The sequence below is a fragment of the Squalius cephalus genome (genome assembly GCF_949319135.1).
Source record: "Squalius cephalus genome assembly, chromosome: 1".
Taxonomy (NCBI): domain Eukaryota; kingdom Metazoa; phylum Chordata; class Actinopteri; order Cypriniformes; family Leuciscidae; genus Squalius; species Squalius cephalus.
In genome coordinates, this window is record NC_137122.1 from 12,999,030 (window position 1) to 13,137,436 (window position 138,407).

Consider the following 138,407-nt stretch of genomic DNA (forward strand, 5'->3'; position numbering starts at 1 on the left):
GATGAATGAATGGAACATTGTAGCGTGCATCCCATCCAATAAATCCAGCCCTAGTAATGTCATCTTTGAGACTGTTAGTTGTTACATGATGATTAAAAATGTAAACATAAACTTTAAGCATGGCAATCCCATCAGAAATGTGTATCATTGCAAAGGAAGCACACACAAAAAAAACAAAAAACAAAAAAAAAATGTAAACAAATATATTTCCAATACTGTTATCAGTGTTTGAAGAGGTTATGTAAACATACTTCTAACGAATAAATGACTGTTTTATCACTTTACTCATTCCAACGCTTTTTTACCTCTCATGCGTTTTTAAACTAACGTTAGCTGACATTAAACACACAACGTTACCAACAACAAAACACAGCAATGTCAGATGGTACTAAATTACATTGAAATACGTGCTTATATTGCTACAGCAGTACAAAAACACACACAGAGATAACTTATTGAACGTATAAGGTTGCATTAAGCCTATGACTGTTAACGTTTCTCATGTCCATAAACGTTAACGTTAATTTAACTGACTGCTATAAGGACTGAAAAATGTTTTCTTACCTGATATCGCCAGTATTTTTACAGACCACGTACGAACCCTTCCTCTGTTCACATTCCAGCTTTTGTTCTTCATTGATATCAACTTAAATTCGCTCAAAATTTAAGAATTCAACAGGCAGATATAAAATAATCCAGGTCTGACCGAGTAGGCTAATCAATGCAAGCAGCAGCTCAGCTGCTGCTCAGTGCGCGCCTATTTTAAATTTGAAAATACGTCCGTTGATCTCGGTCGGTGACTGAGCCGCGCAGAGCCGCGCACATTCTCATTGGACAGTTTCCTGGAAGACAGACAGATTAACCAATCATGCTCAAAGTAAAACGGCGAAACAACCAATAACAATAGTTTAATAACAGTTAACATAGCGGTGTATTGAGTTTTATTTGCAGTCTGTATTATTATTTAATTAATTAGTCAAATGACATGACAGTGTATGAATACAAATGTAATAATGCAATGTAAACGGTTAGGCAAGCAGACAAAATTGTAAATTCAAACAAAATCACATAAGGCAAAAGGTTTGAAACTATTATTGTTAATAATGATAATTATATTTTAACATATACTGAAGAGCTGTTATATCAAAAAAATTATGAAATGCTAATTAATTGTCACAATAATGTTGAAAGGCAGATATTTCTGCTGTATGTTGTTTCAACGTACAGATCTTGTAAAAATGTCAACGCTGATTTAGAAGTGTTTTAAATCTTTTACTTTTTTCTTTTCTTGTTTTGTGATACTTGTATTTGCTTAATAAAGTAACTTTAAAAAGTGAACTACTGGTTTCTGTTCATTGAATACCTTTAACATTTTAGTATAGTTTAGTGGATTACATGTAATGATTGTATTTAGGGGTTTACTGTAAAATAAGGTAACCCAAACAGACAAATATGGTAGCCCATATATATACCCGTTGTGGCCCATAAGAGCCCTAGATAAGACCTATATGGGTCCCATCATCAACCCATGTGGGCAGATTCCTGTAGGCCCTAAATGGGTGCTACCTAGGTTACCCACATGGGCCCGATATGGAGCCCATCAAGAGCCCATCATCAACCCATCTGGGCAGACTCCTGTAGGCCCTAAATGGGTGCTACCTAGGTTACCCACATGGGCCCGATATGGAGCCCATCAAGAGCCCATCATCAACCCATCTGGGCTAACACATGTGGGGCCACCACGGAAACCGCGGCCAAAATTAGCTGGGTTCCCAGTTGGGTAGCCCATGTGGGCCCCGGATATCAGCCCATTTGCAGCCCGTTTGGGCCCCACATGGGTGTGTTAGCTGGGGCAAGCTCTGTCCAGATTGTCCTCTGGTGTCTGCGGATGAATCCACGTTGAGCTGGGAAACGTGATGTAAATGTTTGCGCGTGAATCCGTGGCCAACAAAACCAAAATTAGCTGGGTTCCCAGTTGGGTAGCCCAGGTGAGCCCCGGATATCAGCCCATTTGCAGCCCGTTTGGGCCCCACATGTGTTGGCTGGGGATCTTGTAAAAATGTCAACGTTGATTTAGAATGGTTTTTGTTAATCTTTTTCAACAACAAACTGACATTATTTCAACCATATTTCAACGTTGAAGGTCGGTCATGTGCTGGCTGGGTATGTAACCTACTCATTTCCCATTAGTGAACTGACTAGGTCTCACATAGGGAGCCCATCTGGGTTTGCCCATGTTGGACCTACTTAGTTGACCCAAGTGGGCCCCAGATAAGAAGCCCCTTTTGAGCCCATGTCCATCTGTACCCCTGTAGCCCATTTGTAACCCATATGGGCCCCAGATAAGAAGCCCATTTTGAGCCCATGTCCACTCTGTACCCCTGTAGCCCATTTGTAACCCATATGGGCCCCAGATAAGAAGCCCCTTTTGAGCCCATGTCCATCTGTACCCCTGTAGCCCATTTGTAACCCATATGGGCCCCAGATAAGAAGCCCCTTTTGATCCCATGTCCATCTGTACCCCTGTAGCCCATTTGTAACCCATATGGGCCCCAGATAAGAAGCCCCTTTTGATCCCATGTCCATCTGTACCCCTGTAGCCCATTTGTAACCCATATGGGCCCCAGATAAGAAGCCCCTTTTGATCCCATGTCCATCTGTACCCCTGTAGCCCATTTGTAACCCATATGGGCCCCAGATTAGAAGCCCCTTTTGAGCCCATGTCCATCTGTACCCCTGTAGCCCATTTGTAACCCATATGGGCCCCAGATAAGAAGCCCCTTTTGAGCCCATGTCCATCTGTACCCCTGTAGCCCATTTGTAACCCATATGGGCCCCAGATAAGAAGCCCCTTTTGATCCCATGTCCATCTGTACCCTTGTAGCCCATTTGTAACCCATATGGGCCCCAGATAAGAAGCCCCTTTTGATCCCATGTCCATCTGTACCCCTGTAGCCCATTTGTAACCCATATGGGCCCCAGATAAGAAGCCCCTTTTGAGCCCATGTCCATCTGTACCCCTGTAGCCCATTTGTAACCCATATGGGCCCCAGATAAGAAGCCCCTTTTGAGCCCATGTCCATCTGTACCCCTGTAGCCCATTTGTAACCCATATGGGCCCCAGATAAGAAGCCCCTTTTGAGCCCATGTCCACTCTGTACCCCTGTAGCCCATTTGTAACCCATATGGGCCCCAGATAAGAAGCCCATTTTGAGCCCATGCCCACTCTGTACCCCTGTCGCCCATTTGTAACCCATATGGGCCCCACATAAACGTGTTGGCTGGGAAATGTAAAATTAGATAAACTAGTTAATGATATTGTGCAAATGCTCTCGGTCTCTTTAAAGGTATTCGCGAATTATTGTGTTATAAGACTCAGTTTGAGCAGAGAAACACCCATGAAACACCTCATATGTGCTGTAAGTAAGGGTCTTTCCTTGCCATTAATGCTTGGATAATACGTTTCCTTCCATTAATAATAATAATGTCTAGTGCGGTACGTGGCTGTTGCAGCGTTTCCATTACAGATTTGCGCAAATGTTTTGCGCTATTATCTAAATATCGATAAAAAAAAACTATTGCGAAATGACGGCGTTTCCATTAACCGATGTTATGCGACTAAAACATCCTTTTTTATGGACTAAAAAGTCATTAAAAAAATCACGGCAACGGACGTTGGTTATAATATCACAGCCACCGCATTAGACATTATTATTATTATTAGTGGTGTGTTATCCAAGCATTAATGGCAGGGAAAGACCCCCGAACGACACATATTAGGAGTTTCTGGGTGTTTCGCCCTCATTTCTGCTCCGAGGATTTGATTGTGGCATTTCTTTGAGATTTAGAATCCAGTAAGAATCCGTGTATCATTCGTTCAGTCGTTTTTAATTTAATATTGAAGGTAGGAAAATGAGAAAACGGTTCCTTTTTCGATTTTTCATTTTTTCCAAAAAACGAAAAACAAGAATTCAGTTTGATTTTTCGTTCTGAGGTAGAAAAATGTATAAACAGCTGGAATATTCGATTTCTACACGTGGGCGGGAATGAACCGTTTTCTCATTTTTCTACTTTGAATATTAAATTAAAAAGGACTGAACGAATGATACACGGATTCATAGGCTAATTAGGCTATTGTTTCTTTTATGAATTTAATAAAGAATTCTGTCTCGTATTCTGTCCACACGATCCATGTAGGCTACTTTTGTGTCCATTTGTTTTTCCTTTTTTAACCCCTAATTGAAAAACGAAAAATGAACGGTTGTTGTCTTTTTAAAACGCAAAGTTGAACACCAAAATTTTAATTTGAACTGGCTACACCAACTGCTGCGCAAAAAAGTAAATATCGACGAATTTTCAGATTTTTGTTTATGACTTTTTGCCCCTTTATTAAACATTTAAAATATTCACAAATTAATATGGAAAATATGTCGATTTTACTGGTTTCTAATGTCAAATTAGAAATGATTGTCTTTCCCGCAGTGCTGAATGAGAAGAGCCATTAATATTATTAATAAAATATTGTTTTCTAAGTGTCGGCTAAAATCACATCTCCATCTCCGCTGTTAAGCAGATGCACTTTTAGAGAGAAATACACCTTTCATACGCATTACATAATGAGAAGGTATTAGCTTTCGATTCGAATTTGTTCGTTTTAAAGTGGACATTTCAAGCTTTAGCCTACATAGGCTATATTTTGTTTCAGTTCTCGCGCTCCAGTTTACGGAGATCATGAAAGTGCGTCTGATTGTTTCTTTTATTTAACAAAAGCACAGCGTTTTCTTGTTATTGTGAGTTTACACAAATAAAAGTAGTTGAGAATAATGTATTTTCTGTATGACCAGAAATGATAGAGTATTTTAAGTTGTCTCCACTGTTGATACAGTAGGAAAATGCAAGTGTGCCCGCGCCTCCGTGCCATGCAGTGCGTGCTCCGCTTTGTTCCTTTTTTGCATAAAAGCGTCTTCTAAATATAGCCTTTTAAATGTTATAATAAAATAATATAAAATTATTATTATTTGTGTAGCTATACATGGACTTCAAACACACCGCGTCTTCTAAGTGAAGTGACTGTAAATGCGCAAAAACTGTTTCCATTGCAGTTTTGCGAAATATTCCTTTTTCGAATTGCCTGAAAAACCACCTCAAGAGAGCGTAAACACTTTGTTGTGATAAATGGGAGTTTTTGCGAAATTGACGTGTTTCCATTGTATTTTCAATTCGCAATTTCAATTTGCGCAATTTGAAGGGTAATGGAAACGCGGCTTGTGATATATAAAACGTCCGTTGTCATGATTTTTGGAATGACTTATCGCGAAAGGAAAAAAATGACGCTGTAGTCGCATAACATCGGTTAATGGAAACGCCGTCATTTCGCAATAGTTTTTTTATCGATAGGCCTATTTAATTAAAAAAAAAAAAAAAAAAAAAAAAGTTTTGCACAAATCTGTAATGGAAACGCGCCTAGTATGGCCTACACGAAACACGACTGCCATCTACAGGTTTTAGTAATTCCTGCGTCCAACACCTAATCCCCCTTCTGTAGGATCCTGCAGAATATCGGAAGTGCTCGTGGCATTCTTCTCTCTGAGACGCGCATTTTTAAAGGCCACATCTGTACTTCCTGAAACAGTCTAATCAGCTGGATGTGACTGCTGCTGGGGACTCGCCTAACAGGGAGGCCTGGTCGAGCCTACTAGCTGATAGCGAGTCTTTCTGCTACTTTAATGAACACTGCTGGAACCATACTAATAAAAACTTTTCCTATAGTTTTGTCCTAGTGTATGCTCCACAATATTGTGACCCACCTCCGAGGAGGCCTATTAAGACCTACTACTCGTTAGTGAGTCTTCTGCCCGAACTACCAGGGCCAACCACCGAAGGTGAGCTGGCCTAGGAGCCCTATCTTAGGGGCTACCCAGTCAAGGAGGCCTGCTGGGGCCTACTACCTAACTGTGCAGCCTTCAAGGCAGAAAAACTGTTACTACAGCGCTTACAGCATCCTGGTACCTAATCACATTGCCAAAGGCAGTGTACTCAGCAAAAAGCAATACCCTCATAGCAGGGGAGTACAACATACGCCACTCTGCCTAGTGGAGGCCCCATTTTAAGGGCCTACCTACTAAATGCATGGGCATCAGCTCATGGCAATGCTCTGGCTTCAAGGGAGCGGAGTTCAAATACCGGAATGAAATGTAGTTAGAACTCCTTGCTCAACCCGAGCCATCATGGTGTGAGGTAGATAATACAGAGCTGAGAATGGATTACTCAAAACTACCCTGCGTTAGCGGGGGAGTGACACCATATGCCCCTGAAATGTTAGACAGGGAGCGGGCCTGCAAGTGGCTCCAAAGGGTGACAGGGATTTGTCCTGTGCCCAGCCTGGGGGAGCGGAGCTTGCTTGCAAGCCAACCAACTTTCACCCATCGTTCGAGCGGTTCAGCTCAACGGGCTGAGTGGAGCCAGCTCTAGAGGCCTAAAAACAAGTAGCTCTGTTCGGCAGGGTCTGGCAAACTATCACATCGCATAGCGAAAGACAGCCTGACCCGCCTGAAGGATCATACCTCAACTACCACCCTGCATTACTCTATCACCCCTGAATGCAGTGAAAGGGGCGGGCCTTGGCCAACAACTCCCATTTAAGGGAGGAGGCTGAAATCTAGGGGAGGAAGCCTAACACATAATGAATGCGGCAGCTATACTTAGCAGAACGCCTCCAACATCCCAAACATAGCCTAGGCCAGCTACAGAGGCGGCCCGGGTTAGGGCCGACCCATAAGCATAGATCTACCTGAGGGCTCAGAGGAGCCAAAGCCAACTTGATTGAGAGGCTGTGAAACACTCAACCTACTGACACCTTACAGAGCTCAGGGGAGCGAAGTACTCAGGATATCAATGTCACAAACCGATAGGTAAGACATAAGATCTATCTGAAGCGCCAGCGTCAGTCTAAACCTAAAACAAAAAAAGTTTTTTTTTTTTTTTTTAGGAAGACCAACTACTCTACCCCTGGGTGGCTAATAGCCCTGAGGCTAAACAGAAATGAGCGGCGGCCCACCACGCATAAAAAATGTTATGACCGGAAGGCCATCACACACTCAGCACGGAAGCCAAATCTTCTTTGAGCTTCTCCCTAATTCGTTCCAGCCACCAACTGAGGGGAGGCTTCAGGGCCCTGAAGTCCAAAACTTACTTTACCTTATTCCTCCTTGCCAGTACGACTCCCTAGGTCTATACAGGGAACGAGGTCTGTAGAGAAATAAATGTCAGTGTTATTTGTACACACAGATATTCTTAAAAGACCAATCAGCTCACCTGCGGCATGCGGAGTGAAGACTCCACCAGAGATTCACAAAAACCTGGGGTCCACCACTTTTACATGCCTAAAAGAGGCGCTCACACTAATCAAGCCAAGGCGGGCCAACAGAACATAGTTCTATCATGGGCCCAGCCCCAGGCCTGATGTAACAAGAACGCCTGGGGAGTCAGGAAGAGAGAGAGGGCTGGTAGAAAAAGGCCCTCCAGGGAGATCAACCCTTACTCACGCTGTGTGCGCTTGCGCTGGATGACCTCCCTTAGATCCCTCTTCTTGCGGGAGGCTCGCATTCTCTGTGTCCTACTCCTCCATGGAGGGGGCGCACGAGAGGCGACACTGGACCTCTGGTCCTGTCTACGGTCCTCGGACCGAGAGGGACCAGGGCCTCCCGTCTGCCTGGGCTTGGACCCGGATCTCAGCGGTATACATGTTTCAAAAGCAGCTGAGCGTGCCTTCGCCTCTCTAAACTTCCCAACCACCGCATCCACGGAGGTGCCAAAAAGTTTAGAAGGCGAAACTGGTGAATTGAGGAGAAAAGGATTTCTCTTTCTCCCCGATATCAGCCATGTTAAGTCACAGATGCCTCTCCGTGGCCACCATCGCTGCCATCGATCGGCCGATCGCGGCAGCAGGCCTGGAGAGACAAAACTGTGGTTCGACGCAGCTCAGCAACCGCCTCAGGGGACAGCCCCGCCCCCTGGTCGAGATCCCACAGCAGGTCAGCCTGGAAAAGGTTGCAGCACCGCCATGGTATGGGGAGCAGCGCCGGCCTGACCTGCTGCCGTGTATGCTCTGCCATTCAAACGAGCTGATACTTTAAGCGGTTTGGATGGCAGGGTTGGAGCTTTAAGTGTCGACACCCGCCCAGACACGAGATATTTTGTGAACTTCTCGTCAATCGGCGGTATCGACACATACCCATGCTTCCCGATCCACTCAACATCAGCGAAATCACCCCGCTGCTGTCAGTGAATACGAGCAGAGTATGGGTTCTTCCAAGCCCTCTCGATCTCAGTATTGAGATCAGGAAGGAAAGGAAGGCTCACCTGAGCTGGTGGTATATGTTCAGGGAGAAACCGATCGTCAAGCCTGCCGCGAGCGATCTCTCCCTGAGCGCGCCGCCATGGCAACTGAAGTTTGTCGGCGGCGCGCCCCATATCAACCACCAGCTGAGCATACACGGGGCAGGATGGCTGACGAGGCTCTGGATCTAATTCATCCTCATCAGCCATTTCTTGCCCGTCCTGAAGAGCACTCGCTGCAGTACCAGTAGGAGAAACGTCTCCGTCATCCACCTGCAACACGCTCTCGTCAGTCGATGACGCATCTGAGAGGGTTTTTTTTTTTTTTTTAATTTGCACAGGACGCTCCCTCGAGAGCGTCCCGTGCGTGCTCTTCACTCAGACAGAAAATGCACATTTCATGTGTGTCACCCGGCAACAAAAACCTTGGGCACGGGTCAACATATATAATGAAATTCTTTACCTTAGGACTTGCCTTAAGTGTGCGCTTCATTTTTTTTCTCTTTGCCGTTAATGCTTGACATTAAGACCAGACAAAACAGTCCCTGAAGACGAAAAGATGTTTGTCACGTTTGCAAGGCGCCCTTTTATACTTGCAGGTCGCATGTTAATCATTCACGTTAATGATTCACGGGCTGTCGCCGGTCAATGTGATTGCCGTGATTTGATATTGATTTCAGACACCTGTCACGCCTGAGGCGTTCCCCATAGCGTCATTCTGACGTAGTGTAGAGTTCCCTTTCGAAAGGGAACTACAGTTATACTTAAAGGGAAAAGCTATTTCATGCATACTGATTTTTTTACACTGTTAAAGAGTTGGATTCCCATGCTAAACATGGACAAAGTTTCAAAAATTAAATTGTACGTTTGAAGGAGTATTTCTGTGGCAAAAATTGTCCTTCCGGTTTGTCACAAGTTTCGGAAAGTTTTTTTTCGCGTATGGGTCTGCGTGACGTCAGATGTAGCGGAATTTCCTTATATGGGTCCTAGGGGCACTTCTGCCAGAAGAACCGCGGGCGCGCACTTGTAGACCAGAGCAAGAGAGCGAAAGCAGTACCTCATCAAAGCGCTATGCTCGGCTTTAGGGAAGTCAATGTCACCAAAAGAAGTGGGTTTTTGGTTGCCAGGGCAAGACAACCCTGCACATATTCCCAAAGAACCCAGCGCTAAGGGACCAGTGGATGGAGTTTGTTTTTTCAGAGCATCAACGGCGCTGTGTAAGACTTTGTTCCCTGCATTTCGACGATGATTGTTTTATAAACAAAGCCCAGATCGACGGATTTGCAGATCGTCTAATGCTTAAGGATCGAGCAGTCACAATGATAAAGGTTTGCGGTCGTGATTGGAATCGGGCGGTGAGTACAACTGGTAAAACTGCTTCAAATGTCTCTGTGTTGTTAGTGTGGCGCGTTTGCACACAGCTTTAGCTTCGCCTGCCCCCAGCCGCTCGTTTTTTTCCAGAAAAAGACTCAGTAAAGCCTATCTGTCTTTTATAAATATAATAAAACTAAATAATTTTTGGAGATATGAAGGATGCAATACTATTCTATAGGTACTCAAGATTAACAGGAGATTGAGTGAAAATGAGCATTTCACCCCCCCTTTAATAATACCAGCAGCCTCTAGCATCTGTCGCTAGAGCGTCTATTGAGATCAGAGGAGTGAGGTTTACTCGCACAGCAACTACTAGCTGGCCTCCGTTACACTCGGTTGACATGAGGGTAAAAGATGAGTAAATGGTGAGGACATTTCTGTTCTGTATTTTCTTTTAACACATAATACAGAATAGCAAGAGACATGTCATGGGATTCCTTCTTAAGATTCATGATTCATCAGTGGAAAGAAAGAAAGACAAAGAGGAACAAGAGGAGGAGGAAACCAAGCAAGAGAAACAAATTGCTGTAAATAAGTTTTGAAATAAGTTTTTTTTTCAAATAAAGTTTTCCGAGTGATATCAGATTGTGTGTGTGTAAATGTGTTTTTATAGTACTTACCCTGTAACTACATGAAACAAGAGGGTAAGAAGCACCACTTTAATTTTACAGCCCGCAATGTCATACTTTACCTGTAACTACATGCAATAATAACAAATTAGCCTACTTTATAAATGCACTGATATGTACCCCGTAATTTAAAAAAAGCCTTTATGTATTTTTATACACTATTATTACAAAAAGGTGCAATGTATGTACTCGCTAAATTGCTCCCAAAAGTAAGATTCTAAAATACTTAGTCTAAATAATTTGCCTAAATAATTAGCTATTTTCCTGGTTGTTACCCCTTGATTCCCAAAACTTTACATATTATTCCCCTATACTTACACGTATGCAATTTATAGGTACTCTGTAATTACCGAAAGTTACACTGTAATTTTGTTTTAATTACGCAGTATTTTCCTGGTTGTTACACCTTTATTCCCAAGACTTCACATATTGTTCCCCTATACTTAACACGTAAGTACTTTATAGGTACACTGTAATTACCGAAAGTTACACTATACTTTCATTTTAATTATGCAGTACTTTCCGGGCTGTAATCTAAAGCGTTACCCACATTTCTTTTAAAAATTAAATTTAAATGATCAATGAAACTGAGTCCTTAAAGTAATGTATTTATTTATTAATTATTATCTAAAGTTGCATATCTCTGCTAATTTTAGAACGAACCAAAATTTGACTTCAAATATTGTTAACACCATAGACATTGTAAAGAAGGACTTGCTATTTATGTTCGGGGTAACGGGGATCAGCCAATCAGCACTTTCATTTTCAGGTCACCGAGAGGACACTTGTTTGCGCTGAATGATAGGTTTCGTTTTACAGAATCATTAAGCTACCGTAGGTATAAATACATTGTCAGTAAATATCATATTTCAAAACGCACAGAAAGAGACAAGGGTTTATAGTGCTTTAATGAGGTATATAAGGGGAACAGGATTGGTTAACAGAATATATATATATATATATATATATATATATATATATATATATATATATATATATATTTTTTTTTTTTTTTTTTTTTTTTTTTTTCTATTATTATTAGTTTATTTGCTTCACTCGGATAACACTTCACACTCCTGTCCAGTTGGTGGTGGTAAATGCACCTTTCAGCTGGTTTGCCAACTGCCATAAAACTCCAATAGAAGAAGAACATAGAAGCTCAAACGATTCAGAAATGCTGTAAAGTATCTGAAGAAGATACTTTTATTGTGGATATAAAAAAAAAAAAAATCATTGCTTTTATGGTGGAAGTGGTTAATTGTTCAGCCAAGTAACAAGTAGAAGTGATAGAATTAAAATAATTAAAAAGCAGCCGAAAAGTATCTAGATATTCATGATTTATCAGTGGACTTCATTCATAACATGGTATATCTGATAGTCAAGCATCATGTGGCAGTTAATAATGACTTTATTCTGCAGTGGAATGCTGGAAGTTTAGTTGCTAATGGTCAGGAATTAAAACACTTTATTGAGGAACAAGATGTCAAACCAAACATTATATGTATACAGGAAACATGGTTAAAGCCATCACTTGATTTCATAATATATGGATACACAGCAATACGTAAAGACAGGTATACTGCAGGAGGTGGAGTGGCCACATTCATTCAGCAGGGGATTAATTACAGAAACTTAAATATAGATAAAGAGATTGAAGCAGTTATGGTTGAGATTTGGGTAAGTAAAACTAAAATTAAAATTGTTAACTTCTATAACCCTTGTAAAAAAATCTTAAGAGAGATGCTAGATGATATGTGTGAGGGAGGAAATGGAAAGTTAGTAATATGTGGAGATTTTAATGCACATAACACTTTGTGGGGAGGTACTAAGATAGATGGAAATGGGACCACTATTGAGGAGTTTATGGATGATTATAAGTTGGTTTGTTTAAATGATGGAAGGAACACTAGGTTTGATGCATCTCATGGAACAGAGTCTGCAATAGATCTCACAATAGTATCGAATCAGATAGCAGGGGTGAGTGGGAGGTTAGTGGAAATTCTCTTGGCAGTGATCACTATATTATTTGGTTAAGTATTAGGAATCAAAATGTGTCCCTTGAAGAGAATTGGTTTCCAAGATGGAAAATGAGAGAAGCAAACTGGGGGTTATATTGCATGACGGCAAGTGCTAGGCTGATGGGAATAATGTCAGATATGAGTAATGATGTTGATGAGTTAAATTCAATAATTACAAATATATTGTGTAAGACAGCAGAGGAGGTGTTTGGCAAATCTTCTGGGATGAGGAATAAGAGAATGGTACCTTGGTGGTCAGTTGATTGTAAGGAAGCAATTCAAGTTATAAATAAAGCTTTCAAAATTGTTAAATCAAATCATTCCTATACCAATTTAATGGAATACAAAAAATCAAACTCAAAAGTTAAAAGAATCATAAAAGAAGCTAAAAGGAAATATTGGCGTAACTTTTGTTGTAAAATAGAGGAGTGTATCAGAACATGCAATATTTAGAAATAGGTACTAATACAACACAGATTTATACAGATGCATCTAAAGATTCAGAGGGTAAAACGGGTATTGCAGCTTACATCCCTGATTATAAAATCTCAATTAAAAAAAGAACATCAGATCATTTGTCCATATTTGCAGCAGAAATGACAGCCATTAATATTGCATTGCATTGGATAGAAGAAGTTAAGGCAGCTATTTGTTCTGATTCTATGTTATCTCTCACTTCCATTCAAAATGGAGAATCATCATGCCGACAGGACTTATAGGCTCTATGCACGTAACAGTTCCGGGTTCGCGTGTACTAGGCTATCAACTTCCTGTTCAACTTCCTGTTTATACACGGACAGATATGGCTCTCTTTTATAGTCGCTGTCTTCAGGATTTACCTCGTCTCACGGTAAATGACATAGATCGACTCATAACAACATCATGTGCTGCTCCCAACAGCAAGCGGGAAAAGGGATTTAAAATGTATATCGGCAGCTATATCGACACGGCACAATCCCCGCTGCATAGAGCCTATAGAATGAAATTAATAATATCAAATTTGCAATTAGTCAACAGGGAATATTAATGCAGTTTATATGGGTTCCTGCCCATAAAGGAGTTGGTGGTATTGAGGAAGCAGACAGACTGGCAAAAGAGGCTACTAAAGAAGAGGAAGTTCAATAAGCATTCCACTCAGTAAATCAGAAGTTAAGGTACTCATTAAACACAAAGTTAATAAAATATGGCAAGCTTAATGGGATAAGGATACAAAAGGTAAACACTTATACAATATACAAAAATATATCTTAAGTTGCAAAAAATATTTTTGACATGTTTGAATAACTATATTATAGTTATTCAAACAGAGAGGAAGAGGTTTGGATTACAAGGCTGAGAATAGGCCATACTGGTTTAAATAACAGCTTATACATTTTACACAAACATCCATCTGGGAAAATGTGAGAATTGTGAAGTGAGAGAAGATGTAGATCACGTTCTTTTATGGTGCATATACGATTTTACAGACAAAGAGAGAAACTGAAGAGGGAAGTGAATGCAGAGAGCCTAGGAAGAGAAATAGATATTTCTATACCCTTGGGGAGGGTGGAACTGAGGGAAAGGGTTAAAGAATGGCAGAATGGATGGGAAAAGGAAATCAAGGGTAGACACTATTTTTCTATTCAACCAAAAGTTAGTAAAAAATGTTTCTGTACCTTTCCGTCCCCTACGGGACTCAGTTAAATTGTGCAGATTGAGGTTGGGGCATTGTGGGTTCAATTATTTTTTGCATATTATAGGAAAGCACATTTCTGGTCTATGTGAATGTGGGAATATGGATACAATAGGACATGTTTTTTTAAGAATGCAGGAAGTATAATGTAGAAAGGAGAACTCTTTTTTGTAAATTGGCAGAACTTGGACTTAAAGTCTTTTCTGTTACTTCTTTATTTGGACACAGTGACAAGCATAAACAGATATCTGAAGCAGTCATCCAGTTCTTGCATAAGACAGGACTGTATTTAAGAATTTAGTTTATAAGTTGACCTGTGGAGGGCAGTAATACGCCCAGTAGCGTCTACACTGCCGGAAGAAGAAGAAGAAGAAGAAGAAGAAGAAGAAGAAGAAGAAGAAGAAGAATCTCATTTGATTAAAATAGAAAGAATTCAATCTCAAGCATTAAGAATTTGCTGCGGAGCATTTCCAACTTCTCCAGTTTCGGCTCTTCAGGTAGAGATGGGTGAAATGCCTTTGCAGATAAGAAGACAGCAATTAATGGCATCTTATTGGGCAAATTTGAGAGGACAGAGAGAGGATCATCCAACAAGAAAAGTAATGAGTCCTAGTTGGGAACATGAGAAGAGAGAGTGTAATAGTTTTGGATGGAGTGTCGGGAAATTAGTTAGAGATATGAGATTGGAGGAGGTTGGATATGCTCCAATAATTCCTTTATCTCCAGTACCATTATGGGTTATGCCCCAACCAGAAGTAGATTTAAGTTTATTAGGAAAAAGACAAAAGGAAGGTTCATATGAAACAGAAGTATATAATGTAAGGGAGTATATTGGGTCAAGATATGGGGAATATATGCACATTTTTACAGATGCATCAAAAGATTCAAAAACTGATCATGTGGGTTCAGCATTTATTATTCCAAAGATTAAAGTGTATAAGAATAAAAGGATATCAGATTGTTTATCGGTGTATACTGGAGAGATGTTTGCAATAAGGTGGATTAGGGAAGTTAAAATATCTAAGGCAGTAATTTGTTCAGATTGTAGTTCAGCTCTAATAAGTTTGAAGGAGATGAAGTCAGAAACAAGACAGGATATGGTAATAGAGATAATTCAAGAATTATATTCAATCAAACAAGCTAGTTTAGAAGTACAGTTTTTGTGGGTTCCAGCACATATTGGGTTGAGAGGTAATGAGGAGGCTGATGCATTAGGAAAAAAGGCAATAGAACGAGAAATAGTAGATATACAGATTTTTTTAGTAGGTCAGAAATTAAGTCAATTATTAAAAAAGAATATTATGAAAAAAATGGCAGCTATATTGGGATAATGAAATAAAAGGTAGACATATGCATCAAATACAGTCAACAGTGGGTAAGGGAAGAATATCAGGAGAAGGTATGAAGAGAATATGATTACAAGATTAAGATTGGGGCATACAAGATTGAATAACACACTGCACTTAAAAAAAATAAGCATCCAACAGGTTTATGTGAGGTATGTGAAGTTAATGAAACAATTGAGCGTATTAATAAAGTGTAGGATATATAGGGGAGCGCGGGGCACAACCTAACGCGGGGTTAGTTGTAACACGCTTGTTTTAAATACTTCCGCACATGCTTGGATGACGAAACTTTGTGTATTTACTAGTTGTCATATCAGCACTATATAGAAAAAAAAAATCCGCTAATTTTTTTTTTTTTTGGAAGATATCCATAGACATTTATTAAACCATAGCAAAAGTAAATTTCTTACTTAAGTTAATTTTTCATCTCTATTTTTTGTGTTTATTTAAAATAAGACAAATCTGATATTATTTTAATCTCCAAGATGTTATTTAACAGTTGAGATAGTTCTTTAATGCTTCGCTAACTAGCAGAAGACACTAGCAGGGTTTAAATCCCAGTTGTGCAGGCGGGGCATGTTGTAACACTGCGTTACAATGTGCCCCTATTAGAAATATGCTATTATATTCTATACTTGTATTAATTTTATTGAGAAAACGTGAGAAAAAAGGTGAATAAAGACTGAGAGTCAATGTTCAGAAATTACTAATTATTTATTTGTTTTGAACTATGTTGTATAGCTGTGTTTTCATGTGTTCGTAGTCAAAACTCAAAAATTAGTTTATATTGAATTATTAAAAATTGCCATTATTTTATATGAAAAAGTTTTTTAATTGTGTTTTATTTAGAAAATATTTTAGTTTGTTTTGTATATTTTTTTTATTAGATCAGATAACATTTTAAGCTGTCATATGTCATGTTACAATGTACCCCACCTATGGGGCATGTTGTCACATTTCACTTCCATTCTTTCGGGGTATATCAAGAAAAAAGTATATACTGTATTAATAAAACAAAAACACATAATTGTAGTAGACATGTGGGAAATTAATGTGGGGAAAAAATAAATACTCTGAACCATAAGTAGATTTACACAAACTGAGAAAGTCAAAAAGCGTTACTTTGTGCCCCGCTCTCCCCTAATGATGAAAGGAAAGAGTTGAAGGAGAAATTAAATAATATAGGAGTTAAGTTTACAATTTTAAATGTATTAAAGTCAGATAGGAGTATAATAAATTTATTGATATATATTTGGGAAATACTGGGTTAAATAAGCATATTTAAATTAGGGTATTTTATTTATTTATTTATTTATTTATTTATTTATTTATTTATTTTATCTGTATGGGGGCTGAGAGTGGACGGAGGAGCTGAACACGCAGCGCCGGATGAAATTCGATGAAGCCTCTGTGCGGGTAAATAAAGGAATTTATGTTGGTAAGGAAATGTCAATGGTCCATAGGTGGCGGTAATGCACAAATATGTCTGCGAAAAAAAAAAAAAAACAAGAAGAAGAAGAAGACCACGGGCACGGGCAGCACATCGTGGATATTTCTGAAGTACATAGTTGTCGTCTGTGTCGTTATCTGTGCATGTGTGCGTTCAGAGACATGTGAGTACCCTGGTGTAAATGTTTACAAAGTTCGCTAGCATTATGCTAATGCCTAGTTTATGTGTGTACTCACCTGACATTGTATAGTTATTATAAGAGTTTTTACAATGGTTGTGTAATAGAGATGTTTTTGGGTGGCTGAACTGAGACCCAGCAGTAAAAGGCTGTTCTTTAATTTAATAAGGAGCTATGTGTGTTATCTGGTATATTATTTGGTTATTTGATAAAAGCAGCTAAAGTTACTTGAAGGGAAAGTTGTACTAATTACCATTTATTAGCTTTACTTATTGTATCATGTCAGCACTGTCGTTTACTTGCATGCTGATATTTTTCTTTGTATTGTTTATTGTAGAACCACACATACTGTACACTCATAAAGACAGATAATCATCTGCTGGCTGTCAATAAACCCATTGAAGAGCATTAGAGCATTTGATTGCCTTCTTACCGATGCACCACAGTGGTCACCTATTCTCAACCAGCTACAGTTACAGTCCTAGCTATCAAGTCACCATTACAGACATAAGTGGTTGTTTCACCAGTGTTTGATTTAAATGATTTAAAGTAATTAAAATGTTATAGATATAGAATTTTAAACTAATTTTAAATGCATAGCAATGCATTTTATTAAAGGAAAAGATACTGCTAAATGCTTTACATTGAGCCTATAATGAGCCATGTGAGACATTAAATCAATACTAATAAATATGAAGTGTTTTACTCTTGGAAAAATAGTGCTTTGTGGTGATCTTTATCTGCTAATGTTCAGTTTCTGCACATATAAAATATATACTCAGAATTTTTGGTATCGGATCAGATCGATTCTGAAAAAAATGGTATCGTTGCATCCATAATTATTTTAATGACTACTTTGAGAAAACCACTTTTATGATCCCAGACTAAGGTTACAATTTAAATTTCTGGATTGTTTTGAAAGATTAATAGAGAGTGATGTGTTTATTTCAAAGTGAATTTATTTTTTCAGATTACGTGATTTGTCAGTGTATTTTACAGTTCTTTAAAGTAGGAAATGCAGAATAGGTGTTCATATTTTACTCTCTTAGTGTTCATGTTGTAATTCTGTGTCAGTGTTGTGAGAGGCAACACTTTTGAAAGTGTTGAATTAACATTTTGAGGGTTGTTCCCATATTTACACTTTTAAAGTGTTGAAATTAAGTATATTGGTGTTGATTTCCAGATTTTAAATTTACTGTGTAGTAATTAATGTAGTTATTAGCCTATAAGATCAAACTATATTTAGATTGATCTGGACATTATGCTGCTGTAATTATTTATCTGCAGTGGTTGATGAAGATGAGTGTCATTGTTTTGTGTTATTGATGTTTTATCCATGCCATACTGTGAGAAATAGGCTAACAGTATCGTCTTTTAATAGAGCAGTTTTACAGGCTTTTATCACCTATCCTGACTCAAATAATGTGTTTCTAACAGCAAACACTCAGAATAAAGTGAGATGATCTGCTGATGACCCTGAATGGCTTGTTGAATGAGTGTTGATAGTCTGAGGCTCATCAATATTAACAGATCTGCTGAAAACACTCTTTATTTCATGACAATAGTTCCTGTTTTCACCTCATTTATTATGCTGATGTCTTCAGATCTCCTGTGAATTGACACTTAACGCTCATTTCATTGGTGTCAACAGACTGAAGGGAATTTGATGGTTACTATACATTTATTTCTGTTTATGATTTTAAAGGTCCCGTTTTTCCTGTTTTTTTTAAGCTTTGATAACTTACAGTGTGCAATATATAACATGTGTTCATGTTTCGCGTGTATAAAAACACAGTATTTTTCACACAATTTACTTATCTGTATACCGCTGTTTTCACTGTCCGAAAACGGGCTGATGACTTCCTTGTTCTATAAAGTCCCTCCTTCAGAGATACGTAATTGTGCCAGCGGTTCCTGTGTTGTGATTGGACTAGGGCTGTCGCGATAACCGCAATATCGCAGTACCGCGCTAATGACAAGCCAACCGCAGAGGAATTCAAGTTACCGCAGCAACCGCGATATTCGCTTGTTTTCTTTTTCATAAGGCTACACCCTCCTTGTTTTAAACTTCGTGCATGTGTATTGAATGTTAAATAAGTTAATAATGATAATAAGACGCGGCGATCATGGTTTTATCATGGTGATTTGTAAAGATCTTCGTTGATTTGCTCTAAACAGACAGTGAATGAGAGCGATCGACTGAGCGCGTGCGATTACCTGCGTCTGTCTTTGAGGTCAAGTCACAAGTCATATTCGTGAAAAGGTTGCCCTGTCCAAGGAAAGTTAAATATTTGTCCTGTCATCCTTTTAACGTTTAAAATAAAGGGTATTTACCACGAATGGCATCAGTGACAGCGCTGGTCAGCATCCACAGCGCGAGGAACTCGCGGTTGCGGGAAACAAAACTCAGTGAGTCACGCATTGAATCAATGCCATTTGTCTCTATTAAGTGAAGCTTCAGCGTTACCCATGCAACGCATTGCTGGTCAGCTGAGCCTTGAAAAGTGGAGCTCAAAGTTAAAAATAATTAACCTTGTTTCATTACTATCTTTTAATGAATCAATCAGCGTTTTTGAACGTGTTGTTAATGAATGGTTTATGACTCACTCAAAGACAGTCCGTTGCCGTAAGAACGGCACGCTGAGTGACAGGATTTCAATGCGGAGAGACGCTGTTTTGTTTCGGTTTATTGGTTACTGAAAATGTACTCGTTTTTGTGCATGCTGATTATTTATATAGCAACAAATAAATATAAATAAATCAAAATAAATTAATAAATGCGGTAAAACCGCATATCGCGCTATTGAGCCACTCAAAATTACCGCAAGGGAAAATCCTTCACCGCGACAGCCCTAGATTGGACAGCAACTTAGCGCACATTGCCGGAACGGTCACGCCTCTTACCATAACGCAAATGCATGCGCTCAGTGTTATTATAAACATGCCTTCAATATTACCATATCAATTTGAGCCGGAATCAGACCTGGAGAACGTAGATGAACAGGATAAATTAGAACCTGTTCAAGCACGACTTTTGCAGGATGTTTCACAATGGTAATCAGTTTATTTAGAAGTTGTCATACTTTTACGGTTAGCTGTTACCTTGAATTGGTTAAATTGTAAAAGCTTGTGGTATATGGTTTTGTCCATCTGTCGAATTAACGATGGTGTTGTTGAATTTTTTAAATAAGTGCATTGTTTATTCCTGCCTTAGTTACACGTGAGCACGAGTTTTGATTAGTAGCCTAATATATGTTTTATAGGTGTACATCTGGTAACTGAAAAAATGCCAACGAAGATTGAAAACATCTGCTGCAGAGAAATACAAAAAGTACTGTAACACCTCCTAATTAAAAGTTTTTGTTGTGTATAGTTCTTTTGAAATTGTTTTCATCCAAACAATTTTTATATAGCCTAAATACACTTTATTTTCACCATGAATATAGCCTGAAAAGTTGCCATATTATGTTAAAAAAATCGTTGCCATGCATTACAATAATTTATTAAAATTTACAAGCATATGCATTTAATTAAAATTAATCCTTTTTTTTTGAGGAATGAACAGAAACATTAAGTAGAATCAAGAATCAAGTTGTGCTTTATTGTCTAAAACGTCTCAACAATGCATATTTAACACGCGAGTACATATAAAATGGTTTAGTAATGATTCATTAGTATGACAAACACACTCTACAAACGCAACTCTTCCTATTGTCCGTGGGAGCGCAACAAGACCACGCCCCCTTTTTTTGTGTATTCCTGTGGGCGGAGGTTAGTCAAAAAAACTGTTTTAGTGACATCATTAAAGCAGGAAGTAGAGGGATGTAGTCCAAACCGACCGTTCGCTGTAGTCTTTGAAAGGAGACTTCTGTTACATAAAATATCTCGCTTGGCATTGAACTTTGAGCTTTATAATTTTACAGGTATTATTTATACTCTAACAGCAACATTACACACTAACTAAAGTTTGAAACATGGAATAATGAAGAACAGGACCTTTAACTGTTTTTCTTACCATTATTCATATTAGGAAGAATTTAAATTAGTTATATTCTTTTTTTTATTTCTAGATACCTGTATTTTAATGAAGAAGCAGAATAATGTTAGAATAAGCAATACAAATAATGAATTAGTTGTTATTTCTCACAGGGTTATTCACTTGAGCTTGTGTTTCTGGTGTCTCACTTTCACATGCGTATGAATGGAAGTCTGTGTAAGGAAAAGTCTAGTGTGAACGTCCATTAATAATTCAAAATGTTTTTAGTAAAATAAATATCAATCTCAAAGTTGGTGTCAAAATATGGCAACAATGGGATTTGTCCCTGGATTCAGGTTCGATAATGTTTTAAAAATAATAATTGGAAGATAAATTTACCTCATTCAAGGAAAGTTTCAAGGACATATAATCAATTGATAAAAATGCATTCTGCAAATGATCATAATATTTTAGAAGTGCCATTTATTTGTTGCATAGAAGTGTTTATTTACTATAAAAACAAACTCAGTAACTGATATATTTTAGATTTTGGGCAGATCAGCTCCTCCCACACCAGTCACATGGTCAGTGAAGCTCCTCCCACACCAGTCACATGGTCAGTGAAGCTCCTCCCACATAAATTCTCCATTAAATGCTGTAAATTCCCATCAGCTACAAGTGAAGACGAGCATCAGAGCATCAGGAAGAGCTGAAATCTGCAAAGACTGAGTTTATTAAAGAGGACAGTGAGAACATGAGTGATCCAGAACCCTGCAGAATGAAACACACTGAAGATCCTGAAGAACAAAGAGGTTGGTGTTTATTCTTCATTCATTCATGATGCTGAAGAACATTCATGTTAGAAACATTCAAGCACTTCATCACATTTAGATAAACAGTTACACTATGAAATGGTACAGAATGTTCTGGGTTTTTCTTCAACAAATGGTCAGTAAAGGGAGGTTTGAGACATTTTTATATTGATTATCAACATCAGATCAAGCTAATACTATTTTTTACTGATAAATAATCAATTTATAAAAAGGCATCAAATTATCATAATTTTTATAACAGTTGTCTACTTTCTACTATTACTTTAGGGCTCACTTTCAATTTATATTTCTTTCAATTAATTATTTTGATGTACTGAATTTTATTTAATACATTTTTCTTTCATGTCAGACCTGATGGAAGTGGAGGAGGAGAGTGAAGAACTGAGTGAAGTGAAGGAGGAGAGTGAAGAACTGATGGAAGTGAAGGAGGAGAGTGAAGAACTGAGTGAAGTGGAGGAGGAACATCATGTCAAACCTGGAGAAAAAACTTTGAGTCGCTCAAAGACTAAAAAGACATTTTTAAAGAAAAGAAAAGCCAAGAAATCTTTCACCTGCACTCAGTGTGGAAAGAGTTTCACATGGAAACAAAATCTTGATGTTCACATGAGGATCCACACCGGAGAGAAGCCTTTTAAGTGTGATAAATGTGGGAAAGATTTCAGTCAATCTGCAAACCTTAAAGAACACATGATGATCCACACTGGAGAGAAGCCGTTCACATGTGATCAATGCGGGAAGAGTTTCACACGTAAAGATAATCTTGATGTTCACATGAGGATCCACACCGGAGAGAAGCCTTTTAAGTGTGATAAATGTGGGAAAGATTTCAGTCGATCTGCAAACCTTAAAGAACACATGAGGATCCACACCGGAGAGAAGCCGTTCTCATGTGATCAATGCGGCAAAACATTTATTAGAGCATCAGACCTGAAGAAACACCTGATAGTTCATACAAAGGAGAAGCCGCATTCATGTTCTGTGTGTGGAAAGAGTTTTTCACGGCTGCAAACTTTACATGCACATCAGAAAACTCACACTGGTGTGAGAGAGTACATGTGCTTTGAGTGTGAGAAGACTTTTACTACAGCGGGCAGTTTAAAACTGCACCAGAGAATTCACACTGGAGAAAAACCTTACAAGTGTTCACACTGTGACAAGAGATTCAGTCAAACATCATCTCTGAGATCACATGAAATCTTGATCCACACTGGAGAGAAGCCGCACACGTGTGATCAGTGTGGACAGAGTTTTGCTTTTATAAGTGCCCTGAAGCGACACATGAGGATCCACACCGGACAGAAGCCGTTTTCATGTGATCAGTGCGGCAAAACATTTATCTGTGCATCAGTCCTGAAGTCACACCTGACAGTTCATACGAAAGAGAAGCCACACTCATGTTCTGTGTGTGGAAAGAGTTTTTCAGTGCAGTGTAATTTACATAGACATGAGAAAATTCACACTGGTGTGAGAGAGTACGTGTGCTTTGAGTGTGAGAAGACTTTTACTACAGCGGGCAGTTTAAAAAAGCACCAGAGAATTCACACTGGAGAAAAACCTTACAAGTGTTCACAGTAGCCGCGTTTCCATTACCCTTCAAATTGCGCAAATTGAAATTGCGAATTGTAAATACGCCCAATGGAAACACGTAATTTTCGCAAAAACTCCCAGTTATCGCAAAAAAGTTTTTACGCTCGCTTGAGCTGGTTTTTCAGGCAATTCGAAAAAGAAATATTTCGCAAAACTGCAATGGAAACAGTTTTTGCGCATGTACAGGTCACCTGACTTAGAAGGCGCGGTGTGTTTGGACAGAATACGAGATGGACTTCTTGATCCAGAAATACTGGATTCTAAACCTCAAAGAAATGCCACAATAGAGACCTCGGAGCAGAAATGAGTGAGAAAAACCCAGAAACACCTCATATGTGCTGCTCACAGACACAGTATAACTTTACTGGACATTAATGCTTGGATAACACGTCTGTTTCCTTCCATTAATAATAATGTCTAGTGCGGTACGTGGCTGTGATATATATATAAACTTACCAACGTCCGTTGCCATGTTCTTTGGAATGACTAATCGCGAGAGGAAAAAATGACGTTTTAGTCGCATAACATCGCTTAATGGAAACGCCATCATTTCGCAATCGTTTTTTTATCGATATGTAGAAAAAATCGCAAAAGTTTTGCGCAAATCTTTAATGGAAACGTGGCTACTGTGACAAGAGATTCAGTCAGTTAACAAATCTGAAAACACATGAGAGGATCCACACTGGAGAGAAACCACACACGTGTGATCAGTGTGGAAAGACCCATATGAAAAAAACCTGCATGGTTCATAAACAGCAACCATATATCTTCCTTACTTAAATCGCCCAGAATTACCTTATGTGTTTCATGTAAGGCCAATATATGTCCTATACAAAATCAGACCGATTATGGCCCATTTCATACTAAATAGCACACATACAACTTGTAGGGGATGTTTGCGTTATATATGAATACTGTTAAAAGTCTTATATGAGTTTTACATGACAAAAGTATGCAAATGTGTATGGTATTAGGAGAAATATATAAAACTCCATATAAAATTCATATATAAATCGTTTAAAGTTCTAATATTGAATCATGTGCTAGTCAAATTAAAGTCATATAGAATTTATACACATTTTTTGTCATTTGTTTATGTGTTTCATACAGATTTCATGTTTTGATGACCAACATCTGATTCACTTATATGCAGTTTGCAGATTTGTAAATTGTACAGTGCAGAAGCCGGTTCGAGGATTACTGTCAGAGTATCACTGACCTTTATGAAGACTGTTCATTTTCCTACAGGATTTGAAAGAGCAGTTATAAAGCAATGACTTTGTAAGACCGTGTATTTACATTAATTGTGAACTGTCTGGGCCTGTTGTTTGTGAACAAATCATAACATATTATTGCAAATGAACAAAGTTGAGTCAAATATGTTTCTAGAACAGTGATTAAAATGTTGAAAATTGGCTGTAATATGTTTTTGTATATGAACTCTGGTGGTGATGCACTCTAAAAACTTTTAATATGATTTACTAAATTTTTTTTGTTTGGTTAAACATTTTTAAGCAGTGAAATCAATTACATGCACTGTATATTAACTGAGTAAATGTAAGTAAAAACCAATTAAATGATCTGAGTAACTGCATTTGATACATTAACAAATAAAAACAAACTGTGTACATTAACTGTGTTTATATGCCAGTAATATTAACTTTATTTCCTTTAAACCTTTGTAAAAATATTCCATACAACCACCAGTATAACTATGTTACATGACATTGGCCTTTATTGTCTTTGAGTAACGTTAGCCTACAGCAATGCAGCATCATTTTGTACTATTTTTAACACATAGGCTATACAATAATAACCCAGTTTTTTATATGTCCCGATCCGATCACGTGATCGGAAATCGGGCCCGATCACGTGTTTTCAGACTCGATCGGAATCGGACGTTACCTCCCGATCAGGACTCGGATATATATGTATATATATTCTCATTATTTTTTAACACATCTATAGTTATGCGGTGGCACAGAGTTACGCCGGTTTCACACTGCACGCGTTAGCAGAGTGTAAGCAGCGCAGGAGCAGTGCGTATGGTGAGCAGGGCAGGGGCAGGACACGCGCGTTTTGCTTTCACACTGGCAGCTTTTGTCACGCGCGGCTGAACCGCGGGTTGTGTAGGGCAGGTTACAGACAGAGTAGGCTACTCTATAATGGATAAGTTGGCATTGCTTTTTTCGTTTTCAAATACATTTTAGAATAAAGACTTGTCAAGAAGCTTATTTTATTAATAATTCCATATAACTTTTTGTTCATCTTTGTTTTTATTGTCATGGCAACAAGTTTGTTTTTGGACATTTGTTTTCTTTTTAAATTGCTGTTGGTCATTTGATTGACTGTTTAAAACACAATAGATATCATCAATGCACTTTTTGGATAAAACTGCGGTGTATTTTGGCCATGATCAATGTATTGTCACTTTAATTCAGCAAAAGCGGCGCAGCAAAAATAGCCTCGGCGCCGAAACGATCGCGGCACTGCTGCTCTGCTCTGCTACGCACTGCCGCGCCGCCTCTGCGTGCGGTGTGAATGCTCTAAAGCCTGGTTTAATCTGTTAACATGGGCGGCGAAAAAAATACGCACTGCACGCTCTGCTAACAGTGCAGTGTGAAACCGGTGTAAGAGTTAGGAGTGCAGTTCCTAAAAGCACATTACTGGCTTTGCAAACACTGTAGCACTTTTATTTTTTATTTGTTCACATGCCTGCCGGGTATTTTAAGTTGAGGTGCTATTTGTTTATATATTAGACTTTTTTATATTTACTGTTGCACTAAAGTCCAAAAGTGAAGAATTTATTTATTACTTGATTGTTCAAGCTACCTCACAGAAGTGCTCTGTTTGTTAACAGAGTTGTTGAATGTTAAAATACGGTGAATTAAATAAAAAATAAGGAACATCCTGGATCTGTTTTTTCAGTCTTCTTTATTCTTTTTTTTTATGTATTAAGTATCGGATCGGGACTCGGTATCGGCAGATACTCAAAATCAAATGACTCGGACTCGGACTCGAGGGCAAAAAAACCTGATCGGGACATCCCTAACCGCTACGCTTTTCAACAAAGCAAATAAAAATTGTTGCCACTCACACACTTTGTCCATTACTATAATATCTGTAACTTTCTCCAGGTTATTTTCCCGGCAAATAGAGCAAGCAGCTATGTGCGGGGTCCGACCTGCATGACGTTTGTTGCCTTCATCCAATAGCGTGCGTGGAAAGTGTCGGTGTTGGTGACGCGGCGTTTGTGAACACACTGGCGCGCTTCGCGCCCAGGATTTAAAGGGGTCATATAATGTCATTTTTGTACAAGCTAATATGATTCTTTAGGGTATAAATTAAAAGTTTGTAATATAATTTAATAAAAAATTCTCATTTGTATTGTAAGAAAACACTAATTTTACCTGGTCAAAAACAGCTCTGTTTTCAGCACGCCGTTTCAGTGCATGCGTCTTTAAATGATAATGAGCTTTGCTCGCCCCACCCCTCTGTTCTGTGCATACACCGTTTGTAACACAATAACCAATTTGTTGTTTATTACAAACATGGGATTATGAATTATATTGAGAACGTCGTACATAGAAAACATGCCGTAATGTACCGAGTGTAAAAATAGCCGCATTCATCGTGAAGCGTGCAGCAAGCGATTTGCAAAGATTAATATAAAGATTAATAAAACGTTACACTCACTTCAGTTCTTCTGGAGGTGCAGGAGGAACACGAATTGTTGGTACGATCCTTTTTCAGGAGCAGCTTCTTAGTAAAACCAGCTTTATACTGACCATCGTTTGTAAAGCAGTCTGGTGAAATGATTCGCGCAAACATGAAAGCATTGACGTTGTGGGGAATTCCCTTCGAAAACAAACTCAGACACTGCGTCTTCAGCGGTTCGGATTTAGGAACATCAAAATGACTGCTGTGTTCGTTATTACACCCAAGAACACCACAATCGCTTAGAAGCCATTCTACTCAGTGCTCCAGCTATCAGCAATGAACGCGCCGGTTGGCACAGGCTATGATCAGTTGTAGAGGAAGTACTGAATCTCAGTACTTAGGTAAAAGTACAAATAAACAGAGACATATTTACTTTAGTAAAAGTAAAAGTACCACAATGAAAACCCTACTTAAGTAAAAAGTAAAAAGTACCTGATTTTAAATGTACTTTAAGTATTAAAAGTAAAAGTACTTTCATAACAATTCATTCTCTTAATGTCTATATTCTAATAATTAGGGCTGTAACAATATGCAATATGAAACCGAAATCGCGACACTCGGATCCACGAACCTGTGTTGCGGTGTGAGTGTGAGAAGGCAGAATCGCGACACACCCCTTATTTGAAGTACAATACATAGACCTGGATAAATTCTTTAAGATTGGGCAATCCCAGCGTTATGGACGTGACAATTGCAGTAAAAACTTGAAATGTAAATCTTGAAATGTAAATTCTCAAATACCAATTGAAACTTTTTATATATCCATACCATCCATATATCCACAGAACTTAAAATATTCATTTTATTTTTTGTGTTCACATTTATGAGGAAAAAACAATGTTACGGACGTGTCAGTTCTCCGTTACGCACGTGAGCGCTCTGAAAGCGGCACTAAAATACTGCTTTAAAACGTTCACAGAGACCTTAAAAGCCCTTCTTTAAAGTGAATTTCATTTCGTATTAATTGTATCTTAATTTTAATCAATGTTTCATCAACCAAATTGCCTGGATTTAATAAATAAGTAAATATAGCAGAAAATAGATCAGGACACGAAGGCGCGGGCGCAAAACCGAAACTCAGGTCTGTACTTGCCTCACAGACCTGAGACATATATATATATATATATATATATATATATATATATATATATATATTTAGAGAGAGAGAGAGAGAGAGAGAGAGAGAGAGAAAGCTTGAAATGTGTACTTTTAAACAGAACAATTCAAAAGTAAAGAAAACAGACTGTTCTCTGCATGTAATCCGTATGAAATGTGCATTTCTCTAAGGCGCGTTCACTGCAAAGATCGCGCGTCAGCATCAATTAAAATGTCTCCTTGTTATATTTTACATAGGCTATTCATAATCATTACTTTTGCTGGTTCTTTGTGACAGCTTTTAGGTGCTTTATTGGCAGCGCCACAGTTACATGTTACATGAACACGTCAGCACCGAAAACATGGAGATTTTTTTCAGTCCCTGTTTTGGCAAGGGGAAAAACTGATCCGAAAATGTAACGAAACGTTGTAGAAATGTAGTGGAGTAGAAAGTATAATAATTGCTGCAAAAAGTAACGAAGTAAAAGTCAAAAGTATGCACTATTGATTGTACTTAAGTAAAGTACAGATACGTGAAAAATTTACTTAAGTAAAGTAACGAAGTATTTTTACTTCGTTACATTCCACCACTGGCTATGATTGACAGCACGCTCACGAGGGCGTGAGGGCGGGTCTGTGTTGAAACGCTGCTGTCAATCAACCATCGTGGGAGGGGCGTCGATTTTGTGACGTCACAAAATCGAACAGCTTGATTCAGGAGAGGGGGAAACATATAAGAAGATTTGGATGGATTTTTATCATTTTATGATGGTTGTGTACAGGCATTGCCAACACACATTTCAGTACAATCAACTTGTAAAAGTGCATGTACCATTATATGACCCCTTTAAGATTGTACTATTTAAGATAATAACTATTTTACCTAATTTTGCTACATATTCAGTTTGACACAACATAAGAATGTAGAGGTAACGTTATCCATTCGTACTGTTTTTATTTTATGTAACCACCTTTTGTCATATGATGTCCTGTCATTTCTTTGTAATCTTCAATAAATACACCCTTCTGATTTAACACATTTGACATAATGGTATATTGCTTGAAAACACAACGTCATGAAAAAACGAGACAGACAATACTCTTTTTCTCGCCCATGTTTACTTGGAAGAAATGGCAAAACATGAAGTGCTGTATGCATATATTTGAGGGAAGTGGTGGACCTACCATTCCCTTCACAGACATAAGTTGGGAGAAATTTATTAAATCAGTGTTTCTGTGGAAAGACCTTGAGGGCAGAGAAGGTATCATTGCAGAAGAGGCAGTACAGGCATACAAGTTACAAAGCCAGGAATCTACAAACCAGTTAGTCAAACCAGCTAACACTGGCTACCACAGGGAGTGCTACAGCCATTTTACAAATATCACGAAGATGAAACGAGCACAAAGGAGAAGAGAGAAGGCAGTATTAGTTGAAGAAACTGCAAAGGAAGGTTGGTATTATATTGTATAGACAGGCGGTGCAGTATTAGACATACAGTACTTGTCAAAAGTTTGGAAACATTACTATTTTTTAATGTTTTTGAAAGAAGTTTCTTCTGCTCATCAAGCCTGCATTTATTTGATCATAAATACAGGAAAAAAAAATGGAATATTGTGATATATTATTACAATTTAAAATGAAAATCAATTAATTTATTATACTTTAAATTATCATTTATTTCTGTGATGCAAAGCTGAATTTTTAGGATCATTATCACATGATCATTTAGAAATCATTCTAATATGATGATTCATTATCAAAGGAAACAGTTCTGCTGCTTAATATTTTTTCATAACGTGATACTTTTTAAGGATACTTTGATGAATAAAAAGTAAAAAAAGAAACAAAAAAAAAAACAGAGAAGCTGTTTTTCAAATAGAAATATTTTTTAACAACAACACTACTGGAGCCGTATTCACAAATAATTTTAAGGCTAAAAGTAGCTCCTAACTGGCGAATCCAGAGCAACTCCTAAAAATAATGGTCACTCGTAACTTTAGGACTCACGAAGCATTTTAGCCCTAAAAGTAGCACCTAAGCCTGGGACAGCTTAAAAGAAGTCGAGAGGACTCCTAACGCACTAAGACCTATTCACAAACCGCTTTTTGTGGCATTTCATGCAGAAGCTAGGGGAAAACACGGGTTGTCGAACCATTCGCAAGGTGCTCTGCAGGAGAATAGTTTCATTAATAGTGTTCCCCGGACATTTATCGACCATGTCCATATAAAGAGGGCTTTTATAAAATTGCCGGTAAGATATATTGATAGGGTGACATCACATGACATCAGATCAAGCTAATACTAATTTAACTGTTTTATTTTACATCTGGTTCCCAATTTGCAACAACGTTACCGGAATTTTAGAAGATTCTTCTTACAGTAACGTTGATAACAGCGTTGATGAATCAGCACTGAGTGTGTCAGATAAATTTACCTCATTCATGAAAAGTTTCAAGGACAAATAATCAATTTATAAAAAATCATCAAATTATCATAATATTTTATAACAGTTGTCTACTTTCTACCATTACATCAGGGCTCACATTCATGTCCTTTCACTTTATATTTCTCTCAATGAATTATTTTGATGTAATGAAAATTGTATTTAATACATTTTTCTTTCATGTCAGACCTGATGGAAGAGAGCGAGGAGAGTGAAGAACTGAGTGAAGTGGAGGAGGAGAGTGAAGAACTGAGTGAAGTGGAGGAGGAGAGTGAAGAACTGAGTGAAGTGAAGGAGGAGAGAGAAGAACCGAGTGAAGTGGAGGAGGAGAGTGAAGAACTGAGTGAAGTGGAGGAGGAACATCATGTCAAACCTGGAGAAAAACCTTTGAGTCGCTCAAAGACTAAAAAAACATTTTTAAAGAAAAGAGGAGCCAAGAAATTCTGCACTCAGTGTGGAAATAGTTTCACACGCAAAGATGGTCTTGAGCGTCACATGAGAGTTCATACAGGAGAGAAGCCGTTCTCATGTGATCAGTGTGGAAAGAGATTCTCATGTAAACTAAATCTTGCGCATCACATGAGGATCCACACTGGAGAGAAGCCATTCACATGTGATCAATGCGGCAAAACATTTTTCTGGGCATCAAACCTGAAGGAACACCTGAGAGTTCATACGAAGGAGAAGCCGCATTCATGTTCTGTGTGTGGAAAGAGATTTTCACTGCGGCAAACTTTACATAGACATGAGAAAATTCATACTGGTGTGAGAGAGTACATGTGCTTTGAGTGTGAGAAGACTTTTATTACTGCGGACAAGTTAAAACGGCACGAGAGTATTCACACTGGAGAAAAACCTTACATGTGTTCACACTGTGACAAGAGATTCACTCGATCAGAAAATCTGAAAACACATGAGAGGATTCACACTGGAGAAAAACCTTACAAGTGTTCACACTGTGACAAGAGATTTAGTCAGTTAGCAAATCTGAAAACACATGAGATGATCCACACTGGAGGGAAGCCGTTTAAGTGTAATAAATGTGGGAAAGATTTCAGTCAATCTTCATACCTTAAAAGACACATGATGATCCACACCGGAGAGAAGCCGTTCTCATGTGATCAGTGTGGCAAAACATTTCTTAGGGCATCAGACCTGAAGTCACACCTGAGAGTTCATACGAAGGAGAAGCCACATTCATGTTCTGTGTGTGGAAAGAGTTTTTCACAGCTGCAAACTTTACATACACATGAGAAATTTTCACACTGTTGTGAGAGAGTACATGTGCTTTGAGTGTGAGAAGACTTTTATTACATCGGACAGTTTAAAACTGCACCAGAGAATTCACACTGGAGAAAAACCTTACAAGTGTTCACACTGTGGCAAGAGATTCAGTCAGTCAAGAAGTCTGAAAACACATGAGAGGATCCACACTGGAGAGAAGCCGCACACGTGTGATCAGTGTGGAAAGAGTTTCTCTATTAAAACTCACCTGAAGCGTCACATGAAGATCCATGCAGTGGAGAAACCTAATCAACACAGTCTGAAATCACAGTAAGTAGTATATGTTCATGTGCTGAGCAACAAAGTCTCTTCTGTGTAAGTTAGACACACATCACTCTATAGCCAAATCTCTCCTCTCCACCTATAGACGGTGTGTGGTGAGCACAGGACACTTTGTTGATTGATTGATAGATATCTATTAATTCGTGTTCAACCAACAGGAATCTGTAATTTGTCAGTTCAGATCAATGCAACAAAAAATTGCAGTCTAGAGCCCTGTATAGTGCTTTATTTCTGCTTCCACGTGAGCGTTCACGTGAAAGCAGAAATAAAGCACTATACAGGGCTCTAGACTGCAAGTAAATGTAAATTAATTATAATCCATTTTAAAGCTTGGAAGAGCCTGGACATTTTTTTTATATTACTCAGTTTGTATTTGACTAAAAGAAGAATGTCATACACACCTAGGATGACTTGAGAGTGAGTAAATTATGGGCACTGACTTGGAAACCAGGAGAAACAAACTGTTGTGACAAATTCAAAGTTCTTATTGGTTCAGGTCTCAAAGAAGTTTCTCAGAGTCGAGGTTCCAGGTCAGAAAAATTAAATTTATTGTACAAACAATAAAGGAGAAGCCAGCTGGTCATTCTGAAGTTATAATATCCAGCACTCATTTTTTATACCTTTTTCATATCATCAAGTACCCTCAAATCTATCTCTTCCCCTCTGTCACGCCTGGTGACCTTGGCACAGTTAGACATGTCTTCTCTATTGGTCAGACCTCACATAATGGTGCTTTGTTTCATACAGTATTTTGACACTTTGGATTGCTTATGCATACTGGTTATTTTCAATTCTCTCATTGTGAAACATTGTGCCATGAACAAAGTTTTAAAGGAGAACTTGGTAACTTTTTTAACTTAATAAAACTGTCTAGAAATCATTTGGATGGTTAAACAACCTGTTCTGGTGATATTGGTGACTTTTCCCGCTCCCCCCAGCGTTCCCAGGCGGAAAACCAACCTTGCAACTTGGGGACTACCGTCCCGGCAAAATAGAAATTGGAAGTCTCGTGAGAAGCGAGAACGAGAACGAGAACGAGCGCGAAACACGAATCGCTTTACGGCAATTCAACATAAACACACACGCATGTATGATGTATTACCAGATTACCCACCTCGGTAGACATAGCTCCACACGATACAGTTGGCTTGCTCCGATCAAAACAAACGCACATGAGCAGCGGTAGAGAGAGGGAGGAGGCCGCCGCAAGTGAGTTTTTTACGACCGTGTTGTGACATATACGCCCCCCCCACATCTGTAGGGGGAGCTCGTGGGGAAAACATGCGACAACAAAAGGGAAAATCAGCGAAGAAGTGACTAGAGTTCGCTAGAGTTGCCGAGTTCTCCTTTAAGTTATAAGGCTTAATTCCACAAATCACAAATATTCCCTATGGATTTAATGTAGTAAAGCTAACTGTAACCATGGTATTGTGGCAGAAATAGACAAAAGTTTTTACATTATTCATTTCAGGGTTTGTACATCATTTTGATAGTACTGATAAAGGACTTTGAAGTCCTTCACACTTTTTCCAGCTCTTCAATTTTTTTAATATTATCCAGTTTTAATGTTATTTTTAATGTGATGACCAAAACCATGATTTGTTCATCCTTAAAAGATTGTCCCCATTTGTAAAAGTAAAAGTTTCAAAGTGTAGGAAAACAGTAGACTGAAGATTTAAAACAGTTTTAAAATATTTATGTGTAATACTGAAGAGTAAAGAGATTGGAATATGCTGGAATATTAGCTGGAATATATGTATGTATTTTCAGAAAAGTAAACAAAACAACAAATACATCATCGCAATTACCAAGTCCATCTCATCTGGCATGTTATTAGAATTATTGATAATGTTTTAGAACTCATCTCTGTTTATATGACACATTAGTTATAGTTTCTGTTTAAATGTAGGTTTTAAATCCTTCATGTTAATCTTCTATGAACAATGTAGATTAATGTAGAATAAACAAATGTATATTTTAGTCAGAATTATTGCTCTTCATCAACTTGAGGTCCTGGAGCTCGTTCTGTAAAGTTGAACAGAGACTCACTCGCTCTCTGGACAAGCATTTAAGGAAAATGGAAATACACACATGACTTTCTAACATTTACTGACAAGGATATAACCATTAAATATAAGAATGTGATTCAAAAGTCATTGAAATTACAATAATTTATTTCAGTCTCTGCATTTAATAAACTACTAGTGAGTGTTTTTATCACAGCTCGTAAATGTTTTAAATGAATTTGTATGTGTGCGTATTGTAACTTATGTTTGAATGTCTTTCAGGAGATTTTAACTCTCCTGTCAAGCTGTTGGTGAAAATTAGAGCTTGTTCTTCAGTGATTTGCCTGGTTAAATAAAGGTTAATAAGTTACACAAAGGGAACACCGCATCAGAGTAAACAACACATGCATCTGTATGATGTGTTAAACTGTATGTTTATGAGTTTATTTGAAGCGCTGAATATGAAGCACTTTTCCTGCAGCAATTTCATCAATTAGTTGTAACATTACTGGGTAGTTTAAGTTTGTTTTGTTTGTTGTATTGTTGTGGCTTCGACAAAACCTGAGAATCTTAAATTACATGATCACGGTCACTTTTTTTTCTAACGTGTGATTAGCCTTAGTACTTAGTTCAGTGTCTGAAATATTGATTATTCCTCTCGTATCATGTCTGTTAGAAATTAAACTTGTTTGTTTTTAGCAGAACTGCCAGAAAGCATCTGGAAGGAGAGGACGGAGAGAACGCCAGTGATCCAGAACCTGCAGAATGAAACATCATGATACTGAAGAACAAAGAGTTTGTGTTTATTAAAGAGTGTTTATTCTTGATTCCTTATTCATTCATCATGATGAAGAACATACTGATGTTCACCAGATTTACATTGTTTCATTACCAAACTAGTGTTTTAAAACACAAATCATCATCATGACATTAACCCTCTGGGGTCTGAGGTGTTTTTGGGGTCCTTGAGATGTTCTGACATGCCCTGTTGTGCTTTTTTCAGTTGCTTATAAACATATTAATGGCAAAGGTGTAATTACACTCTATTTAGCACAAACAGGGCTACCATAATATGTGAGCAACATGTATGTACATGTTTGTATTTTTGGACGAATAATGTTTATATGCATGGTTATTGAAAAAACTAAAAACTAAAGTTTTTGAAATAAGGCCACAAAACACATACTAAATATGTGTGCATTAGACTTCTGAATAATGCATTTTGTCGCCTAGAGTTTTTTCTTCAAAATGATGTGAAAATCATCCTGCCTAATCATTCACATAAAACAATACATTGATTTAAATTTTGTAAGACAATTTTTGTTTGGAAAGGCAATATGCGAGTGGGCATGATTCACACCTGAGGAGACAATGCCCCAGCATAATGAGGCTGCATACATAATGAGCCTTTCATTCAGGTGTGTCACAGAGCCACATTAAAGAATGCAAGGACAATATATATATAATTGGTTCACAGTTGTTGTTGGGTTTTTTTTCACAAATTGTGCTTGCAAATTTTATAATATCCAGGGTAAACATGTCTAGTAATTGTGCAGTTAATTGTTCTTATACTGTATTTTCAGAAAGATTTGGAATATATTCTCTACCCAAATATTTCACTAATAAAACACAATAAAAATAATTTAAAGAGAAGGCTTATATTGACCTTTTAAGATTTAGTTTACATCTATCCTTGTAAAAAGGTTTACAATTACAACAACAATTAAAATGTTAACAATATTTCAAGTGTAATATAGTATAAGTGCCATCTGAAATATTCTTTCAGAATGATCATTTTTATCAAGCTCGTATATTTAAGTTCAGCAATTTCACTTAAATGGCAATGAAAATAACCTATTAATTGTCATTTAAGTGAAATTACTGAACTTAAATATACGAGCTTGATAAAAATAATCATTCTAGAAGAAAATTTCAGATGGCACTTAGAGGCTTTTGCATCTGAACTTTTCATATACATATATATATTATTACATATGAGCAGAAATTGGCATCATTATAAGCTTATTTGATGTGGCAGTATTTTACAGTAAAAACTTTATAATCTATCCAATTTTTGAAGTCGATTTTTTCCTCATCTCAGTATAGCAATAGAGTTTGGTAAAAGCTGTTCATTCACACACAGAAACGCGATTCATATTTAAACTAGTGGTCGACCGATATATCGCCAAGGCCGATATTTGAGAACACCAGCGCCAGAAGAGAACGGCAATGGCTGCTCCTCAGATCAAACAAGCTCACTCACATTCTCTGTCTTCATTAGTTTACGATCTCTGTCAGTCATATCTAATACTTGGTTAGACAGAACTGGTAAACAAAGAAAGTAAATGGTATGCAAAAAAGTAAAGTGTTGCCTTTATATTTTTTGTTACAGAAAAGGCAAACAATCAGGCTAAAATACTTTCTCATTTACCGCCGTCAACATTCAGCAAATGCGCATCTACATCATTTAAACAAATCTCTGAATATCTAATAAACATTTAATTTCACAAACCTTGCAGATTTAATGGAATCCAGCTGTGATATCTTGTGAAGTGTGCATTTGTAGCCTGATAAACACGTGTTACTGCGAGTGACGGTTGGTCCGTGCGAAGTGAGTGAATGCAAACAGAAGATCAGCTTCACAGGAGACGCGATGGAAAAACTTAATTTTAAAATATGCTGTGCTATATCCAGTTGCCCACTGTGTCATATTCATATCGTTTTCACTGTGTGCTGTATGTAATATTAGCGTTACCTTGTCTTTATTTGAAAAAAAATATATGATTACCAGTGCGCACAATATTACCAGATTACTTAGTGCAATGTTAGTGTTTACTTCCTTTTTATTCACATATATATTTTTAAACAATTACTTTATTTGTGAAAAATACTGTAGGATTGCACATTCAAGAAGTTGCCATCTAAAGTATAAGCATGTTTATTTTAAAGATTTGTTTTCTAATTTATTTCAAATTTATAAAATATTGATTAAAGTATATAAAGTATATAATAAAAATATCGGCTTTATATCGGCCATCCTGCTCTCTAAGATATCGGCATCGGCATCGCCCATCAAAAAACCAATATCGGTCGACCACTAATTTAAACAGTCTTTTTGCGTGTACAGACACTTGCGATTAGAACAAAGCAAATATATAACTGACCTATTCCTCAGCCGGATCCGTTGCTCCTCGAAATGAAACGTCCAGCACTTCAGAGGTAAATTTTTTCAGGATTATTATTAAGATAGTATTATTCCTCACAGCGTCGTAAAGTACATGAGTCTGATAACTCGCGGTGTGTGTTATCCAGCTGATGTGAGCGTTTCACAGGTTTGCATGGATCGCCTCTGATTTGCGTTTAAATAACGCGCCCTCTCCGTGGGCGGGGTCACATAAAAACATAATGAGCTAAAAGAGAATGACTGACATCTCTCTCTTTTCATGCATATTACATAAACTGAGAATATTTGTTTTTTATAAAAATTACTTCATTTAAAAGAAGAGAATTCAAGCTTCATGCCTGTGTGTCTGTATGCTTGTTTGAATGAGTATTCGCTGAGTTATTGTTCATTTTCGGACGTGTAGAACTCGCATCATGTTTATTTTGCTTTATTTGGCAAAAAGCACAACACTTTGTTTTTATTGTGAGTATACACAAAAATAATAAACACTTAAAGGAGAACTCCGGTCAATTTTAACATTGAGCTCCTTTTTTTTTTTTTACATTTGGAGTGCTGTCAATACAGAGAACAACGACAAAATTCGGTGTTGCCTACACCGTGTTATCCTCTTTTTAAAATGTGCACCCTGTTGACTTCAATGGGGCAAGTTTTAAACCTGCTTTTAGCCTCTTAACATCCTTGATGTGTCATTACAAGTGCATAGGTCATGTGAGTGTTTCCTTCGGAGTGAACGCGGGTGAATCTGACTGCAGTACATGTGAAAGATATGAATACAAATTATGTTTATTCAGCCAGCGCACATACCTGTATTTACATCCTGTTTTCGGTTGAAGTCCATAGTAATCGATTGTCGAGTTCACACGCGTGATCATAGGTATTAAACCAATGCGCATGAACTCGACAATCGATTAATATGGACTTTGACTTGAATAAAGCGATGTTCATGTGGTATTAACTTGTATATGTATTTATTTATTGTGATTATTTCTTTTATTCATTCATTTACTTATTTGATTTCATGTTTCGTATTGTTGTCAGTAAATAAAATATATTCATTTCATGAATTCATGCATTAATCATTGCTTGAATAAAAATTGTATATGTATTCATGCATAGCTATAACAATACAATAGTTTGCTTGTTTTCATTTAATTTTCATTCATTTCATTTTATTGTTTATTTTTACAGGGACAATGCACAATTAAAAGTAATTGCACCAGAATTAGCTAATAGCTAGTTTACATCTGCTGTCCCTGGGCAGGTAAACAAATAAAATAACATACATTACATATACACCACATAAAACATCACAATACATACAGGTCCAGGAATATAACATTTAAAACAGATAACGTACAGTCACACAGTCGTTAGTGGTTGCAGATCTGTTGTGATAGTAGCCAGTACTTAAGCTTATTTTTAAAAATTGAGAAGCTATTGAGGCTTCGAATGTTTGTAGGTAAGGAATTCCATTTTACCAAAATATATAATTTTCATTAAGAAAATGTTATATAATTAAGTGTTGGTCAGCATTTGTCATTATTATTGTGCATAAGTGTTGGGGTGGGCTAGTAAATCAATTAATTCTGGGGTAATCTTAATTTGTTTGGGTATGAAATCATCAGTCTTCTCCAAAGGCGAGATCTTCGAGCGGCTGCCCGACGTCTCCTTTGTGCACACATTCGTCTAACTATTGCAGACATGCCAACCATTTCAGACGCTGATGAAAACCATTCTAGTTAGGTTGTACAGATGCAATCAGATGTCGGTGCACCTGTTGCTCATAACTTTTAAAATGTTGCGCTTGTGATAACGTCATAGGTCACATGATAACGCCAAGATGCCGGATGATGTCCGGATCGCATTCATACTCAAACGAGATTTGGCTATAAAGTACTTACACTTTTAGTGCTCGTTAAGTAAGTACTTATTGAAATTAAGTATCTACTCGTTGAATTTGCGGTTTCGAGCGCAGCCTATGTGTATTTAAGGCTATAAATGATCGGCCACCTGCAGAAACCTCACACGCAAAATAGCCTACTAACCAGGACTCCTTCTTTATGTATACAGACGTGACGTAATGACGCAGAGACGAACCGCAGCAAGCTCGTATTTCCCGTGGAAACCCACCAGTACCACTCAAATTAGAACCCATTAAAAGCTCACCGCTGTGAATCAGGCTACGGTAAGGAGATGAAAATGTTGTAGAGGTGGGTCTAAAAGACAATTTTCACCTGAGATTCAGACCCAGACAGCAACCTAGTGCTACCAGATCTGGGCCGAATCTGTGCCGACACTATGTTGCTTGATGACTTTAGAAAGATGGCAGCATCATTATTTTTTGGTAGGTCTATCAGTTATATCTGTTGACTTTAGCAATCTTTGTTGCATAATAAACAAATGGAGACAGTTGTCTCCAAAAAATGGGGGAGAAGCACTTTTCATGTTTAGTTTTTTTTATGTTAGACCAAAACACCAATAAAAATACATTTATAATGCTTTCTCCTCAGCGTCCGTCTGTCTGGTGGCAGACGCCAGTATTCCACAATATGAAATTAGAAAAAGAAATCAAATGAAAACTTCCTTGCGAATGGCCCGTAGCTAGACAGAGGCCAGAAAAACCCGGTGCATGAGCACTACCTATAAAAACAAAAGGCAGATTAGGTAACCTAGATCAAACTATATTACATTCATTAATCAGGTATGATTGAGATGAATTCACCAATAGCCTACATCTTAATGCAGTGGAAAACAGACGTCAGGGCTTTTCAGATAGTAGTAAAATATTGCATAGTACACAAAATCCCACGGTTTAACACTAGGTTATTGACCGGCAAGTTATTGAGCTTATTGAATGGCTGGTTGGATTCCAGGAAAGATACACACGTAAGATACACCACATATGGTGATGATCCATTCAATACATTACAAATGCAAGGGCTCGGCAGTGTTCAGCATGGTTCAACCGGTCATTTGCCCAATTTAGTGAGTAATCGGACAAATAGTGGGTTCATGGGATGGGGGCGTGGCTTGGTAGTGGTCTGTGGGGGTCAACCGTACATTACCTCACTTTAGTGGGTAATCGGAAAAGTAGCGGGTTAGTCGGATAGGGTGTGGTTTGGGAGCGGTCTGGGGGGGTCATTTGCCCACTATAGTGGGTAATCTGACAAAGAGTGGGTTCGTGGGATGGGGGCGTGGCTTGGGAGAGGTCTGCGGGAGACATTTGCCCACTATAGTGGGTGTTCGGACAAATAGTGGGTTTCATGGGATGGGGGCGTGGCTTGGTAGTGGTCTGCGGGGGTCAACCGTACATTTGCCCACTTTAGTGGGTAATCGGACAAGTAGCGGGTTAGTTGGATCGGGGCGTGGCTTGGGAGCGGTCTGCGGGGGTCTGGGGGTCATTTGCCCACTATAGTGGGTAATCGGTCGAGTAGTGGGTTCGTGGGACGGGCCGTATAGTGCTATAGTACTAGGTCCTAATGCCCCATTACAGTGCCAGGGACACTATACTGTCAAAGAGCACCGTCCTTCGGATGAGACGTAAAACCGTGGTCCTGACTCTGTGGTCACAAAAAATCCCAAATTTGCTCAGTGGCCTCTGTCCATCATGGCCATCATATATATATATATATATATATATATATATATATATATATACTAATTGGCTTCATCACTCTGTCTCCTCTCCACCAGTATGTGTGTGGTGGTCGTTCTGGCACGATATGGGTGCCGTCACATCATCCAGGTGGATGAAGCACATTGGTGGTGGTTGAGGAGATTCCCCCCTTCTATGTAAAGAGCTTTGAGTGCAGAGAAAAACACTATATAAATGTAATGAATTATTATTATTATTATAGCATTGTTTGAAATTCAGCAGATCAACAGCCTTGAGCAAACCATCAGTTTAGTTCTAACACGCCCTTTCTTTGAAAGGGGGAAGGATAGTTAATGTATCAAATAATCAGACTAAGTTTGATACTTGCATGTCTGTCATTGGCTGATTGCTGTAATGAGTTCTTTCTTAAGAATAATTCTTAATATAAATAGCACACAACGTTGGCTATTTTTAAGCAGTGTTTATTTGTGTTCGGGATCTCTGGTAGGCCTTATTGCAAGTTTAACTCCTTTACCTGTTTTCATCAATAGTAATGTTATGATGATGTGCAATTGCAGTGCTGTCACAACGATCAGACAATGTTTTAATACTAATAAATATGAATAGCGTTTTACCCTTGGAACAATAGTGCAACTACATGGAACATAAAGTTTTATGATCATTTTCAATTTCTGCGCATATAAAATGTTAGTATTTTAATGATCTAACTACTTTATAGTGATTAATGTAGTTATCATACGATCAAACTAGCTATGTTTAGATTAATTTGGACATTATGCTGCTTTAATAATTTTTCTGTAGTGGTTGATGAAGATGAGAGTGATTGTTTTTTTTGTTATTGATGTTTTATCCATGTCATAGTGTGAGAAATAACAGTATTGTCTTTCAGTGGAGCAGTTTCACAGGCTTTTATCATGTATCCTGACTCAAATAATGTGTTTCTAACAGTTAAACACTCAGAATAAAGTGAGATGATCTGCTGATGATCCTGAATGGCTTGTTGAATGAGTGTTGATAGTCTGAGGCTCATCAATATTAACAGATCTGCTGAAAACACTCTTTATTTCATGACAATAGTTCCTGTTTTCACCTCATTTATTATGCTGATGTCTTCAGATCTCCTGTGAATTGACACTTAAAGCTCATTTCATTGGTGTCAGCAGACTGAGGGGATTTGTTGGCTACTATATATACATTTATTTATGTGTTTATGATTTTAACTGTTTTTCTTACCATTATTTATATTCTTTTCTATATTTCTAGATACCTGTATTTTAATGTAGAAGCAGAATAATGTTAGGATTAGCAATACAAATAATGGATGGATTGGCATCAGTTGTGTACTGTATGATGAATAGATAGACAGACATAAATGCATAAATACAAACATAAAGCTCAACATATAACAAATAATAATAATAATAATAATAATAATAAAATAAACAATCAATTCCACTTGAATGCTAAACGTTTGTGTTATTTCTCACAGGGTTATTCACTTGAGCTTGTGTTTCTGGTGTCCCACTTTCACATGCATATGAATGGAAGTCAGTGCAAGGAAAAGTCTAGTGTGAACGGCCATTAATAATTCAAACATTTTTAGTAAAATAAATATCAATCTCAAAGTTGGTGTCAAAATATGGCAGTATTGTATATTTGAATTTTAATATCATGTTCGATAATTGAGTCATTTATCAAATCAAATATATATAATTGTTTTTGCTAAAGACACATGCCTATCATGTTTTAAAAATAATAATTGGAAGATAAATTTACCTCATTCAAGGAAAGTTTCAAGGACATATAATTTATTAAAAGGCATTCTGCAAATGATCATTATATTTTTGAAGTGCTATTTATATGTTGCATAGAAGTGTCATTTAGTATAAAAACAAACTCAGTAAGATCAGATCAGCAGATCAGGGGCCCGTTCTTCGTACGTTGCTTATTACATCCGAGATCAAATGACACATCCAAGATGATATCATCGTGCGAATCATGATCTGGCTAACTCGGTTCTTCGAACACACTTGCCGGATATGATTAGTATCGCTGGATTGAGTTATCTGAGATAATTGCGCGTTCATGCGCTGGTTTAAAAGGGGATATGTATCGATAGTAGAAACATTGATCAGCAACGCTGCTATTGGCTGCTCAGCGTGGCCAAAGAGCACGCTCAGTTTTTCTCCTCAGCAGAGCAGGAACTAATAGTCGAAGTTTATTCGGAATTGTAATGTTTAATCAAAGCGCCAGGGAACACCTCAAAGTCTGCAAAAGCCAGGAGAGAGGGCTGGCAAAAAGTAGCAGACAATTTAAATCCGTTAGAAGTGGCCATGTTAGATGTTTTTATCACTTATTAGCCTATATATTTGTATTTTAATAATTGCATAATTACTTTGTGCATTGTAATGTCAGAGTCACCACACTAGAACATGGGAACAAATAAAAGTGAAGAACAAAAATATTCTACATAATGGTAATTTTTAGTTATATTATAGTCTCTTTTATAAAAGGCACTGTTAAATAAATGGTTGTCTGTTTATAAAAGCAACCAAGAAAAAGGCTGAGAAAAAAAGAAAAGAAAAGATCTTAGTAGCCTACACTGTAAAATAATTTTTGCTGCATTAAATTAAGGCCGTATAGTCATTTAAACTGTTAAATCTTGAGTAATGATGAATTGCTTTGACTTGTGAAAGTGAAAACTGATCAACTTATGTTAATGTAAAAATATTTTGCCATGAGTTATTGATCACATTTTTCCCGAGTGTAGTTCATTGTAATGACATTGTGTTTTCCTCTTTTGTGCACTTTTACACAATACACCAACACTTGTATCTGTTCCCAAGAAAGTGGTGGCTGAAATATGTGCAGTAAGTGGACATTTTCTAACTTTCCAAAGGAAAGAAAGTATAAGACTTTGTAATGTCCATTTGTTTCTATTGCACTGGACAGTGAATAAACCCTCTCAGATAACTGTCATATGGAGGAACTAGCCTACCTGCAACAAGTGCATAAATAACTTTACTTAATTTATACTTGTATGCTTTATGGCTGCAATATAAGTTGCAGGATTCCACATCTACAGAAGAGTCTGCACACACAGAGGAGACATAGGCCTTAGGTGGGCAGTGTATAGCCAACTTTTCCTTTTTATTTGTTGCATGAGGCAAGTGTCTAATATCTCTTGTTGCAGGCACTTGACCACTGGCTTTTCTTTACAAAGAACAATTGAAATAAAACTCAAGGAACTAAGCATATTTGTCTTTTATTAAACATTTAATGAAAAGTGTTTTTTTTTTTTTTTTTTTTGGCAATGTTGTGTAATATGGCACATGCAACAATGTCACAGGCCCTGTCAGGTGTGCAACCCTCAGACTTTTCAGACACTGAAATCTTCCCTTTAGTTAGCCAAAGTTCATTTCATGGTATGCCCTTGTCCTGGCTAGAGCTGCACTGTAACTGGTTTGGGTCAGGGAATGGGGTCATAAAACACCTGTCTGCAGGAACATGTCATAATCACCTATGAAAAAATGCAGTTCTGTTAGGATCAGCATAAGTGTATGTAATACAGTGAGCTTGATATTTAATTGTGGAACTTACCACTTTCAAATAATGTGCATAAATGTGAATCTCTGAAAATGCTTAAGTCATGCACAGATCCTGGCCATTTTGCTTTCACATTTGTGATATGGAAGATTTTAGTCAACTGCCTTTTTTTATTTGATATAATATTACTAATCTGGAATATTAAGAATCACAATAGTAACTGGGCAGCACATTTACATTGTGAATCCCCTTTCTGTTCACATAATCCCCTTCATTGAGGCCTTGATGGCAGTCTATGGTATAGTCTATGGTACCAATCACGTTAGTGAAGCCTGAGTGACATACTGTAATCGGCATGGTCATGATTGTATGATCTTCATAAATTATGATAGCCTAAAAAAAAAATAAAAAAAAAAATAAAACTGCTTTACAACATTGGGTCTTAAGTGGCTTGGAAATGCCACAAAAAAACCTAAAACTGTTTTTTAAACCTAAAAGCGACAAAAAACGACAATCTCACGAATCACGAGAAAAAATATATATCTCAGAAAGTGCACTATCGCGCTGCGCTGGACTTCCCGTATCAGCTCCGCTTATGAAGCCGCGATCTAATCCTGTTAACATGAAATAAGCCTGCTCCCGAGCAGGTTTAAGTTTGCGCACATGTTGCTATGACAGCAAGTCCAGGATGAGCGTCGAAGAACCAAACAATCCAAGATCATGCCAAATCGCCAACAATCAAATCCAGCTAAGTGTGAAGCTCCTCCAATGGGAGGAGCTTCACTGACCATGTGAGGAGTTCAGCAATAAATGCTGTAAATTCCCATCAGTATTTTAGGACATCCTCAGACCTCAGACATATGAAGACAAGCATCAAAGCATCAGGAAGAGCTGAAATCTGCAAAGACTGAGTTTATTAAAGAGGACAGTGAGAACATGAGTGATCCAGAACCCTGCAGAATGAAACACACTGAAGATCCTGAAGAACAAAGAGGTTGGTGTTTATTCTTCATTCATTCATGATGCTGAAGAACATTCATGTTAGAAACATTCAAGCACTTCATCACATTTAGATAAACAGTTGAACTATGATATGGTACAGAATGTTCTGGGTTTTTTCTTCAACAAATGGTCAGTAAATGGAGGTTTGAGAAATGTTTATATTGATTGTCAACATCAGATCAAGCTAAATACTATTTTAACTGTTTTATTGTACATTTATTTTATATCTGGTTCCCAATTTGCAATTTTGCAACAACATTACCACAATTTTAGTCATTTTCAACATAGTTTACAATAGTAAATAGTTTTTTTTAAACACCAAGTTACTGATAAAGTTGTATTTGTCAAATATCATATAAGTTATTCATAGTTATAAAGATTCTTCTTACAGTGACGCTGATAACAGGGTTGATGAATCAGCACTGTACAGTTTGTGTAAAAAAAAATGCTCTGTTTTTGAAAGGAGGAAAATCATGTCAGGAGTAACAGGGTTGAGTGAAACATGGTGGGACACAGATAAATCTGATAAAAAAATATGAATTTAACACTAGTTAAAGCCACGGCCACTCATCATGTGAAATTTCTACACGCACTGTGACGGTCGTGAAATGAAAAGCTTTTTTACAAACATAAATTCAACATATAACAAATAAAAATAATTAATTAAAAAATAAACAATCCACTCTACTTGCTAAACGCTTGTGTTATTTCTCACAGGGTTATTCACTTGAGCTTGTGTTTCTGGTGTCCCTCTTTCACATGCGTATGAATGGAAGTCAGTGGAAGGAAAAGTCTAGTGTGAACGGCCGTTAATAATTCAAAACGTTTTTAGTAAAATAAATATCAATCTCAAAGCTGGTGTTAAAATATGGCAGTATTGTATATTTTAATGTTAATATCATGTTAGATAATTGTTTCATTTATCAAATATATTTAATAGTTCTTGCAAAAGAAACATGGGATTCGGGATGTTTTAAAAATAATAATTGGAAGATAAATTTACCCAGTGGTCGAACTGAATCAAGTTTGGGGGTCCCCAACATAAAAGAAATTTCACCATAAAAAACATTTTCTGGGTGGGGGGTTGTTTAGTTAGTTAGTCTCGCAATATACAATTTATACAATATATTTGATCATAATATGCATGTCACACAGGCTGTCACTTCCGGTGGGAGTACGCTGTGCGCGCCTTGCTGCCGCTTCTCGCCGGAACTTTTTGTATGTTTGTTTTGTTTTGAACACTGTGCTGTGTTTCGCGTCTACCGTGTCATCTCCCTGCTGAACTGGACGTTTGCTTGGACTTTATTGCTGTCACGACTCACTTTCTCTGGATCTTATTTCGGATACAACGCAGACACGCTGTAACTTTTGTCTGTCTGTTTTGAACACTGCTGTGTTTCGTGTCTACCGTGTTATCATCCTCCCTGCTGAACTGGACGTTTCCCTGGACTTTATTGATTGTCACTTGCCTCTGGATATTATTTTGGATACAACGCAGACACTGACAACTCTTCAACTCATCACTGGCATTCATCCAACTCACACTACTCATCTGCTGTTTGCCGATCCTCGCACTACTCCACTGTACCTTCTACATAGGTGACCGGTGAGTCTCCACTCCCTCGCTTATCTATTGTGGACAGTCTTTTGGATGGTTGGTTACCCCCAGTCATTCAATTTATCTGAAAGGTCGTCATGCTGTGTTGATCGTGCACAATTAGCAACGAGAGTAACGTACTGCTTCTTTCTTGCATTTTTTGCAATGAAAGTACGTTTTCCAACTGCCAGTGATGTTGTGTTGTCCCGCGGTCTGAATATGCATATTATTTGCAACATCTCTGCACTGCTTGGAGTTTTAACTCTGGGTTTATTGCTCAACTGTGTACCTATGGCTCTCAACTATTCATTACTCCAACTGGGTGATTCTCGCGAAACTAGACTTATGAGTGTGTCATGAGGCATTTTGATGATAAAAGTAAATCAAAATGCTATTAAAATAAGAATACAGTTATAAACATCTCTTTATGTAGCCTACTATTTTGCACATGTTTTCAAATAACATCATAAATACCAATTTTATTGTTTTTTCCACATTTAAGGGGAAGTTTCTCATTACCGCAAAGTGTCCATGACTGGATTTTGGTTCTTTGAGATGTAAATATTTATAATTAAAAAATAAGAAAAATAAAAAGCTTCAGTGCATGTTATACTATAAACATTTACAGTAAAGAAACATGTGTTATTTGGTGATCATTGGTAAATGTAGTGACAATAATAAGGAATATAAATGTGTCCAAGACCAATTTTCTCATCCTCCGCAACAATTTTCAATCATTGTTTAAGTCCTCTAAGAATGAACTTTTTCAAGCAATTTTGTTGGAAGGGACATAATTGACTGTGACACTCAAGATGGCTACTAGGTAAGCAATTCATATTTTTTCTCTCCAGATAAAAGTTAAAATGTTGTTTGTCATAGTACCTACACGACTTTTTAGTTCTCATTACCGAAACATGAGTTTGTGAAGTTTTAAAAAGTGTTGCCGTTTTAATTTTTTGATTACTATATACCCAATTATGGTCTAAATATAAAAAGAGAGGGAAAGTTTAGCTAACCCTTATTTAGCCTCCACAGTTAGCAAGAATGTTTAAGGTCACTCATCCTCCGCAACACCATTATCATTCACCGCAACAATTGAAGGCCTGTTGCAGTGGAGATACTCAATGTTTCGGTAATGAGAAACAGACTTATGAAGGAGGGACGTGCACTATAACTCTTGCTCATTTCAATATCTTGATATTTGCCTTAGCACTAATTGAACAGATTGCATTAAACAAAATAGCTATTACAACCCCCCCAGCAGGAGTCACTAATTTTTATTTTATGAAGTGCTTCCTCAAAAAGCAGTATGAATGCAGTATAGGCCACCTACTATACATGTAATATTATTTAATATTCAATAGTTTTACTGTGAAACAATGTATTTCTGTCTTTTTTACAAAATGTTACATTCAAGATGGCTATTGTGTATTTTGTTACAGGCAAGCATCAGTTAAAAAAAAGGGGATCAGCAAAAGACAGGCTGAAAAAGCACAGGGAAAAAATATACAGCAATCCAATCCTTCTTGAGGAGTACAGAAGAAAGGAGAGAGAGCGGTCAGGGAACAGGGTGATAATAGGGAAAAAACAGTCACGGTTCGGTTCATAAATTTACACGGAATAAAAATAAATAAAACTCACGTGCAAATTAATTAATGTAATGCGGAACTACTGTTAGATACACGGGTTCTTTAGGGACACATAATCTGTAGCCCCGCCTTAGCTCTGAAGCAGGGGGCCAATGTTTCGGAAAAAGCTTCCCCGGACGCCGCCATTGATTAGCAGACCCCCACCTGCTGTTAGCATTCCATTGACTCCCATTCATTTTGGCGTCACTTTGACAGCGAATAACTTTACGTCTGAGGCGTTTAAAGACTCCTTGGGCCCTATTTTAATGATCTGAAACGCAAGTATCAAGCGCGAAACGCAAGTAACTTTGTGGGCGGGTCTTGGGCGCTGTTGCTATTATACCGGCGAGATAAATGACTTTTGCGCCTGACGCAAATCTAAAACGGGTTGGTCTGAAGTAAATGAAATGAAAAAGATTCATTATTCATAGGTGTGGTTTAGGCGTAACGTGAAATAAACCAATCAGAGCGACATCTCACATTCCCTTTAAAGGCACACTATGCAGCTTTCCGTTTTTGTCAAACAGCGACCCCTAGAGTCGCTGTGGAGTACTTGTATTTAACGTTACTGTCGTAAATACCACTCGCGCAGAGCCGTCTCTGCACTCACGGCCTGGTCCCTTCCGCCCTCTATACCGGTACCTGTTTAGTAGGATGGAAGCTGTAATGAGTGGAAATAAGGTGTGGCCCCTTTAAGAGCTGCGCGCGCCCTGTTGAACTGTCGTCGGCAGTCTGTGTTGTATGTGCACCTCGAGCACCCGTATGCGGGTTATTTCCGTTTGATGCTCATTCTTATCCTACTTTTGTTTATCAAGTAAAGATGTGGATGGTAGAACGGGTGACAGACAGTTACACGAGTTCGACTGGGGAATAAAGTGCAAGTTGTGAGATGCCAATCGCCTCCGTGAGTCTGTCTGGCCTCTGTAATAACTTTATCTGTGAGCTATCCCTATTTCTCCTCCTGACAGAACGCGTTACAAAGCGTCGGACATCGAACAGGCACAGATAACCTCTGAAGATGTCTACTAGTCCATCAACAAGAACGATATTTACTCGAGTCTGACTCCTTGCTCGGTCAGTCTGCCGTTTCCTCTTTCTTTCGTCCTCTGACAAAGCTTTCCTAGCTTTGTGTGCAGTGCCGTAAAGCAATTCGTTACATCGCGAGACCTGATATCACGCGATACTTCCTGACGGCGAGGCCGCCGACCCGCCGGCCCAAAGTTGCAAGTGAGTTTTTTCCGCTCTCGGGCACCAGGGGGGTGCGAAACCACCACCATTCAACCCGAAATAAGTAATATAACCATTCCACTGACTCCGAAGCTGTTCAGTTAAGGTTAAAAAGTTACCTAGTGTCCCTTTAAGAGCAGGTGTGCTTGTTCCATGGTGGATTGCTATTATAACGGCGGATTTGCCAGGCGCACACCAGGAGCGGTTCACAGCCGAGGAGACCAACGTTCTCGTCAGGGCCGTAAAACACAGAGAAGTGACATTGGGGATGGGAGAAACACACCCAAATTAACTTTGGTTAAACAGGCGTATGATAATTTGGGTTAATGTGTAAGCTAGATTTATGCCTATTTTTTCACATCTTCATGGACACAACAATGATTTCCCTCGTGTGTTAATATTTTTCCTTGTAATAATGTATGGTTTTCTAAAAATGAAAACTGCTGCGTCTGTGTGTAGATGAAATAAGCAAAGTGTATGCACGTTGTGCTTACGCTACATTATGGCCAAGCAACCGCCCTTAAAATAGTATATGAATAACATGCGCAACGCGCCACTGACTTTAGACTAGGTTTCTCCTGGTCAAGGGCGGAATTGTTTTGTGAAACTGCAAAATAGCACCAGGAAACGTTTGCGCCAGAACACGCCTCCTCTTTGTGCTGAACCGCCCCCGGGAGCGCAAATGCATTTTCTAGTTTACCAATGTGCGTCTGCTGTGCGCGGGTTCAAAATAGGAATGATACATGCATCGGTGTACAAAGTCAATTGCGCTGGGTGCAAGATAGGGCCCCATTTGTCCATTATTTATTTCTAAAGAAACACGAAAATTTATAAAATGCTCCATTACCTTGTATCTTACTTTATGGCCCTGTTGAAGCAGTTTTTGTAAAAATAGGCTAACGATTGCATCATAACCACGTGACTGTCGCACAGTAGAAAAATTACTGTATAGACAGGAGGAGAAGCTTGCGCGCAATCTGGGGGACACGGAGGCAAAATGACAAAATAATTAATCAGAATACTTAGCAAAAGTTTCTCCTGCTCCTAGCTCATGGACAGCTCTTACTCACACTCTCCGTCTCTGCAAGTTTTGGAAGGGAATGATTCAGATTTCTCTTGGCACAGCTACTAGAAGACAGACGGGTTGCTCATGTCACATCTACGTCGTCAAGCTCAGTTTGAGTCTGCGCAGTACGCTCAGCCATCAGGAAGTGAGAGTTTCTAATTGACTTCACTTTTCTCCGTTGAATCCAATGTCATGCTGTGTCCATTTATTTTACTGTATATGCTCTGAAGCAGGCTGCGATGTAAAGTCATAGACAGTAAAATAAATGGACACAGCGACCCCATAGGCTTCAACGGAGAAAAGAAGCACTCACTTCCTGATGGCTGAGTGTACTGCGCAGACTCAAACTGAGCTTGACGACGTAGATGTGACGTGAGCAACGCGTCTGTCTTCTAGTAACTGTGCCAAGAGAAATCTGAATCATTCCCTTCCGAAACTTGCAGAGACGGAGAGCGTGACGCGGGCACGATCGAAAAGTCGCAAAGTGTTTACTTATATTTGTGTGTGTGTGTGAGTGAGGCGCAGGCACGATCGAACAGTGGAAACATAAAAACATACTCCGTCATTTTGTTTACAGTCATTCAAAAAGTGTTTAAGTTACTGTTAATTAAAATTAAGGAAAACAAATATATTACTCTGAAATGTAACAAATTAATTTTCAATTCATTCAGGCACAATTACCAAACATGTCTCAAGATCTTTTTGTCTTTTTATCAATTTAATTAATAAACTAATTATATAAAACTATTGTCAGTGCACTACAAATAAACTGGTTCTATGCCTTACTTCATTAATAAAACTTATTTAAAAAATACAAGGCTTAAGTAATTTATTTTCCTTTGGTGGTACAGCCTGAAACATGCACAAGCCTTCTGCATTTTTGTTTTGCTTTTCCCTCCATTGTACCGAACTCGTACCGAACCGTGATGTCTGAACCGAGGTATGAACCGAACCGTGACTTCTGTGTACAGTTCCACACCTAGTATTTTATATACAGTGAGGAAAATAAGTATTTGGACACCCTGCTATTTTGCAAGTTCTCCCACTTGGAAATCATGGAGGGGTCTGAAATTGTCATCGTAGGTGCATGTCCACTGTGAGAGACATAATCTAAAAAAAAAATCCAGAAATCACAATATGTTTTTTTAACTATTTATTTGTATGATACAGCTGCAAATAAGTATTTGAACACCCGTCTATCAGCTAGAATTCTGACCCTCAAAGACCTGTTAGTCTGCCTTTAAAATGTCCACCTCCACTCCATTTATTATCCTAAATTAGATGCACCTGTTTGAGGTCGTTAGCTGCATAAAGACACCTGTCCACCCCATACAATCAGTAAGAATCCAACTACTAACATGGCCAAGACCAAAGAGCTGTCCAAAGACACTAGAGACAAAATTGTACACCTCCACAAGGCTGGAAAGGGCTATGGGGAAATTGCCAAGCAGCTTGGTGAAAAAAGGTCCACTGTTGGAGCAATCATTAGAAAATGGAAGAAGCTAAACATGACTGTCAATCTCTCACGGTGTAGGGCTCCATGCAAGATCTCACCTCGTGGGGTCTAAATTATCCTAAGAAAGGTGAGAAATCAGCCCAGAACTACACGGTAGGAGCTGGTCAATGACCTGAAAAGAGCTGGGACCACCGTTTCCAAGGTTACTGTTGGTAATACACTAAGACGTCATGGTTTGAAATCATGCATGGCACGGAAGGTTCCCCTGCTTAAATGAGCACATGTCAAGGCCCATCTTAAAGTTGGCAATGACCATTTGGATGATCCAGAGGAGTCATGGGAGAAAGTCATGTGGTCAGATGAGACCAAAATAGAACTTTTTGGTCATAATTCCACTAAACAAGTTTGGAGGAAGAAGAATGATAAGTACCATCCCAAGAACACCATCCCTACTGTGAAGCATGGGGGTGGTAGCATCATGCTTTGGGGGTGTTTTTCTGCACATGGGACAGGGCGACTGCACTGTATTAAGGAGAGGATGACTGGGGCCATGTATTGCGAGATTTTGGGGAACAACCTCCTTCCCTCAGTTAGAGCATTGAAGATGGGTCGAGGCTGGGTCTTCCAACATGACAATGACCCGAAGCACACTGCCAGGATAACCAAGGAGTGGCTCTGTAAGAAGCATATCAAGGTTCTGGCGTGGCCTAGCCAGTCTCCAGACCTAAACCCAATAGAGAATCTTTGGAGGGAGCTCAAACTCCGTGTTTCTCAGCGACAGCCCAGAAACTTGACTGATCTAGAGAAGATCTGTGTGGAGGAGTGGGCCAGTGTGTGCAAACCTGGTGAAAAACTACAGGAAACGTTTGACCTCTGTAATTGCAAACAAAGGCTACTGTACCAAATATTAACATTGATTTTCTCAGGTGTTCAAATACTTATTTGCAGCTGTATCATACAAATAAATAGTTAAAAAATCATACATTGTGATTTCTGGATTTTTTTAATTTTTTAGATTATGTCTCTCACAGTGGACATGCACCTACGATGACAATTTCAGACCCCTCCATGATTTCTAAGTGGGAGAACTTGCAAAATAGCAGGGTGTTCAAATACTTATTTTTTTTAAATTAAGACTACTCAGGACCTCACAAGATTGTAACTTGTATAAACAAAACACGTGTTAACACAAGGCATGGTACTGTGGTGATTACAATAAATGAGAAAATGAAACACTGTTTATGAAATAAATATACTTTTAACAATTGTATGTGTTTTAAATATGTAAAATAGAGTTAGGCATCAAACCCCTTTGTCAACAGTGAATGTGTGTGCTAAATCTCATTTCCGAAACATTGATCCTCATTACCGAAATGGCATTTTCATTACCGCAACATGTAACTTTTTTACAAATTAAGTAATAATTAGATAATCATATATTTTGTTTTAAAATGTATATACATATTATACAACACTACTTATTTAAGGTCTTCTACATAACAAATGTGTATGTTATCTTTTAGTGAAACAATTAAATAAAAGAAACTGTAAATCATCACGTAGGGTAAGTGTACCCATTAAGCCCACCAAAATCTAAGTCTAGGTTTTTTTCATAGATATTGACATAGTTTATAAGAAAAATTATTTGTTAAAATGCAAGATTAATCTCTCATTTGAAACTGTATTAATTAGTTGATGTACATTTTAGAATATAAAATTAAGATAATTTAGGAATAAAGTCAGAAGTCTGGCATGGGCTTAATTGGTACTTTTGGCACCATTTAAGCCCGCATGTGTTCCAAATAAGCCCACATCATCTTTGATTCACAAAATATAAAAAAATTATTGATTTTTAAGAAGTAAAACATCAATATATTTATTCAGTGACAGGGAAGAAGAAAAAAAAAAATCCTTTTTCTAATGTTTGATTATAGCCCTGGGTGGGATGGGAAGGTGTTAGTGGCCGGTGGTCTGGAGCTTTAAGTTGGCTTGACTGGAGTTGTAGCTGGAGTCAAGCTGGAAGTTTGACCAGGTGTATCTTGGGAACCAAGCCGAGTTGGGGCTCCATACTCTGGGCTTAGGGGGGCCTCCTAGTGGGCCCCCTACACCGGGAGTCTGGAACCTTAAGCCAGCTTGGCTCCCAAGTTATGGCTGGTCAAAGGTGGAAGTTAAACCGGGTGTATCTCGGGAAGGAAGCTGAGTTTGGGCTCCAGACTCTGGGGTTTTGGGGGGTCTCCTAGTGGGCCCCCACACCGGGAGTATGCAGCCTTAGGTTGGCTTGATTCTGGAGTTATGCCCGAGTTCCACAGGAAGTGACCATATCTCGGGAAGAAAGCCGAGTTAGGGCTCAATAACCCTGCATGGGGGCCCACTGGGTAACCCCTTCATGCCATTCCTCACTGAAACACATAAGGTGGGCTTAAATGGTTCCACAGTGAGTAATGGTGAAAAAAGTGTACCTTTTCCTTTAAAAATGTAAGATATGTTTACAAATACATGCATGGAGCTTAAATATACTGTGGACTAGTATCATAGTAATTTTCATTGTGCCCACATTGAGAAATGTTAAGTTTTTTTCATTCAAGGTTAGCTTGTGATGGCTATAGTTTGCATGCATTTTGTGGCGCTGTACCATTTAAGCCCATCTTTAAAAAAAGTTAATTTATAAAAATAATCTCCTCTGCAAAACAATTTATGATGTATTTATTTGTAAATTAATGTAAAATGAATCACAAAACATTTATTGTTTGCAGTTCACATGCTTAATTCTTTGGCAGTCTATCTTTCTGTAAGGCTAATGGTTTGACCTAGAGATTAGCTTTGAACGCAAGCTAATAAAACTCATCTTTCAATTTAAAGGAAAATGATATAAAATGGTAAAGTACTATTTGTTCATACACAAAAAACAATACATTTATCTCTTATTTGACATAATATCAATGTAGTTTCCAAAGAAATGGCTGAAAATTGCTGAAATGTGTTGATTTCAGAAGGGTCCCGAAACACCAAAGTTTTGGGGTGACTTTGTGTGAGGTCCCCTGAGACAGCATGCACATGGGTGAGGCTAACTCAACACTGACAAATGTGATTGGTATGCAATAAAAAATGCCAGGGAAGTAACAAATCACTGGATTGGTTAAAATAATAAGCAGCATAAAATATTATTTTCTCTTTTTTAAATTTGACTTCAGAGTTGAAAGTGGGCTTAAAGGGTACATGGGCTTAATGGGTACACTTACCCTATGTTTCGGTAATGAGAGAAAATAAGGAAATTACAAAAAATAATAAATATAAAAAAGTAATTTCTCCAGAGTTTTACATAGGTTTGAGCACGAAAGGAGTCTACTTTAACATTAGCCAAAAAGACACATTTTTAACCATATATTTAATGTAATGTCATGTTACGGTAATGATAATTTTTTATGGACTTCATCTAAAAAATGTAAATAATTATCTAGGAATTTTTTTAAAATCTTCTAAAAATAATGGTTATAGTAAGTTCAGACCTTAATCTTAAAAAGAAAATTGGCTTCAAGGGCATTTTAAAAATTCTGATGCTGGACACCTTCTAAACCTGGATTTCGTGAGAATCACCCAACTGCGTAGCCTGAAATCTCATCCTCGTCTTGATGCGACCACATACAGACTCTGCACGGAGCTCGGGGTTGCTAGGCAACCGCGCTATGTACATCGTCTGTCGTCGCCATTTCTCATCGCGCTGCCCATTGTCGGTAGCCATTCCTTCCATCTGGTCGAACAGATCAGATATCTGTATTTCTATGCTGCCGTCTACTCACCGTGGTATACATCTTACCTCACTAATAACGGTTTCCTGTGATCTGTCTCTGACTAATCCATATACACGCAATAATTGCGCGCTCGATCTTGCAGTTGCGCTGTTTAACTGTCGGTCTCTCACTGATAAGGCTACTGTTCTTTGCTCACTACTAACTGAGAAAAAACTTTGACTTTTTGCTCCTCACTGAAACATGGCAAACTCCTAATGACTATTTCCACCTTAATCTACTCACTCCCTCTGGATACAGCTACCTGGCCAAACCTCGTCTGACATCAAGGGGTGGTGGCCTGGCTGCTGTTTATCGCAACAGCATTTCTGTCAAAACTATTGACTTTCATGTGACTTCAACCTTTGAATATTTAGTTCTCAAAGTTTCTGGCACATCTCCAATGCTCTTGATTCTCCTGTATCGTCCACCTTTTTTTATATTTATTTATTATTTTTTTTATTTATTGAACATGTTAAAAAAAATACAACAACTAAATAAGAACAAACAATCAACAAAAAAGATCATCAGCAGATAATCCAAATAACAGTCATGTTCAAAGGGGTAGGAAGAAGTTAATATAACTTTTCATGTCCTACCCCCATTCAATGATATTTTTAGCTACTTATATTGTTTGCATCATTATATATTCAAACTAAATAAAAATCAACAAAGCTCTGAAAATCACTATTCCAGTTCATATCCATCTAGGATTCTTTTTTTAAATAATAATTTCAGTTGCAATAAGTTTTTACATAGCTTTAAATCATTATCGCTGTTGTTCCACAGGATAACACCCCGAGTTGTAACACAGTGGAACTTACTATTTGTTCGAATTAATGGTTTACTAAACATTGATATTCCTCTGAAATTATACGTGCTTTCTCTCAATTGAAAAAGCTCTTGGATATTTCTAGGCAATTGGTTATTATGTGCTCTAAAAGCAATTTGAATAGTTTTGTAGTCAATCAAATCTTTAAATTTTAATATTTTTAGTTTAATGAATAATGGGTTCGTTGGTTGTCTGTATGTAGTTTTATGTATGATTCGAATAGCTCTTTTTTGTAGGATGAAGATTGGATATGTATTTGTTTTGTAAGTGTTCCCCCATACTTCCACACAATAGCCTAAGTCATGTATGGGAGTATGAAGGAACAGTACAACATACCCAGAGAAGCCTTATTCAATAGTTCTTTGGCTTTATTTAATATTGCTAATGACTTGGATATTTTAGTTTTAATATACTTTATATGAGGTTTCCAGCTTAATTTATTATCTATAACTACCCCAAGAAATTTTATTTCAGATACTCGTTCTAGTTCTATACCATTTATCATAAGTTTCTTATCGGTGTCTGTTAATCGGTTCCCAAATATTATAAATTTGGTTTTACTCAAATTCAGTGTTAGTTTATTTTCATCAAACCAAATCTTCATCCTACTCATTTCCTTTTCCATAGTATCCAGAAGCTTCTCCAAATTTTCACCACAACATAGTAGGTTTGTGTCATCAGCAAAAAGAATGGTTTCCACAATTTGTGACACTTCACATTATTTATATAAAGGTTAAATAATAATGGCCCCAACACTGAACCCTGTGGCACCCCACATGTAACCTGCAACAGCTGTGATTTATTGTTTTGTATTTCAACATACTGTTTTCTGTTATATAGGTAACTGGATAATAGGGGTGTAACGGTACGTGTATTCGTACCGAACCGTTTCGGTACAGGGCTTTCGGTTCGGTGCACGTGTGTACCGAATGACTGAATGCAATATTTTGTGTGCGGAACATAGGTACATTTTCGTGTTTCCACACGAACATATTAAGTGGCGGAAGTCTCCGCGTTCAGCGCAAATCCCGCCCTGCAGCTGATTCTAATGTTTTTTTCCTATTAGACATTCTCTGGTTTTACCCGTGTTTTACCCGTCGTCACTGTAACAATGAAATAGACTGCAGGGCGAAAAAAAGCTTTTCCGCTTCGTGTGCGCCGCCGCACTCTCCGTTCCGTGGCGTGCGCGCGCGCGCGCGCGTGTGTGTGTGTGTGTGTCGGCCCGCTGCGCTCTCTGCTCAATGTTCGAGTCCATGTTTGCGCTGCGCGTTCTGCTCTGTCGTTAACGGCCCAAACACTCCAATCATGTACCGATCACGCACTGGAAAAGCAAAGTCCGCTCAAATAAGGTGAAATTTCTCAGTAGTAACTTAGATTTCTGTTTGCTGAGCTGGTATAGTTATGCTGGCAACAATGGTAAAATGACCTGCTCTGATCACATGCTCTGGTAATAATAGCTTTGTACTATAGCTTTGGACTATATTTTATTTTGATAATTATTAAAAAAGTGGAAAAAAAATCGTAAATTGATTGTTGATTGATTATTGAAAAATAATAATACATTAATATATTTGTTTAATATTATTTTAATATAGGGCTATTTTCTGTTCCTGCACTGTAATCATAGTTATTTATTTATATTTTTCATTATATTTTATTATGTGATATTGGTTTGAGACTGAGAGTATTTTATTTAGTGGAGAACTTTGCAGCAGTATTTTATTTCTTATTCTTTTTTTATTTTATATCTATTTTATTATATTTTATTAAAAAGTGTTTAAAAAAGTGTAAACAACTTGTTAAAAAAAGTTTATAGTAATAAACAACCTGCAGTTTAATGTTTGCATTTCTTTCCCTTACTGTACCGAAAATAAACCGAACCGTGACTTTAAAACCGAGGTACGTACCGAACCGTGATTTTTGTGTACCGTTACACCCCTACTGGATAACCATGTTAGTGCAATTCCTCTAATACCATATCTTTGTATTGAATCAATAATTTGTGATCTACAGTATCAAAAGCTTTTTTGAGATCTAGAAATATCCCTACTGCATATTGCTTCCTGTCTATGGACACCTAAACCTACACCTAAATCTATGTCAAACTTTTTCAGTGAACTACATGAACTGTTAACCCTTTCATCTGTCTTATCTCAATGTGTTATATTACTTGGTGACTTCAATATACACGTTGATACCGATTGTGCTGAATCACGAGAACTCTTGTCAGTATTTGAATGTTTCAATCTTGTACAGCATGTCGATTTTGCTACACACTCAAAAGGTCACACACTTGATCTCGTCTGCACTACTGGTTTAAATAATGTTTCCGTGCTTGGTTCTCAGATTGGACTGTCTGATCACCACCTCGTTGAACTAAAATGTGAAATGCCTCTTCCCCGCCTCAGGGTGAAATCCACTATAACATACCGTAACCTAAATTCTGTTGATCCTATACTGTTTTCTGAATCTGTACAAACTCATCTCTCTGACATCACTGAACACACAAGCTCACTTGATATCCTTACCAATTATAATGCCTGTATTTCCACTGCCCTCAATATCCACGTCCCTCTTAAAAGTAGATTTGTGCCTTCTACGCACACATCTCCCTGGTTTACCCCAGCACTTCGCAATCTAAAAACAGCTGGTCGTCGTCTTGAACGCCTGTACAGGAAAACTGGTTTAACTGTTCACCTTACTGCTTACAATGACCATATTCAGTTCTACAAATCTGCTAGAAATACTGCACACTCTAGTTACTACTCTACCATCATTAAAGGGGGGGTACAATGGTGTTTCATGTATTCAGAGTTGTTTACAGTGTTAAAGAGATGGATTCTCATGCTTAACATGGCCAAAGTTTTTTAAAAATATTTTGGACGAATAACGGAGAATTTCGGTGCCGAAAATCTTACTTCCGGGTTGGTACAAGTTTCGGCTGGGTTTTTTTTTCGACCGTGGATCTAATGACGTAGACCAGAGTGGAACTCCTTATATGAGCATTTCTCCCGGAAAAGCTCGCCCGCGCGCACGTCGACCAGAGGAGAGCGAGACCGCGCACATCAACGCGCTTCAACAGGAAATCATCGGCAGCGCTGCATAGTGTCTCCAAAGTGTGTTTTTGGATGTGAGGGGAAAGCAAGCTTACCATGTTCAGCTTCCCAAAGAACCCAGCGTTAGGAACAGTGGATGCAGATTGTTTTTCCGGGGCAAAAACGAGTTGTGTAGACTGTTTGTTCCCTGCATTTCGACGATTAATGTTTTATAAACAAAGCCCAGATCGACGGATTCTCTCTATGGCTCTGGCTTCGCCCACACGGCCCGCCTCCAGACGCTCGTTTTTTTCCGGAAAGACTCGGTACAGCCTATCTTTCTTTTATAAATATAATAAAACTAAAGACTTTTTGGAGATATGAAGGATGCAATACTACTCTATAGGTACTCAAGATTAACAGGAGATTGAGTGAAAATGAGCATTTCACCCCCCCTTTAACAATGCATCCTCTCGACCAAAAACACTGTTTTCTATAGTCAACAAACTCACCAACCCTCCTGCACCCGCTATGAGTAACTACGCAGATCTCTGTGAGTCATTTCTGCACTTCTTTCAAAGTAAGACTCTTCCAATCCACTACCTCTACTATTGTTACACATGTCTTCCCCACCTCTTCTACACTTGGTACTCTCACTGCTTTTGCCCCTCCAACCCCTGCTTATCTCTGAGCTAATTAACAAAGCAAACTCATCTTCCTGTCATCTTGATCCTGCTCCTACTACTCTACTCAAAAAATGTGCACCTGTTATTTCACCATTGATTTCACTTCTCATCACTCAACTTCTAAGCACTGGTGTTGTTCCTCTGGAACTTAAAACAGCTGCCGTCACTCCTGTCCTAAAGAAACCTGGCCTCGACCCCTCTGACATGGCCAACTACCGACCTACTTCTAATTTACCATTTCTTTCAAAACTGCTTGAGAAAGTGGTCGCTGCTCAACTTCAAACTCACTTGTCATCCAATAACCTTTATGAATGTTTTCAATCTGGTTTTCGCACCCTTCACAGCACTGAGACTGCACTTCTTAGGGTTGTTAATGATCCCCTTGTGGCCACTGACTCCGGCTCCACAAGTATTCTAATTCTCCTAGACATTCCCTCTGCATTTGATACAATCTCTCATAGTATTCTCATTTCACGACTCTCTGCTCTTGGTATTTCTGGAACTGCCCTATCCTGGTTCACCTCCTACCTGTCTGATCGCCAGCATTACATCTCCATCCGCCAATCAAAGTCCACCTTTGCCTCTGTCCCGCACGGTGTTCCTCAGGGTTCTGTTCTTGGACCTCTTCTCTTCATTATCTACATGCTTCCACTAGGTGATATCATCCGTCATCATGGCTTCAAATTCCACTGTTATGCAGACGATACCCAACTATACATCCATTCCCAACGCAATTCTCCTTTCCCAACACTTTCCATATCAGCTTGTATTGATGAAATAAATGCTTGGATGGCCAGTAATTTTCTCAAACTCAACACAGACAAAACAGATTTACTTCTTATTGGTTCACCTCAAACTACATCCCGGGTCTGTGTTGACAATCTCAATATTGCTGGAGTTCAGGTTCAACCTTCCACCACTGTCAAAAACCTGGGTATAATCTTTGATTCCTCTCTTTCCTTTCTTCCTCACATCTCCTCTCTCACTAAATCTGCCTTCTTCCACCTTCGCAATATTGCGCGCTTACGTCCATTTCTTACCATCAGTGATGCTGAGACCCTAGTTCATGCTTTCATCAGTTCACGGCTTGACTACTGCAATTCTCTTTTCTATGGCCTACCAAATTCATCATTAAATAAAATTCAATATATCCAGAATTCTGCTGCCAGAGTCCTCACTTACACTAAGAAATCTTCCCACATTACTCCCATCTTACGCAGTCTACATTGGTTACCCATCCGCTATCGCATTCAGTACAAGATACTCCTTATTACATTCAAAGCACTCCATGGTCTTGCCCCAAACTATATCTCTGACCTCCTCCATACATACACACCTGTCCGCACACTTAGATCATCTGATACCGGTCTGTTGAAAATCCCACGACACAAACTATCATCATTTGGTGGAAGGGCTTTTTGCACCGCTGCGCCAACTCTTTGGAATTCAATTCCACAACAAATCCTTGTTTCCCTGACCCCTGAATGTTCTGATTTTATATGTACAATACCTCTATTATGTTATCTTTCACAGTTTATATGTATCCTCTCTATGTCATGTTTCTATGTTATGTGCATTTGTAATTATTGTAATTGTATATATACATACAAACATATACCAGGGCACTACATATAAGGCACTTGAAGACCCGTAAAAGCATGTGGAGGTCGTCTTTACCTGCACACTAGACAATGCCATGTCTTGGTTTCAATATTTTTTAAAATAAATATGCATAATAAAATGAAATATACACTACCTTTCAGAAGTTCAGATTGATAAGATTTTTAAAAGAAGTCTCTTCTGCTCAAAGCTGCATTGATTTGATAAAAAAAAGAATATTCTGAAATATTGTCTATTTTCTATGTGAATTTATAGTAAAATGTAATTTATTTCTGTGATCAAAGCTGAATTTTCAGCATTGTTACTCCAGTCTTCAGTGTAACATGATCCTTCAGAAATCATTCTAATATGATGATTTGATGATCAACAAATATTTATGATTATTATCAATGTTGGAAACAGTTTATATTTGTGTGGAAACCGTCATACATTTTATTTTTCAGGATTTTTTGATGAATAGAAAGTTCAAAAGAACAGCATTTATTTGAAATGGAATCTTTTGTTACATTATAAATGTCTTTTCCATCCTTCAGATGAGAGGATAAAGGTCCCGTATTATGCCCCTTTTCACAAGATGTTAAATAAGTCTCTGATGTCCCCAGAGTGTGTATGTGAAGTTTCAGCTCAAAATACCCAACAGATCATTTTTTACAGCATGTTTAAATTGTCATTTTTTGGGGCTCAGAAAAACGCGCTGTTTTAGTGTGTACCCTTTAAATGCAAATAAGCTGCTGCTGGACGACCCAAGGGGCGGAGCTTCATGAGCTTGCGCTCAGTCTGTCAGGACAATTTCATCTCACGGAATGATGATAATATCAGAAACTCTCAGTAACGGTGTTCATTTCGAGTCGGACAATAATGCCTACAGAGTCAGAGTGCTGTATAGAAATGAAACGGGTATAGTTTAGTAGTTTAATTACGGTTATTATAACTTATTTGTCATCTGCTTGTATGTATCCATTATTTATTAATAGCCTACAAGTCTGCTGTCTGAATGATGATCAAACATATACTGATGAGTTTAATAAAGTTTATTGTACATCACACAAAAGATGAAGTGTCAGTTTTACTTCAGAAAATCACCGTAAGAGCTGAGTAAACACAGTAAGTTATAAGAAGTGCGCAAGTACTACACGAATTTTGGGGAAGTTGAGGAAGCATTCCTGTGGGCGGAGGTTAGTCAAAAAACGGTTCTAGTGACGTCATTAAAGAAGGAAGTAGAGGGATGTAGTCCAAATGGGCCGTTCACTGTAGTCAACTTCTGTTAAATAAAATATCTCGCTTGGCATTGAACTTTGAGCTTTATAATTTTACAGATATTATTTATGCTCTAACAGCAACATTACACACTAACTTAAGTTTGAAACATGGGATCACGAAGAACGGGACCTTTAAACTGAGGTCCTGACTCTCTGTGGTCATTAAAAATCCCATGGCCAAATTTGCCCCTTGGCCTCTGTCCATCATGGCCTCCTAATCATCCCCATATACTTATTGGCTTCATCACTGTCTCCTCTCCACCAGTAAGCAGGTGTGTGGTGGGCGTTCTGGCGCAATATGGCTGCCGTCGCATCATCCAGGTGGATGCTGCACATTGGTGGTGGTTGAGGAGATTCCCCCTTTCCATATGTGAAGCACTTTGAGGAGAGGACCCAGAAAAGCACTATATAAATGTAACAAATTATTATTATTTTAATATCAATTTAATGCAATAAAAGTATTAATTTCTTTCCCAACATTTTTTTTTGGTAGTGTATAATGCTACAAAAGTTTCTATTTCAGATAAATTTAGTTCTTTTGAACTTTCTTTTCATCAAAGTAAAAAAAAAAAAAAAAAAAAAATTGTACACAACTGTTTTCAACATTGAAAATAATCATAAATGTTTGTTGAGCATCAAATCATCATGATTTTTGAAGGAGTAATAAAAATTCAGCTTTAATCACAGAAATAAATTATATTTTATTGTATTATTATTTTAAATTGTAATAATATTTCATAATATTACTGTTTTGACTGAATTTTGGATCAAATCAGTGCAGGCTTGGTGAACAGAAGATACTTTTGAACTTTTGAACAGTAATGTACATCCAACAGAATTATTCTAGCTTTACTTACCAATGTAGTATTTACCCTAAAAAGATTGATGTGACAATGTGATGATAATGTTTGTTCCAAAAGACTTGATTAAATGCATAAAACTAGTTTATTAGATATTAGACATATAAATTGTGACAAAAAAGGCTGTCAGTCTATGTGTTGGTGGGGATTTTTCAAAGATTTCAGTACATACGATTTTTACATAGTTACATCCAGTAGGTGGCAGAAAAGGGCTGTTATGAGTGAGTAAAGGCCCTTGCACACTGAGCATGAAATTTGCATCCGAAATTTTCGCACGTTAAAAAATAAATACAACCTCACGTTATGTCAATCACACTGCCTCCGAAACTTTCGTCCGTCAAAAAAAAAAAATCGGATCGGGTTTGATTTTCTGCGTTTTTCGCATCCATAACAAGCATTTGAATGGTGTTTTGACAGTTTAGAGCCACAGAATGACGAATACGAAAAAACGCATGCGAAAATTTCGGATTCAGTGTGCAAGGACCTTAAGTCAGTCAGAAAAAAGAAAAAAGAAAAATTAAATATAAGAAATGTCTTGGATACCTTTAATGTGAAATGTTAAATGAATGAAATGGACACTAAATATAACATCTTATTATTACAAAACATTGTACACTAATCTACACTATTTTAATGTTGCTATGGGACAGTGTGAGAGACACCTATTAAATTAAATATTAAAATATTATCATTACTATAGTGGAACAACAAAACACAATAGATGGTTTAGAACTTTTAATATTTCTTGCACAGACCACAACTGGCCAACAAATAAGTTATTTGTGACTCTTAAGAAATATACCAAAAATAAATAAATAGTAATAAAAAATATACATACACATACACTAGTGCATATAATTAAAATGATAAAACTCACACACCTTTACAACTGGTAGACATTCTGTATAGCCTACTTGAAGTATTTTCTCCCTCACAGTAGTAAGTTTAACAAAAAAGTTAGGCTATCTAATACTGAACATAAAGAATAATAATAAAATATAATCTTTTAGGAGTTTATTTTTATATCCTACAGAGAAAGTCATCATCAGTGGTTATTTTAGCCAAATTCTAGTCGTGTTCTCAACTGGTCAAACAAAGATGTTTTCTTTGAACGTTCCCTGCAGGTTATTTTGGTGGAGTTTGTTATATAAACTAATTAAAACATTGCATATGATACCAATATGCTGCAGAGATTATTCTAATGCTGAAATGTGTAAATTATTTATAAATAAAGTATTTATACTGCTCGGACACATTCTCGGACACATTCTTGGACATTTATACTGCTCGGAGCGCGTTCTCGGACACACTCGACTCGGTCTCACTCGCGCACTGTCAGCGCGCTCGCGGCGTTCGCCTCGCTTTTGACCGGTTGCCTCAAATACACACCAGAGAAAAAACTTTGCAGCTCCTATGGCTGAGAGAAAGCCTACTCGGATGAAAACCGCTTCAGTGAGCTTGTAGTAACGCCGCATTTTATTGACAATAACGGTAACGGCGTTGTAACGGAGGAAACAGTAATTCGTTTGATTACTCGTTACTGAAAAAAATAACGCCATTAGTAACACCGTTTATTTATAACGCCGTTAATCCCATAACTGTTAGGGATGGGTAAAAAATATCGATTTCTCGATTTTATTAGATTCTCATTTTTACGAAACAATGTTGATTCTTAAATCCCAAGAATCGATTAGTCATCCTGTTTTCAGTTGATGAATGAATGTAACATTCTAGCTCGCATCCCATCAAATAAATCACAATAATCTTTGTGCTTTGTTATTATTGATATAAAAACAAAGTCTCAGATTTCAAATTGCGTCCATTTTATTACGCAATTCATAAACATAAATACTGTTTTGTGCTGTGGCGTGAGATCGCTCTGGCACAGCTCAAGAGAAGCTGCAGCGCGGAGCGCACATGATCTTCTCTTCCGCCTTAATAATACCAGTTACAGCACGAAATAAACATGAATGAGCATCTGAAAGTGTGTTAAAAGGTAGTGTACAACTTATCGATATCCGTATCATGTGACATGAAATCGCTCAATCAGTGTTTCAAGCGTGGAAAGACTTAAGTAAATCAGCTTGCAAACAATGTCATGTAACGTCACATTTACCTCAGAAAAACCATATCCAGTGACCATAAACTCGTTAGTCAGCTAGAAAAAATAACTCTAGAGAGGAGCATGTTGTTAAATATATGCACCATTTTACATATTTATTATAATTTTTAATGTTCTATTTTCAATGTTAATGCATGTTTGAATAAATATGGCAGGTTTTTATGACAGCCACCATTTAAATGTTTATATTTCATATAACTTTATTATTATGAAAATAAATAAGTGTAATTTAAGTGTTTGTATACAAATCAGTTAATTTTTACCTTATTTTTAAGCTATATTATAGTAGGCTAATGAAGCCTACAGGCTACAACATGTAATTCCCAAAACTTTGCAGTGTGTTTGGCCATTGGTCCTAGCAGCATGAAAAACAAGTTTTAAACAAATTCTGAATCTCATCTTCATCAAGATTTCTAGCTCTCCCGTTGAACCAGGACTATTAATAATGAAAAATTAGTAACTTAAGCCTAAATGTTTCCAATTTATGCAAGGAATACAAAAGCCCCGACGTGGATGGGATATAGATATAGTAGAAAGATATATATATAGAGAGAGAGAAAATTACCCCTCAAAAAAGTCAGCTTTATTTGGGAGGTCCCTAATACCTTATGGGGGGTCCCAGATCCCCTCAGACCCCCCTGAATTTGAGCACTGAATTTACCTCATTCATGGAAAATTTCAAGGACATATAATCAATTTATAAAAAGGCATCAAATTATCATAATATTTTATAACAGTTGTCTACTTTCTACATCAGGGCTCACTTTTATAGGTGATGGGAAGTTTGGATCATTTTACTGACTCTCTTGTTCGATCTCGTTCATCAAAATGAACTAAGCTTTTTTTCGAGTCATTTCATTCATTTAAGTGGCTTTAAATGTTATACTTTTAACAGGCGAATTTCCCGAACACATCCCCCTACGCAAACTTGATCATATTCTGAATTAAGAAATCATTATAATGCAGTCTTCCCTTAATTTAGAGGGAACATAAATAATTACTTTAACTTACTAGTCTTTTGTTCATTTGTCACGTGACAGAAGCAATGAACGGATCGTTCATGAATGACTCATCACTAACTTCCATGTCCTTTCACTTTATATTTCTCTCTTTGAATTATTTTAATTTAATAATTTTTTTCTTCATGTCAGACCCGATGCAAGAGAGCGAGGAGAGAGAAGAACTGAGTGAAGTGAAGGAGGAGAGTGAAGAACTGAGTGAAGTGAAGGAGGAGAGTGAAGAACTGAGTGAAGTGAAGGAGGAGAGTGAAGAACTGAGTGAAGTGAAGGAGGAGAGTGAAGAACTGAGGCTACGTTTACACGGAAACGATCTGAAGAGAAAATGCAAAAGTGATCACTTTTTATTCTGCGTTTAGACGAGCGTTATGGGGGGGAAATCTGCGTGCATACGGTGACGCAAAAGTGTGTGAAATTCAATGTAGTATGCACTCCAGGCGGCTAGGTGGCAATGTGAAGCACTGATCGGTGCCTTCACTGTCTAGCAGACTTTTGCGTTTTTACCATTTAGACGGAAACGCGACGGTGGAGCGTTTTTAAGATTTCCACTCTGGAGGGTGGTTTCACTTTTTTGCGTTTTTAAGCCCCAAAAACGCCGTCGCCGTCTAAACGAAAGGCACATCTGATAAAATATTTTTACGTTTTCACCCGCAAGCGTTCTCGTGTAAACAGGGCCTGAGTGAAGTGAAGTAGGAGAGTGAAGAACTGAGTGTAGTGAAGGAGGAGAGTGAAGAACTGAGTGAAGTGAAGGAGGAGAGTGAAGAACTGAGTGAAGTGAAGGAGGAGAGTGAAGAACTGAGTGAAGTGGAGGAGGAACATCATGTCAAACCTGGAGAAAAACCTTTGAGTCGCTCAAAGACTAAAAAGACATTATTAAAGAAAAGAAGAGCCAAGAAATCTTTCACATGCACTCAGTGTGGGAAGAGTTACACAAGCAAGCGTACTCTTGAGCATCACATGATGATCCACACTGGAGAGAAGCCGTTCTCATGTGATCGGTGTGGAAAAGCATTTATCTGGGCAACACACCTGAAGACACACCTGAGAGTTCATACGAAGGAGAAGCCGCATTCATGTTCTGTGTGTGGAAAGAGTTTTTCACAGCGGCAATATTTACAAATACTTCAGAAAACACACACTGGTGTGAGAGAGTACATGTGCTTTGAGTGTGAGAAGACTTTTACTGCAGCGAACAGTTTAAAACTGCACCAGAGAATTCACACTGGAGAAAAACCTTACAAGTGTTCACACTGTGACAAGAGATTCAGTCAATCATCAAATCTGAAAGCACATGAGAGGAACCACACTGGAGAGAAGCCACTTGCATGTGATCAGTGTGGGAAGAGTTTCTCTTTTAAAAGTAACCTGAAGATACACATGAAGATCCACACTGGAGAGAAGCCGCATGTATGCCATCAGTGTGGAAACAATTTCACATACAAACATGATCTTGATGTTCACATGAGGATCCACACTGGAGAGAAGCCGTTTAAGTGTGATCAGTGTGGGAAAAGTTTCAGTCGATCTTCACACCTTAAGGTTCACATGAAGATCCACACTGGAGTGAAGCCGTTCTCATGTGATCAATGCGGCAAAGCATTTATCTGTGCATCAGACCTGAAGACACACCTGAGAGTTCATACGAAGGAGAAGCCGCATTCATGTTCTGTGTGTGGAAAGAGTTTTTCACGGCTGGATAGTTTACATAAACATCAGAAAATACACACTGGTGTGAGAGAGAGTACATGTGCTTTGAGTGTGAGAAAACTTTTATTACAGCGAGCGATTTAAAACAGCACCAGAGAATTCACACTGGAGAAAAACCTTACAAGTGTTCACACTGTGGCAAGAGATTTATTTGGTCATCAGATCATAAAAAACATGAGAGGATCCACACTGGAGAAAAACCTTACAAGTGTTCACACTGTGAAAAGAGATTCAGTCAGTTATCATCTTTGAAAAGACATGAGATGATCCACAGCAGAGAGAAGCGGCACACGTGTGATCAGTGTGGGAAGAGTTTCTCTTTTAAAACTCAACTGATGCGACACATGAAGATCCATGCAGTGGAGAAACCACATCACCTCAGTCTGAGATCACGGTGAGTAGTTTATTTTCATGTGCTGAGCAACAATATATAGTAATATATACCTAGGATGAGTTGAGGGTGAGTAAATCATGGGCACTGACTTGGAAGTAGGGCTGAACGATATATCGTTATCGTATCTATATCGAGATATGAACTTTCAAGATATTACTATCGAAAAAAGCAACGATATAGACGATATAGATTTTCCCTCTCCGCACTCGCCCTGCATACAACTCTGGCAGTCACAACAAACATCAGTTTTACGAGTGCCCTTGAATGCACCGCTAAAGCCAGCGCGCACACACTACCAGGGACGTGGGAACTATATTGTGAGAGGGGGGGCAGCGTTTCCATGGTGACGCGTCATTGCTTGTCACGTGACACACAGCAGCAGCAACAGCGCTGAATGAATGATGATCTTCCTTTATGTCATTTTTCCTTTTTTATTCAGAATATTCACAAATGTGTTAGCTATGGCATGAAATATCTGATATTCCGATTGTCAAATACATGCAAGTGGAAGTATATTGTTGTTTAAACACCTTTATAACGATCGCGTTAGTTGAGCTGTATGCGCGATGGGCGCCGCCGTGTTAGTTTGTGCCGCAGGCGCAGTTCAGAGAATCGGATCTGTTGGATTTACAACCTCAATGTTTACAACACGTGAATTCATCCACTTCTTCCGAAATACTTAAAAGTAAGTGGCTGGTGAACTGGGAATAGAATAGAGTAAACACTGAAGTTACTTACACAATGTGTATCTGATATGAATAAAACGTGTCGAATTATAATGGAAAGGATTATTATTACCTCTTCCTTAGACATCAGTGTGTATTTTACAAACTCTAAATGTATTGTTTTTTTAGTACTTACGTAGTCATATCGTATTGTATCGATATCGAGATATCTGGCATGAAAATCGAGATATGAAATTTTGTCCATATCGTTCAGCCCTACTTGGAAGCCAGGAGAAACAAGGCACAACTTGAACTAACAAGTTCATGAAGTTTTAAAAGGGTCATATAATGGTACATGCACTTTTACACGTTGATTGTACTGAAATGTGTGTTGGCAGTGCCAAAAATCCAACCAGGGTTTTTTGTTTTTTTTTAAATCTTCTTATATGTTTCCCCCTCTCCTGAATCAAGCTGTTCGTTTAGTGACGTCACAAAATCGACGCCCGTCCCACGATTGTTGATTGACAGCAGCGTTTCAACACAGACCCGCCCTCGTGAGCCAGCTGTCAATCATAGCTCGCGCCGACTGGCGCGTTCATTGTTGATAGCTGGAGTGCTGAGTAGAATGCCGTCTAAGCGATTGTGGTGTCCTGTTCTTGGGTGTAATAACAAACACAGCATCATTTTGATGATGTTCCTAAATCCGAACCGCTGAAGACGCAGTGGCTGAGTTTGTTTTCGAAGGGAATATTCCCCACGATCAACGTCAATGCTTTCATGTTTGTGCGAATCATTTCACTTCATTTCATTTTAGACTGCTTTACAAACGAGGTCAGTAAAAAAACTGGTTATTTGCTAAGAAGCTGCTCCTGAAAAAAGGATTGGTACCAACTATTCGTGTTCAAATATTAATCTGATATTAATCTTTGCAAATAGCTTGCACGCTTCATGATGAATGTGGCTATTTTTACACTCAGGGTACATTACGGCATGTTTTCTATGTACGACGTTATCAATATAATTCATAATCCCACGTTTATAATGAACGACGCGTTATGGTTATTGTGTTATTCTGTTACAAACAGTGTACGCACAGAACAGAGGGGCAAAGCTCATTATCATTTAAAGACACATGCACTTAAATGGCGTGCTGAAAACAGAGCTGTTTTTGACCAGGTAAAATTAGTGTTTTCTTACAATACTAATGAGAATTTTTAATTAAAGTATATTACAAACTTTTCATTTAGACCCTAAAGAATCATATTAGCTTACAAAAATGACATTATATGACCCCTTTAAGTTATAGGCCTAAGGCTTTTAAGTCCACAAATCACCAATATTCACTGTGGATTTAATGTAGTAATGCTAACTGTAACCATGGTATTGTGGCAGAAATAGACAAATGTAGGGCTTATACGTATTTATTTCCTGTTTTCGGTCGAAGTCCATAGTAGTCTATTGTCGAGTTCATGCGCGTGATTCATAGGTAACTAAACCTATGCGCGTAAACTCGACAATCAACTACTGTGGTCTTCGACCGAAAACTATAGGTATATACAGGTATGTGCGCTGGCTGAATTAACATCACTTTTATTCATATCTTTCACATCTACTGCAGTCAGATTCACTCGTGTTCACTCTGAAGGAATCATCTAACATGGATGTGCACTTGTAATGACACATCAAGGATGTTAAGAGGCTAAAAGCAGGTTTAAAACTTGCCCCATTGAAGTCAACCGGGTGCAAATTTTAAAAAGAGGATAACACGGTGTAGGCAACACCGATTTTTGTCGTTGTTCTCTGTACTGACAGCACTCAAATTTACAAAAAAAATGAGCTCAATGTTATTAATTGACCGGAGTTCTCCTTTAATGCTTCAAATAGGGCTGAACGATATTCTGTTTTAACATCGACATTGCGATGTGTGAATGAGCTATAGTCACATCGCCAGAACATGCGATGTGCAGGGTAACGTTAGTAGCACCAATAGTGTATTAAGAGAACGGTAGCACACAGTAAACACAAGTTTGTTGTATGGCTTTTTGCTGGGGTGACATACGCGTTCTGCGTGCCTGCAAAGTGATTGGTTCGCTGTGCCGCAGCTCACCGCACTCACTGCTCACAGCCAACATTCACTGGCAATCCTATAGCTAAAAATGCGCGACGAAGAGGATCTGCCGCAAAAAAGTAAAAATCAGCTATTTGGGACTAGCCTATTTCGTCTACAAAACGGAGGATGTTGGCCAAAAAGAGGTAGGCTACTTTGCTGGAGTGTTATAAAGTTGTGGATGGTTGTCTTTTTTTAAAAAGTCGTTTATTTTTCGAGTTCGCATTTATGAGGAAAAAACAATGTTACGTGACAATACGGATGCGACCGTTATGAAAGCAGCACTAAGACTGCTTTAAAACTTTCACAGAGACCTCAAACAGAAAGCACAAAGCCTTTCTTTAAAATGAATTTCGTTTTGTATTAATTGTATCTTAATTTTAATCAGTATTTCATTATCCAATTTCCTGGATTTAATAAATAAAAATTAAATATAGCAGCCAGCGCCTGAACTGGAGATTAAGCTATCATCCTTGAACCGAAACTCAGCATAAAAGGTAGCCTACTCGCCTCACACACCTAAAAATAATAATAATAATAATAATAATAATAATTATTAAAAAATAGAAATATAACTATTATCTACAGAAAGCTCTACTTTTAAACAGAACCATTAAATTTTTTTTTAAATGAATCTGTATAAAAAGTGCATTTCTCCCGATCACTGCTGCGAAGATCGCGAGTCAGTATATTGTCAACTTCATCTTTACAGAAAACACTTGTTTATTAATAAAAAATTAAAATGTCTCATTGTAATATTTTACATATTATTAATCATTACTTTTGCTGGTTCTAGGTGCCGTTTACATGAACGCGTCACTGAATCAGCACAGAAAACATAATTTTTCGGGTCCTAGAACCTGAAGAACGTTAGGTCTTGTGTAGAACGTTCACCGAATTCTGAGAGAAATATGTTTCTGGAATAAAATATTAAGTGGCCTTTTTGTTACTTGTAATGAAGCTTGCTTATTAGTGAAATTATTAATAACATGGAATGGTAATTATTGACTTTAGCCTGGATTGATGGCTCGCAATATCGTGATATATATCATTGGGAAAAAATATCGCAATGTAATTTTTTTTCCAATATCGTGCAGCCGTAGCTTCAAAGATTGTCCCCATTTGTAAAACTAAACGTTTCAAAGTGTAGGCAAACTTATACTTGGCAAACCAACGTTTTTATTTAACATTTTTAAATCAGCACTATAACCAGTAGACTGAAGATTTAAAACTACATTTGTAAAAGATTTATGTGTTATATTTAAGAGTAAAGAGAAAGGAATATGCTGGAATATTCGCTGGAATATATGTATGTATTTTCAGAAAAGTAAACAAAACAACGAATACATCATCGCAATTACCAAGTCCATCTCATCTGGCATGTTATTAGAATTATTGATAATGTTTTAGAAACTCATCTCTGTTTATATGACACATTAGTTACAGTTTCTATTTTCATAGACATTAAATGTAGGTTTTAAATCCTTCATGTTAATCTTCTATGAACAATGTAGATTAATGTAGAATAAACAAATGTATATTTTAGTCAGAATTATTGCTCTTCATCAACTTGAGGTCCTGAAGCTCGTTCTGTAAAGTTGAACAGAGACTCACTCGCTCTCGGGACAAGCATTGAAGGAAAATGGAAATACACACACGGCTTTCTAACATTTACCGATAAGGATATATAAGAATGTGCCTCAAAAGTCATTGAAATTACAATAATTTATTTCAATCTCTGCATTTAATAAAACTACTAGGGAGTGTTTTTATCACAGCTTGTAAATGTTTTAAATGAATGTGTATGTGTGTGTTTTGTAATGTATGATTTTATTTCTGTCAAGCTGTTGGTGAAAATAAGAGCTTGTTCTTCAGTGATTTTCCTGGTTAAATAAAGGTTAATAAGTTACACAAAGGGAACACCGCATCAGAGTAAACAACACATGCATCTGAACGACGTGTTAAACTGTATGCTTAAGAGTTTATTTGAAGCGCTGAATATGAAGCATTTTCATGTTTAGGAAAACTTGGCTTGTTTCAGCACTAGGAGATTTATGTTATGTTGTATGATGATGGTAATTTATGTTAGTTTTGTTTGCTGTGTTGTTGTGGCTTCGACAAAACCTGATAATCTTAAGTTACATGATCAAGGTCACTAGATTTTTCAACATGTGATTAGCCTTAGTACTTAGTTCAGTGTCTGTAATATTGATTATTCCTCTTGTATCATGTCTGTAAGTAATGAAACTTGTTTGTTTTCAGCAGAACTGCCAGAAAGCATCTGGAAGGAGAGGACGGAGAGAACGCCAGTGATCCAGAACCTGCAGAATGAAACATCAAGATACTGAAGAACAAAGAGGTTGGTGTTTATTCTTGATTCCTCATTCATTCTTCATGATGAAGAACATGCTGATGCTCACCAGATTTACATTGTTTCATGACCAAACTAGTGATTTATAACACAAATCATCTTCATGACATTAAAATAGATCATAATCGTGACAGCAGTTGTTGACCAGATTTGATGAGATTAAAATGACTGTTGAACTCACCAGTGATCTTGACTTTGAGCTTCACTTTTCATTTCACGTTTGTCTCTCATTTGAAATCTCACTTGATTTAATGTTTCTTTTCGATCTGATGGAGGCGAAAATTCTTCTCATTCTGAAGAAAGAGCATTTAACTGTGATCAGTGCGGTAAACAGTTTCATTGGGCGTCAGTCCTGAAGAAACACCTGAAGATTCACACAAAGGAGAAGATTCATTAGTAATATTACAGCAGAAAAGACACAGCGGTGTGAGTTTCAGTGCTGAAGTCCTTCACTACAGAAGATGAACTGAAAGAGTGCCAGAAAATTCACACTGGAGAAGAAGCCATAACACTTTTAAGAGAGACGTGAATCTGATATTAATTTTTAACTCGTTCTTCATTGTTTTTCATCAGAAAATCTAGTTTCTCTTCCACTTCTGCTCTTCCATGCAAATGCAAGATATGCTTTCATGTATCTTTGAAACTGGACACTTTTCTGATGCTTTGGCTCTTATAAGTCATTAAAGAGAGAGATCTGTCTCGTTCGCTTTCACTTTTACTTAGTTTGTATTTGCTTCATGTAATGATTGATTAAACTCATTTATCAACATCTCATTTTTATTGCCCATTTTTATTTTCTGCTGATTCTGCTTGAATCAGGAATAATTCTAGTTCTGAAAGTCATGAAGTATCCTGATATGATTGCATTTTTGAGCTATCCGTGTTTTTTTTCTCAATATAGCTTTTAAATGCCTAATTAAATTATACATTTCTAGTCAATTTAATGTTTCATTCACACCATGAGTCTTCATGAAGTCAGAACAATTACTATGAACTTTAAACAACACACAGTTTTCAATCACTACGGGGCCATGAGATAAATTGAAATTAATGTAAATATATTAATATAGCTTAATTCAATGATTTTTATTATTAATACTTTGATTGTTAAAAAAGTATACATAAAATTAATAAAAAAAAATTCAAACAAATCACCTTGTGTAAGTGTTCTGTAATACAGACTGAACGGCGGCTCAAATCACCCAGCCGCTTCATGAACATAGGATACGCAAACTACATCTCTCAGTTGGATAAAGACAACAAGTGTCCCAAATAAAGCTTTGATGGATGACGATTGTAATGAAGGTAAAGACGAATACAGTGATAAAGGAGTTATAGTCCACTATTACTGATGCGCAAACAAACCGTCTCGGCTCACTGATCGCTTAAACATCGTATTTCTGCATAAACACAGTTCAGTATATTCACACAGCTGTCTAAATGAATGTACTGTGTGTGTTATATAACAGATACTCGTCTAAAGAGAAGTTTGTGAGGATCAGTGGTGTTTATATACACATAAACATCAGACGCTCCAAACATAGACACGATAATCGCTTGTTCTAGCAGAGGAACGGTTCACTGATGACATCGACCCGCCTTCAGATCACGGCGTTACCACACAATCAGAATGTTTTTATTTTTCATTTGTGTTTTGTTGTGTTTAATAATTCAGAATGGATCCGGATAGCTATAATAGTAACAGCGCCCGAGATCCGCCCACAAAGTTACTTGCGTTTCGTGCTTGATACTTGCGTTTCAGATCGTTAAAATAGGGCCCATTCAGTCATTTAACAAGTCTGAAAACACTGGAGAGGATCCACACTGGAAAGAAGCTGCCCTCATGTGATCAGTGCGGATCTAGTTTCAGACTCAAACCAACTCTTAGGCATCTCACGAGAGTTCACACTGGGAAGAGGCGGGAGTCAGGTGTGAATCACAGCATTATTCATGATGTTTCACGCCTCCCCGCATACAGCCATTCTGACATTAACCGCCCTATTTTAACCATCTAAAGCCCTATTCAGACGGGATTAACTTTACAAGGGTAGACGGAGTAATGTAATTTTACCACAGGACGTCTATAATATTAATGGCCAATTCGCACAGGATAAGATATCTCAGTAAAACTAGCAGAAGTGGGAGAGTAACTCGATTTGCGCATCGCTGTCACCATGTGTACAATACAATGTGTGTATTACTTTGCTTCCTGATATCATGTGCGCAAACACATATAACCTATATTTATATATATAAAACAGGTATGTCCGGTCGAACGATGTATTAATTAACTTCAGATTGGATTGTGTTGGTAATAGGCACTTACCTAACTCTAAGCTTTCGATCTGCTTTCTGATCTGAATGGTGTGTGGAAAACACACACACAAAAAAAAAAAACACGGAAAACTACTTTTAAACAGGAAATGCAGAAATATTTACATACATATTTACAGCGGGTCTATTCGCACGGGATTATTATTACCTGAGGTCATTTTTCCAGACCTTTTTACTGAAGGAAAAAGTCGCCGTAATCTTTACTGACATTGTCCGTGATGATCACTGAGATGCACATTCGGACGGGACTAAAATCAGAGAAGCTCTGGTAAATATTACTTTACCCCACCTCTCCATGTTATAAAAGTCCCGTCCGAATAGGGCTATAGACACGATAATCACATGTTCTATCAGAGGAACTGTTCACTGATGACTCCGACCTTCAGATCGCGGAGTTACCACACATTCAGTTTTTATTTTCATTTCTATTTTGTTGTGTTTAATAATTCAGAATTGATCCGTATAGCTATACTCAGTCCAGTCGGTCTTGTTTGGAATTGCAGGTTGACTTCTTCTTATTTGTTCAAGTTACTGTTTAACTGAGCAAAGTATTGTTAAATTGTACAGCTTTCCTGTAGCTCACAGTAGAGTTGCACTCACTGTAGTTTACAGTAGAGCCTTGGCACTTGCAATGAGGTTATGGGTTTGATTCCCAGGGAAAGAAAGAATTGTTAAGGCTGTGAGTGTGTGGACCTTGAAATGAAATGTAAGTCAGTTTGGATAAAAGTGTGAATGTCTGTAAAGTATGTTTGCAAAAAAAAGGTCACTGAAGGTTTGTATATTGAATTTATTTTATTTAAAAAATAATAGCATGGAGTTGAAAATGAATAATACTAGCATATAAATGTTTTTGTGGAATAAAAACCAGTATTGATTTGGTGAGGAGGGGGCCTTGGAGTAATAAAGGTTGGGAATCACTGATCCATGTCATATTGTGAGAAATAACAGTTTTGTCTTTACAGGCTTTTATCATGTATCCTGACTCGAATAATGTGTTTCTACCAGCAAACACTCAGAATAAAGTGAGATGATCTGCTGATGATCCTGAATGGCTTGTTGAATGAGTGTTGATAGTCTGAGGCTCATCAATATTAACAGATCTGCTGAAAACACTCTTTATTTCATGACAATAGTTCCTGTTTTCACTTCGTTTATTATGCTGATGTCTTCAGATCTCCTGTAAATGGACACTTAAAGCTCATTTCATTGGTGTCAGCAGACTGAGGGGATTTGTTGGTTATGTAGGCTACATTTATTCTTTAGTCTTTATGCGTTGAACTCTTTTTCTTACCATTATTTATATTCTGAATAATTTCATTGCATTATTTATATTCTGTTACCAATAAGTATAAAAACAAACTCAGTGACTGATATATATTTTTTGGTTTGGGCAGATTAGCTCCTCCCACTAAAATTACCATAATTGAAGCCCCTCCCATGTCAATCACATCATCAGTGAAGCTCCTCCCACTGCAATTCACCCATAAATGCTGGAATATTCCCATCATCCTACAAGTGAAGACGAGCATCAGAGCATCAGGAAGAGCTGAAATCTGCAAAGACTGAGTTTATTAAAGAGGACAGTGAGAACATGAGTGATCCAGAACCCTGCAGAATGAAACACACTGAAGATCCTGAAGAACAAAGAGGTTGGTGTTTATTCTTCATTCATTCATGATGCTGAAGAACATTCATGTTAGAAACATTCAAGCACTTCATCACATTTAGATAAACAGTTAAACTATGAAATGGCTGCAAAAGTTTAATTTTTGGTTTTCAAAGAATGGTCAGTAAAGTGAGGTTTGAGAAATATTCATATTTATTGTCAACATCAGGTCAAAGTAATTATAATTTTAGCTCTTTTATTTTAAATTTATATCTGGTTCACATTTTTTGTTAAAATGTTGGACTTTTCATAGTTTACAACAATTGTTTCTTTTTTCTGTATCAAGTAAATGAATGGCAGACAGAGTTATAAGCGTAACCGTTTTAATAAAGTATTGATTTGGCACCGGTAGCGTAAAAAACCCAAACAATACCCAACCCTAATTATTCATAGATATAGAGATTAGTCTTCTTATAATATCTTTGGTAACAGGGTAGATGAATGTGGTCAACACTGTGCCATTTGTGTAAAAAAGGCTCAATAATTGAGATTATTTTCTTGTCCTCCAATCATGTTGTATAAAGAGCCCAGATAATTAGTGATCAACAATACTGTTTTTTATGATCAATACCTAGGGATGCACCGATATGAACATTGTTCGATAACTGATAATTCTTTATATTTGTAAGCCGATAACCGATATATTATCCGATAAATCTAAATCCAAATGTGTTAAAAAGTAAGTCTCACCGTTAAAAGCCATGACCCAAACACACAATTATAATGTTCTCATCATAATTTAATGTAGCCTATATGATAGAGTTGCACTGCAGATGTTGCACTGAACTGTATTTTCCTTTTGGAAGTGATCCAATCATATTTTAAGCAATTTAAAACTCTCATCACTCATCTGAGGGAAATATTCCATTATTTATCGGCTTTAATATATTGGCCAAATTTTCTTATTGGGACGATAATGATAACATTAAAAATGAACATATATCAGTCGATACGATATGGTGGCCGATATATCTTGCATCCCTACCAATGCCGATTATTTGCCTATTTATGTCCCTGATACAAAACTTGTAAACTTAACAAATAAACGTATTTATTGTTTTATTTCTGTTTTTGACAATTACAATTCTGTTTAGAAATAAAGCAATAGCATTGAACTATAAATCTGGTTAACACTTGTTTTCAATGCTGTAATTTCACTTGCATACAAAACCAAATAATAAATAGACTAAATCCTATAGGAGTAAAAAAGAGTGCAAAAATAAATAAGTGCATGCTCACTAAAGCGTCTTTTTTAAATAACACGTAACAAATAAAGCATTTAAAAATCATTCAAACACATTAAAAAACATTCTAAACCACATGAATAAAAAAACATTGCTACTTCAATTAACCTTAGTGCTCTAAGTTGCATATTTTATTTATAACAACAGCATTTATATGAACTATAGGCAAACTATGAACTATATTTCAACATAAATAAACGACGGGGAAGTCTATCAACTTTGCATAAATATAAGCATTCACTTTCAACAACAGTTTTAAAAGGTTTATGTGAAGAATGGAATATGCTGGAATATGAACTGCAATATGCATACATTGAAAAATAAACAGAACAATGTTCTGACTATCACATTATCACAAATACAGAGTCCATCTCATCTGGCATGTCATCAGAATTATTAATGTTTTTATCTGTGCGTTTACACAGAACTTCTCTCGCGGAGATCATAATCTCCACACAGCTGTAATAATTTAGATGTTTAATAGCGAAATAAAGGTTATATGTTAATATAATATAGGGAGTTTTAAACGAGGGGTCAGTCTAGACTTTCAGCTTGTGAAATTTCTACAGACACTGTTGTCATATGTCACACTCTGGTGTTTTTTGTTAAGATAAATTCAATGTATAACAAATAATAATAAATCCAAAATATAATAATATACAATCTGCTCCACTGGACTGCAAAAAGCTTCTGTTCTTGTAATTAAACTAAGAGGCCACAGTGTGACGTTTCTGTGGCAAGCAGAGCGAGAATTGAGTTCGCCAAACTCGAACTGGAACACAGGGGAACTCGCTTTATTTAACTTTATTTAATTAATATTTTTAAAAAGAAAAAAAAAAACAGTATTATGGTAATATTTTATAGCAGTTGTCTACTTTTATGTCCTTTCACTTCATTTTTTTTCTCTTTGTATTATTTTGATGATTTTTTTCTTTCACTTCAGATCTGATGGAAGAGAACGAGGAGAGTGAAGAACACTTGAGTCGCTCAAAGAATAAACAGACATTTTTAAAGAAAAGAAGAGCCAAGAAATTTACAACCTCCACTCAGTGTGGAAATAGTTACACACGCAAACAAAGTCTTGAGATTCACATGAGAGTTCACACTGGAGAAAAGCCAAATGCATGCGATCAGTGTGGGAAGAGTTTCACAGGATCAGCAAACCTTAAAAGACACATGAGGATCCACACTGGAGAGAAGCCGTTCTCATGTGATCAGTGCGGAAAGAGCTTCACACAAAAACAACATCTTAATTTTCACATGAGCGTTCACACTGGAGAAAAGCCGAATGCATGTGATCAATGCGGGAAGAGTTTCACACAATCATCACACTTTAAAGAACACATGAGGATCCACACCGGAGAGAAGTCGTTCACATGTGATCAGTGTGGGAAGAGTTTCACAGGATCAGCAAACCTTAAAAGACACATGAGGATCCACACCGGAGAGAAGCCGTTCACATGTGATCAGTGTGGGAAGAGCTTCACACAAAAACAACATCTTAATTTTCACATGAGCGTCCACACTGGAGAAAAGCCGAATGCATGTGATCAGTGCGGGAAGAGTTTCACACAATCATCACACTTTAAAGAACACATGAGGATCCACACTGGAGAGAAGCCGTTCTCATGTGATCAGTGCGGGAAAACATTTCTTAGGGCATCACACCTGAAGTCACACCTGAGAGTTCATACGAAGGAGAAGCCGCATTCATGTTCTGTGTGTGGAAAGAGTTTTTCACGGCTGTATAGTTTACATAATCATCAGAAAATTCACACTGGTGTGAGAGAGTACGTGTGCTTTGAGTGTGAGAAGACTTTTATTACAGCAAACAGTTTAAAAGAGCACCAGAGAATTCACACTGGAGAAAAACCTTACAAGTGTTCACACTGTGACAAGAGATTCAGTCGATCATCACATCTGAAATCACATGAAAGGATCCACACTGGAGAAAAACCGTACAAGTGTTCACACTGTGACAAGAGATTCATTTGTTCAGCAGTTCATAAAACACACGAGAGAATCCACACTGGAGAGAAGCCGCACACGTGTGATCAGTGTGGAAAGAGTTTCTCTTTTAAAAGTCACCTGAAACTACACATGAAGATCCATGCAGTGGAGAAACCGGATCACCGCAGTCTGAGATCACAGTAAGTAGTTCATCTTTATGTGCTGCGCATTAATGTCGACGAACACCAAGGACCTGTGATAATATTAGTCCCGTGCGAATCGGCATCTCTGTGATTTGGTGGGGTCGTTTATAATTTTTTCAAGGTTTTTGTTTCCTGCGCTATTTTTTCCATCTTTCACGAAGAATGTAGTGTTTTGATAGTATTTTGGGTGCTGGGCCGCTATACACCATGATACAAGACAACTATACAATTTGCAGTAAGAGAAAGCTGAAAACCATCAGAAGAGCAAAAATAAAAATAATGATTAGCTGGAGGTGGATAGCAGCATGTGGTAAGGAACATTCTTCTGTTTATGATATATCATACAGCTAGACCTATAATAATGACAATACTATACCGCGTACCCACCAGATTTCGTCATTAGTCATTTTGTACCCACCACTTTTAACTTCCGTCCATATTAATTTGAATTTTGGTTCGATTTTTTTTTTTACCGTTTTCAGTGGTTGTGAGGAGCAGTATGAGAGAGAAATTTGGTAATCATTGTATGACCCAACAAAAAAAAAAAAAACATTATAATATTAATTTTATTTTATTTTCCGTGTTCGCATTTATGAGGGAAAAAACAACGTGTCAGTTCTAGGTTACGGACGAGAGCGCTCTGAAAGCGGCACTAAAAGACCGCTTTAAAACTTTCACAGAGACCTCAGACAGAACAGCTGCCTTTCTTTAAATTTAATTTCGTTTTGTATTAATTATATCTTAATTTTAATCAATGTTTCATGAACCAATTGCCTGGATTTAATAGCCTAAATAAGAAGTAAATATGGCAGATAATCACGACATTGGAGGCGCCGGCAAGTGAACTGGAGTTCGTCTCATAAATGAACCGAAACTCAGCGTATAATGCACATTCACATTCACAGCGTATTTAGACACATTTAGACGCAGTCATAATCATTACTTTTACCGGTTCTTTGTGGCAAGCTTTATGTGTGCGGTCGTGCGCTTGAATGCGCTCTCCACTCACGAGCTCTGATCGGAACAAACCCGAACCTCACTGTCTGCTGAACTTGCGCAGAAACATCAAAATATAACCAGCATTTTTAAAATGGTTTTTATAACTAAACACTATTTTAGCACAAATTATGAGCTTATTGGAGATTTTTTTTATATAATTATTAGGGGTGTAACGATACGCGCATTCGTATCGAACCGTTCGGTACGAGGCATTCGGTTCGGTTTTCGGTACGCATTACGTACCGAACGGTTCGTTGGACCATTTTTTCTGCCGACAAAAATTCCGTTATTTCAAATGAAGGCGCGTCGCGGGTGGCAAGCGCGGCGCGACCACAACATCAACTGGCAAATGCAATGTAAGGAACGACACTGAGCTACTCTTATTGTGTTTGTGTGGACCGTTTATCAGTTTTGACCTGTGAAGCGGGACTCGCGAGCCCTATGCGCGAGCCTGATCAAGCAACACTACCAAACAGCTCTAAGAGATCCAGACCAGTAAAGAAAGCATTTGAATTTCAAATGCTTTTTGAATTCGCCACAGAAGTAATAACATCGCTGCGAGATCTAGTGAGAAACATGCACATTTCTCTGTTATTAACGGATCAAACAGCGCTGACGTGGAAACCAGGAAGAAACATTGTGCCATGGTTTTATATGCTCATAAGAAGAGTCAAGTATAGCTCCATTATTGTTCAGTAAAAAAAGCAACCAAAAAAATCAATAAAAAAAATCATACTTTATGATGTTAGTTTCATTAAATCAAATAATAATAATAATAATAAAAAAATTCAAGGAAATTTCTCTTGCATTTATTTATTTTTGCTGTATGGAAAACGTACCGAACCGAACCGTACCGAACCGTGACACAAGTGTATCGTATCGAACCGAACCGTGAATTTTGTGAACCGTTACACCCCTAATAATTATTGACAAAATTAGAATATAGTAGGCAAATTTTTTTTTTTTTTTTAGTTTTGGGTGGGCCTGTTTAAAAGTGGGGCCGTGCCTGAGCTACAGGACATCGTCTTTCAAAACATAACCTGCGCGAAAGCGAGAAAAAAAAAAAGAATGCGTCATTGTACCCAGCACTTCTGAAAATGCACTTCCGAATGCGTCTCTGTCCCCAGCACATTTCAAACCAAACTGGCGCCCATGGTGGGAACACATCCCACTAGGGACAAGATATCCCACCATATTTCACTCGAGCTTCAAGATAAGCAAGAATAAAGTTTCTATTACAAAAGCATAAGTAAGAATAAAATTTCCATTACACTGGACATCTTGGTGGTTGCTTGCATTCTGTTTCACATTTTTCACATTATTATGAGATATTGAGTTAAAATTATTATGAACATTTCTCATTATGAGATGTTAAGTTGTTATTATGAGAAAGGATCTCGTTATCATGCAATGTTAAGTTATTACGAGAAAGTTTCTAATTATTATAAGACACTAAGTCATAATTACTAAGACAACATTTCTCATTATTGTGACTCGGATGGGGGATGGGGGGGGGACACCTACCGGCAGACCACAAGCTCAGATTTTTTTATATGGGGTACCATATTTCATATATCATACCATCTACATTTAAAATACATTTACAATGAACAAGGACTGCTATACAAAGAATATCATAAAAACATATCTAACTAATGCAGAAGAAGCTGCCTCTTTTTCCGAGTTGCATAGATGTCCACTATCTTCTCTTCTGATAAATTTGCAGTCAAGTCGTTCTCTATATGCAGTAGGGAAAGATCCGAGAATCTGTCCTGAGCCATTGCAGATCGGAGCCAGTTTCTGATTCTTCTCATAACTGAGAAACTTCTTTCTGACGTAGCAGAGCCAACTGGCAGTGTGAGTGCAAGCTGCAGCAGTTTGGATATCTATCCTTCCGTACTTCATCTTGAAGTTTTTTAAGGGTGATCGGCGATGCGATTGCACATTTCACAAGATCCATTTTAGCTGTCACAAGCTGAGGGTGAATCTTAAAGCTCGCATACATGCCTAGAAAAGGACTGATGCCGTTCTTGTCACAATTGAATACAGCATCACATGCCACACTCAGGGCCATGAACCCAAACAAACAGATGAACTAGAAGAACTAACTAGCACTATGAGCACCATTCTCTCTAGAACATTGGATATTGTTGCACCCATTAGAATAAAAAAGGTCAGAGAGAAAAGTAAAGCACCATGGTACAACAATACTACGCATGTTCTAAAGAGAGAAACCCGTAATTTAGAGCGTAAATGGAAACAAACTAATTTAGAGGTCTTTAGAAACGCGTGGAAAGACAGTATGTCACGTTATAAAAAGGCCCTAGGTGCTGAGCACCTCCGCAAACTAATAGAAAATAACCAAAATAATCCAAGGTTTTTATTTAACACCGTGGCTAGATTAACAAAAAAAAACAGATGCCACCTGAACATAATATCCCGTTACAGTTTAGTAGTAATGATTTCATGAACTCTTCACTGAGAAAATAGAAAACATCAGAACCACAATTGTAAACGTTCGATCTTCAATCGCGCCTTATAATTCAGCTTCAATTATCAACCCGCAAGAACAATTACAGTGCTTTACAACTATAGAACAAAAAGAGTTAAATAAACGTATCACTTCATCTAAAACAACAACATGTTTATTAGATCCTATACCAACTAAACTACTGAAAGAAGTGTTACCTATAGTGGAAGAGCCTCTCCTCAATATTATTAACTCATCTTTATCTTCAGGTTTTGTTCCAAGAACATTTAAACTGGCAGTTATAAAACCTCTCATTAAGAAACCACAATTAGATCATAATAACCTAGCAAATTATAGACCCATTTCAAATCTTCCATTTATGTCTAAAAAATTTGAAAAAGTGGTGTCCGCTCAACTTGGCTCTTTCTTGCAAGAAAATGACATCTATGAAAAGTTTCAGTCTGGATTCAGGCCGCATCATAGCACTGAAACTGCGCTCGTTAAAATCACAAATGATTTACTTTTAGCTTCTGACCAATACTGTATCTCAATATTAGTTTTACTTGATCTTAGTGCTGCGTTCGATACTATAGATCACACAATACTCTTAGATCGACTACAAAATTATACTGGTGTTCAAGGACAAACATTAAGCTGGTTCAGATCATACTTATCTGACCGCTACCATTTTGTCTATTTAAATGGAGAAAAATCGATCATAACGTCAGTAAACTATGGAGTGCCGCAGGGATCTGTGTTAGGCCCTCTATTATTCTCAATATATATGCTGCCACTTGGAAATATTCTAAGAAAACATGGAATTAGTTTCCATTATTACGCTGATGACACTCAAATATATATTTCATCACGGCCGGATGAAAACGCTAAATTATCCAAATTGACAGAGTGTGTTAAAGATATAAAAGATTGGATGACGCGTAATTTTCTTTTATTAAATCCAGACAAGAGAGAGGTACTACTTATCGGTTCAAAAAAGCGCCCACAAAACCTCTCACAATACAACTTTAACATAGTAGGATGTCCTGTTACTTTATCCTCTACAGTAAAAGACCTGGGTGTTATACTGGATGGCAACCTGTCTTTTGAAAATCATATTTCATATGTTACAAAAACAGCCTTTTTCCACCTTAGAAACATTGCTAAGCTACGTAATATGCTATCAGTTTCTGATGCAGAAAAGTTAGTTCATGCATTCATGACCTCGAGACTAGATTACTGTAATGCTTTATTAGCTGGTTGTCCTGCATCCTCAATAAACAAGCTACAGTTAGTCCAAAATGCAGCCGCTAGAGTTCTTACTAGATCAAGAAAATATGATCATATAACACCGATTTTATCATCACTACATTGGTTACCTATAAAGTTCTGTATTAATTACAAGGTATTGCTACTGACTAATAAAGCCCTATACGGCTTAGCTACAGTCTATTTAACAGATCTTCTATCGCCCTATAATCCATCGCGCTCTTTAAGATCACTAAATTCAAGGCTTTTGGTCATACCTAGGATATCCAGATCCACCAAAGGAGGGAGAGCATTTTCACATTTAGCTCCAAAACTCTGGAATAGTCTTCCGGATACTGTTAGTTGCTCAGACTCGCTCTCCCAGTTTAAAACTAGATTAAAGACGCATCTCTTCAGCCAGGCATTCATATAATATTTTTAATCTTACAGTTCAAACTACAATCCGGCCTCTAGTTCATAAACGCCAGAGGAAAACTGGCCCCCGACTGAGCCTGGGTTCTCCCAAGGTTTTTTTTTTTCTCCATTAGGTCACTTGATGGAGTTTTTCAGTTCCTTGCCACCGTTGCCTTTGGCTTGCTCAGTTGGGGATATTTTGGGGATATTTAATTTAATTTTATCAATCAATAAATTCCATTAGAAACAAACCTTGTTGTTTTATTTTAATTTAATACTGTGAAGCTGCTTTGATACAATCTGTATTGTGAAAAGCGCTATACAAATATACTTGACTTGACATTGGCTCCCTATTAAACATTGCATAAATTTTAAAATATTGCTGATCACTTACAAAGCACTAAATGGTTTAGCTCCGCAGTACTTGAGCGAGCTCTTAACGCATTATAGTCCGTCACGTCTATTGCGATCTCAAAATTCCGGCCAGTTCCTAATACCTAGAATATCAAAATCGACTGCTGGCGGTAGATCCTTCTCCTATTTAGCACCAAAACTCTGGAACAGTCTTCCTACCATTGTCCGGGAAGCAGACACACTCTGTCAGTTCAAATCTAGATTAAAGACACATCTCTTTGACCTAGCATTCACATAATACATTATAGACTTCTATAATTTAATGTTAGGCTGCATAGATTAGGTCAGCCGGAACCGGGAACACTTCCCATAAATCCTGATGTACTCGTTACATCATGAGAAGAATGGCATCTACGCTAATTTTAGTGTCTGTGTTTATCCCGAGGTTTTTCCTGCAGCCTGCCGGATCCAGGCCGTATCCAGATCTGACGAAGGACCTTCGCCTGGACCGATGACAACGCAGTGCTGAAGTGCCAACTAGTCTCTCCCTATGGAGGATCCCACTACCACTATACAGATAAGGCGTTGTCGGAGAAATTCGTTTCGCGTTCCTACCCCAAAGCAACAAAATAAAATAAAAGTCTTTATCAAAATTTATAAGGAAAGACAAGTACTTTGTTTAGGCTTGGCTTGTAGGGAATTCCAAACCTGCGTATATTCAAACGCACATAATTATAGAACCCATTCTAAATGCGCATGTGAACGCCATCAGCGTTTCTCACAGGTTCGCGTTTAAAGTCTGTGTAGAGAGAATGGTGTCGTCTTAGCGGCCCCTAATTTAATAACAAATGATCGTTGCGACGGAACGAAATCAATCAAAACTAACTTTAGATGGAAAATAACTTAACTCTGCTATAAAGTGTCACGGGGTGAAGAATCACTCGACAAGGCAGGCTTAGTGAAAAGGCCCCGGAGGGTGGATTTTATTTACAATGACAAACTGAAAGGTGAAGAAAGTCGGTGAGCCGGTGTGTGATGGCTGGTGCTCCAAGTGCTCTACAGTGTTCAATACAAACGAAAGTGGGTGTCCAAACGTGCTCCAAAGTGGTGGGCTGTCGGTCACTCGCTGTTTTCTGAGGGGAACAGCGAGAAAGGTTAGTCCAGAAATACATTCAGCTCGAGACCAGAGTCTATCTGTCTGCTCAGCGCGTGCTGCTTTTGTGGCTGCGGGCTGATGAGGTGCAGCTGTGACCGATCAGCCCGCTGTAAGGACGTGCAGGTGTTTTGTGTCTGTTGCCAGGGCGACGCTGATTCCTCCGAGGACGCTCGTCACAAAAGCCAAAACAATCTCTGTTACCTTAAATTATATGATTATCTCTGTAAAGCTGCTTTGAAACAATCTACATTGTTAAAAGCGCTATATAAATGAAGATGACTTGACTTGACTTGACAGCAGAAACACACCTATATTTGCAAGCCCATCGTGTTTCACTTTGCCGAACTAGCTCTTTTGTTTAAGAGCTAGTGTTTTCTGCATCATGAGAAATCTGCAACGGTAAAATATAATTTGTCAATGACATTTAGACAGGTTTTAATGTCTCTATTCACTGTACACGATTAAACGAATACAAGATTTAGTTTATGTGCCATGCAATGCACATACACAGCAAAGGGGAATTCCTCTCTGATCCGTTGCTGAACTCCACTCAAATGCCCCGACATTACAGAGGCTCCATCATATGCCTGAGCAATTACGGGAATGTCCTTCAGCCCACACGACTGCAATCCATATCCCCCAGAGTTAGATAAGTCCATACATACCTTTTTCATCTCCGTGCGTGCTTTAAGTCTGTTTGACGCACTAGCTTGTTTGTTTGAGCCACTGTTTGGCTAGCTTAGCACAAAGACTTGATGTAAATGGCTACAGCTAGCATACTAATCCCAATAAGTGACAAAATAATGCCAACATTTTCCTATTTACATGTTGTGATTTGTATAGTCACATTGTGTACAAATAACAAGGTCATATGAGACACAGACATTTTTTAAATGTTTAAATACTGGGAAGTATATTCTCAGAAGGCGAAGCACTGCTACTTGGGCGGAGTGATGAGCCCAGCACCCGAGAAGCGCAGCACCCGAGAAGCGCCGTTCTGTCAACAAAACCAACGTGACTATAGCTAGTAGCAAACATGATTCATGATCATGGCTGACTTTGAGGAATTGTCAGAGGATTTTTATTTGGTATCAAACCAAGATCCAGAACCATATCGTTTTGAGCCAGAATACACAGACGAGGAGTTACAAACTTTGGAAGCTGATAGACAATGCCAAACAGACTGGAGTCGAGGGGAGAATCAGAACGGGAGTAGCCTACTATTTCACAAACAAGGTCACTGTTTCTCAAAAATGAAAACTGCCCATCCCCCCTCCATTTCATTAGCAAGTTGAAGGCTTCAGTCCTGAAAGTTACCTTTAGCGCCGCTTATTTGTTACTGGGGTGATAGAGCGCGTTTGTGACAACACAATAATAACATCACAGGGGATACATGGAGCCCGGGAAAAACTGTAATAGTAGTGAGCACTCTATTCATGTAATAGTGTCACTTACATTACATCTACAGTAGCTAATGGCACTGTAACAGTAGGCTAGTCATCTAAAAACATAACGGAACACTTACCACAGCCGCAGGTGATCCACTTTGTCCTGTCTTTACTATCGATAGGATGGCCGTAACGTTATCCTTCAGCACACGTTTCATGGTCCGTGTGGCAAATTCCATTTTTTCAAAATAGTCATCCTTAGTGAATTGTTCTGAGCAAACGCGATAGTCCTTGATAATGTCTACAGTAGAGATGCTCGGATGGGCTATTATTTCATCCGCAACCGCATCACAAAACCCATCATCCATCCGCACCAACGTTTTTGACCAATTTTCAAAACCGCGCCCGCCCGTCATCCGCTGATTGGCAAGGCACTGCTGATGACTTGGTTCCACCGCCCGCCACCCACCCGAATTTAATTAAAATATAATTTTTCATCACGTCATCCGCCCGATCCACGGAGTCCGCGGCTGTAACCGCCAAAAGCGCATCTCTAGTCTACAGGTGTGTTTGGATCTATATCCAGAGCAAGTAGCCATTGATTCATCAGGTCAGCGTTTTTGGTTGGAATTCCCCTGTTTATTGTCTCAGCTCTTTACAATACAACAAACACACATGATTTTAAACTTTGCATTTACTATTTAGTAATTGCTGACTATTACTCCAACTTTGAGCGAACTCTCTGCTCCTCACCACGGCACTTCTCGGGTGCTGGGCTCATCACTCCGCCCAAGTAGCAGTGCTTCTTACTAGGAAATAGTTCCCAGTATTTAAACGTTTAAAAAATGGCTGTCTCATATGACCTTGTTATTTGTACACACTGTGACTATACAAATCACAACATGTAAATAGGACAATGTTGGCGTTATTTTGTCACTTATTGGGATTAGTATGCTAGCTGTAGCCATTTACATCCAGTCTTTGTGCTAAGCTAGGCTAGCAGTGGGTGCGTCAAACAGACTTAAAGCACGCACGGAGATGAAAAAGGTATGTATGGACTAATCTAACTCTGAGGGATACGGTGAATAAGCTAAAGTCCCAAAAGGTCGAAGTGTTCCTTTAAAATATTTGGACTGCATGGATTCAAAATCAGGGTCGTATTTTGAAAACAAATTACATATGCTTAAATAATTCCCCCTTGCTTCTGCATCAGTACCTTCACGATGTCTGTGGAAAGGGAGGCCTAATTTAGCAAGCAATTTTATAATATTAACGGATTTGTACAGGTACTGTCTGTTTTTACCATGCTTTGATAGCTGTGTGACAGCTGTGCTGCCACAGATCCCGATGCACCAGCCTGTTTGTAGCTCTCCCACATCTTCATGCTATTTAAATGTATCCGCCAGTCACGAGAATATGAGCTTCTTTTTAAATACAGTAATTAAAAATTATTTATTCTTATTCTTATTTATTCTTTATTAGTACTTATTGTAGAATCTGAAATATTCATTGATCATCTCTCATCACGTATATTATCATTTTTAGCAGAACTGCCAGAAAGCATCTGGAAGGAGAGGACAGAGAGAACGCCAGTGATCCAGAACCTGCAGAATGAAACATCAAGATACTGAAGGACAAAGAGGTTGGTGTTTATTCTTGATTCCTCATTCATTCTTCATGATGAAGAACATACTGATGCTTACCAGATTTACATTGTTTCATGACCAAACTAGTGATTTATAACACAAATCATCTTCATGACATTAAAATAGATCATAATCGTGACAGCAGTTGTTGACCAGATTTGATGGGATTAAAATGACTGTTGAACTCATCAGTGATCTTGACTTTGAGCTTCACTTTTCATTTCACATTTCAATTTGTCTCTCATTTGAAATCTCACTTGATTTAATGTTTCTTCTAGACCTGATGGATGCAAACGAGAAAGGAAAAACAGAAGCCAAAAAATCTGTCACCTGTAAATCTGTCACAGTTTCACATGTAAATCAAGGCTTAAGATTCACATGAGAGTTCACACTGGAAAGAAGCGGATCAGGCTTTCGCTCTGAAATCACTTCTTCTCATTCTGAAGAAAGACCATTTAACTGTGATCAGTGCGGTAAACAGTTTCATTGGGCGTCAGTCCTGAAGATTCACACAGAAAAGACACGGCAGTGTGTGTTTCAGTGCTTCACTACAGTAGATGAACTGAAAGACTGGCAGAAAATGCACACTGAAAAAAAAATTGAAGGCAAAGTTCAGGAGCTGAAGAAAAGGCCATAACACTTTTAAGAGAAGAAAAGACACAGCGGTGTGTGTTTCAGTACTGGAAGTCCTTTACTACAGATGATGAACTGAAAGACCACCAGAAAATTCACACTGGAGAAGAAGGCCATAACACTTTTAAGAAAGACATGAATCTGATATTAAGTTTTAACTCGTTCTTCATTGTTTTTCATCAGAACATCTAGTTTCTCTTCCACTTTTACTCTTCCATGCAAATGCAGTATATACTTTCATGTATATTTGAAACTGGACTCTTTTCTTCTCTTCTTCTCTTGAGATGCTTTGGCTCTTATAAGTCATTAAAGAGAGAGATCTGTCTCATTCGCTTTCACTTTTACTTAATGGTTGTATTTGCTTCATGTAATGATTGATTAAACTCATTTTATCAACATCTCATTGTTATTGCCCATTTTTTATTTTCTGCTGATTCTGCTTGAATCAGGAATAATTCTAGTTCTGAAAGTCATGAAGTATCCTGATATGAATTTTTTCTCAATAGAGCTTTTAAATGCCAAATTAAATTATACATTTCTAGTCAATTTAATGTTTCATTCACACCATGAGTCTTCATGAAGTCAGAACAATTACTATGAACTTTAAACAACACACAGTTTTCAATCACTACGGGGCCATGAGATAACTTGAAATTAATGTAAATATATTAATATAGCTTAATTCATTGATTTTTATTATTAATACTTTGATTGTTAAAAAAGTATACATAAAATCAATAAAAAAAAATTCAAACAAATCACCTTGTGTAAGTGTTCTGTAATACAGACTGAACGGCGGCTCAAATCACCCAGCCGCTTCATGAACTAGGATACGCAAACTACATCTCTCAGTTGGATAAAGACAACAAGTGTCCCAAATAAAGCTTTGATGGATGACGATTGTAATGAAGGTAAAGACGAATACAGTGATAAAGGAGTTATAGTCCACTATTACTGATGCGCAAACAAACCGTCTCGGCTCACTGATCGCTTAAACATCGTATTTCTGCATAAACACAGTTCAGTATATTCACACAGCTGTCTAAATGAATGTACTGTGTGTGTTATATAACAGATACTCATCTAAAGAGAGGTTTGTGAGGATCAGTGGTGTTTATATACACATAAACATCAGATGCTCCAAACATAGACACGATAATCGCTTGTTCTAGCAGAGGAACGGTTCACTGATGACATAGACCCGCCTTCAGATCACGGCGTTAACACACATTCAGAATGTTTTTATTTTTCATTTGTGTTTTGTTGTGTTAATAATTCAGAATGGATCCGGATAGCTATAATAGTAACAGCGCCCGAGATCCGCCCACAAAGTTACTTGCGTTTCGCGCTTGATCCTTGCGTTTCAGATCGTTAAAATAGGGCCCATTCAGTCATTTAACAAGTCTGAAAACACTGGAGAGGATCCACACTGGAAAGAAGCTGCCCTCATGTGATCAGTGCGGATTTAGTTTCAAACTCAAACCAACTCTTAGGCATCTCACGAGAGTTCACACTGGGAAGAGGCGGGAGTCACAGCATTATTCATGATGTTTCACGCCTCCCCGCATACAGCCATTCTGACATTAACGGCCCTATTTTAATGATCTAAAATTACGGAGAAGCTCTGGTAATTATTACTTTTCCCCTCCTCTCCAGTCTCCATGTTATACTAGTCCCGTCCGAATAGGGCTATAGACACGATAATCGCTTGTTGTATCAGAGGAACTATTCACTGATGACACCGACCTCCAGATCGCGGAGTTACCACACATTCAGAATGTTTTTATTTTTCATTTCTATTTTGTTGTGTTTAATAATTCAGAATGGATCCGGATAGCTATACTCAGTCCAACTGGTCTTGTTTGGAATTGCAGATTGACTTCTTCTTATATGTTCAAGTTACTGTTTAACTGAGCAAAGTACTTTTAAGTTGTAAAGCAAGAATTGTTGAGACTGTGAATGTGTGGACCTTAAAATGCAATGTAAGTCGCTTTGGATAAAAGTGTCTGCCAAATGTGTGAATGTCTGTAAAGTATGTTTGCAAAAACAAAACAAAAAAAGAAAAAAAAAGATCACTGAAGGTTTCAATCTATCTTGAATTTCTTTTGTTTAAAAAATAACAACATGGAGTTGAAAATTAATAATACTAGCATAGAAATGTTTTTGTGAATAAAAAAACAGTATTGATTTGGCGAGGAGGGGGCCTTGGAGTAAAAAAGGTGGGGAATCACTGGTCCATGTCATATTGGGAGCAATAACAGTTTTGTCTTTATAGGCTTTTATCATGTATCCTGACTCAAATAATGTGTTTCTAACAGCAAACACTCAGAATAAAGTGAGATGATCTGCTGATGATCCTGAATGGCTTGTTGAATGAGTGTTGATAGTCTGAGGCTCATCAATATTAACAGATCTGCTGAAAACACTCTTTATTTCATGACAATAGTTCCTGTTTTCACCTCATTTATTATGCTGATGTCTTCAGATCTCATGTAAATTGACACTTAAAGCTCATTTCATTGGTGTCAGCAGACTGAGGGGATTTGTTGGTTACTATGTAGGCTACATTTATTCTTTAGTCTTTATGCGTTGAACTCTTTTTCTTATTATGTATTAGGGCTGGGTAAAAAATATCGATTTCTCGATTTTAATCGATTCTCATTTTTACGAAACGATATCGATTCTTAAATGACATGGCATGACATGACATGTGACATGGAATCGCTCAATCAGTGTTTCAACCGTGGAAAGACTTAAGTAAATCAGCTTGTAAACAATGTCATGTAAAGTCACATTTATCTCAGAAAAACCATATCCAGTGACCATAAACTTGTTAGTCAACTAGAAAAATTAACTCTAGAGAGGAGCATTTTGTTAAATATATGCACCATATTACATATTCATTATAATTTTTAATGTTCTTCAATATTTAATGCATGTTTGAATAAATCTGGAAAGTTTTTTATGACAGCCACCATTTAAATGTTTATATAATTTCATATAACTTTATTATTATAAAAATAAATAAAAGTGTATTTTAAGTGTTTGTATACAAATCAGTTAATTTTTACATTCAATATTATAGTAGGCTAATGAAGCCTATAGGCTACAGCTAACTCCCATAGTTTACAATAATAGTTAAGAGATTTGTTTTCCTTGAGAAAATGTGCAATGTATTGTATCTGATATCCAAAATAATCAGTATTGAATCGAATCATAATCGAAATCGAATCGAATTGTGAAATTTGTGTCAATACCCAGCCCTATTATTTATATTCGGAATAATTTCATTACATTATTTATATTCTGTTATCAATAAGTATAAAAACAAACTCAGCAACTGATTTTTTTTTTTTTTGGGGGGGGGGGCAGATCAGCTCCTCCCACTTAAATTTACCATAATTGAAGCCCCTCCCACGGCAATCACATCATAAGTGAAGCTCCTCCCACAGCAATCACATCATCAGTGAAGCTCCTCCCTCTGCAATTCACCCATAAATGCTGTAAATTTCCATCAGCTACAAGTGAAGACGAGCATCAGAGCATCAGGAAGAGCTGAAATCTGCAAAGACTGAGTTTATTAAAGAGGACAGTGAGAACATGAGTGATCCAGAACCCTGCAGAATGAAACACACTGAAGATCCTGAAGAACAAAGAGGTTGGTGTTTATTCTTCATTCATTCATGATGCTGAAGAACATTCATGTTAGAAACATTCAAGCACAGTTTAATTATGAAATGGGTACAAAAGTTTCATTTTTGGTTTTCAAAAAATGGTCAGTAAAGTGAGGTTTGAGAAATATTCATATTTATTGTCAACATCAGGTCATTAATTATAAATTTAGCTCTTTTATTCTAATATTATATCTGGTTCACATTTTTTGTTAAAATGTTTTTCATAGTTTACAACAATTGTTTCTTTTTATTTATTTATTTATTTATTTATTTATTGCAATAAACATACTGTATCAAGTAAATGAATGGCAGACAGAGTTATAAGCGTAACCGTTTTAATAAAGTATTGATTTGGCACCGGTAGCGTAAAAAACCCAAAGAATACCCAACCCTAATTATTCATAGATATAGAGATTAGTCTTCTTATAATATCTTTGGTAACAGGGTAGATGAATGTGGTCAACACTGTGCCATTTGTGTAAAAAAGGCTCAATAATTGAGATTATTTTCTTGTCCTCTAATCATGCTGTAAAAAGAGCCCAGATAATTATTGATCGACAATACTGTTTTTTATGATCAATACCTAGGGATGCACCGATATGAACATTGTTCGATAACTGATAATTCTTTATATTTGTAAGTGAAATATTATCCGATTAATCTAAATCCAAATGTGTTAAAAAGTAAGTCTCACCGTTAAAAGCCATGACCCAAACACACAATTATAATGTTCTATCATAATTTAATGTAGCCTATATGATAGAGTTGCACTGCAGATGTTGCACTGAACTGTATTTCCTTTTGGAAGTGATTTCAATCATATTTTAAGCAATTTAAAACTCTCATCACTAATCCATTATTATATAATCCAAATAATACATTATTTATTGCCTATTTATGTCCCTGATACAGAACAAATACTTATTTATTGTTTTTTTCTTTTTTTTTTTTCTGTTTTTGACAATTACAGTAATAGCATTGAACTATAAATCTGGTTTACACTCGTTTTCAATACTGTAATTTCAGTAATTTAACTTTCATACAAAACCAAATAATAAATAGGAGTAAAAAAGAGTGCAAAAATAAATAAGTACACGGTCACTAAAGCGTCTTTTTTAAATAACACGTAACATATAAAGCATTTAAAAATAATTCAAACACATTAAAAAAACAATCTAAACCACCTGAATAAAAAACATTGCTACTTCAATTAACCTTAGTGCTCTCAGTTGCATATTTTATTATAACAACAGTATTTATATGAACTATAGGCAAAATATGAACTATATTTCAACATAAATAAATGACGGTGAAGTCTATCAACTTTGCAGAAATATAAGCATTCGTTTTCAACAACAGTTTTAAAGGGTTTATATGTTTAATAGGCTAAAGAGGGAAGAGAGTGGAATATGCTGGAATATGAACTGCAATATGCATACATTGAAAAATAAACAGAACAATGTTCTGTATCACATTATCACAATTACCAAGTCCATCTCATCTGGCGTGTCATCAGAATTATTAATGTTTTTGTCTGTCTAGATTGTAAAGAACCAGCTGACAGAGTGCTGTTTTTATCTGTGTGTTAGACAGAACTTCTCTCGCAGAGATCATAAACTCCACACAGCTGTAATAATTTAGATGTTTAATAGCGGAATAAAGGTTATATGTTAATATAATATAGGGAGTTTTAAACGAGAGGATCAGTCTAGACTTTCAGCTTGTGAAATTTCTACAGACACTGTCGTGATATGTCACACTCTGTGGTGTTTTTTGTTAAGATAAATTCAATGTATAACAAATAATAATAAATCCAAAATATAATAGTACTATACAATCTGCTCCACTGGACTGCAAAAAGCTTCTGTTCTTGTAATTAAACTAAGAGGACAAAGTGTGACGTTTCTGTGGCAAGCAGAGCGAGAATTGAGTTTGCCAAACTTGAACTGGAACACAGGGGACTCGCTTTATTTAATTAATATAAAAAAAAAACCAGCAAAATGGTCATATTTTATAGCAGTTGTCTACTTTTATGTCCTTTCACTTCATTTTTTTCTCTTTGTATTATTTTGATGATTTTTTTCTTTCACTTCAGATCTGATGGAAGAGAACGAGGAGCATGAAGAACACTTGAGTCGCTCAAAGAATAAAAAGACAATTTTAAAGAAAAGAAGAGCCAAGAAATCTTTCACCTGCACTCAGTGTGGAAAGAGTTTCACACAATCATCACACATTGAAAGACACATGAGAATCCACACTGGAGAGAAGCCGTTCAAATGTGATCAATGTGAAAAGAGATACTCGCACAAACATGATCTTGATCTTCACAAGAGAGTTCACACTGGAGAGAAACCATTCTCATGTGATCAATGTGGAAAGAGATTCTTAAACAAACAACATATTGAGATTCACATGAGGATCCACACCGGAGAGAAGCCATTCTCATGTGATCAGTGTGGGAAGAGCTTCACACAAAAACATCATCTTAATCTTCACATGAGAGTTCACACTGGAGAAAAGCCGTATGCATGTGATCAGTGCGGGAAGAGTTTCACACAATCATCACACTTTAAAGAACACATGAAGATCCACACTGGTGAGAAGCCGTTCACATGTGATCAATGTGGGAAAACATTTCTAAGGGCATCAGAGCTGAAGTCACACCTGAGAGTTCATACGAAGGAGAAGCCGCATTCATGTTCTGTGTGTGGAAAGAGTTTTTCACAGCGGCAAAATTTAAAAGTACATAAAAAAATTCACACTGGTGTGAGAGAGTACATGTGCTTTGAGTGTAAGAAGACTTTTATTTCAGCGCAATCTTTAAAACAGCACCAGAGAATTCACACTGGAGAAAAACCTTACAAATGTTCACACTGTGACAAGAGATTCATTCGTTCAGCAGATCTAAAATCACATGAGAGGAACCATGGAGAAAAACCTTACAAGTGTTTACACTGTGACAAGAGATTCATTCAGTCGGCAGATTTGAAAGCACATGAGAGGATCCACACTGGAGAGAAGCCGCACATGTGTGATCAGTGTGGAAAGAGTTTCTCTTTTAAAAGTCACCTGAAGCGACACATGAAGATCCACACAGTGGAGAAACCATGATCCATCTTCTTTACTCACTCAAATGGAAAACAATCACAGTCTGAGATCACAGTAAGTAGTTCATCTTTATGTGCTGAGCATTAAAGTCTCTCCTGTGTAAGTTAGTTTCCTAACAGCCATGATGAGCAACAGGACATATTGGTGGTTGCTTGCATTCTGCTCCACATTTTTCACATTATTATGATATATTGAGTTATAATTATAAGACAGTATCTCATTATTATGACAACATTTCTCATTATGAGATGTTAAGTCGTTATTATGAGAAAGCATCTCGTTATAATGCAATGTTAAGTTATTATGAGATACTAAGTTATAATTATGACACCATTTCTCATTATTGTGACTTCCATATTTATATTATTTGCGCAACTGTGATGGAAACAGACTTCCATACTTTGTCCCACGGACATCATGTGACTAAACAGATGGATGTAAATCAGCTTTCTGTTTCTAACATCTGCTTGTTATTAATGATTTAATGAATTAGTTGCAGCCCTAGTTCATTTAAGTTGGTTTTGATCATTAAAAACAATTGAAGAAAAAGAGTTTGTTGCCGTGGCTTAGACAAAACCTGATTATCCATGTTATACTGATGTTACAGTTCTGTTCAGTTAGTTTCATGTTTCTCTCTCATTTGAAATCTGTCTTGATTTAATGTTTCTTTTAAATCTGATGGAGCCGAACATTCTTCTCATTCTGAAGAAAGACCATTTAACTGTGATCAGTGCGGTAAACGGTTTCATTGGGCGTCAGTCTTGAAGAAACACCTGAAGATTCACACAAAGGAGAAGATTCATTAGTAATATTACAGCAGATAATATACACAGCGGTGTGTGTTTCAGTGCAGAAGTCCTTTACTACAGAAGATGAACTGAAAGACCACCAGAAAATTCACACTGGAGAAGAAGCCATAACACTTTTAAGAGAGACATGAATCTGATATGAATTTTTTACTTGTTCTTCATTGTTTTTCATCAGAACATCTAGTTTCTCTTCCACTTCTACTCTTCCATACAAATGTAAGATATGCTTTCATGTATCTTTGAAACTGGACACTTTTCTGATGCTTTGGCTCTTATAAGTCATTAAAGAGAGAGATATGTCTCATTCGCTTTCACTTTTACTTTATGTTTGTATTTGCTTCATGTAATGATTGATTAAACTCATTTATCAACATCTCATTGTTATTGTCCTTTTTTATTTTCTGCTGATTCTGCTTGAATCAGGAATAATTCTAGTTCTGAAAGTCATGAAGTATCCTGGTATGATTGCTTTTTGAGCTATCCATGTTTTTTTCTCAATAGAGCTTTTAAAGGAGAAGTTCACTTTTAAAAAAACTTTTGCTGATAATTTACTCACCCCCATGTCATCCAAGATGTCCATGTCTTTCTTTCTTCAGTCGAAAAGAAATTAAGGTTTTTGATGAAAACATTCCAGGATTTCCCCCCATATTATGGATTTCAATGGGACCCAAACGGTTCAAGGTCCAAATGACAGTTTCAGTGCAGCTTCAAAGGGCTTTAAACGATACCAGACGATGAATAAGGGTCTTATCTAGCGAAACGATCGGTCATTTCAAAAATAAATAAAAAAGTTTAAGTTTTATAAGCACAAATGTTCACCTTGCTCTGTTCTGTGATGCACGTTCGTGACGTCACGTAATACGCAATTACGTTGAAAAGGTCAAGTTTGACTTGTTTACAAATGTGCGAAACGAGGACCATATACACATTTTCAAATGTATTTGTGTCAGTTTATCGTTTAAAATGCCCATTTCGTGTGCATATCCTGGGTGTTTTAATATTAAAAAGCCAAAAAGAACATTTTCTTCAGGACAGAAATTTTTCAAGCGTGACCTTTTCAACGTAATTGCATATTACGTGACGTCACGAACGCGCATCACAGAACAGAGCAAGGCGAACATTTGTGCTTATAAAACAAACTTTTTTATTTATTTTTTAAATGACCGATCGTTTCGCTAGATAAGACCCTTATTCATCGTCTGGTATCGTTTAAAGCCCTTTGAAGCTGCACTGAAACTGTCATTTGGACCTTGAACCATTTGGGTCCCATTGGAATCCATAATATGGGGAAAAATCCTGGAATGTTTCATCAAAAACATTAATTTCTTTTCGACTCAAGAAAGAAAGACATGGACATCTTGGATGACATGGGGGTGAGTAAATTATCAGCAAAAGTTTTTTTAAAAGTGAACTTCTCCTTTAAATGCCTAATTAAATTATACATTTCTAGTCAATTTAATGTTTCATTCACACCATGAGTCTTCATGAAGTCAGAACAATTAGCCTACTATGAACTTTAAACAACACAGTTTTTAATAAATAAACTGAAATGATAATCTCAACACAGCTTCAACACATGAATGTACTGTGTGCGTTTTATAACGGATGCTCATCTAAAGAGAAGTTTGTGAGGATCAGTGGTGTTCATACACACATAAACATCAGACGCTCCAAACATTTTTCCGGACCTCTTTACTGAAGGTAAAAGTCGCCGTAATCTTTACTGACATTGTCCGTAATGATTACTTAATGATTACTTAGATGGCACATTTGCACAGGACTAAAATCACGGAGAAGCTCTGGTAACTATTACTTTTCCTCACCTCTCCATGTACAATGGGTACGTAAAGTATTCATACCCCCGGTAAATATGATCAAAAATGGCTGTAAAAAATAAATCTTTCATTCAAAAATTTGTATCTTTCATTCAAATTTTTTTATCTTTCATTCAAAAAAATTGGCAACAATCTAACCTTTCATTGAAGTAAAATAATTCAAATTGGGGGGGAAATCACATTATGAAATAAATGTTTTTCTCCAAAACATGTTGGCCACAATTATTCATACCTCATATCTCTGAAGTATAATCCCATTAATATTTACCTTTTTCAGCACACCAGGGTGACTAGGAACATGAAATTGTCCAGCCATGACTTCTTGTTTCACAGAATTTTTAAATATAAGGGAACAAAGGCCAAATTCCCTTAATCATCCATCAAAATTTGTAAAACCAAATAATACAGTTCTGAGTTGCAGCAAAAGATTGTTGAGCATCACAAAATAGAAAGTGGCTGTAAGAAAATAGCTAAATAATTGAAAATACCCATTTTGACCATCAGGGCAATAATTAAAAAATAATTAATAATTTTCGGGGCCACCGGAACTGGGACCACCGGAACTGTCACGGAGGGGTTCTTCCCTCTCCTCCGTTTCGGGATCAGCGGTGAAGGCTCTCCTTTCAGCTGACTGTCATCAGCCGTGGTCCTCTCCTCCTCCATAGTCCTTTGAGCGCACCTGGCGAAGTATTCCAGTAAGGAAATAGAAGATCCTTTCTCCTCTCCCTGAGGAAAAATCTCACTCCGCTGTATCCACATAGTAGGCTGGTTCGTTCTGTCACGTAATAGTTGATTTGGAGCTTTCTAGACTGAGAAAAGCCATAAAATGTATTTTTGGCTTATGTGGATGAAAGACAACAACTCCCAGAATGCACTTGCTTCGCTGCCTTAGGGGGCCACGCCTACCGGTAAGAGTGCGCAGTTGTAAACAACAAAGCTAGCCTACGTGATGAGTTTGCGAGGGATTTAGAGATCGTCCAAAATGTCCGGGATTCGGCTTTTGCGTTCTACAGTCGCCATTCATTCATCATGTTTACTGTGGCGAGCAGGACGAGGCTGATGGCCGCGGGAGAACAGCGCGAGGCCGGTGGCGTCATTATTGAGACGCGCCGGGTCTCGCATCTCTCACGGAGGAGCGGAAATTTTCTGTGAAAATTGTGCATGTAAACAATGAATGGCGACCGCAGAAAGCAAAAGCTGAATCCCGGACATTTTGAACGATCTCGCCCGCCGGACAAGTCCGGGAAAAGGAGGATGGTTACTTACTCAGCTTTCTCCTACTATTCAGCTTTCTCCACAGAACAAGAGCCTGCTAGCTTAGCTTCCAAAGAAAGACGGCTGACACTGTGTACATTCTGAGTGAGATCCCACCCTCTATGGGCAGGTTGAAAACATGCGGAACAACGGCATCTACTGGCTGTAGTCTTTAGCCTCTGGCCAGAAAATCCTCCGATGACGCAAAATGACGATTTTTGCGTCATCGGAGGATTTTTTCCAGACAAAAAATTCATAAATCTCTCATCTCAGGGGGATATGAGGGTGGAAAGCATGGTAATTCGAAAATACTACAGGTTTTCTACTAATACAAAGCTTAATGCTAAATCCTGAAGTAACCCTTTAATGTTAGGCTGCATAGATTAGGTCAGCCGGAACCGGGAACACTTCCCATAAATCCTGATGTACTCATTACATCATGAGAAGAATGGCATCTACGCTAATTTTAGTATCTGTGTTTATCCCAAGGTTTTTCCTGCAGCCTGCCGGATCCAGGCCGTATCCAGATCTGACGAAGGACCTTCGCCTGGACCGATGACAACGCAGTGCTGAAGTGCCAACTAGTCTCTCCCTATGGAGGATCCCACTACCACTATACAGATAAGGCGTTGTCGGGGAAATTCGTTTCGCGTTCCTACCCCAAAGCAACAAAATAAAATAAAATTCTTTATCAAAATTTATAAGGAAAGACAAGTACTTTGTTTAGGCTTGGCTTGTAGGGAATTCCAAACCTGCGTATATTCTAACGCACATAACTATAGAACCCATTCTAAATGCGCATGTGAACGCCATCAGCGTTTCTCACAGGTTCGCGTTTAAAGTCTGTGTAGAGAGAATGGTGTCGTCTTAGCGGCCCCTAATTTAATAACAAATGATCGTTGCGACGGAACGAAATCAATCAAAACTAACTTTAGATGGAAAATAACTTAACTCTGCTATAAAGTGTCACGGGGTGAAGAATCACTCGACAAGGCAGGCTTAGTGAAAAGGCCCCGGAGGGTGGATTTTATTTACAATGACAAACTGAAAGGTGAAGAAAGTCGGTAAGCCGGTGTGTGATGGCTGGTGCTCCAAGTGCTCTACAGTGTTCAATCCAAACGAAAGTGGGTGTCCAAACGTGCTCCAAAGTGGTGGGCTGTCGGTCACTCGCTGTTTTCTGAGGGGAACAGAGAGAAAGGTTAGTCCAGCAATACATTCAGCCCGAGACCAGAGTCTATCGTGCTGCTTTTGTGGCTGTGGGCTGATGAGGTGCAGCTGACCGATCAGCCCGCTGTAAGGACGTGCAGGTGTTTTGTGTCTGTTGCCAGGGCGACGCTGATTCCTCCGAGGACGCTCGTCACAAAAGCCAAAACAATCTCTGTTACCTTAAATTATATGATTATCTCTGTAAAGCTGCTTTGAAACAATCTACATTGTTAAAAGCGCTATATAAATGAAGATGACTTGACTTGACTTGACAGCAGAAACACACCTATATTTGCAAGCCCATCGTGTTTCACTTTGCCGAACTAGCTCTTTTATTTAAGAGCTAGTGTTTTCTGCATCATGAGAAATCTGCAACGGTAAAATATAACAACATTAAAGTTCACAGTTCAGCTTCGCGAGAATTGGAACAGTCAACAAAGCAAATAAATCGCTCCTTGATCTGAAGTCCCACCGTGTATCTAATGCAAACAGGAAGTTGCTCAGTCTTTGAGGACTTTGCTTCATCAGCAATAACAGCAAGAAAACCAGTCTTGTGTACGAGCTCTGCACACAATGCAATTATTTCATTCTGAAAGTCTCGGCTTGTGCAGTTAAAGGAACACTTCAACTTTTTGGAACTTTAGCTTATTCACCATATCCCCCAGAGTTAGATAAGTCCATACATACCTTTTTCATCTCCGTGCGTGCTTTAAGTCTGTTTGACGCACTAGCTTGTTTGTTTGAGCCACTGTTTGGCTAGCTTAGCACAAAGACTTGATGTAAATGGCTACAGCTAGCATACTAATCCCAATAAGTGACAAAATAATGCCAACATTTTCCTATTTACATGTTGTGATTTGTATAGTCACATTGTGTACAAATAACAAGGTCATATGAGACAGACATTTTTTAAATGTTTAAATACTGGGAAGTATATTCTCAGAAGGCGAAGCACTGCTACTTGGGCGGAGTGATGAGCCCAGCACCCGAGAAGCGCCGTTCTGTCAACAAAACCAACGTGACTATAGCTAGTAGCAAACATGATTCATGATCATGGCTGACTTTGAGGAATTGTCAGAGGATTTTTATTTGGTATCAAACCAAGATCCAGAACCATATCGTTTTGAGCCAGAATACACAGACGAGGAGTTACAAACTTTGGAAGCTGATAGACAATGCCAAACAGACTGGAGTCGAGGGGAGAATCAGAACGGGAGTAGCCTACTATTTCACAAACAAGGTCACTGTTTCTCAAAAATGAAAACTGCCCATCCCCCCTCAATTTCATTAGCAAGTTGAAGGCTTCAGTCCTGAAAGTTACCTTTAGCGCCGCTTATTTGTTACTGGGGTGATAGAGCGCGTTTGTGACAACACAATAATAACATCACAGGGGATACATGGAGCCCGGGAAAAACTGTAATAGTAGTGAGCACTCTATTCATGTAATAGTGTCACTTACATTACATCTACAGTAGCTAATGGCACTGTAACAGTAGGCTAGTCATCTAAAAACATAACGGAACACTTACCACAGCCGCAGGTGATCCACTTTGTCCTGTCTTTACTATCGATAGGATGGCCGTAACGTTATCCTTCAGCACACGTTTCATGGTCCGTGTGGCAAATTCCATTTTTTCAAAATAGTCATCCTTAGTGAATTGTTCTGAGCAAACGCGATAGTCCTTGATAATGTCTACAGTAGAGATGCTCGGATGGGCTATTATTTCATCCGCAACCGCATCACAAAACCCATCATCCATCCGCACCAACGTTTTTGACCAATTTTCAAAACCGCGCCCGCCCGTCATCCGCTGATTGGCAAGGCACTGCTGATGACTTGGTTCCACCGCCCGCCACCCACCCGAATTTAATTAAAATATAATTTTTCATCACGTCATCCGCCCGATCCACGGAGTCCGCGGCTGTAACCGCCAAAAGCGCATCTCTAGTCTACAGGTGTGTTTGGATCTATATCCAGAGCAAGTAGCCATTGATTCATCAGGTCAGCGTTTTTGGTTGGAATTCCCCTGTTTATTGTCTCAGCTCTTTACAATACAGCAAACACACATGATTTTAAACTTTGCATTTACTATTTAGTAATTGCTGACTATTACTCCAACTTTGAGCGAACTCTCTGCTCCTCACCACGGCACTTCTCGGGTGCTGGGCTCATCACTCCGCCCAAGTAGCAGTGCTTCTTACTAGGAAATAGTTCCCAGTATTTAAACGTTTAAAAAATGGCTGTCTCATATGACCTTGTTATTTGTACACACTGTGACTATACAAATCACAACATGTAAATAGGACAATGTTGCCGTTATTTTGTCACTTATTGGGATTAGTATGCTAGCTGTAGCCATTTACATCCAGTCTTTGTGCTAAGCTAGGCTAGCAGTGGGTGCGTCAAACAGACTTAAAGCACGCACGGAGATGAAAAAGGTATGTATGGACTAATCTAACTCTGAGGGATACGGTGAATAAGCTAAAGTCCCAAAAGGTCGAAGTGTTCCTTTAAAATATTTGGACTGCATTGATTCAAAATCAGGGTCGTATTTTGAAAACAAATTACATATGCTTAAATAATTCCCCCTTGCTTCTGCATCAGTATCTTCACGATGTCTGTGGAAAGGGAGGCCTAATTTAGCAAGCAATTTTATAATATTAACGGATTTGTACAGGTACTGTCTGTTTTTACCATGCTTTGATAGCTGTGTGACAGCTGTGCTGCCACAGATCCCGATGCACCAGCCTGTTTGTAGCTCTCCCACATCTTCATGCTATTTAAATGTATCCGCCAGTCACGAGAATATGAGCTTCTTTTTAAATACAGTAATTAAAAATTATTTATTCTTAACTTACTCATTATACCCACAAAAATTATAAGATAAGACAAATAAAATGAGAAAATATGAATTCTGTAAAAAAATAAATATTTTTCAAAGCACAAGACAGGCATTAATTGGCTCTGGTCGGGGGGGGGGGGGGGGGGGGGGGGGGGGGGGGGGGGGCAGTGACCATGTCATGGTCATTCATTTGTTCTGCACAGGTGTTTGTCATTTTACCCTCATTTGCCTTGTATTTAAGTGGCAGTGTTTTCAGTTCTCATTTGTCTGGTTTCATTTGCCTATCTTGTTTGTATTATCTTCTGAGTGGATTATTAAAGACGTTATACCTGATCTTAATCTTCATCGTGTGTTCCTTGCAACCGTTGGTGCTTAATTTAACAATATATAGTGTAAAAAATCGCATTTGAGATTTGCGCTGGCTACTGTATACAGGCCACCAGGGCACCATACAGACTTTAACAAGGGATTTGCTGACTTTATACCTGATCTTCATCTTCATCGTGTATTCCTTGCAACCATTGGTGACACAGGATCAATGTCACTATTATTTTTGTTATTTATTAGTACTTATTGTAGAATCTGAAATATTCATTGATCATCTCTCATCACATATATTATCATTTTTAGCAGAACTGCCAGAAAGCATCTGGAAGGAGAGGACGGAGAGAACGCCAGTGATCCAGAACCTGCAGAATGAAACATCATGATATACTGAAGAACAAAGAGGTTGGTGTTTATTCTTGATTCCTCATTCATTCTTCATGATGAAGAACATGCTGATGCTTACCAGATTTACATTGCTTCATGACCAAACTAGTGATTTATAACACAAATCATCTTCATGACATTAAAATAGATCATAATCGTGACAGCAGTTGTTGACCAGATTTGATGAGATTAAAATGACTGTTGAACTCATCAGTGATCTTGACTTTGAGCTTCACTTTTCATTTCACATTTCAATTTGTCTCTCATTTGAAATCTCACTTGATTTAATGTTTCTTCTAGACCTGATGGATGCAAACGAGAAAGGAAAAACAGAAGCCAAAAAATCTGTCACCTGTAAATCTGTCACAGTTTCACATGTAAATCAAGGCTGAAGATTCACATGAGAGTTCACACTGGAAAGAAGCGGATCAGGCTTTCGCTCTGAAATCACATCTTCTCATTCTGAAGAAAGACCATTTAACTGTGATCTGTACGGTAAACAGTTTCATTGGGAGTCAGTCCTGAAGATTCACACAGAAAAGACACGGCAGTGTGTGTTTCAGTGCTTCACTACAGTAGATGAACTGAAAGACTGGCAGAAAATGCACACTGAAAAAAAAATTGAAGGCAAAGTTCAGCAGCTGAAGAAAAGGCCATAACACTTTTAAGAGAAGAAAAGACACAGCGGTGTGTTTTTCAGTACTGGAAGTCCTTTACTACAGATGATGAACTGAAAGACCACCAGAAAATTCACACTGGAGAAGAAGGCCATAACACTTTTAAGAAAGACATGAATCTGATATTAAGTTTTAACTCGTTCTTCATTGTTTTTCATCAGAACATCTAGTTTCTCTTCCACTTTTACTCTTCCATGCAAATGCAGTATATACTTTCATGTATATTTGAAACTGGACTCTTTTCTTCTCTTCTTCTCTTGAGATGCTTTGGCTCTTATAAGTCAGTAAAGAGAGAGATCTGTCTCATTCTCCTTCACTTTTACTTAATGGTTGTATTTGCTTCATGTATTGATTGATTAAACTCATTTCATCAACATCTCATTGTTATTGCCCATTTTTTATTTTCTGCTGATTCTGCTTGAATCAGGAATAATTCTAGTTCTGAAAGTCATGAAGTATCCTGATATGATTTTTTTTCTCAATAGAGCTTTTAAATGCCAAATTAAATTATACATTTCTAGTCAATTTAATGTTTCATTCACACCATGAGTCTTCATGAAGTCAGAACAATTACTATGAACTTTAAACAACACACAGTTTTCAATCACTACGGGGCCATGAGATAACTTGAAATTAATGTAAATATATTAATATAGCTTAATTCATTGATTTTTATTATTAATACTTTGATTGTTAAAAAAGTATACATAAAATCAATAAAAAAAATTTCAAACAAATCACCTTGTGTAAGTGTTCTGTAATACAGACCGAACGGCGGCTCAAATCACCCAGCCGCTTCATGAACATAGGATACGCAAACTACATCTCTCAGTTGGATAAAGACAACAAGTGTCCCAAATAAAGCTTTGATGGATGACGATTGTAATGAAGGTAAAGACGAATACAGTGATAAAGGAGTTATAGTCCACTATTACTGATGCGCAAACAAACCGTCTCGGCTCACTGATCGCTTAAACATCGTATTTCTGCATAAACACAGTTCAGTAGATTCACACAGCTGTCTAAATGAATGTACTGTGTGTGTTATATAACAGATACTCATCTAAAGAGAGGTTTGTGAGGATCAGTGGTGTTTATATACACATAAACATCAGACGCTCCAAACATAGACACGATAATCGCTTGTTCTAGCAGAGGAACGGTTCACTGATGACATCGACCCGCCTTCAGATCACGGCGTTACCACACATTCAGAATGTTTTTATTTTTCATTTGTGTTTTGTTGTGTTTAATAATTCAGAATGGATCCGGATAGCTATAATAGTAACAGCGCCCGAGATCCGCCCACAAAGTTACTTGCGTTTCGCGCTTGATCCTTGCGTTTCAGATCGTTAAAATAGGGCCCATTCAGTCATTTAACAAGTCTGAAAACACTGGAGAGGATCCACACTGGAAAGAAGCCGCACTCATGTGATCAGTGCGGATCTAGTTTCAGACTCAAACCAACTCTTAGGCATCACACGAGAGTTCACACTGGGAAGAGGCGGGAGTCACAGCATTATTCATGATGTTTCACGCCTCCCCGCATACAGCCATTATGACAATAAAGGCCCTATTTTAACCATCTAAAGCCCTATTCAGACGTGATTAACTTTACAAGGGTAGATGGAGTAATGTAATTTTACCACAGGACGTCTATAATATTAATGGCCAATTCGCACGGATAAGATATCTCAGTAAAACTAGCAGAAGTGGGAGAGTTAAGCCTGTTTTATACTTCTGCGTCGAACTGCCGCCGTAGCTACGTCGTAGGCTGTGTGTAGCGCGCGTACCCTACGGCGTACCCTGACGTGCACCTCTCCAAAAATGTAACAATGCGTCAATTCTACGCGGACACAAGCGCGGTGATTGGTCTGCCAGAACCCCTCCCTCGAGGTTTCACACGCTCCCTAGGTGCGCGTCAACGCGGACAACGACACAGAAGTATAAATTAAAACCAACACGTTGCCTACGGCGTATAGGCTCCGGCGTAGGTCCGACGCAGAAGTATAATGAGGCCTTAACTCGATTTGCGCATCGCTGTCACCATGTGTACAATACAATGTGTGTATTACTTTGCTTCCTGATATCATGTGCGCAAACACATATAACCTATATTTATATATATAAAACAGGTATGTCCGGTCGAACGATGTATTAATTAACTTCAGATTGGATTGTGTTGGTAATAGGCACTTACCTAACGCTAAGCTTTCGATCTGCTTTCTGATCTGAATGGTGTGTGGAAAACACACACACACAAAAAAAACACGGAAAACTACTTTTAAACAGGAAATGCAGAAATATTTACATACATATTTACAGCGGGTCTATTCGCACGGGATTATTATTACCTGAGGTCATTTTTCCAGACCTTTTTACTGAAGGAAAAAGTCGCCGTAATCTTTACTGACATTGTCCGTGATGATCACTGAGATGCACATTCGGACGGGACTAAAATCAGAGAAGCTCTGGTAAATATTACTTTACCCCACCTCTCCATGTTATACTAGTCCCGTCTGAATAGGGCTATAGACACGATAATCACATGTTCTATCAGAGGAACTGTTCACTGATGACACCGACCTTCAGATTGCAGAGTTACCACACATTCAGTTTTTATTTTCATTTCTATTTTGTTGTGTTTAATAATTCAGAATGGATCCGTATAGCTATACTCAGTCCAGTCGGTCTTGTTTGGAATTGCAGGTTGACTTCTTCTTATATGTTCAAGTTACTGTTTAACTGAGCAAAGTATTGTTAAATTGTACAGCTTTCCTGTAGCTCACAGTAGAGTTGCACTCACTGTAGTTTACAGTAGAGCATTGGCACTTGCAATGAGGTTATGGGTTTGATTCCCAGGGAAAGAAAGAATTGTTAAGGCTGTGAGTGTGTGGACCTTGAAATGAAATGTAAGTCAGTTTGGATAAAAGTGTGAATGTCTGTAAAGTATGTTTGCAAAAAAAAGATCACTGAAGGTTTCAATGTATATTGAATTTCTTTTATTTAAAAAATAATAGCATGGAGTTGAAAATGAATAATACTAGCATATAAATGTTTTTGTGGAATAAAAACCAGTTTTGATTTGGTGAGGAGGGGGCCTTGGAGTAATAAAGGTTGGGAATCACTGATCCATGTCATATTGGGAGAAATAACAGTTTTGTCTTTACAGGCTTTTATCACCTATCCTGACTCGAATAATGTGTTTCTACCAGCAAACACTCAGAATAAAGTGAGATGATCTGCTGATGATCCTGAATGGCTTGTTGAATGAGTGTTGATAGTCTGAGGCTCATCAATATTAACAGATCTGCTGAAAACACTCTTTATTTCAAGACAATAGTTCCTGTTTTCACCTCATTTATTATGCTGATGTCTTCAGATCTCCTGTGAATTGACACTTAAAGCTCATTTCATTGGTGTCAGCAGACTGAGGGGATTTGATGGCTACTATATGTACATTTATTTCTGTTTATGATTTTAACTGTTTTTCTTACCATTATTTATATTTGGAATAATTTAAATTATTTATATTCTTTTCTATATTTCTAGATACCTGTATTATAATGAAGAAGCAGAATAATGTTAGGATTAGCAATACAAATAATGAATGAATTGTTATGTCTCACAGGGTTATTCACTTGAGCTTGTGTTTCTGGTGTCCCACTTTCACATGCGTATGAATGGAAGTCGGTGGTAGGAAAAGTCTGCTGTGAACGGCCATTAATAATTCAAAACGTAAAACAATTCAAATAAATATCGATCTCAAAGTAGTTGTCAAAATATGGCAGTATGGTAAATTTTTATTTCATGTTAGATAATTGAGTCATTTATCAAATATATTTAATAGTTTTTGCTAAAGAAACATGGGATTCGTCCCTGTAATGTTTTAAAAATAATAAATGGAAGACAAATTGACCTCATTCATAGAAAGGACAAATAATACATTTATAAAAAGGCATTCTGCAAATGATCATTATATTTTAGAAGTGCTATTTAAATGTTGCATAGAAGTGACATTTAGTATAATAACAAACTCAGTAACTGATATATTTTAGATTTTGGGCAGATCATCAATGAAGCTCCTCCCACATCAGTCGCATCATCAGTGAAGCTCCTCCCACAGCAATTCCCCAATAAATGCTGTAAATCCCCATCAGCTACAAGTGAAGACGAGCATCAGCACATCAGGAAGAGCTGAAATCTGCAAAGACTGAGTTTATTAAAGAGGACAGTGAGAACATGAGTGATCCAGAACCCTGCAGAATGAAACACACTGAAGATCCTGAAGAACAAAGAGGTTGGTGTTTATTCTTCATTTATTCATGATAAACATTCAAGCACTTCATCACAAGTGTTTCACAAAGTTTCATTTTTGGTTTTCCAAGAATGGTCAGTAAAGTGAGGTTTGAGAAATGTTCATATTTATTGTCAACTATATAAAATATATATCTGGTTCACATTTTTTGATTTTCATAGTTTACAACAGTTGTTTCTTTTTTTCTTTTCTTTTTTGCAGTAAACATACTGTATCAAGTAAATGAATGACAGACAGAGTTGTAAGCGTAATGTAATGTCATTCACCATTGTTTTGGGGCTCTTTTTTAAGTATCGTTCAGGCACCGGTACCGTTTTTAAAAATTATCGATTTGGCACTGGTATCGTAAAAAAACAGAACAATACCCAACCCTAATTATTCATAGTTATAGAGATTAGTCTTCTTATAATAATTTTGGTAATAGGGTAATGGATGTGGTCAACACTGTGCCATTTGTGTAAAAAAGGAGACAATGGATTGAGATTATTTTCTTGTCCTCCAATCATGCTGTAAAAAGAGCCCAGATAATTACACTGTAAAATATTTATTGCCAAATTAACAGTAACTTACTGGCAATAATTATCCAGTAGTTGCATACAAGAAACACGTTCAGCATGGACACGCAAGCGGATTTCTGTAGTAACAAACAAATATTCTATAAAAGAGAATGAACATGTCCTGTATCAGAAGCTTAAGTAATAAATATTGAGAAGGCAATGGCCCGTATTCTATATCTCTGACTCCAAACAATCGGCCACTGATCAGGGCTGCGTTTCCCCAAAGTATTGTAACCTTAAATTGATTATAGAGCAATTACCACCAATGGTATCTACGATCAATTAGGCTTACAATGCTTACGATAGTCAGTTCCTTTCATAGATACAGTATTGCTGTTGACTTGATGCTTACTAATTTTAATGATGAATAAGACGCGCGTGAGCTCACGCCGTGAGAGGCGAATGTGAACGCTGAGCGGCAGCGGGTTAGATTAAATTAACGCAGATATGAGGTGTGTCTAATTTAAACTAAATAACTCCCACTTGATTAGGACTAACAGTAGCTGCTGATCATTTCTCTTCTGTTCGATTTTGAATCAAATTTCATTTAGATATATGCATAGATTTGATTTTAGATTTGATCATAAATTTTAAATCTATTCTATGCATATATCAAATTGAAATTTGATTCAAAAGAGAATTCCCAATTTCAAAAGTACCGCCTCTTTTGGATCAAATCGTGACGAATCGTTGAATCAAAAAGATTCCCACCCCTATTACATTTCATTATTTATTTTTTTACTTTACTTGTCTTCGTTATTTGATGTATGTTTGAGAACATTTAAAACTTTAAATAAATAAATATTTGACATTGATTGTGATAATTATCAATACTGACTGATATGACCATATCACTCAACCCTATTTTTACTATCTCATATTTTAATTAAAACTTATTTAAAGAGATGTTACAATTATAATATAAAAATATGAATTCTTTGACTTATACAAGGCATATTTGTTAATTGGAAACTGTAAAGGGAACATAATTACATTTTAAAACAGACTATAAATTTGAAAAATGTATGGTTTTAGTCATTTCAACCCTTTTTGGATTTTTCTAAATACAGATTCAGACACAAATCATTTCAACAGATATGGGCTCCACTGCACATTCCTAATATTACTCTTACCTTAATGATTTGTCCAATCATATTCTGCAAAGTCCCTGATGTAAGATGCAACGGGTGAATTCAAGGCAATGGTCTTCCTCCGAACAACCTTCCCACTCTTTCTGCTCACCTGGAACTGTGATGTGCATTTCGAATTTTCAGGATTTATCCTGACAAGAAACCTGTAAATACAAAAAAATATTTAACAAATGAATCAAGAGCGATCACAATATGTAGCATCATCTGTAATAAGTCACATCACAATAGGGGATAAGCCATAAACCATCACTTGTGCAAAATAAAAAGCCATTGGTGTTACTTATAGAAATCAATTTGTAACAAAAGTGTATGAATGAACATAGACTGAGGTAACTGCACAAGGTCCTGGCAGATCGCCAGGTCAGGTCCTCACAGACGTGTAAAAGAAAATTCTGATTTAGATGAAAATAAGTGCGAATAAATAAATATGATGAATTGAAAATTAAATTTTATAACAAGAATCCGAATCCTAACCTTGGGTATCCGATTTCAGGATACATTGATCTATTTTCAATTCCCAACAGTATATAAAATGAATGCGCAGGCGCTTCCACCGACTTAAAATGGTAAATAACAAAATTATTAGATCATTCTGACCTTATAAGAGGCTACATATGCAATGTATGTTTATAAAATCAAATTTATTAAGTAGACTAGCTATTAACATAAAGGAAATCCGCTTCTGACTTAACGTTACAGACGATATAACGTTAGAACATAAGCCGCGGGCAGTTAATGTTAACCTGCTACTATTTAGTTTGCACAAAAATAAAAATAAAGATTCATCACTAATCAGATATTTATGGCGAAAACTTGGCTGACAGACACAGCGACGCGATGCAAAGGCGCGCTCTCAAAGTTACTCAGGGAACTGAAGAGTTATTCATAAAACGGCAGCTTGTGGTTATTTTTCGCGGCCATTTCTTACTACTGTATTTAAGTTTACAATAACATGTCCCAAACTACATTGAAACCTAGAGTAATCTATCATATTGTACACAGCTTATAGTAAAATGCTGAGAATAAATTAAATTAAATATCGAAATCGTGGTCAGCTACTCTCTAAATTATTTTAAAGTCATTAGATAGAATCCATGCATTCAAATACTAAGATTTATTACTTGCCATATGAAGAAGTTCCAGGTCGACAGAAATGACAGGTCTACACAATGCACTCACTGACACAAGAGAAAAACTCATAATGCGCTCTCATGCACCCCCCACTGTCAGAAATTAGGACTGCTAATGGTCACCCAGTCCTGAAAATGTTTTATGTAAGGATAACGTTAGTAGGCTAGCAATTTTACTTGTGGAATTGTGTGTGCTGTTTTTCGCGGTCAATTTGCACTGCTGTATTTAGATTTACAGTAACTAATAATTTCCCAGAATAAATTGCAAATCTACAGTAACATACTGTCAACTGTGTGCACGGTACATAACTGTTGAAAGTACATACTGTGAAAGCAACAAAATCTACAGTAACATACTGTACATAGGTTATACAGCAAGAAACTGTTGAGAAAATCAGTGTAATGCTGTGAAAACAACAGAAATTATTTACAGTGTAGTGATTGACCATACTGTTTTTTATAACCAATACTTAGGGATGCACCGATATGAAAATTGTGTCTGATAACTGACAATTCTTTATATTTGAAAGCCGATAACCGATATATTTGCCGATAAATCTAAATCCAAATGTATTTATAATTTTTGAGAGCCTGATTACAAAAGTCTCACCGTTAACACTAGAACTACCGGAATTCCATAACTACTAGAATGACCATAGCGGTCATTCTGACCATTCATACTTTGACGTTCATATGGCCGTACTGAACATCATTTTTGTCATGTCATAACTATTGTACATGTTAACTTTCTCTTTTCCAATGAAGCTTTTAATTCCTGTCGTCATAGCCCTTAAAACAAGCACAAAAGAAAGATTGCCCCGACAGGTGCTGCCTCTATTTGAGGAACGTTTTGCGTTAAATTATTATTTTTTTTACCGCACTCACCACGTGAATAGACATGCACAAAAGTTAGGAAACGTCAAGTACCGTTACCGTTTAGTACAGCCCTGTTTGTAAATAAGTTCAATAATCAATACAAAATCTAAAAATAAATGGATCTACAATGATAGGTAATAATAAACAGGACACACAATTTTAATTCAAATGAATTGTGAAAATGTACACACACAAACAGGCTAAGAAAAAACATGAACATTAGCTAAACAAGAAAACGAACTGCTTCAGAACGATTCGTTTCAGTGAACAAAAAATATTAACGAACAAAATCAGGTTAACTGCCCATTTGAACGGCGCAAACATCCCGCATGATTGACGCTTACGCACATTCCACACAGGTAAACACCGCCTTTCGTGTGCAGCTCCCACACACTCTTTGTGACATTTGGCATATGTCTCCTTGGTTTTATTTAGTTTGAAGTTCCTCCAGTTGTATGGCTTTTAAATCCATGTGGTCGGAGTGAAGTTCGCTCGCCAGTCGTGTGATGAAGTCCCTCTGCGAAACTTGCAATGTAGCGGACTTATGATATCTATAACGCTTGCAGTCAAAATGACCGTTATGGTCATTCTAGGTAGTAATAGTCAGAACTGTTGTGTGTTTTGTGATTTTAATAAAATAACAGTGTCAGAATAAAATATACACATACAGTATTTAGGAAAAGTCAGTGTCCTACAGCCACGTTTATTTATTTGAACAAAGTTATGGCATTGTAAAATTTAAAAACGGTCAAAATGACCGCCTTGGGAGTTAGGGTTAACCCTAACCCTAACCCAAATACACAAATATAATGTTCTATCATAATTTTATGTAGCCTATATGATAGAGTTGCACTGCAGATGTTGCACTGAACTGTGTTTTCCTTTTGGAAGTGATTCCAATTAGCCTAGAAATCTAGACGCACCCCGGCGGCAGCAAAATGTATTTTGCAGCCAGGGTAGTCTAGCAACTCTCCATAGACCTTTTTGCTGCAAAAACCTAAATTGGGTCAGGCCAATCATGTCATGTATAGAGTCGGTGGGCGGGCTTAACAAAATGACAACAGAGTTGTGACGGTTCCCTGCTACTTGAAAACAAAGAAAGAACAGCGGTCTTTTGAATCGGCTTTGGCCGCGACACTGGAGGACTTGCAGTTAAGTTTTTTCATTTGAGAAAAGAGCAAAGAACGGCACTTCAGTCATTTTTAAAAAAGGAAGATGTGTTCCTAATTAAATAGTTTTGCCAGCCAGTTTCAAAAGTTGAATCTATCAACTAACGTTAGCTCCGCTGTTGGGAAAATGCTCTGGTTGGTTGAAGCGCTGTCCAGAGTGCAGAGGGAATTTGAAAAGACCACCGTTTATCCCGCCCCTCTATGGTGAGTTTCCAGACCTAACATCTTGATTTAGGTCTGGCTTGCCAGGCTCGATTCCAATCATATTTTAAGCAATTTAAAACTCTCATCACTCATCTGAAGGAAATAATCCTTTATTTATCGGCTTTAATATATTGGCCAAATTTTCTTATTGGGCCGATACCGATAACATTAAAAATGAACATATATCAGTCGATACGATATGGTGGCCGATATATCTTGCATCCCTACCAATGCTGATTATTTGCCTATTTATGTCCCTGATTACTGATGTACAGAACCAATACTTATTTTTTGTTTTATTTCTGTAATTTTTTGACAATTACAGCAATGGCATTGAACTATAAAACTGGTTAACACTCTGTACTTCAATGTACCTTAGTGCTCTCAGTTGCATATTTTATTTATAACAACAGCATATATATGAACTATAGGTAGAATATGAACTATATTTCAAATGGAGAACATAAAAAATAAACGATACATTTTTTGTTAAGATAAATTCAATGTATAACAAATTTTATAATATACAATCTGCTCCACTGGACTGTAAACAGCTTGTGTTCTTGTAATTTAACTAAGAGGCCACAGTGTGATGTTTCTGTGGCAAGAGCAGGGCAGGAATTGAGTTTGTCAAACTCAAACTGGAACACAGGGGAACTCGCTTTATTTAACTTTATTTAATTAAAAAAAAAAAAAAAAAAAAATTCTCTTTGTATTATTTTGATGATTTTTTTCTTTCACTTCAGACCTGATGGAAGAGAACGAGGAGAGTGAAGAACACTTGAGTCGCTCAAAGACTAAAAACACAATTTTAAAGAAAAGAAGAGCCAAGAAATCTTTCACCTGCACTCAGTGTGGAAAGAGTTACACAACCAAACCAAGTCTTGAGCGCCACTTGAGAGTTCATACAGGAGAGAAGCCGTTCACATGTGATCAGTGTGAGAAGAGATTCACAACCAAACAAAGTCTTGAGATGCACATGAGAATCCACACTGGAGAGAAGCCTTTCACATGTGATCAGTGTGGGAAGAGCTTCAAACAAAAACAACATCTTAATCTTCACATGAGGATCCACACTGGAGAAAAGCCGTATGCATGTGATCAGTGCGGAAAGAGTTTCACACGATCAGCAAACCATAAAGAACACATGAGGATCCACACCGGAGAGAAGTCGTTCACATGTGATCAGTGTGGGAAAACATTTCTTAGGGCATCACACCTGAAGTCACACCTGACAGTTCATATGAAAGAGAAGCCGCATTCATGTTCTGTGTGTGGAAAGAGTTTTTCACTCCGGCAACATTTAAAAGTACATGAGAAAACACACACTGGTGTGAGAGAGTACATGTGCTTTGAGTGTGAGAAGACTTTTATTACAGCGGAATCTTTAAAACAGCACCAGATTATTCACACTGGAGAAAAGCCTTACAAGTGTTCACACTGTGACAAGAGATTCAGTCAGTCATCAACTCTGAAAACACATGAGAGGATCCACAGCAGAGAGAAGCCGCACACGTGTGATCAGTGTGGAAAGAGTTTCTCTTTTAAAACTCACCTGAAGAAACACATGAAGATCCACACAGTGGAGAAACCGGATCACCATGATCCATGTGGAGAGAGGTTCCTTCAGTTATCTTCAGTTACTCACTCAAATGGAAAACAATCACAGTCTGAGATCACACACTGTTAGACCTTACCGGGTTTTTTTACAGTAAAATACTGGCAACACTGTTGCCAGTTCTTTACTGCAATCTACAGTATTTTACAGTAAAAATGCACTAAAACTCGAGTTAACTACTTTCACTTGCAGAAACCGACTGTCTTAAATGAACCAACTGTCATTTAAATGTATTAACTAAAATGTATAATGCATTAATAAAGTGAGCAAAGGATTACTGTGAACTTTTTTCATTTGAAACCACAAAAATGTTTTGGTAAATAAAGAGATTTCCACTAGACCAGCAACTACACAGTCACCGCCTGTTAAATAAAGCAACATGCAGCGTATCATCAATGTTTGTAGATCTTCTCCTGGACTGAAGCTCAGGCTCTACTCTTCTGCACAATGGTGACCCAAAAAATTAATTTTTACAGTAAACTACTGGCAACAGTGTTGCCAGTATAAACCTGTTTCATAACTTACAGTTTATTACTGTTAAAATACATTTTGTGGGTGTGACTTTTTATCTTACACTGTTAACCCTTTCAACCCCACAGGGAAATCCACACTACAAAGAGTAAAAAGTAACATTGAGACAGTGTTACAGTGAGAGATAATTAAGAGAATATGTAAGTGATTGTTGAGCATTAGTGATGAACACCTGCTGTTAGAACAGAAAATAGAGAAACACAAGAACTACATCTGATTTCCAGCCATTACACATTATTACACTTATTATTATGACTTTATTTCTGTCATACATCTACAGAAGTTGTTGTTGAGATGTTTAATTGAAAATGTTTGGTTTGAAGTCACCATTACAGAGATCAGTGTGTGCTTTAGTTGGGATGCTGATGCTAAAACATTAGTGTTTCGTTTGCCGCTTGAGCTGTGTTTTTGTAAGTCACACTTGTGCACACACACAGTTTATGAATGATTGTGGTTATGTTGATTATGGTGATAAAATCATCATATAGCCTGTTCATTCACTAAGGAAATTATTATCACTCATTCAGAGTTTAATCCTCAATCAAAAGTGTTACATTATCACCACTGTGAAACAACAGCAATAAATTACAATGACTTATTTTTTTAACACATCATGCATAAACCCAAAAAAAAAAAAGCTATGCTGACTTTTAGAAACACAGAGATATCATAATTTAGCACATGAATCTCAATAATGGTGGCAATATTTTTTTATTATTCATGCAGCAGTGCATGCTGGGAGTTTTATATTATCCTGGAACCCAGCATGCATTGCGACATGAAACTTTTGATTGTCACCATTGTTGAGATTCATGTGCTGATTGTTGATGTCTGTGTGTGTCTGAGTCAAGCAGGAGTTAAACATGTATTAATGCACTATATGATTACAATATTATTCAGAAAACATGATTACAGAGATACTGATTTCATGTTGTAGATTCACAGATAAATATGAAATACCCATAAATTCAAAGAATATATACAGGAAAGCTCTGAAAATCAAACATGTCCAGGATGAATGTTAAATCATCACAAAAGCCAAAAACAACTGATCATATTCCTCTTGACTTTTTATTGCCATAACAAATGCGTTTTATAAACTCACTGTTACAGCAGCCAGAGAGAGATGAATGGTAAGCAGTCAAGGGACAAGAGACCAACTAAAGCAAATACTGATCTCCATCATGGTGACAACAAACTTTATTATTAACTCAATCTCTGTTAATTCTCAACAAGAACTTTTGTACATGTATGAAAGAAATAATCGTAAACTGGTTTGTAAACTGGTTTCACACTCAGTGTTGCTGGAAGTCAGTTGTAGTTCTTGTGTTTCTCTTTTTTCTGTTCTTGATTCTCTGTCGTTCAGTGATTCTGCTAATCAGTGTTCATCAGTTTCTCAATTCACTCACTTCTTTTCATTCAAGTGGACTTTATTAGTGAACTAATGTAGGGAATAGTGAATGAGGGTATAGGGTGTGATTGGGAAAACAGCCTCTGAGTGTCGACTTTGAGCGCTGTTAATTCACAGTATATTCCTGTAGGCTAGTTTTATTTTCTACGGTATATTACTGTTTTAATGGAAAATGGTATGATATTGTCAGAATTTGGCCTTTTTTTACAGCAAGGGTTAACAGTGTAGTTCATCTTTATGTGCTGAGCATTAAAGTCTCTCCTGTGTAAGTTAGTTTCCTAACAGCCATGATGAGCAACAGGACATCTTGGTGGTTGCTTGCAGGGGCGTCATGCAAGCCAAAATTCTGGGGGGGCACAATCTGAGACGTTGGAATTGTTTTCTGACGGGAGATATGGATCATGTTTCTCCCCCTGAATTTTTTTTAATTCTGGCTGCTAAACATACCATTTCAATGCAGTTTGGGAGGGACAGAAATACCTTAACAGAGCTAGCAGCAACCCTCCTCTATCTGAGGACTTAGTTAAAGTATCTTTTTTGTAAGTTTATGTAAAAGACAGGTTGATGAAAGAACTGTAAGCTCAAATTCAAAAGCTTTTGAAGTCTACTTCATTAAAGCATGTTTACACACACACTTACTGTACACTTAGGCCTACTACACATGATTTTAAAAACAGTACCATTGCAGTTTTTATGATATGATTTTAAATTAGTATGTGACCTAAGAACGATCTTACATTAAAGGTACATAAAGGTGCTGAGGTCTGACTTTGTGGTGCTCTGAAATTAAATTATTTTAATATTAATATGTGATGAAGGACTTTGAAAGAAGTTTGACAGATTTCAGTGCTGAATAAGGTTAACACTACCCAGTTTATTTGAAAATGGTTAATATTTGACTGGTACGAAATAGAATTCAGTGTTCTGCTCATTTTAACATGTGTTAGTGGTCATATAGGCTATATATATATATATAATCTTACTGGCATAATATTTGAATAATATTGAGGCATTGAATCTATCATCTTACTGCCATACTCTTACTTACTGCATTACTGTTGTATTATGGCAAGTAGAACCTCATTTGTAAGTTGCTACTTGCGAATCATGAGCAAGTAAAGTGACCTGATAATAATAACGGAAGTTATGAGCACATGAGAGAGAGGCTGACTGCTACACTTTCGTGCACTCTAAGCCTACATCACGGTCATAGCGATCTGTATAACAACTATGCTGTAGTTTTCCAACGGGTAGCCTATCTTTTTTCACTGCATTTGAATTAGCTGCCTGATCCGTGAAGAACCGTGAATAACAGTCTATGGGAGAAACATCAAGTCGATGCCTTGATAACGTTAGGTTGGATTTTGCAGTTAGCCTACAACAAATTTAACACCCTCGTTTTTTTTTATGAAACTGAAAAAAATTGAACCAGCTGGAGACTTTGACACAAGACAAAACAGAACAGATGTTTCAAAACCGATCAGATAACATTACTATGGCTTTGTATGGCAGTAACGTTAGCCAACTAGTTTACGGTTAGACTAGGCTAGCTATCGATAACGTTACACTGACACAACTTAAGTTAATGCTCTGAATTCGCAGCTAATATCAAATCCATAACTTTTTGATCAAGTTAAAATTTCCAGGTCAACCACAAATAATCCCACTACCTTTTAATATCATCCGATAACTAATTCAATGCTGATTTGTTGCTTTGCCCACTTACCACTTCAAGACCATCTGTAAAACATTGCCAGCTCAACGTGCGAGACGAGTGAGTTGCTTGAACATACACAGCAAAGATTCTAGAGCACTACGCGCATAGCGCTCTAAATTTGATACACAGACACCATATTAGGAAAAAGGGCTGATGCTGACCGATTTATTACACATCCAGAAGAATACATTTGAGTCGTTATAGGCTCTGGTATATTATGGAGCATATTAGGAATAAAGTTGTGACAAAAAAATTATCAGGGAGGAAAAATCTGAGGGGGCACGTGCCCCCTCACTTTGAGCATGAAGCCACTGAATGAATGAATGAGGCATTTATACTGAGGCACTGGTTGCTTGCATTCTGCTTAAAGGTGCAATGCGCAAGAATCTGAGTTTTTGCAGAACTATGCCCCCTCTGGCGACAAGCGAAATTGCAGCCAGAGGTGTGCACGCTCATGGACCACACGCACACGCACGCTTGCACGAGCACGAGCTGTTCATAACCAAAGGAGCATCAGCAGCACAAATCTTTTGTTCAGAGGTAATAAAGTTATAAATCTGCAAGTCATTTTAAATATGTGAAAGGAAAGGCATTTGAGTAAATTACACACTTATGTGTGAGGGGAAAACGGGGGTAGTAGAAAACTTCGGTTTTTGTTTCCATCTATCGACCATGTTGAACTGTTTTATGTGTTTACTGTATCCACTTATGATTGTATTATTATGGAAACACGTTCATGAACAATATAAGTTATTACTTTGTTATTACTATGTAAAAGCTCAAAATAATAATCATACCATACACAGTTGGTCAACAAAGTACACTCAAATGTCTCAAGGCTAATATTCATAGATTATTACATCATTTGTTGTCATAGATTTGCCGTATCAGACATTAGAGACTGGGCTTGCCGTTTTATCAAGAAAAAAGTAGACAAAAGTTTGCTTTTCTTTGTCTTACGTGGAGTTTGGAATGAACTACAAGCCGGTCTCTTTGAATCCATCTTCTACTTTTGCCGAAAGTTGACTAAAGTTTTGTCGCTCGAGTTGTCTTCGCTGATACGGAGAATGGCGGCGTCGCGGCGAATACACAAACCTGCCAGACATAGCCAGGTGAGCGTGAACGCGCATGACGTCATGCCCAGTCTCAAATTCCGTCCCGAATCCCTCTTATTTATTTTACTGTACAGGATTATAGAGGCAATCGCAGTGATCAGAGAAGGGCTCATTCAGCCCATCAGGCAATTGTTTAAGCATGTATGGGTTAGAAAAACGGGTATTTTTAACATGAAATGTTGCGCAATGCACCTTTAACATTTTTCACATTATTATTAGATTATCGGCCATATCTTGCACCCAGCGCAATTGACTTTGGACACCGACGCATGTATCATTCCTATTTTGCACACGCGCACAGCGGACGTCGGTAAACTAGGAAATACACTTGCGCTCCCTGGGGCAGTTCAGCGCAAAGAGGAGGCATGTTCCGGCGCAAACATTCCCTGGTGCTATTTTGCAGGTTTAGAAAACAATTCCGCCACTGACCGAAAAAAAAAATAGTTTAAAGTCAGTGGCGCGCTGCACATGTTATTCATATACTATTTTAAGGGCGCATGCTTGGCCATAATCAATGTAGTGTGTGCACAACACTTACACATTTACCCAAAATATTATATGCCTGTTTAACCGAAGCTAATTTGGGTGTGTGTCTCCATCCCTAATGTCACTTCTCTGTCTTTTACAGCCGTGACAAGAGCGTTGCTCTCCTCGGCTATAACCGCTCCTGGTGCGCGGCTGGCAAATCCGCTGTTACAATAGCAATCCGCCATGGAAAAGCGCGTCTGCTCTTAAAGGGAATGTGAGATGACCCTCTGATTGGTTTATTGCACGATACGCCCAAACCACACCTAAGAATAATGAAGCTACTTCAGACCAACCCCTTTTAGATTTGCGTCGGGTGCAAGAGTCATTTATCCCGCCGGTATAATAGCAACAGCGCCCAAGAGCTTACTTACCACAAAGTTACTTGCGTTTCACACTTGATACTTGCGTTTCAGATCGTTAAAATAGGGCCCATTGAGTTATAATTATAAGTAAGTATCTCATTATTATGACAACATTTATCATTATGAAATGTTAAGTCGTTGTTATGAGAAAGCATCTCGTTATAATGCAATGTTAAGCTATTACGAGATACTAAGTTATAATTATGACACCATTTCTCATTATTGTGACTTCCATATTTATATTATTTGCGCAACTGTGATGGAAACAGGCTTCCATACTTTGTCCCCCGGACATCATGTGACTAAACAGATGAATATAAATCAGCTTTCTGTTTCTAACATCTGCTTGTTATTAATAATTTCATGAATTAGTTGCAGCCCTAGTTCATTTAAGTTGGTTTTGATCATTAAAAACAATTGAAGAAAAATAGTTTGTTGCTGTGGCTTCGACAAATCCTGATTATCCACGTTATACTGCGCGATCTGAAGATCTTGAGTTACAGATGTCACAGTTCTGTTCAGTTAGTTTCATTTTTACTGACTTTTAGTTTGTTTTCTCTGTCACATGTTCACCTTTGTCTTAGTTTTCCCGCCACTCATCTGTCGTCGTGGTCATTCATTTGTTCTGCACAGGTGTTTGTCATTTTACCCTCATTTGCCTTGTATTTAAGTGGTAGTCTTTTCTGTTCTCATTTGTCTGGTTTCATTTGCCTATCTTGTTTGTATTACTTTCTGAGTGGATTATTAAAGACGTTATACCTGATCTTCATCTTCATCGTGTGTTCCTTGCAAATGTTGGTGCTTAATGTAACAATATAGTGTAAAAAACACATTTGAGATTTGTGCTGGCTACAGGGCACCATACAGACTTTATCAAAGAATTTGGTGACTTTCTATCAGAGTTAGTACTGGGCGCAGATAAAGTCCTAATTGTTAGTGATTTTAATATTAATGTAGATAACGTTAAGATGCATTGAGTGTATGGGTGGATTCTTAAGCCTGGAACACACCAAGCCGACGGTCGGCCTTCGGGCAGTTTCCGTGCGTCGGCCGACTAAATCTTCCAAGTGTGTTCCGCACCGTCGGCTGAAATTGGTCCTCGACGGCTTTGTAACGGCCGATTCGACATGTTTAATCGGCGTCGGGCCGTCGGTGAAAGAGGGAACTCTGATTGGCTGTTCAGTTTAGTGAACGAGTCAGTGCACGAGAATAATAGCAAAACAGCGAGCAAAGTCAAAACGGTACAGATAGAAGGCTGTTCTAATGTTACGTCATCATACCTGAGTGTTCCTTGGCGAATATTTCAATATTAACACGAGAGGAGTGGAATAAAGAAAGTGTTTAGCAGGATTGATATTCAAAACGGTAAGCACGCACTGCTTTGTTTACGGTTTGTGTATATGCAGCCGCAGCTTCGGTTTCCCTTTTTGAATAACGAATATAGACGAATATATCTTCAGAAATAGACAGTTGTCTCATTTACACGCAGGCGCAGAACGCGCTTTCTAGCTGACAGTCGGCTGTAGTTCTCTCGGTGTGTTCAAGTGCAGCTTTTTACCCCGATGCGAGGCGACAACACAGTCGGCTTTCATCAGCGCTAGTTCGTTGACGTCGACTTGGTGTGTTCCAGGCTTTAAATACGTTATACCTGATCTTCATCGTGTGTTCCTTGCAACCGTTGGTGACAAAGGATCAATGTCACTATTAATATTATTATTTTTTTAAAATATGTGATTAGTCTTAGTACTTTTTTAGAATCAGACATATTTATTGATCATCTCTCATCACGTATATTATCATTTTTAGCAGAACTGCCAGAAAGCATCTGGAAGGAGAGGACGGAGAGAGCGCCAGTGATTCAGAACCTGCAGAATGAAACATCATGATACTGAAGAACAAAGAGGTTGGTGTTTATTCTTGATTCCTCATTCATTCTTCATGATGAAGAACATGCTGATGCTCACCAGATTTACATTGTTTCATGACCAAACTAGTGATTTATAACACAAATCATCTTCATGACATTAAAATAGATCATAATCGTGCACAGCAGTTGAGGACCAGATTTGATGGGATTAAAATGACTGTTGAACTCATCAGTGATCTTGACTTTGAGCTTCACTTTTTATTTCATGTTTCTCTCTCATTTGAAATCTCACTTGATTTAATGTTTCTTTTAGATCTGATGGAGGCGAACATTCTTCTCATTCAGAAGAAAGACCATTTAACTGTGATCAGTGTGGTAAACGGTTTCATTGGGCGTCAGTCCTGAAGAAACACCTGAAGATTCACACAAAGGAGAAGATTAATTAGTAATATTACAGCAGAAAAGACACAGCGGTGTGTGTTTCAGTGCTGGAAATCCTTTACTACAGAAGATTAACTGAAAGAGTGCCAGAAAATTCACACTGGAGAAGAAGCCTTAACACTTTTAAGAGAGATATGAATCTGATATTAATTTTTAACTCGTTCTTCATTGTTTTTCATCAGAACATCTAGTTTCTCTTCCACTTATACTCTTCCATGCAAACTCAAGATATGCTTTCATGTATCTTTGAAACTGGACACTTTTCTGATGCTTTGGCTCTTATAAGTCAGTAAAGAGAGAGATCTGTCTCATTTGCTTTCACTTTTACTTAGTTTGTATTTGCTTCATGTAATGATTGATTAAACTCATTTGATCAACATCTCATTGTTATTGTCCTTTTTTATTTTCTGCTGATTCTGCTTGAATCAGGAATAATTCTAGTTCTGAAAGTCATGAAGTATCCTGGTATGATTGCTTTTTGAGCTATCCATGTTTTTTTTTTCTCAATAGAGCTTTTAAATGTCATGACCAATGAAATTTTTCAAATTATTTCTGAGAAAAAAAAATCTCTCTCAAAATACTTTGAAAAAAAAACTCATCAAATAATATATTTCTCAAATAATATACTCTCAAATATATATATTTTGCTATCAGTGTGAAAACATTATCTAAAAAAAAAGTGTTTCTCTCAAAACGCTTTTCTTTGCTCTCGATGCAATTTCTTGCTCTCGTGTAAGGATTTTGCTTTCACTGTGAAAATTGTGTCACAGACTTTCAGCTGTTTGCAATGAACAAATCAAGCAAAAGTAATTGAAATAGCTCAATACAACAAAGTTTCACTTGAAACATATATATCTTATTATTACAAAATAAACTTTTGTTTCAAGTGGGTTCCCCAAATTCAACAGAAAATGGAACTCTTAATGACTTCTGGAGTCTCAAAATTATTCAACCCCATCATGTCAAGCATCTTTAGTAATTAATAGAAAACTCTTTTGCTGTTCTGACCTGCTGCAATCGAGATATATAACCAGTACAATTATTGTACATAATAAGATATATGTACAATAACAATTTTAGGGAAAAAGTAACATTATGATGTCTAAAAAAATCAATTTCAATAGTAATGTGACATTGCGTTTAATTTGTCTTTTAATGAGATCTACTAATATATTGTTAGTGCCGAGAATTTTCACATGGATAAATGCATAGATTCGCAAAGTTTGCTTGTGGTATCTACCGTAATGGTCTGGTGGTTAGAACTTTTGCCAAGCGTGTCAGAGGCTACGGATTCTAATCTGCACTCGTTTAGTTTTTTTTTTTTTTCTCATCAAATACGAATATGTTCACCAGTGGTTACAGTATATATATCAAGCGTGTCGTTTGTGTGCATTTTGTTTTGTGATTATTTCACTTGAACAAATGGAGTCTCTGCAATGGCGTTAAGAGACAGATTGAAGCGCGGGTCCCTGTGAAGACTGTGTGCGAGCCACAAGAAAACACTGTATCCTAACAGAAAAAACAACAACATATTTTAGTGCTAGATCGTCTCTTATTTAATAACATACTAAATTATTCTCTGTTATTAACTGGATATGTTTTATTTATTTGTATGAGGTAGCCTACATCCTACATGTCCCACCCGCAAATTATGCCTATGGTTTGTATGCTGCAACTGTCTTCTTCAAATCCCACCAGAGATTTATTTATGGGGTTCAAGTCAGGTTACTGTGCTGGTCACTGTAGACTCTCCCAGGACTTCTTCTGCAACCAAGCCTTGGTGGAATTTGAGGTGTGCTTGGGATCATTGTCTTGTTGGAAGGTCCAAGCTTCAGCTTCCTCACTGACAGCATGATGTTTTCTGATAATTAATGAAACCATCTCTCCTTTCACACGCTGCAGGTTTCCAGTGCCAGAGGATGAAAAACAGCCATAGAGCATCACATAAACCCACCATGCTGAACTGTAGAGTCTTTTCAGCATATGCTTCATTCTTCTTCCTCCAGACATACTGCTGATCAATAGGGCCGAAAAGTTCCAGTTCCCTTTTGTCAGCAGGGAACTCCGACGCCTTGTTGGGGGAGTTCCCCTGACGAATTGGGATCACGCTAGGGAGCCAATTGCCTTCGAGAGAGATAACAACGAGCTAATGAAAGAGAAACTGAATTGGCATGCAAAATTTGCATTCCGCGGCCCGCCTACCAGCGCGGGTATAAAGCCCGGAAGTAAGCATTGCATTATCGCTTATCGCCTCAGAGCCGAACAGGATTCACACCGTGTGCTGCTGTTTCCTTCGTCTGGGAAGATTTATAGAAAAAGAGTTTTTCAACGAGTCCTCTTCAGGGGAAGAGTCCTCTCTCTGCCGGTGTAAGAGCTTTAATCAGCGATCGCCGCTTCCTGCTGCCAGCCGTGCTTCTCTGGGTTATAAATCAAAAGCTGTTTTCACGGCTGGTATTGAGTGCCCACACGGGCTTGCAGTTTCCCCGTGTGTGGCCGTGGTGGGTCCCTGTGTGCTTCGGCACGTGAAAGGAGAGGTTTCTCTTCTTCTGAAAGAGCAACACGGGGGATTCGCATCTCGCTTCTTTGTGAAATATCAAAGAGAGAGATGTCGTCTCACCCGTGCATTTCTGGGTGTGGTTGGCATCTGTCTCAGGGTGATGGTCACAAACACTGTGTCTTGTGCTTTGGCTTAGTGCACACAGAGGCATCGTTTGTGAACGAGTCATGTTCGCATTGTGGGAACATGACTCTGGTGACGCTTCGCTCAAGACTGAGAGTCCTTCGACAAAAAATCAAAGAAGGTGTCCCTTCAGTGTACACCCGGGCTAGTTCGTCTGGAGTTTTCGTCAAGAGTTCTCCACCGCCCAGAAGCAGCCTGAGGTGCTTCGGCATGTACTGCCCAGAAGACGGAATCCTGCTGGTCCATCTTCTGCGGCCGAAGAACCTCGGACTACTCGTCGCCGAGGGCGCCCTCCTGCGGCCACCTCCGCTCCTCCTCCTGGGCAGCAGTCCAACCCTAGGAGGCAGGGCGCCGGTCGCAAGAGGGCTCCCCCGCCCGCTCAGCCACCTCCGACCCTCAAGAAGAAGACCAGAGGGAAGAGGTGTTCCTGAGACGGGCGACCCGGAGGACCGAAGAGCGGCTCTTCTGGAGGGGGCCCCTGCTCCACTCCTTCCCCCGGAGGAGGGCCGGGTGGAGAATCCTTTGTTGAATTATGTTATTTCTGTTCCGGTCGGTGGTACCCAAAACCTCATTAAAAGAGCATTTCTTCCTCCTCTGGGTCATTCACGGTTGGGACTGCCGAACAAGCAGTCTCTCCCGTTCGAGAGTGGGACGTCAGTGTGCGCCACCCTCGGGTCTCGCCACTCTCAGTCTCCTCTTCCCAGCTCCCAGATAGCAGTGGCGCCACCCCGGTCACGTCACTCCGGTCTGCCACTGGGCGGCAAGGCACGGAGACCAGCAGCCACCCTTGGGCCTCGCTCCTCATCTCCTCCCCTTCCCTCGCCAGGCGACAGCCCGCAGCAGAACACTCTTGCGTCTTTTCTGCCGTCTGTCCCCCGGTGGAAGCAGGTAGGCTTCCAGGGTGAGCCCTGCCCACCCAGGTTGCAGGCTCACTCCACTAGGAGTGTTGCCGCTTCCTGGGCTCTGGCACAAGGCGCCTCGCTAACAGACATTTGTAGAGCTGCGGGCTGGGCAACACCGAACACGTTCACTAGGTTTTATAGCCTACATGTGGAACCTGTTTCCTCCCGAGTACTCGCTACGGCCAGTAATTAGAGGGAATAGGTGTGTCAGCTTGCGACGCCATTCCGTGAGCGGATACGTGCGTCTTTTTGCTCCGTTGGTTACCTAGCAAACGGCTAACCTTGTGAGTTCCTCCATCACCCCCTCCGGTGCCAGGCGTTGCAGACCGCCCGGCACCAGGTCTGCTACCTTCAGTAAGGAGTTGCTAGTAGACTGGGTGCCTTTTCCAGTGGTCCCTGCGGCGACCCATGATTGCCACGTGCAGTTCAGCCGTGTCTTCCCCTTGACAGACTCATTCTGTTGTCCCTGTTGATTACGCTCCTCCTCCGGACTGGGACTACCTTCAAGGACTGCCATATGTTTCACTATCCTACGTGGTTAGTACATGTATGTATTTGTGGGCCTTCCTCTAGGCTGCCTCAGCTTCTGCAGCGTCCCCCCCCCCCCCCCCCTTATTATTTTCCTTGGGGTCGGGTACGCTTTCCCAGTGTTATCCAAAATCCACTGATTGGGTCTTGCGGAACAGCAGTGTGATTCCTTAGCTAGCTCCCGCAAAATTTCTGGAAACTGCTGCAGGGTAGCTTAGATGGGCGCTGGAAGGGGCTAGCACCATGGCGTTTTGGTAGGGATCCCAATTCGTCAGGAGAACTCCCCCGACGAGGCGTCGGAGTTCCCTGCTGACGAAAGGGAACGTCTCGGTTATGTATGGTAACCCTCGTTCCATGAGTCCAGGGAACAGAGACGCCTCGTCCCGTTGCCATGTTGCTGTACCTTTGTGGAGGGCTGGACACTGTTCGGCTCCTCAGTGAAAAGCGATGATGCAATGTTTACTTCCGGGCTTTATAAGCGCGCTGGTAGGCGGGCCGCAGAATGCAAATTTTGCATGCCAATTCAGTTTCTCTTTCATTGGCTCGTTGTTAACTCTCTCGAAGGCAATTGGCTCCCTAGCGTGATCCCAATTCATCAGGGAATTTTGAGCACTTTCCTTGTGCTTTTGGATCAGTAGTTGTGGTGTAGTCTTGGAGTTCCTGTGCCTGTTGCCACCAAGTCTTGCTGCAGGTCTTTTGTAGTCACTCAAGGTCTTTTCTGAACCTGCCTTCTCAGAAATCTGGTTGCAGCCATTGATAGCTTCCTTATTTCAGTAACTTCACTAACCATGCATAAACATAATTTTCTCAAAACTACAAACTTTTACATACATGCTTACATACATATTTTGTGCTGAATAGAGTGTAATCAGATTTTAGACATGAAAATGTTACAAGTACCAAGAATAAGCACAAATGTCAGGGCATGTCAGAACACCTCAGACCCTAGAGGGTTAATGTGACACAAGGGATTTTGTTTTGTAACATCCAGCCATTTTTTTTTTAGCCAAAGATCCTCAATATTTAAAGGACATACAAAGAATGTTGTTCTAAGAATGTTTACTGCCAACATTACGAGAACATTCATAAAATATGAATGATAAAATTTAAATTTCATGATCATTGCTTTGAAAGTGTTTAATTATAACACTTGCATAACCTTTACATAAATCCAAGAGAAATGTTAGAAACAACAATTATGGGGCAATCAACAAAACTTTCCCACATTTCAAGTGTTTTTTGTTTCTTTGTTTGTTTGTTTGTTTGTCTAAATGGCAAACACACAAAACACAATCTTACATATGAGATCATTTAAAGTTAGTTATCAATCTAATGTTTGAAGGATGTTTATGAATGTTCTAAGAATGTTTTCTATCAATATTATGAGGACATTGAAAAAAATCATATTTTAAAAACATATTATTAACGTTACCGGAAGAATGTTTATTCATAACTTTGAGAGAACCTTGCAGAACATTAGCCAAAGTTATGACAACATTCCATGTTGGCTGGGAACGAATCGTTCCTTCAGTAAGTACTCCCAGAAATTTTTAATATAATCTTTTAACTCTATCAGCATCATTCCATGTGATTTTGAGGCAAGAGTTGTTATAGTTCCCTTTCGTAAAGGGAACTCCCGCTGCATCGATACTCGATACTTTGGGGAATGCCTTCGGCATGAAGCGTCTGAAGTCAACTATGGAACTATTCCAATCTTGATTGGTGCAACGTCACCCGTGACGTCGCATGTGACGGTGATCCGGAAGCTACAAAAGGGTCACAGGAACCAGGAAATGTTAGCTTCTGGTCTTCAGCAAGCGCTCTATGTCATCTTGTCTGTTCTATTTGGTGTTGTTTGTCCCGTGAAAAGAGTATTATTTATGGCGAAAAAAGAGAAGCTATTCAGGCAGTGTGCGTCCCCTTGCCCACGTTATTTAAGCGAGGATGACACACACACGCTTTGTGTAGTTTGTCTGGGAGTGGAGCATGCACGGGCGGTGCTCGAGGGCGCTGTCTGTGCAAACTGTTTTCAATGAAAAAGCTCCGCTCCCGTTTGAGCTTGTTCGATCAATTAGATCAGGCTCGCGTTTCCAGTGCATCAGGTCCCGCGTCTGTTGAGGCAGCGCGCCGCTTGTATGCATGTGATTCGCACGTGGGGCTGGCATATGATACTGAGACGGTTGCGACCCTTTCTCAGTGTTTATTAACCAGCTCCACTGGTCTCGCGCACGGTTCGGAAGCCCGCGCTGCGGCTTCTTCCGACCGTGTTAAAGACACAGCGTTTGATTTATCTGGCTCCGAGGAGTTAGATATTATCTATTAACACTGAATCACGTGGATAGGGGGATTCGCCACCCCATATTCCCGTTAGTGAGGAGTTGCTGGAGGTTGTAATCAGGGCAGTGGTTAAATTAAATGTTAAATGGCCATATAATAAGCAGGAAGCGACTAAGAAAAATAAAATTAATGAGCGCTTCCTGCAGACCCAGTCACAATCTTCGTGTCAGAGCCTTCCCTTTTTCACTGATCTCCATACTGAGGTATCAAGATCGTGGAAAAATCCATTTTCATCTCAATTATTTTCCCCCATGTATGTATTTACTCATCCATTAGGGAATCTAATGAAAATGGTTATTAGGTGATGGCTCGGGTTGAGGAATATTTTGCGAAATATTTTCTCCCCGACATTGCGTCACCCCTGATAGCTCAGACACTTCCCTCCAAATCTCGTACATCGAATTTGTTAGGGAAAGCATATATGGCGGTGGTCGAGCTGGTGCATGCCCACACACGATGGGGTTATTACAGGCATACCTGGCTGACCTCCTCAAGCAGGTGGATGATAACTGGGAGGTCTCACTCTATATTACTGAATATCGTAGAGTATCTGACTTATCTCTCCGTATTATTAAAGAGACAGCCCGTGCTATTGGCCGTTCTATGGCAGCACTAGTCGTCTCAGAGAGACATTTATGGCTTATTCGCTTGTGGATCGGGAAGAAAGACAGGGCTTTCCTTCTCGATGCTCCCCTTTCACCTTCTGGCCTCTTTGGCGACGCGGCAAGAACCGTTGTCGAGAGGCTTCAGGAGGCAGAGCGACAATCAGCTAACCCCAGTTGTCAGTCCAGGTCTCATGGGGTTGCTGCCAGGGGGCAGCCTCATGGGACAGCCGCCAGCTCTTCATATTTTGAGAAGGTTTCCTCTCGTGCCCCCCCGTATAAGGCTTGGGGCCAGAAGAAACATTCTCGCACGAAGCTCTCCATACCGAAGACAGGTCTGAGGATTGTATCTCGGGCTAAGAAGGCTTCAACTAAGAGGTCTTGTCGTAACACGCAGACCCTTATGGGCGTTCCCCCAGGAGAGCGAGTACAGGAGTCTCGCCCCCTTATGCAGCCCTTAGGAAATCGATGTTTGCTTCCCGCCGCCGATGGCGCTTCGGGACACATTGGCTTCCAGCGAACACAAATCGCAGTATCTGCCCGAAGACGTTGCGGCACTGTCGAGTTCGCCGCCTCTCAGGAGGTCTGTAGAGAGCATATTTCGGTTAGTTCCTGCCAGTTAGCTGCTTCAGGTCACCAAAGCCATTTGGAAATTTATAGCCGAGGCCAGTCTCGAGGGACTGGTCCCCATAATGGCATATTTAGACACCCCGAGGGGTCTTCAAAATATAGCCTAGGGGGTCCTGCTTATGGTGGAGCTAATATACAAATATTATCTACTAAGGGTGGTTCACATGTCGGCCAGCCCCGAGCAGGGTCGGTTTTTGGAACAGGAAGTCTATTCCCTCTTAACACAGGAAACCTCAAAGTGGGCTCTTCCTTGGTTACGGGAGCCCGGGTTCTACAGCTGGCACTTCATAGTTCCTATGAGGGGGGGAGTTAGGCCTTATTTTGGATCTCAGGGTACTGGATCAACCTCCGAGGGGGTTCAGATTCAAGTTACCGACTGTCAGTCAGACCAGCTCCGAGGACTGGTCTGTCTTGATAGATCCACAAGCTCCTTAACTCCTCTTTCCCTTCTAACCCCATCACAGGAAGTTTCCGAGATCCGCTTTTGGGGGGAAAAGCGCATCAGTTCTGGACTCTTCCAGTCGGCCTAGCCTTATCCCCTCGCACCTTCACTAAATGTATGGACACGGCCCTTGCTCCATTGAGACTTCAGGGGGTCCGTATCTTATAGATGACTGGCTCATTTTGGCTCAGTCAAGAAGAACTAGCAATTCAACATCGAGATGTTGTTTTGCGCCATCTGAGGTGCGTGGGGTTGAGACTCAATGTCAAGAAAAGTTCCTTAACTCCTCTTCAGAGGACTACGTCCCTGGGAGTAGAGTGGGACTTAGTCACAATGCGGGCACAATTGTCTCCTGCTTGTATAAATACTATCTTAAACACAATGAAGAGTATTGGGTTAGGCCAGGCTATCACTGTCAAACACTTTCAAAGAGTTTTGGGTCTTATGGCTGCAGCTTCCACGGTAGTACCCTTTGGTCTGCTCCATATGAGGGCCTTGCAGTGGTGGCTCAGGAACAAGGGATTTTCTCCACTGGGAAACCCTTTTCGTACGATCAGAGTTACGCGCAGATGCCTTCGTTCTCTTGTCGTATGGAAGAAACCATGGTTCCTGTCTCAGGGCCCGGTTTTGGGAGCACCATGTGAGAGAAAAACTCTGACCACGGATGCGTCCCTCACGGGCTGGGGTGCGGTTATGGAGGGCCGTTACACCCGAGGTACTTGGAAAGACCATCATCTCACATTGTATATTAATCGCTTGGAGATGTTGGCTGTATTTTTTTGCCCTGAGGCACTTCCTTGTAGACCTCAGAGGCCATCATGTTCTTGTTAGGACAGACAATATGTCGGTGGTCTCTTATATCAACCGCCAAGGAGGTTTGAGATCTCGCCCTCTTTGTAGACTGGCTCATCAAATTCTTCTTTGGTCCCAGGACAAATTTCTCTCTGTCAGATCTATTTATATTCCTGGGGTTGAAAATATGGGAGCAGACATCCTGTCGAGGCAGGGGCCGAGGCCCGGGGAATGGTGGCTCCACCCTGAAGTGGTTGAGCTTATATGGAGAGAGTTTGGCCGGGCGGAGGTTGACCTGTTCGCTTCTCATGAGAACTCTCATTGCCCGCTCTGGTACTCTCTCTCACATCCAGCTCCTTTGGGCTTGGATGCCACGGTACAGATGTGGCTGAGGTCACATCTGTATGCTTTTCCCCCGATCGCTCTGCTCCCTGGGGTTCTAGAAAGGGTCAGGAGGTACGGAGTGAGACTACTCCTTGTAGCTCCGTACTGGCCGGCCCAAATTTGGTTTTCGGACCTTATTAGTCTCTTGGAGAGTCCTCCATGGAAAATTCCTATTAGGAGAGATCTTCTGTCTCAGGCTGATGGTATATTATTTCATCCCCGACCAGAGTTATGGAGACTATGGGTCTGGCCCCTGAGGGGGTCCCACCCATAATTAGGTTGCCCTTTCCACCGAGGTGGTCAGGACATCCATACTAGAACCCCACTCTACTAGGAACTAAACAATTAAGTTAGGGAGGGCATTGAACCCAGTTTATTACTGCCCACTGGCTTCAGTACTGGTGTTCCATCCCGCTCTCTAACGGGATCTCCTGTTCATGCTTAGGGCCTCTGTGGCGGCCTCAGTGCCCTCCGCAAGCCTCTAAGGGTGTTCTCGAAAGGACGTTCCCACTGAAACTCCATGTTCCTGTAGATTGGAGGATGAATCCTGTCATCCAGCCTATTGGCATCAGGCTGATGGGTTATCCCTGGCACCCATCATGTCCTGTGGGTGAGGTATACAAATATATATTTGAGATATATAAGTATATATAGGAGAATCTATTGAGTCTGCTTCCTGCTCGTCTTACTCCCTGGAAGAGTGGTGGTGCTGCCCCCTCTTACTTGCTAGCGTGGGAGCCACTCAACGTTATTTTTGCCCAGTACTGAGGTACTTGTAGGCAATGTTAAGATTCTTCAGGTATTCCATCCTCCATCGCATGTGTCGGATGGTCAAGGTCGTAGCCTTTGAGGTTCCTACATTTGGACTCAGGCTGAGAGGAGTCAGTCCATCTAGTTATGCATCAAGGGTTAGGAGCTATTCCCTTTATTAAGAGTACAGTTGGTTATCTAAAACCACTCATATTTGAAGTACAAGGTGCGCTTCTGCCTTCACCTCTTATCTAATATTTTCTACTGTCTGGGGCTCCCAGCCATGAGGTCAGTCGAGCCTCCGGCTCCAGACCTCCCCTTCTTGCACCAAATCTTATGACAAGCTAGTTTGGATCTGCCCTCTACTCATTCTATCGTCCGTGAGTGTACCAGATGCTTTATACCAGGGCGTTTTTTCTCTCAGTGTGGCGGCGTGGGTATTCGTTCCCCAAAGTATCGAGTATCGATGCAGCGGGAGTTCCCTTTACGAAAGGGAACGTCTCGGGTTACGTATGTAACCCTCGTTCCCTGAGT

At 38.4% G+C, this 138,407-nt stretch overlaps 2 protein-coding genes across 5 annotated transcripts; both read left to right on the top strand.

Moving 5' to 3' along the window:
- Window positions 1–16,891: 16,891 nt before the first annotated feature.
- Window positions 16,892–35,852, top strand: LOC307163443 (uncharacterized protein). Its single transcript, XM_079879477.1, has 3 exons — window positions 16,892–16,989; window positions 30,847–32,213; window positions 34,931–35,852. Exon 2 carries the CDS (start codon window positions 30,852–30,854, stop codon window positions 31,950–31,952), a length of 1,101 nt encoding a protein of 366 aa, XP_079735603.1. The 5' UTR covers window positions 16,892–16,989; window positions 30,847–30,851; the 3' UTR covers window positions 31,953–32,213; window positions 34,931–35,852.
- Window positions 35,853–46,740: 10,888 nt separating this feature from the next.
- Window positions 46,741–93,267, top strand: LOC307162962 (uncharacterized protein). 4 transcript variants are annotated; one of them, XM_079878739.1, is made up of 7 exons: window positions 46,747–47,185; window positions 67,904–69,869; window positions 74,907–75,000; window positions 78,741–78,995; window positions 81,200–82,406; window positions 88,337–92,077; window positions 92,360–93,267. In XM_079878739.1, exons 4-6 carry the CDS (start codon window positions 78,938–78,940, stop codon window positions 88,404–88,406), a joined length of 1,335 nt encoding a protein of 444 aa, XP_079734865.1. In that variant the 5' UTR covers window positions 46,747–47,185; window positions 67,904–69,869; window positions 74,907–75,000; window positions 78,741–78,937; the 3' UTR covers window positions 88,407–92,077; window positions 92,360–93,267. The 4 variants fall into 4 exon arrangements, with proteins under 4 accessions (XP_079734868.1, XP_079734865.1, XP_079734867.1 ...); XM_079878741.1 differs by lacking the exon at window positions 67,904–69,869 and having other exon boundaries at window positions 74,904–75,000; window positions 91,981–92,077; XM_079878740.1 differs by lacking the exon at window positions 67,904–69,869 and having other exon boundaries at window positions 46,760–47,185.
- The last annotated feature ends 45,140 nt before the right edge of the window (window positions 93,268–138,407 follow it).

Excerpts from the sequence above, each read along its gene's own strand:
- LOC307162962 (XM_079878739.1), top strand. The coding sequence starts at position 78,938 with ATGAGTGATCCAGAACCCTGCAGAATGAAACACACTGAAGATCCTGAA. Across the intron at positions 78,996-81,199 it reads AGATCCTGAAGAACAAAGAG|ATCTGATGGAAGAGAACGAG; the intron begins GTTGGTGTTTAT and ends CTTTCACTTCAG. Across the intron at positions 82,407-88,336 it reads CACCGCAGTCTGAGATCACA|GTTTTTCCTGCAGCCTGCCG; the intron begins GTAAGTAGTTCA and ends GTTTATCCCGAG.
- LOC307163443 (XM_079879477.1), top strand. The coding sequence starts at position 30,852 with ATGGAAGAGAGCGAGGAGAGTGAAGAACTGAGTGAAGTGGAGGAGGAG.